General features: G+C 39.8%; 6 protein-coding genes, 1 long non-coding RNA gene and 2 pseudogenes across 9 annotated transcripts; 5 read left to right on the plus strand and 4 right to left on the minus strand.

Moving 5' to 3' along the window:
* Positions 1-18552: 18552 nt before the first annotated feature.
* LOC146394098 (guanylyl cyclase-activating protein 2-like) lies at positions 18553-20988 on the plus strand. The gene is made up of 4 exons (XM_084951612.1): positions 18553-18814; positions 18908-19057; positions 19839-19947; positions 20069-20988. Exons 1-4 carry the CDS (start codon positions 18608-18610, stop codon positions 20194-20196), a joined length of 594 nt encoding a protein of 197 aa, XP_084807738.1. The 5' UTR covers positions 18553-18607; the 3' UTR covers positions 20197-20988.
* A 3011-nt stretch (positions 20989-23999) lies between these two features.
* On the plus strand, positions 24000-35619 carry LOC146394099 (malignant fibrous histiocytoma-amplified sequence 1). Its single transcript, XM_084951710.1, has 9 exons — positions 24000-24302; positions 25645-26518; positions 28359-28656; positions 28765-28951; positions 29043-29236; positions 29571-30070; positions 33699-33856; positions 33949-34123; positions 34689-35619. Exons 1-9 carry the CDS (start codon positions 24296-24298, stop codon positions 34834-34836), a joined length of 2541 nt encoding a protein of 846 aa, XP_084807836.1. The 5' UTR covers positions 24000-24295; the 3' UTR covers positions 34837-35619.
* An 809-nt stretch (positions 35620-36428) lies between these two features.
* mapk8ip1b (mitogen-activated protein kinase 8 interacting protein 1b) lies at positions 36429-83674 on the plus strand. Of its 3 annotated transcripts, none has more exons than XM_084951879.1 (12): positions 36429-36596; positions 52431-52542; positions 62642-62899; positions 67562-67643; positions 69964-71076; positions 73002-73077; positions 75295-75467; positions 75973-76076; positions 76937-77053; positions 77934-78004; positions 78201-78299; positions 79393-83674. In XM_084951879.1, exons 1-12 carry the CDS (start codon positions 36520-36522, stop codon positions 79463-79465), a joined length of 2355 nt encoding a protein of 784 aa, XP_084808005.1. In that variant the 5' UTR covers positions 36429-36519; the 3' UTR covers positions 79466-83674. The 3 variants fall into 3 exon arrangements, with proteins under 3 accessions (XP_084808005.1, XP_084808092.1, XP_084807934.1); XM_084951808.1 differs by lacking the exon at positions 36429-36596 and adding an exon at positions 46085-46362; XM_084951966.1 differs by lacking the exon at positions 52431-52542.
* Positions 83675-90777: 7103 nt separating this feature from the next.
* Positions 90778-93366, minus strand: LOC146394101 (N-acetyllactosaminide alpha-1,3-galactosyltransferase-like). Its single transcript, XM_084952032.1, has 2 exons — positions 93229-93366; positions 90778-92416 (listed from the first exon to the last, which is right to left on the minus strand). The coding sequence occupies exons 1-2, from the start codon at positions 93306-93308 to the stop codon at positions 91732-91734; spliced, it is 765 nt and encodes a 254-aa protein (XP_084808158.1). The 5' UTR covers positions 93309-93366; the 3' UTR covers positions 90778-91731.
* Positions 93367-98448: 5082 nt separating this feature from the next.
* On the minus strand, positions 98449-100608 carry LOC146394102 (uncharacterized). The gene is made up of 2 exons (XM_084924708.1): positions 98850-100608; positions 98449-98610 (listed from the first exon to the last, which is right to left on the minus strand). Exons 1-2 carry the CDS (start codon positions 100334-100336, stop codon positions 98553-98555), a joined length of 1545 nt encoding a protein of 514 aa, XP_084780834.1. The 5' UTR covers positions 100337-100608; the 3' UTR covers positions 98449-98552.
* Positions 100609-103207: 2599 nt separating this feature from the next.
* On the minus strand, positions 103208-107120 carry LOC146394103 (uncharacterized). The gene is made up of 2 exons (XR_014802536.1): positions 106885-107120; positions 103208-106755 (listed from the first exon to the last, which is right to left on the minus strand). It is a non-coding gene; the product is annotated as an uncharacterized LOC146394103 (long non-coding RNA).
* Positions 107121-112315: 5195 nt separating this feature from the next.
* LOC146394104 (N-acetyllactosaminide alpha-1,3-galactosyltransferase-like) lies at positions 112316-114186 on the plus strand. Its single transcript, XM_084924832.1, is given in 3 exon segments — positions 112316-112338; positions 113549-113878; positions 113880-114186. Coding segments are annotated over 3 exon segments (588 nt in total). The 3' UTR covers positions 114115-114186.
* Positions 114187-127128: 12942 nt separating this feature from the next.
* LOC146394105 (uncharacterized) lies at positions 127129-128339 on the minus strand (annotated as a pseudogene).
* A 3689-nt stretch (positions 128340-132028) lies between these two features.
* Positions 132029-134186, plus strand: LOC146394106 (uncharacterized; annotated as a pseudogene).
* The last annotated feature ends 9993 nt before the right edge of the window (positions 134187-144179 follow it).

Consider the following 144179-nt stretch of genomic DNA (forward strand, 5'->3'; position numbering starts at 1 on the left):
CATGATTCTCCTCATGGGGATCTGATATGTTTAATATGCTGCTGAGAATATAGCCCAGAAGAAGCGTATAGTATAGCTTTTATTTTGGAAAGAGCCATTTCTCTGTAATAAACTCTCTTTTCCAAAGATGAGTGATTTCTCGATCAGATAGATTTATTTTTATTACTTTGTTGTTTCAGCAACATTAAATTTAAAAACTGTACTTTTGAGTTAAAATATATATTTATAATTTTAATAAATGACAAATTAAAAAGGCATGAACATTTTTTTGTATCGAAAAAATATCGAACCGTGACACCAAAGTATCGAACCGAACCGAACCGTGAATTTTGTGTATCGTTGCACCCCTAATATATATATATATATATATATATATATATGGAGAGAGAGAGAGAGAGAGAGAGAGAGAGAGGGGGGGGGAGAGAGAAAGGGAGAGAGAGAGAGAGAAGATAGATATAAATATAGATATCGCTATAGATATAGATATTTGCCTTGAGGGCAATGCTGAATGTGTGGACTTAATGTTTGCTGTTGACTCTGTATTCAACCTCAGTTTGTTAGGATTGGAATGTTTTTTTTGTTCTGTGTTTTTTTCATCTGTTGGCTTCTCACACTTTGACAATGATCTTGATTGGCTATGAAAATATGCAGGTATGATTTTGAGATGTTTTCCTCACAGATTGTTTCACGATGTGACAAGTTTGACAATCCATCTCACTCCACTGTCTCTCTGGGGAACTTCCAAATTGCTCGTTATTTTTCATACCTGTGCTGAAGCAACTCAGGGGTTCCTTCAAGGGCAATTACTGATTTTGATGTCAGTGCTATAATTCAGCGAATAATTCTGTGCGAACAGAAACAGTCAAACATTACTGACAGCAGATGGACACTAATTAAGAGGACAAATGGGGTTTTTAACTTAATTGCTCATTAAAGGGCTACTCTGTTGAGTATTAAAATTGCATTGTAGTTGTAAAACCTCATGCTGTCAGAGCACTGATGCACCGTAATACTCAGGGACACACACCAACCAATAGAGGTTTCCACATCCAGACAAAATCAATTCCTCATCTTGAAGTACAAATTGCAGAGTATTTGGCCTTCAACCTTTAAATCTGACATCCTGACACACCCATCTCCTAAACCAGACAGCTTCAATGGCTCAGATCAGCTACAAGCTTAATGCAGCATAAGCATCAGATGTCAGTGACAATCCTGTGTGGCTTTCATTACAATGTCCTCAAGACAGACGTGATTATGCGTGGAAGTAATACGACATCTTCAAAAACAAATGCTGCTTTGAAGAGCAGCATTTGTTTATGCATGAATGGAGCAAATGGACATTATATGCTACAACAATAATCCAAGCTTCTGCTGACAACAAAGCAAGCAGTAAATGGGAGGAGGTACAAAATGTATGTGTGTTTTCACATAATCTGACTTAGCAGCCTGTCCAGGTTTATACAAACAGAATTTTTTCGTTAACCATCACAATACTTCAATATCCTGAAAACTGCAGGAATAGAGATGGGGAGGATTCAATTCCAGGATGTTTACCCAATCTGTGTGTGCACTGCACGAAGTGCGAGGCTGTGAGTGTGCATGTCAATACACCTCCTGCTTAAGCATAGCTGTGTGCATAGGTTGTGTATTTTAATGTGCACAGTGCTAATTCACCAAATGCTCAGAAATCAGGTGATCCTTTGGTTGAATGGCATGTTGGAGAGAAACTCCAACTCCATTATGAAACACTTTTGAAATAATAGAAACATTAGAAAGCTAATGAGTCTGTAGTAAGACATACAGTTAAAGAACAATGTATGAAATAATATTACACAGCCAGTTATTTCATAAAATGTACAAATGAAAACAGAAACATTGCAGTCATGTTGCATAGCTCTGTACACCATGAAGGCGATCCCTGTATGAATATTATTATGACTATGATTACGATCATGATTATTACCAGCAGCGATAGCTGTAAATGTAACAGTAACAGGTGGATAAACATATCTGTTTTATAAATGGCATACTAAGGAGAAGCAATATCATAAAAAATATGCATTAAGCACTTGCTAATACCTTAATAATGCTTTATGGTGTGATATAAATTTAAAGTACTACACCTGTCCAAGTGCTCATTAACACAAATATGTAGTACTTGTGGTAACTATTGCATTGATCTATCCAATCAATCAGGCAGTTCAGTGTATTTTTCAAGACTACCTGCTGAAGTTTAAACCGATAATCGGAATGGGGGTAAAAATGTAAAGATTTAAATGACTTTGGAACTTGATGTGGCATGTTCGTTGGTGCTAGGCAGGATGCTTTTAGTATTTCAGAAACGGTTGATCTGCTGGGATTTTCCCACACAAACAGCTCTAGGGTTTACAGAGGATGGTCTGACAAACAGAAAATATCCAGTGAATAGGTTAGAGCACCACATCACTGCACTCAAATGACCTCCTCATTCACAAGATCTCAATCCAACAGCGCCTCTTCGGATTGGAGTGGAACGGGAGATTCGCATCGTGAATATGCAGCTCACAAATCTCCAGCAACTGCATAACTCTATTCTGTCAATATGGGCTAAATGTCTCCACACCTTGCTGAATCTATGTCATAAGGACAGTCATGAATGCATAAAGGGGACCAACCCCAGTACTAGCAAGGTGTGTCGTACATACTGGAATACTGGTTATATTAAAAATATAATAAAATTCAGTTAAATTTGTCATTTTAACCCACTACAGCAAGGATCTGGGGATGAAACTGCATTTACTCATAATTTCAAAATTTTGAAACCACTTGTAGCTGTCAAGAATTAATGTGAAGAGGACCAGATGACACAGATGACAGAAAAAACAACCACAACAGACTTCAATCCTTTTCCAGAGCTTTGATTATATTTCTCTTCCAGAAACAAGGGTTCAACACTCTCACCAACAGCACATCTCAACATGAACATCCCTGCCCCCCAAAAACCTTCCTTAAATAGGCACTTATCATATCACCAATAAAATTTACAAGATTCCCCCCTACACAGCTACAAAAAAAACATATACAGTGAAATACTGCACTCATTTTAACACACCCCACATACATCTGACTACAAAACAAACCCCAGTTAAATAATATAGAAACTAGCTAAATCAACTCAAACTGAAGATTCAGCTCGCTCCCACCCTCAGCTCTCCTGTAACAGTTTACCCCACTAATCGTTGATAATTAGGAAATTCCTTTCAGGTGCACGTCATTAGCACATAATCATGTGTGCACTCCATGAATCATGCCTTCAGGAAGTTGTCCTCAAAAGGAAGAGTGGTTAGTGGACTTCAAAATAAAAGCATAACAAAATCAAAACTTCCTTTCAGACATTGCAAGTGTGTGCTTTACCTTAGTGAGGGAGCTTCTTCCCCACACCCTCACACCACTGTTGAGGAGATTGTATAACATTTTATGCATTCAATATACAAGGATCTACACAAGTGTTTTGATCAACACTTATTGAATGGAATGAAAACTGATACTGAGCTGGGATACTGTTTTTGAATTCATACTTTTTACCTGTTTTATTTATTTTGTGCAATGCATTTATTATCAAATATCTTGAAGGGACTGACCTTCAGTTGTGCTTGCGATCTAGAGGTTATGAGCTAATGTCTGCATCCTGAACTTAAGCTAAGATACTGTAGAAACATGGTAAACATTACCCCCAGAGAACAAGAACATGTGTTTACTTTGGCAAGCTGATATTAACATTTAGCTGTGCATCCTCTCAGAGCTGCACGCCTGATTACACTAAGCTCACTGCTCTCTCAATATTATGCTGGTAGTAACGATAGGAAAGCGAAGTTGGAAATTATGCAGGCAGACTATAGTGCAGTTGTTCACATCCTTTTCACTCACAGAAGTCGTAGTGTGGTGAGTTATATATACTCACTTTTATAGATCACACAAACAAATTCAATTTGAACTAATCTGAACTCAGTGCATTTATTTCCCCCTTTTTTGTTCACTTTTTTAATCTCCCTCCCACATCTTAAACCTGGTATTGTGTAATATAAAAGTAAGAGCAATGAAGGAGACATTTTTATCTCTTTAGGTAATAACGCTGGCATTCTAACCTTACTGTTGGAGTCCTAGTACTACTGCGTTGTTGCCTTTTTTTTAATCTTACCCTCCTTAGCTCTTTCTAGAACAATTTCACAAGGCAGTAATTACAAATAAGAATGCTTTTGGCGTTACTAAGCTTCTGGACAGTAACAGATAAGAGAAAGGTTCTGGTCTGAATAATAATCAGGATTAAACACACACACACAGCCTTGAGTTTCCTAAAAGCAAGGCAATTGACAGGGCTTGGGGGACTTTTAAATAGAATTTAAATCACAAACATTATCAATATGGATGCTATATGAAATATAACAACATTTTCTCAACAGATACACAATATATGTTTATTTCTTTTTTTTAAAAAGTCAAATATTTTCAACATTTCGGAAAAAACAAGACACCACCACCACAACAATAACAGTTAAATAATACATAAACACACAAATGCTACTGCTACCAATCTAACTACTAATCTATTTTTGAAAATTTCACAGCAGAGTTCCATAGTCAGTATTTCCAGGAAACTCAATTAGGACCGTGTCTGTGACCTCGTTCACTGACCCAGACACTGTTCCTAAACACAAAGGACATGATTTACAGACAGCCACAATGGGTGCACACACACACACACACACACACACACACACATACACACACCGATCCTTCCTGTCTGCTTAGCCATGTGGTCGATACTCACCAGTGCATGTCACTGTGTCTGGGGAAGTGAGACAAAGGTTAATGATGGGGTAAAAAGGGCAAACCTCTCTCTCCTCCACTATGTGCAGTTTGTGCCCATTTTAAGAAGAGAAACAGGCAACACACCACAGAAAGCTAAAAAGGCACTAAAACTGATGTACAGAGGGATTTTGTTCTTTTCTCTAAAAAATCTCAGAGAAACTGCATGTACCACATAATTGCAAACAGGTTCTGGCCCATGTGACTTGATTGTCTTGTCTAAAATGCAAACACATGATGCAAATATTTGTGTGGCCACGGGGATTTTCCTGAATGAAAAGTTTGCATTGTCCTTTGTTATGTGAAGATGTTGTTATTCAGCAAAGGTCAGTCTTTAAAATGGGTTATCCCAGTGGATGAAGATGGGTTTTGCACCCACTGCATCTTAGTGTGATGCTAAGGGATGCTGTCTGAGTTTCTATTGAAAATCAGTTGGAAGTAAGTCCTGTCTGACTTACCATGAGCAGTGTGTGTCACAGCACAGGCAGCAAACAAAACCCCATATGTTGTAGTGTCTGATGAGGACAGGCTGTAAAACCAGGCTTTCTTACAGGTGGCATACAATCATGGAAAACTGACAGAAAATGGTAGCATGGGGTCCCTGGATTGAGCGAGGGTTGTTTTCACAAGTGAGGGAGCTCTGGTATCTTGGGATCTTATTACTGGGTGATGGGAAGGTGGAGTGTGAGGTATACAAGCTGATTGGTGCAAGATGAAGCGATATCTGGGCCAAAAGCCAAAGCTTTCAATTCACTAGTCCATCTACATTACAACCTTCAACTATGGTAATGAGACTTAGTAATGACTGGAAGCATAACTTCATTAATATAAGCACCTGAGCGCACCAGTTTAGCTCACTGGGATGAGTGGGTGACCATATACCATGTGGCAGAGAGTGGATGGCTTGGGTTTGAGTCCAACCCACAGCCGTTTGCTGTGTGTCTTCCCCTGTCAAGGTGGCTTGGGCATCTGGTGTCCCATGATGCCTCCTGCGTGCCTCCTTTAAAGGTTTTCAAGTAATTCCTAGCTGGAAGGAAACTCCAAGATAGATCCAGAACCCAATGAATGAGATATTTAATCTGGTCTGGGATCACCTCTGGCTGCCCCAAAAGGAACTGGAAAGTATTTGTGATGTATATCTAAAATGTATTTGTACCACCTTTACATAAATTAAGTATTTATTCTTCCTGTATCAGTTTTAGGAATATGTTTCTTCCACCTTTAAAATGTAAACTATAAATAAGGCTGGTAATGAAACAATTAAAATAGCTATAGTATGTAATCTTATTATGGCTATACCACAAATAATAATAATAATGATATAACAGAGAATAAATTGTGCAAAAAACATAAATTTTCATGCAGGAATGTCAAGTTTTGTTAAATGACCATTTCCAGAATCTCAGACAGGAAACTAAGGACAGGACCCAAACCAAGAATAGACACTGGTAATAAAGCATTTGGAAGATGGAGGCTTTCTGAATAGAGTAAGGTGGAGATGGGGAGGAGGTAGGTTGCATGAATGAGAATCTGACTTTTAAAGAATTGGGAACAGAGACTGACTGGCTTATCAGGAAAGAAGAATATTTGATCAGAGTGATGAGAGAATTGAGTTTGACAGCGTAGCAAAGCAGAGGTGACAAAAAGAACAGAACAACAGGAAGAACTCAAACACCCAGGAACATTGGCAGACCAGAAAAAATATATACTTTAATAAACTTGTGTAAAAACTTTAAATGGGTAGAAAAAAAACCCTACCTTTGTATAGTTTTCTTTGTTGTGTCAGTTCTACATTAATGAATCCAGGACTACAGTCAAAGCATACTCAAGTTGGAAGTCCCTGTGCCTTTAATCCTCTGTAACTGCACCCTGCTTCCCTCACCAAGAGAAACTGGACACAGAAAATAATTTTTCTACTGCTTAGCTCATCAGCAAAGACTTACATTTGGCTCACAGCTTTTCACAATTTGCTCATGGGGAGTGTGAATTAGCGAAACAGAGAGACAGAAAGAGTAGGAGAGAACATAACACATCAACAGCTGGTCACAAAAACAGGACAGCACGGCAACATTTAATGTCGCCGCCATGTTTTTATTCCAAACAAAGGAAATTTCTGCATTTATGTGAAGGCTTTGCTAACTCTCAGTCAGGCTGTACAGCCCAGCCATTATGAAAACAGTGAATCAGTGCTCTCTTAACTTTCAAGTGACCAACTGTGAAACCGTGTTACACAGGTAATGGTAATTCATATTCTGCTTTGAGACCTTAATTTAACTCGACTTAAAATTATTTTCTTCATGAATGAACTTCTTTGACACATTATATCCTCCTTTGTCAAACACAAGCTTGTTGTTGTGTTGTTGTTTTTTCTTAGGACAATCCCACAATTTTGTATTCACCCTGTCATATGAACACTGTGCCTTCATTGAAACAATGAGCAGGGTACACATTTTAAATGCTGCTAACAGTGGTCTGAATGCAGCCTTATTCAGTTAACTCTGCTGTGGGTTGTGAAACCTATTTAAGTCAAAGAATTTCTCCTGGAATTTAAAAATTACAGGGAAAAATCCAGAGGACATTTTAATACAACAATGCCACAATGGATGCCAGGTAAAAACAGGAAACTAAGGCCAAACTGCACAGGGTCATGAAAATTGGAGAATAAAAGTTTTAAAGAGCATCTGAGGAGTCTAAATTTAATTTTATCAATATCGTTATCAATACTAACATTCAGGCTTATGGCAATGTTGGTGTGTGGGGGGGAAATTATTGGCACAGTGAGGCACATATCTAACTGAGGATCATTTAAATGCTACTGTATATTCGTACCATGGCTGACATCTCCCTTTTTTAATGTTTGCGTTTAGCAGGATAATTCAGCAGCACAATCACAAAGTTCAAATTATGTTATAATTCTTTCTTGAACATGGCGGTATGTTTACAGTGCTAAACACTGCCTCAAAAGTCACCAAATCATAATCCAATAGAGCATCTTTGGGTAAACAGAAGTTTTGTATTATACACTTGTCAGCATGTTGCTGGGAAAGAATTAAGGCAATTAAAGCAACAAGAGATTCAACCTAGTACTAGCAAGATAGAACTCATAAAGTAGCTTTAAAGTATAAATAATACAAAGACACTGAGGGGAGTACCGTCAGGGAATATACAATACAATCCGACCTTGATTAAATCGTTTGTTATTGCATTTTCTTTTGTAAATTATTATGGTGCATAGAAAAGGATGTTTTTTCTTGGATATCTACTGTTTGCAATGTGGAAACGCCCAAGGCCACAAAAGAACAATGTAGATAGTTGAATAAAATTCTTGCAGATATTTAAGCATCAAGGGAAAAATATAAAGAGAGAAAACTCAAGATCCACGTAACAACATGTTGAGACAGTCAGCGCTGACCAATGTTAAAAAAATAGTCTTTGTGTAGTCTTTTTTGTAAGCGTATTAGGGCTTCTCCCTCTTTAGCTCAGCATTACTTCTGGGATGAAATACGGAATTTCCTATAGTGCTCAACCCAAAGCACAACTGCACTATGGGCAAACATATATATATTTTTTTTTTTTTTTTAAACTAAAAAGTGTAGACACCAGATTATTTTTCAGCATTCACACTTTGATCCTGAAGCAGAGATCCATGGTGTACAAGCCTAACTATGTAATGAACTTCAGTAGATCTAGTGGCTAAAAAAAAAATCAGCTCCTTTTTGAAATATAGATTGTAGAAATTAATTATTATTGTGTTGAAACTAATTTTTGCACCACAAAGAAACGCTTCTTTAGCCATTCTGCATATTCAAAAATGTTATAACAGCATTAAACACAGATGTAAATTGATTAAACTGATCCATTACCTCAAGATCTCGACGAAATCTGTAGGCCTTTCGAATACTGTATGTATACAGATGTATACACAATTTGACATTTTCTAATCATTAGTGGTGTAAGGGAGCATAAGTCTTGGGTTTATTAAGTATGTTTCACTGTAACCAATTTTGACTTTACTCTTTAGCACATTAAAAATAGAAATGCAAAACAACTTGCAAAAGAACCAAAGTCCTTTGTTGGTAACCTAGAGAGATATTTCCCTTGTCCTTGAGATATTTTATATGTGTGTGTGTATTTGTGTGAACTAAAAAAGACAAAGGATGGACTAAAACTATATGTTGACAGAGTGTTGTGCAGAGAGAAATTAAAAATCAATGTGTCCTCCTTTCATCTGAGCCATTCTTCTTTTTAATCACAAACAGTGGTGACTGTTGACCTCCACAGATTTTTCATCATGAGATGTCAAGTGAGAAAAAGTCTGGAAAAACACTGGTTTGACCTTGAAGATTTTTTTTTCTCAAGCATAATTGAAAGTAGCCATTAACTGGAAATTCTACATAAATCTCTATTGAAAGCAAACCATAAAAATAATCAAGATTCCTCCTCACAGGTTTTAAGCCAGGAGATTTATACACCTGTTCTTTTTCATTTCAGAATGTCCAGTTCAAGGACAATTATATTAAAATGGATTACAACTTTCTTCTCTGCAGTTTTATAATATGGAAGAGGATTTGGGTTGCTCTTTTACTGAAGTGGAACTTTTCTGGCAATGCTGTATATACCCTATATACTCTGCTTACAACCAAAATTTAGCAAATAAATAAAGAGTTGCATGATAAGCCGAACTTGTTGAAAACCTTCAAATGTTAACAGTTAAATCTATCCCCAAAACTATCTTATGGCTGTACTAAATATAGTATTAGTCACAAACTGCAGTTTATGAGCTTTATATCAGACCTTTGAAAAGGGATTCAAATTTCAATAGTAGGTTTGAAAAAAATAATACAAACAAAAGTATCTTTAAGCAGGATGTAATGCACAAAGGTATGATAAATCGTTTTCTTTTTTTCCACAGCAGGCATTTTTGCAAAGAAAGCACAGCTGTTATTATTCACATTAGTTAAGGCTCTGAGCCTAATTAGAGCAGTACCTTCACCAATGTCATTAGTAACATTTGTGTGTACCTTCTACCTTCATGTCAGAAGGGCTGCTGAGGAAAAAAAAATTCTGTGTAATTAGAAGCTGTGTCATCAAAGTACTGTGTGAACTCTGTTTGGTGAAACAGGTAACATCCACTGTGGGTCTTTCAATCGGCAACTGAAGTCACCTTTTTCACTATCTGAGTTTCTAGTATAATGTAAAGCCTTCTTACATGACACAATTATGCTAAATGTGGACTAGATGCTTTTATGTCAACAATAGCTTTCCATCAGGGCAGACGGGGAAGCTTGATAGATATGCTGAAGCAAGGCTGAATGATTGGTAATGCTGGACAAATAGCACTGGACTTTCCAGTATGTCTTCCCAAAATATGTTAAGCTTCCAGACCAATCATTGATTTGTTTTGCATTGTTGCTTAAGTAGTCCCACAGAAAACATTTACACTTACATTTTATTGCCCTTCGTACACCTCCATGTTTCTTTGCTTGATTTTTCTCTGACTTACTGCTACCTCTCTTTCTGGATTACCTGAGCTTTGGTTTATTAGCCTTAAATAAAGTTTGTTCAAATGGAAGTGTCCTCCAAGTTATTTGGAATTTAAATATTTAGATTTCTTGTTATCACTTCAAAAAACGAATGATCACTTCAATCTTCTTTTCTTGCTCACGTTCTGTGGCTGATCATTCATAAAAGCTCTAAGGCATTCTTGCTGCTTTAATCATTTAGATAAACACTAAACAACCCACAAAGAGAAGGGCTGGAGAGAGCCTATAAGTGCTGTGCTTTAACAATTATTTATAAAAGTGATGATAAAAATGTGTTTTAAATCATTATCGTGGTTATTTTTTGTTCCAGTTAAACACTCACAAACATCCATCTATTCATATTAAAAAATAACTTTTTTATTATCAGTTTTGGGAGAAAAAAGTAAAGACTTTCATCCCATATAGTGACAGATGGTAACAGATGGAGGCAGTAACACTCACAAGTACAGAAAGCTCTTATAAGATATGAGTAATAAATTAAAATGGTGTGATTAATAGAACATTGGTGTCGAACTTGAAGTGATATTTTGTCACCACCCAGTGGACATTTACCTGCAGAGCGCAAAAATATTGATCAACCCTATATACTCTGCGATCCTATTTTGAAATTTATCTAAAGCATTATACAAAAAGCGTTATAAATGAGTTGTAGTGTATCAGTTATCCAAATATATATAATAATATAATACGACATTTTGATGAATTTGAAAACAAAGTTTAAAAGCCTTAGAAGAAAACATAAAATAAAAATAAATAAATACAGTACAATTTGAGATACAATATAAACAATCTTTCATGACATTACTGGCGCCATTAATTTAGAAAAAGATATAAGATCAAATTGAGCTTTAGTATTTCAATCTTTTAGCAGTTTTATAACTTTAAATGCTGTATCATGCAAGACATTGGATTTAATTTGAAACGGTGTATTGTAAAGTAAGTAAGCTTTAGTAGACATGCAGTGTGATGCACAGCTCCCTTGTCGGATCTGCAATATCATAAATGAGTCTTGTTTTGTGCAGATGGAAAGAACAAAAAAATGATGAATGCTTTTCTTGCACTCATTTTTTTGCACCTTCTGTGGTATTAAGCAGTTTTAAGTATATGACAAAACAAAATTCTTCTGATAATGTTATATTATATGTAAATATGACAGGAAAAGAGTAATGATGAATGATTCTATATTTGACAATAAGATAGATTTAATTCATTTTATAAATTCTGCCACAATTCAATTGTGAGCAAAGTTTGATTGTTGGGTTGTGCCTGTGTTGTCAGTTGTGATGTATTGTTTTGTGTTTTGGGACAGCTTCCCACTAGCATTTACTGTATATGCTACTTTCTTTCAGTCCTTTACATTATGAGAAACATTAATAACCAAATCCATTCAACTTTTTTTCTTCAAGGTTTTTCTGAACGTGAAGCATTTGGATTGTCACAAACTGATTAATGGATCAGTAAATGCACAACTCACTCTGTGCTTAGTCTCAGAACCTGTATCGGGGGTACTTAATCCACACTGAAGTGTACGGACAGGTAGTTCAAAAAGTGAACCAATGTCACCATCTGGTGGACACAATCTGACAAAAAAATTTTTTTTTACTTTTTTACTATCTTGCGATTTTTTTGTTGATCATAAACATCAAATTCAAGCACAGTATAGGTGTAACCAATAAAGTGGGGCCTAACTGTTGTACACTAATGCATTACTATCTGAAACCTAATACTTTAACTTTATAATGCTACAGTATATTGTGGTTGAAACATAATCACATAAGTGTTCTGATCTTTCTTTCTTTTTGTTGATATTTTTGCCTTTCTTTAGCATCAGTCAGTACAGAGCATAGAAGCACATTTATATAATACAAATTCAGACCACATGTTTTCTGTTATTGTTAAAAATTATTTTGTTATTTAATAAAACATTATATAACAGTGGTCAAATTGAAGGTTTTTGTAAGAATAATGTTGGAATGCTCATCAGACATCACGATTAGAATCTTTTATTAAAGAGCATAATCTTGTCAAAGGCAGCAAAAACCTTATTATCCATTTTGTTGTAGTTTTGTTGGTTTTTGTTATTGTTGCTTTATTTAAAATAAAGTAGCACAAGCTAATCGATTTTAAATATCCATCAAACTGAATAATTAAAAAGTTGAGTATACTTTGAAGTGCATGGTACAACTGGAATTGGCAGGACCACGTCAAGACATAAATAGAATAGTCCATGATGTCTTTCATTTAATCCTTTCAGACAATCCTTACAGTAAACTTCACTTAACATGAGCACAACTGTGTTTCTAACTTTAGATCTATAATCTTGTGGCTATTTAAGACCGTAGGGTGCTTGTACTTTTTTACGGTGTGTTTCCCGAATATCTAGAGGGCTTCTAAATCATGCTGAATAACTTACCATACATATATTAAAGCACTATTACCATGAAGAAAACCTCAAATAAAAGCCCTGATGAGGATTAAAGTGCAAAGTTCTGCTCATTTAAACAACTTGCCAAGTTTCATTACCAGGTCTTAACTAGGGATGGGTATCGTTTAGGTTTTATCTGATACCAGTACCAAACCGGTACTTTTGAAACAGTGCTGGTGCTTAAACGGTGCTCAAACCGGTGCTTAAAGAATGGAAAACACAAAGTTGGTCCAAAAACTTCTCATGTTCAGCTGTTTTTTTGTAAAAAGATAAAAATGTTAGCCTTTTCTGCAGCTATAGGGCATATATGGCATCACTCTTGGCTGGAAGCAGTGCTTAAACAATGGAAAAAACAAACTTTGTCCAAAAACCTCTCATGTTTAGCTGTTTTCCACTTTTTCTTTGGTCATTTTAGCCTTTTTGGCCAGGGTGAAGGGAGTATCTGTCATCAAACAAGAAGACATGTAACTATGACGGTGTTTGCTAGTTCACCTTACATGCATTAATGTAATAACGTGGTTAGCCTACTCAACGTAAATTACACACGAACAACATTAAGCTACTCACGCAGAGAAGAACGGCTGCTGCTACCATCATCATCCGTCATCATTTCTGCTACACTGGCAGGGCTAGGGGCCAGGACTCTACTCTTCGGGTTTTTGGGGGATGTTGCTAACTCTAGGTCCGATAACAGGCACCACACCCGCAGTAGATGTGCTTGGTGTGAGGTCTCGCAGCAAGCTATCAAATACGGTGCATTTCTCGGCTTTTAAAAAAACGCTATGTGTCACCAGGTGTTTCATCAGATTCGAGCAGTTACCTCCGTTGCACAGTATCACCTTAAAGCACTTGTTGTAGGCTGCTGAGTTTGCATCTTTTGCTGTGAAGTACAGCCAGACTTTGACCGCTTCACTTTGGGCATTTTTAATCTGTAGCTCTGCTCTAAAAGAACGTACGTACCTGGGCCCGCCTACTACACTCGCAAAGGTAAAATGATTGGCTGGAATCCAAAGTGTATGACATCTCAGGGGAAAAAAAGCACCGAAATAAAGCACCGAAATGTGCGCTGCTTTTCGGTCTGGTTACTACTGTTTATGTCAGAACCGGTGCCATAATGGCACCAGATACCGGTACCCATCCCTAGTCTTAACTGACTTGTGACCTTAGAAGCAGAGTCATAGCTTTCAGTTAATAAGTTAAATATCCCTTTGGCTAGTGAAAGTGAGCCAGAGCAGAATACATGGTGGTATTTTCAGTAAGAGACTGGAGATTTGACTCTGTTGTTGGTTGCTTGTTGTGTAATTTTAATTAATTAATTTGATTGACCTGCCTTCTCAATAAACCTAAAATTAAGAAGAAGAAAAAGATGAAGGAAAACAATCAAACAAGACTTAAGTCTTGTTTGAGTTTCTTTATGGAGAGCAAATGCAGCAGCATCCCAGACTGAACCTGGGAAAAAGTGTTGTGCACAAATATGTAATTAGGGGGATGAAAATTCCAATTATAAAAATTGTTCATAGGCACGCTTTTCCATTTACTGACATACTGTGCTTCTACAACAAAGAAAGAAAAAAGAGAGAGGACTCTTTAGGCGCCATTACTCATTCAGTTATAATGACATCATGACGGGAGCGACAGAGGCACTGCGCCCTCTGGTGGTTGGTAGAGAACAACAACAAGAATCATTAAAATGTATTTAGATGAACTGAAAGAGGTGACTGTGGTGAGGGGAGTCTGAGCTTTTCTCCTTAGACTGCATGTCTCTGTGACCTGAACCCAGATAAGCGGTAGAAAATGGAAGGATGGATAAAACAGAGAGTCAGTAAAGTCTTTGACATGATTACATCAGACATAGTGGTGGCATATCAACCTCTGCTGAGAATGTCTAGCAAACCTTGAGCAAGCCAACTGCCAAATTATAATAAGTCATACACAAGAAATGGGGGGAATGTGTGATTAATTCTATAACTAAGATTACATTTACAAATGATTATTTCAACTCCAGTCAAGATGGCAAAGAGTTTGGAGCAAGTTTAGGGATGCATAATTTTAATTAGGATTTTGATTACTTTTATTTCTTAATCTATCTACACAAAAAAATAAAACAATTAAAGAAGAACACAGCCAATGTAATAAATAAATACAATAAATAAATAGAAATTTAAAAATTGCATTCCCCGTGTAACAATAACATGTACTGAAATCCACTTTCAGAGTCACTGCCAGAGTCTGTCCCTGTTGCACGTTGGGGAAGTATGCTAATCTCAGTGCAAAAAGGGATTTGCAGATAAAGTCTAACACAACAACATAATCAGATCAACAAAAGAAGAAGCCACTGACCTCTTAAAGATTCAAGCCAGCGATGAAGCAGTGATGATCTGAATTTAAAACATATTTATGGAAAGGCAGCAGCATGTTAAATATGGAGAAAGTTGTATGGATGGTTGTCTTCCTTCTCCTACAACCTTCCCTTTTGATGCAGTCCAAATGAGCATTAAAACAACTAAAATACAATAACCTTTTGCTGCAACTTTGAGAACTGCTATGGTTAACAGACAGAAATACATAACACAAAAATACATATCATGATTGACGATTGATACATGCAGTTACACATAGCAAGTGAACATAGTTTTCTTTTGGACCTGTGTGATAATCTAGAGTAACCTCTAATCAGATCTCAGGGATTTAAGTGTGGATCACACTGTTAAACTGCCAGCTAACAAGTGAGACATCAGCAAAAAGGGAATTCCAAGTTACATCAGTGATCTTGGGCAGATGATGCATTTAATACCACCTCATTGTGATTGAAAACACGATTAAACACTGCTTATCAATGCCACTTTTCCTGCAATACAAATGAAAAGCAACTGGACTTGTGTCCGCTTGTATATGCTGGAAAGGATTCAAGATACAATACAAAAACATTTTTATTTTTCTGAAAAGCTTTTTAATTAAAATTCACATTTTTATTATTTCAAGAAGAAGAAGAAGAAGAAGAAATGATTCAGGGTACACTGTAAAAAAGAAATCCTAAAAAAAACAGTAGTATTCCGGCAGCTGGGGCGCCAAAATAATACCAGAAAATAACTTTCACATGAAAATACGGTTATTTTCAGTAATGACAATACAGTTTGTTGCCCTAATTTTACATGGGATTTTGCCTTTTTCAAGTGCTTTTAAACATTAAATTAAATTAGGAACATTTTAATGTGATTAAACAATGAAATTACCTGTAAACAAGGTCAATGAATGCGGCAATATGAATAATAATACTTAAATGTTCAGAAATATACAGTTAACAGTTGGTTTAAATAATAATGGATTGCATTCATATAGCGCTTTTTGAGACCCTCAAAGCGCTTTACAATTCCACTTTATAATTCCCCTCTGGCAATCACCAGTAGGTGGTAGGTGAAGTGTCTTGCCCAAGGACACAACGACTGAGAGTCTTCAGCCACGATCGCCCTAAATAGCAATAATAACAATAATTATTTGATGTAAAAAACGTTTACAAGAATCATGTTATATACTTTTCCATAGCATTACATTTGAATTTAACAGTTCAATCTTTCAAATAACGGACAAATATTTGTGAAATTATGATACATTTGTGAATGTATTTTAACAATCTAAATATGCATATGTACAGACAAATACATTTAAAAAACAAGAAAAATATGTTTTATTAGATTTACAGTGATTTTACGTTAATTTACATTTGAAATGTAAAATCACAGTCTATTTATGTAAATTTAATGATATTCTAAAAGAACAGTACAAAACTGTAAAATACACAGTAAACTACTTTTATATTACAAAATTTTTATAGTGTACACTTTAAAAAACTCCAGAAAGTCAATAGTTACTGCTCATGCTTTGCAGTTAAAAACTGACTGACAGTGTGTAATATCATCTAACAGGGCCCTAAAATGACAATTTAAGTGAGAAGTCACTTCACGCTGAGGTTTCAGACATACTTCTCAGTAGCTATAGTCAAAGAAAATATACAAAATGTTTGTGAAAGGATCAGGACCCACACTAGCGTTTGAGTGTCAGTCGTAGCACTTTTAATTTGAAACAGCACTATCCACTGGTTCTGCACCTTATGTTCAACTGGGAAACAGGTTTTCCCACACAACACACTCCTCCTTCCCGAGTCCAAACACTAAAAGGGGGCAGAGTTCATTAGTTGTCTCCATCTCACCTGTCCCCTCCGACCTCTCAGGACCATCCCATGATCTTATCATACCACCCCTCCACTGCAGTAGAGCCAGAGACCACAACCCTGTCACAATATTTTACAATCTTAGAAGTACTAAAAACAGAGAAAGAAAAAACTCAAAATAAAAGGAGAATTACTTAAAAACATATAATAAGACAGAGAATAAGAGATACAGAATATTACAAATAATCCCTAGCAACTATGTAAGTAGTTCTTGCTTTGTATTGCTTATGTTTTAACAGAATTATTAAGCATCAAACAAATAATTGTAAGCTATTCTTAAAATGATGCAACATACTAATGGCAAACTTGGACACATTTAGGGATGTTTTCACTCTATAGGATTTGGCTCTCTAGCCTGTGGTGCTAATGCAATCTATAAGATGACCTAAAGCATCTTAGTTGCTTAGCTTCTTTTTTCTAAATAGAAAAGAAGCACTGGTTAAGGATTGCCACGTGAACATGACCCAGTCAGCAGTTACATGAACACGTAAGTCAGCTTTACAGTCAGCCGAAGCTATATGTCTGTATAGGAGCTTTAGAACAAACCTTTGGTGATTCCTCTCGCATAAAAAGTGCAAGCGTGAACTGCAGCTGAGACTGCTGCTGGAAATGATTTGGCTATTTGGTTAATAATTGAAACAGTAAAAAGGAAAATAATATATCTTGAAGGATCTCCTTTGGGTCGTTGTTTTGCTATTGTCTGCAAATTAATGTGACAAAACCTAAACTGCTCTGCAAATCTGCAAAAGAATTTATGTAACAAAGCAGCACATCTAACTATTTTTTTATAGTTTGAAAAAGACTACAGAGATAAATAAGTGTAAATTTGAAGTTATTTATTTGAAAATCACTCAACAACGACATTTGAAAGGTTGAAAATTGTTTGTTTTCGGAAAACAATTTGAGCCCAGAGTCCAAAAATAAGGGCAGGAGCACCAGCAATGTTGGTCATGATTTTTAACAGCACACTGTGTTTGGGAAGTACAGATGACCAAAGTTCAAGCTGCAAAAAACTTCCCATTGTGGCTAGTATTGCATTTCAGCTTGTATTTCTCTTTGTTGCATTGTTTTTGCCTCATTGAACCAAATTGTGCAAGCTTTTGACTTTCTTTTTTCATTTCTTTATTTATAAATTAATACATTTGAAAAAAAAAACAAGATGTGTCCTTTGTCCCTTGCTATTTAACTCCCATCTATTGCTATTACACTAATATTCGCTGATTTATTTTTGTTCTTTTTACAGACACCAGTGTACTGTATGCCAATCTGAATGCACACACCTTTGATGTTAATGTTGGAATATCACTGGTGTTGCTCTTCTGAGTTTGGCCTAGGCCCACAATTAGCTACAAACCTAATTAACTCAGCAAGAGGAAACCCTAGCAACGTAATACCACAGTAATCCCAAGGCCACTAATCACCTGCCCCATAAAGAAAGTAGAGCTCTGTGATTCTAGCGGGTTATAAAAAAAAACACCTAAGAGTGTCAGACGTCCATTTTAAGTCTGTCCAACTCGTCGTGGAAGCTGTACAGAAAGGTTTCAGGACTATGGACTGAATTACATGACAGACATGGGGCAGACGCAGCAAACAGAGAGCACTGAGCAGATAGACATTAAAATCATTCAGGATATGTACAAAAAGTTTGTTTTGGAATGCCCAAGTGGATTACTTTTTCTGCATGAGTTTAAGCGTTTCTTTGGTGTGGAAGCTACAGGAGAGGCTTCTGATTATGCAGAGAACATGTTTCGAGCGTTTGATAAAAATGGGGTGAGAGAATGAAACCTGCTACAGCCTGGCTTACAGTCATATCATGAAATGTGATACAGTAACCAAAATGTTCTCATCTAACCTCTCTTTTAGGACAATACAATTGATTTCCTTGAGTTTGTGGCGGCACTAAATCTTGTTTTCCGGGGAGACCTGGAGCATAAACTGCGCTGGTCATTCAAGGTGTATGACAAAGATGGAAATGGATACGTGGACAGGAATGAACTACGGTCAATAATCGATGTAAGTCCTAAATGTGAATCAAAGGAAAAATATTTTCTTTTTATAAAATAGAAATTTTATGTTCAGAATGATGCATCTCAGTGTATTTATTTTTTACATTTTGTCTATGATAGCGTTTAGATATACTTAACAAGCTGTGGTCTTTGATATGTACTTCCCTAGCAAAGTTCCTAATATTTGCTTTTACTGTCAAGTGCTTTAGAGAGTATGCAAATGCTTTAAAAGCACTGTATCCTTGGGATTTCACTGTATTTCCTAACAGAGTAAGTGCTGAGAATATAAGTACAAAAAAAGACAACAAACCTTTTTTTAACCAAACGTGACTCCACCAAATATACATTTCAAATTACTTATGGTAGTCTGCAACTCTAAATACGTGATAATTAAACTGTGTTATATGTTTAGCCTGATAAGTCTCATATACTGTATTTTTGTATTTCAGAAGGTAAGGACAATGGAAAGAGAGAAAAAGAAAATTTTTAAGATATTTTTTTTAAGAATGAATTTTAACTATTGGACATTTCTATTTCTGATGAAGAATGTAATGGCTTCTGGTGATGCTGTTATTTATGTGATGCCCATAATATTTCCAGTTAATAAATTAATTTCTTTGTCTCTTATTCTGCTCATTTCCAAATCTTCAGTTCAATATCGTATTGATTTCTGCTATTATTATTATTGCCTTAATTATTGTTTTATTTACATAACGATGTGTACTAAAATTCCTAAGACATAACTTTATATATTTTCTTATTTTATAAAAATCATTGTTTTTATCCAGAGCATCTATCGGGTTAAGAAAATCTCCAAGGACAACACAAGTGATTCCTATCTTACTGTCGATGAGGTTGTTGATCGAATATTAGCAGCTGTTGATACTGATGGGGATGGTGAGCATTTTTTAATCATGATAATTAATTTGCAGTGAATGCAAATGTAGATAGGACAAGAGTGGAAATGGTGAAAATGTGAGAAAATGAGTCGGGTTTTGCTGTTTCTTGTGTTTTACAGGTACTGTGAGCATGGAAGAATTCATTAGAGGTGCACAGCAGGACCCCTGGCTGCTTAATATGTTAAAGCTGGACATGAACCCTGCCAGATGGGTGATGGACCAAAGGAGAAAGAGTGCACATTTCTGAACTGTCCAAGCAGCTTTTCCCAGAAAGAACAATCTTGACTATTATCAAGGGTCCTTGTTTATGAAATGGAATTAGATTCACTTTTGGTCTTACTGTAAGGTAGAAAATATCTTTTCTCTAAGCAATCTCTATACTTGACATATAAGAGCTCTCCTGGATGGTTATGGGATTGCAGAATGGGATCTAGAGTCATAGTTCTGTATTTCTGCCCCACCTACTTTAATGCAGAGGTAACAAACCTCAAAGCCGCATGTTTAGCTCTGTTTGTCCACCTTTTTTCTATACCATGTTGCCTAACTTTAACTCCCTCAGCCATCATCTTCCCTCAACTTCATTGGTGCTGTCATTATAATATGCTCTTTTCTTTCTTCATAAACTGTATACATTATTTGAAATAATTTGAAACAGCTTTAATAACTCATACACACACATACACACACACACACATATATATATATAAAGAGAGATAGAGAGCGAGAGAGACAAGTACAGCCTTCTTTTTATAAAGTTTATGCTGTAAATAATGACGTAATTATTGAATCATTTGAAAAAAAAATTATTTTTATTTTTGATAACTGCATGATTATTGTGCATATCAATTAAAGTGCAGTACAGAAATATTTTATTTTCTTTAAGAAAAACAAAAACATAAGATAAATAAGTCATGCTGCCATGCTGTATATATCCAACATGTATAAACCTGTTCTGTGTGCAGAGATCCACTAGTTTTTGTTGTGAAGATCAATGGTGCCATCTAAAGGTGAACTGCAGTCCTCCTAGAGAGAGAGAGAGAGAGAGTAAAAAATAAAAAAAATACAACCTGTGATTTGTGTGATTTTTTTTTTTTTTTAATCAAGTATCCTAAATACTAAAGTGTTGTCTTTGATTGGCACTCTTTATTGAGACAGAAGAAATTAACAAATTGCAAAGTAGTTGTCATGAACTGGTCAAAATGAGAGCGTTGGACCCAAAAGCAGACTCAATGCACTAGAAGAACTATTTACAGGTTTTATGAACAAAAACGGAAATTCAAGAACATGACCCAACCTATAACATTCACAAAAGGCCGAGAAACGAGGAAGGTAACGAGGCCAAAGAATGCTACACGAGAGGAACACAGTCTGTTGAATCCTGGTCGCGGTGTCCGTGAGAGTATCCTGGGGAATGAACCGGGAGAGGGAGAGTTGTCCAGTTCCAAGAGAGTCACGATGGGCAGAAGGGCAGATGGGAGAATGAGATGAGTATGGAATCCTTGGTGGAGGTCTTAGTGTGTTAGCAGAGGCATTATGACTAGCGCCATGGAGTAACGCAACAGGAGGTGGATCTGCTTGTGGCTTTTTTGGGCTGTTGTCACAAAACATTCTGTTTTAAATTTTACACATGATAATGGAAAAACTAATTTAGTATGTGAATTGACCTGATCTTCCAAAATAGATACCAAATCAATCCATTGCTTCAATCTTTTCTACAAAACTGCAAAACTGAGAAGACACTCATTCTAGAGTCTGCACTCTTACGCATTATTCTCACACAAACTATGAATTTCACGCAATTCTTAACCTTAACTGATTGTCAAAGATATATCAGGCATGTAAGACTTTAACCTTGAACACAATCTTACATCATTGTCTTCTGTCCTCTCTATCTGCTAACTCTTGCTATCTTTGGGAATGAAACAATATTATATTTACATTTCCTAAAAGCAAAATGTATTTTGCTTTTAGCAACTGTATTTACAGGCAGCACAACAGATGGCTACGTTTGGTTGTATTTGCATGGCTCCAGTTAAAACATCCATTATCTTCTGCTCTTTTTCTGCTTCTGTAGTGCTAGTTAAATGCTAAAGATGGTAAAACACAAACTGCATCCAGGACACAAACAAATGTATAACACTGCTAACACAACTTCGACTCTTGACAAGCACCTGCACAGACCGAATGCACAAAGTTACACTAACACAAAGTAAGCCAAGAGCCCAGAAGGATGTTAAAACTGAGTGAATGCCTAAACCAGCTGAGCAGTCAGACCCTGAACTATAGACCAGGTCACAAATGTACATGTTTCTAGAGTGCACTGTGGGAATCACTTTATAGCACTTTAGCCTGGTTTTTATCTTTGCTTTGTGTTGTCATTTTTGTGTTTATACATAAAAATTAAAACAAAGATTGTATATGTGTCCTCATTAGGACAGGCATTTGTATTAATGTGTGGGACTGAAGCATAAGGGTTAGGCTAACAGTTTGTGTATTTGCTGATGTTTGTTGAGCTGACAGAAATGTTGCATTTGAATTTACTTACCACCCTTTATGCTAGCTCCTCTTCAGTAAGGCTAGCTGGATGCTGAAGTGCTGCAACCGCAACTTACTGTTCCCACCTCTGTACAGAACCTAATTTAACCCTTTAAAGCCGGTCAGAGCGGGCATGCTCCGTTTTGCATAACTATTTTTAAATCCCGGTAGAACTGGAACCACGTAAGCTAGCGCAATAATTTTTTTTGCGTATGAAACCTGAGGAGTTGCACTTACATCTTATGCCATCAGCTTGTCCTAAGTCACGGTTTTCTTCCACATATAGCTTTGCAAAAATTGCATAAAAAGCGCTTGCAGCAACAAAAACATAATATTCCAGAAACAGGCTTTGCCGATCCGATCAGCTGTTCGTAACACTTCCTATGTTGGAATAGACGTCAGCGCGAACTATCGCATGTCCGCCAATACCTGCCCGAAACCGGAAGTGACGTCATTTTCACGGAAATGTGGGGTTTTTTTCAACTTCAGGGCCTCATAAGCTTATACTGGTGTTTTTAAAAGTTATCTTGGACTTTATGACTTTCTGTATCATTTCTGGGATGCTTAGAACTCAAAGTACATTTTGATGCATATGCTTTTTTTTTTTGCAAATTTGCATTACAATATTTGTTTTCGTTTTTCCTGCAGTATATAAAAATTGGTGTATTTCAAAAATAAAACTATGAAAACACTCAAAATAAAGATCCTGTGGTGTGAAACTATTTTGTGCAACTTTTTTGTATTTACAGTTTTGAGGGATAAGCCTCTTAAATTTCTCTAACTAGAAATATATGTTAAAAAAAATTTTGTAGTTTATTGCACTTTTTTTTGCAATTTATGTAGTTACTATGCACTTAATGCATACATATTAATACAATTTGGGTTATAATGGTTGTATTGATGTATAGCAACTTGAAATGCTCCCAAAAATGGCACTACAGCATGTAAAAATATAATATAAGGTCTGGTGGACTTGGTTCTATGGTAGGTCTTAAAGGGTGAATCAACTCAGCTAAGGTGATTGCATACTATTATCAGTTCACTTCCCTTTTTTTGCTGTGTGAGATATATGCCTGTATAATGAGCAATAAGCCCTCTCTGTTTAGCAGCCTTCCTGAAACCTCCATATGACCTTAAAACACACAATGTTTCAATGTGCTCTGTATTCAAAAGCTACCTCCTTTACACACTATGAGCTCTGTTACTATAGTTAAGTGTAACAGACCTGTAACTTTCACTGTCTTTGGATTGTGTGTCACAGATGCTGTCAGCTGAAACAAAAATCCTGTTTAAAAATATGTATATGATGCCACTGGTTAGTGTTGTACATATAGGGAAGAAATGTATCTCAAATGTGTTATAAATGCATAAGGTATGATCCACAAGCATAATTGCACACACACTGCACAGTGTGGGGTGCTTGGTGGTTCGATTCCTGGCTCTCCCAATCTGCATGCCAAATATCCTTGGGCAAGATACTTCCATCGGAGAGCAAGAGGGAGTTAGTATGTTGACTGCGTATGTTAGTGTAGAAAGCATAGGGTGCTAGTGTGAAAGGGTGTGTATGGGTGAATGTGGTGTGTTGTATAGAGCGCTTTGAGTACTCTAGGAGAGTAGAAAACGCTATACAAGAAAGAATCAGTCCATTTACAGTAAGGTTTTGTAAGTGAGTGAGAGGGATATTAATCATCAGTGACCTGTTTGCCTCAGAATCAGGAAGTGTGCTGAACAGTCAGAGCTGTTCACTTCCTGATATAAACGCTCAAGAAGTAAACCGTCCTTCAATTGCATGAGAAGAATTCCACAGTCAAATGGCTGGTAGGTAACTTGAATTCTACTTCTAGTGCTAATATTGTTTAGGTCTGTGACAGTTGTTAAATGAGACATTTTTCAAGGTGTTGTCCCATAATGTATTCTAGAGAAAGCTGAGATTGTGTGGCTGTGAAAACAGATGTGAAGACAATTTTAAGGGAACTTCCCTAGCATCAGAGAATTTTCATGTTCCAAAAACACTTTTACTGTTGTCATTGTGTTAGAAAGAAAAAAAGAAGCTGTCTTGTCAAAATACATGTATGGTAGTGCTATACGATACTTTACAATACCCTATAAAGGCAGCTTATGTCTGCGCCCCCTCCCCTTGGGGGCGGGCCCCACACTTTGGGAAGGTCTGCTCTAGTGTATGGCCCAAGTCATATGTTAGTAACAGGTTTGTTACTAACATATATGTATTCTCTGGGTCTTGTGACCCTTTGAATCACAGTAATGAGTTGTAGGTTAAGCTAAGTTCAGTACTGTAGTTACACATGTAGGGGAAAATAAAACTAACGTTCAAAAGACCTAATTTAAGTTTCATCGACCATATGTAACGGTTCTGGGCCCTTTTGGCTCAGCATTTTGTTTTTTCTTGTGGTATTTTTGTATAATGGGTTATGTCCTGGTTCATTAGTAGTCTTTAGTTATCCTATTGTGAGATTCTTATATTCCCTGTGTAGTTCTTTGAATATTCAATATTGTGTCTTTGCCCTCCGCGTTTCTTTCTGTGTGGCTGTGTTTAGATTGGTTATGTGTGTTCTTACCTCCTTGTGTTTTATTCTGTCATGTTTATCTGTGTTCCCCAGCTCGTCATGTCCTTCTCTCCCTCATGCTCCTCCGTGTTCTCTCTCTCCCTCCAGTCTGCGTCTCTGTTTTACTTTGATAGTCTCCCGTCAGTGTGCGTCATGTTCTGTTTTGCGCTTCCCCGTCTTGTCTGTGTAATTTGTGCCAGCCATGTTCCCAGGTATTTCCTCTTGCCCTTTCCCCACTTGTATTTAGTGTCTGCATTTTCCTTTGCTTCTTGTCGTGATCTCCATCATGCCTCACTCTGTGTTCGGTCCGTCAACCTGCCTAGTTAATTTGTATCTTCAGTTTATTTCGTTTTTTCCTTGTTCAGCAATAAAGCTGATTTTGGAGTTTACATTTCATTTCCTGGAGTCTGCATTTTGGGTCCTTTTCCTGCCTGCCTGCCCACAGCCACAACACCATATATGAGATGGAGGAAATGGCTGCAAAGCTTTTAGGTAGATCCAGCCTCTAGTCTCTGGTTTATAGGGTTGTACCACACAAGTCAGTAAAATTGCTTTATGAAACGGTGCCTAGTTGTTAACCTATTTTTGTAACACAGCAACCAGTTGGGAGGTATGGGAGCTATCAGGACAAAAACTGAAGTACCTTCCTCGGGACCTTCTGGCACCAGTTACTTTGTATACAAGTGTGGACTTGCAGAGGAACAAACTAAAACGTGTCACCGGCATCTCCAAAAACACCAACATCACAGAGCTTAATCTGTCCAGGAACAAGATAATCGAGTTTTCTCAAGAAATCTGCAACTTGGAAAATTTACAAACACTCTATATGAATCATAACAATGTCAGATCAATTCCAGAAGGAATCTTCCCACATCTTAGAAATTTAAAGTTCCTAAAACTCAGCACCAATCGCCTGGCAAGGCTTCCTTCAGATATAAACCAGTGTACCAGTCTTACTTACCTGGACCTTTCCAAAAACTGCCTGCAAAACATCGAACCACTAGTTGGGCTACCAAAACTTAGGGAGCTATTGGTTGAGAAGAACCAGCTGACAGAGCTACCATCCCAGCTTTTCCAGAAAGGTAGCTGTGAGCTGACCAAGTTCAAGGCCATGGGTAATCCACTAAGGTGTCCACCAGAGGAAGTCTGTGCTGGAGGGGTCATGGACATTCAGAGCTACTTCCTTCAAATGGAGGAGAACCCCAATGCTCACACTACCTGGACAGTTAAAGCAATGTTTCTGGGCTCTTCCATGGCCGGGAAGTCCACACTCTGCCACAGCCTTAGGGAAGGGAAGCCTGTGGCAGTTGCAATGCAGGATCGGACAGAAGGAATAGATATCACTCGGCTGTACACCCATGAAGTCCGCTTCCTTCTCTGGGACTTTGCAGGGCAGGAGGAGTACTATCTGACACATCATATCTTTATCACACCAAGAGCACTTGTTATCCTTACTGTCAATTTGGCCAGGTGAGACAATTATTGTTTCTTTTTTGATGGTTATTTTGTCAAATTATATGACTAATAGTCAAATAATATGACTAATGCGACTATAGTTCTTTTGTTGCCCTTCCAGCTATCTAAAAGTTATCTTTCTAAAAGAAATTCTTTCACTAGAAAGTCTTTTTAATGCTTTGCAATTGTATATTCAGCCTTTCTTTTAGAAAGCAAGGGAAGCCTGTGGAAGTTGACATTGGGACTGGGACCACCGTCACCTTCACCCTCCACATCTTCTCGAGCTCTTCTCTGAGCCCTTGGTATTTCTCGAGCTTCTCGTGTTCCTTCTTCCTGATGTTGCTGTCATTCGGAACCGCTACATCGATCACTACGGCCGTCTTCTCATGTTTGTCTACCACCACTATGTCCGGTTGGTTAGCCACCACCATTTTGTTCGTCTGTATCTGGAAGTCCCACAGGATCTTAGCTCGGTCATTCTCCATCACCCTTGGGGGCATCTCCCATTTTGACCCCGGGACATCCAGGTTATACTCGGCACAGATGTTCCTGTACACTATGCCGGCCACTTGGTTATGGCGTTCCATGTATGCCTTGCCTGCTAGCATCTTATGTGCTGGATTGTCTCTGGAGCATCTTTACACAGCCTGCACCTGGGGTCTTGCCTGGTGTGATAGATGATGGTTCCTCGCCTTCCTCCACTTTCTTGGGTTTCTGCTGCAGTTGGGGCCATCTTCGTGATGTATTCGTGGATGTTCCTTGTCTCATCCTGGTGTGGTGCTGACACTCACCAGTCCCCGACCCCCTTCCTTCCGCTTAGTGTACAGCCTCAGGGTGCTGGACTTGGGGTGAAACCCTCCATGCATGGTAAGGAGCTTTCTTGTCTTGATGTCAGTGGTTTCTATCTCCTCCTTTGGCCAGCCTATTACCCCAGCAGGGTACCTGATCACGGGCAGGGCGTAGGTGCTGATAGCCCAGATCTTGTTCTTACCGTTCAGCTGACTCCTCAGGACTTGCCTGACCCTCTGGTGGTCTATGTCTGCAATGATCCCCTCTGTTCTGACCACCTTCCCTCTCATTGTTACCATCCGATTACACTTCTCCAGCCTGTACAGATGTCATTGCTGACAATGTGTGAATCAGTGAATCGATGTCTCGTTCACTCTTGGCATACAGGAGGTGGCTGACACCTTGATCTTATATCTTGATCTTATATAGTTCTAGGCATTCCAGGATCCAGGTGTGGGGCATTGAGTCATAGCCCTTCTTGTAATCAATCCGCACAGGTTGGTCAGTCTGACTGCTCGGTCTGCCAGTAGCTGGTGTTTTGCGCCTCTGGTATTCTTGCCCATCCCTTTCTGTGCTCATGTATTGAGCTCATGTGCCTGTTCATCTTAGCTGCTATGATGCCTGACAGGAGCTTCCACGTGGTGCTGAGGCAGTTCGAGGGGACCGGTCCTTGAGGATCAGGACTGTCCGGCCTTCGGTTAGCCATTCTTATTGTTCCCTTGATAACCGGCTACGGGGGGTCCAGGTTTCAAGCTTGACCATGTTGTACTTACAGCTTCAAAAAAAAACCTACTCTTTCAGTCAAGAAACAGTTGTTTGTTTGTTTTTTAATGTGCTTTATGGCCAAACACCTTCCGCCCTACTGATATTTACTTGAACAAAAACTATACATTGAGTTTAGTGCTAGTTAGCCAAGATATGACAAATGTGAAATTAATATTTGTGTATGCCAGTTATTGAGCAGCAGCATTCTGACATTATGTGTAAGTACCAATGACACCCAGCATCTTAGAGACCAATAGCAAAAAAAAAAAAAAAGACAATAATGATTTCGATTTTCTATCAGCTATAGCACTGTAGACCCAGAGTCTTTCAAAGACCAGATTTGGTTCTGGTTAAACAACATACAGTTACGTGTGCCAAATGCAGTGGTCATGCTTGTGGGAACACACTGTGATCAGTGCAGAGACCTGGAAGAGGTAATGGAGAAGAAGAAAGACATTGATGAGAAGGTTAACATAATGCTGGTAAACAGAAAGATGGTTTTAAAGTACCAGAAGAAAAATCTGGAAGAAAATACAGACCCATTTCTCTACATGGATCAAGTGGATGAGATTGATTCCCTTTTAGACTACAATTTGAAGGTAATGATTGGTACGATTAAAATATACCATTTTAAATGCCACACAGGCCCAGTGGGATGTTACTGTGGATGCAGAACCTTTTACAGTTTTCCTTTACCTTCCCTTCAGGTGTTGGATCTTCTAACTCTTGACTGCACAAAGACTGAGGATATTGTAAGATTCAGAAGTCATATTTTGAAATGCATTCAATCAGAAAGCGCTTTCCTGTGTTCTGAGACCATCTTACCACAAAGTTATGAAGAAGTGGAACAAGCCATCCAAAACCTTGTTACACTAGAACAGATTCCTCAACATGGTGAGTCCAGTTAATGACTGTGCACTTTATTTAAGTAACACAGACAAGTTGTTTTTGCTTTGTAATAAAAAGTATCCATTTTCTATGTCAGGTATTATTCTACTTGAAGAACTCTGTGATTTAATAATGAACCATGTAACACAGAGCAGAGAGCACCTCCACTCCATATTGCAATTCCTCTTGCGATATCTGCACAGAATTGGGGTTATTATTTGGTATGAAGATATTGATGTACTAAGTGACCATGTGTTTATCCAGCCTTCCTTCCTCATTTCAATGTTCAAGGTCAGTGGCTGTTTTTCTTTTTTCAGACCTATGTATGCACACACTACTTGAACCCTTTCGAAGTACAAGGGTTTCCTTTACAAGCATTAATGTGAAGATTCCTGGTACTGTCGCTTCCACTTTAATTTTAATTCCAAACAAATTACCAATAAATATAATGTATACATGGATCAGAATGCAGTTAGGTTAAGACCAAAAGATAGCACTGGCCACGGTCAAACAAGCGACTACACTCTTTTGATCCCTTTGCCTGAAGATTTCCACAGAATTTACAAATTACACTAAACTACTGTTACCACAGTTTTACTCTCCTAACTGATTTCTGTGACTGCAGACCATTGTGAGACATGACCTGGTGCAGCAGCTTGAGAGAATCTCAAGAGACCTACTCATGCAAGAAGGAGCTCTGATGAAACAAAGGTTCATCTGGGTGGAGGACTTGCGGTGCAGAGGCACCCTGCACAACGCAGCCCTGCGCATCTTAGTCCGGAGGGAGTTAGAGAAACTGGTCATAGATGATGATGATTTGGTCAGAGAGGTAGTGGGTAACAAAAGGGAGGAAGGCATAATTCTCACCCTGTTGCAGCACTTTGAGGTTTGCCTCCCAACTCTTGTCAGAAGCCCCATGAACCCCCAAGCACCAGACTTCATCCCAGGAGAAAATCACTGGGAGTCAGTCAGGGAGTCGAATAGAGACCCTGATGGAGCTTGCCTCTTCCCCATCTATCTGAAGGATGACCTCATAGTATGTCAGAAATGGGGTGAGAACAAGCAGGATGATCTCAGAGTGCATGTGTACGTCCTTCCTGAGGTTCCACATGGCTTCTTTCACAGGTAGCTTGGAAAACATTTAATTGTTTGTCACCTTTTATAAGAGGGGTATGCAACTCCAGGCCTCAAGTGACAGTGTCCTACAGGTTTTAGATGTGTCCTTGATCCCACACAGCTGCTAAATGACCTCCTCAACATGTCTTAAAGTTCTCCAGAGGCCTGGTAATGAACTTATCATTTGATTCAGGTGTTTTGACCCCGCCTACACCCTTTACAATCACAGGTCAAGGATGACCCTTGGTTTGACCACTCGTCCTGATCTGGTGGTCAGGACAGGGCTAGTGTCCATGGTTGGTGTTGCAGTGTCTCTAGATGGCGACAAGGGCTCTGCTTGTTGTTGAGCTGCACTATCAGGCTGGGTTACCAGATCGGGTGCTGGTGCTGAAGGTGCTGGTGACGCCTTAGCGCCTCTCAGGTGCCGTCGGTTACGCTGTATAGTCTGCCCCTCGCCAGTGCGGATCACGAAAGAGCGGGCAGTCTCTGCAGGTTGGATGATGACAGCCGGTTTCCAACTTCCGGACTCATCCTGAAAGCGGATGTGCTCCCTCTGCGCTGCGATTGTAGTATAGCCTCTGGTGCTCTTCTCTTTCCATCCGTGTTTTTTGCACCACCGTCTGGCTTACGATGCGGGGTACCAACTGGCATACGGTGATGGGAAGCACTGAGCGCAGACGTCGACTCATGAGGAGCTGCGCGGGTGATCTGAAGCTGTCGACTGGTGTGTTCCTTTGCTCCAATAGAGACAGGTAGGGATCTACTCCCTGAGCATGAGCTTTATCCAGAATTGATTTGGCCGTTTTGACTGTTCTTTCGGCAAGGCCATTACTTTGTGGGTACAAAGGGCTTGAGGTTGTGTGGACAAAGTCCCATGTGACTGCAAAGTCCTTGAACTCTCGAGAGCTGTACTGTGGGCCATTATCTGAAATAAGCTTCTCTGGTATACCGTTTCTGGCGAATATGGCCTTGAGCTTTTTGATGATGGACCCTGCTGTGGTGGAGAATAGCCTTTCGACCTCAAAGAAGTTGCTGTAATAGTCCACAACTACTAAGTAGTCTTGTCCACGCCATGTGAAGAGGTCTGAGGCCACAGCCTCCTATGGTCTCTCAGGAATCTGTTGTGTAATGAGAGGTTCTTTAGGGTTCACTGCACACCTCTACTAACATATGGAACAGTTTTCTACCGTGGCAGCGATGTCCTTGCCCATGCCTGGCCAGAAGAGGGTGTCCCTCGCTCTCTGCTTACTCCTCTCAATCCCCATGTGCCCAGTGTGGATTCTCTCCAGCATATTGTTTCTTAGGGCTGTTGGCACTGTGATTTTGTCACCTTTGAAGACGATGCCATGGAAGTGTGAAATTTCATCTCTGAAATTCCAGAAGTCCAAAAGAGTTTGGGGGCATTTTTTCCTGTTCTCAGGCCAGCCATCATGCACGGTTTGCTTCAGAAGGGTGAGCTGCGGGTCGCATGCTGTCGCAGCCTGTATCTCTGAGAGCTTTTGGTCACTTACTGGGAGGCTGTTTATCACTGAGTAGACCTGATCCTCCATGCCTTCGCTCAGCGTACTGTCTTGGTCGAGCAATGGTTTCCTGGACAGTGTGTCGGCCACAGGTATGTCTTTTCCAGGCCGGTGCACAATCTCTATATCGTATCTCTGCTGTAACAGCATGCGCTGCAGACGAGCAGGGGCTACAGAGATTGGCTTCTTCAATATGTGCTCCAACGGCTTGTGGTCTGACTCGACGATAACTCTTCTGCCATACATGTAGGTGTGGAAGCGCTTGCATCCAAACAACACTGCAAAGAGTTCTTTTTCAATCTGTGCATAGTTAACCTCTGTCGGGGTCAGTGTCTTTGAAGCATATGCTATTGGATGTCCGTCCTGCATCAACACAGCTCCCAAGCCATACTTTGATGCATCTACCTGTAGGCATAGCTCCTTGGTCGTGTTGTAGTATGCCAGTATGGGGCCTGGTTCCCTGGTTATGAGATCCTTTATTTGCTGGAAGACTCTGTCATGATTCTGATCCCAGACGAACTCCGAGTCTTGCTTGAGCAGCTGACGCAGCGGTGCGTTCATTTCTGATAGTCGTGGTGCGAATCTGGACAGGTAGTTCGGCATTCCAATAATTGTCTCAAGCTCATTCTTATTCTCAGGAGATGGCATGTCCTTGAATTCCTGTAGTTTCTTTGGGTCTGGCTGGATGCCCTCCCGGGTGAGTTTGTGTCCAAAGTAACTCACTTCTGTGGCGCCTATGACACATTTCTCTGGATTGAGACGCACTCCTCGCTCCCTTGTGCACTCAAGCATGGCACGGAGGTTCTCGTCGTGTTCCTCCTTTGTCTTGCCAAACACAAGGATGTCATCCACGATGGCTGCCACCCCATTGAGCCCATCATATGTCTCATTGATTTTCCTTTGGAAAATGTCCTGTGCTGATATTATCCCAAAGGGAAGGCGCAGAAAGCGGTACCTGTTTTGTGCGATTTCATAGGAACGTGCAATGTCTATGGCTTTTTCTAGAGTCAAATCTGACCCTTGGCTCAGCAGCTTTTCTCTGACTTGTGGGAAACTGGTTGCAAAGACAATCCTGTCTTGGACCATTTCATCACAGTTAACATAGCCACACTGCTTGACGAGTAGCTTTAACTCTGTCACAAAGTGTTCGAATGACTCTCCTTCGCCTTGGAGTCTTTCATTAAATTTGTATCTGGCAAAAATGGTGTTCGTTTTCGGCACGAGGTACTGTTCAAACCTGTCAAGATTGGTGGTCAGTCTTTTAGCTTCTTCATCAGACAGCTGCCATGTGTTATAAATGTCTCTGCCTCTTTCTCCTACCCACAGAAGAATATAGGTGCACTGGGTCTCCTCGGGCTTGCCGCTTAGCGGGCCGCTAAACATTAGCTTCACATGTTGCACAAACCTTTGCCAGGCATCGGGAAGAGTAGCTGAATCCCAGTCCATTCGTGGTGCAGGAAGTCCCGACGAATCCATTTCGCGCTGTCAAAGGGCGTTTGGTTCGAATTACTCTGACACCATGTAATATTCTGTTCTTTGACTTATGAATAATATATTCTTAAACTGCTTCGTGAGTCTCCATCTTCTTTATTTACCACTCGCTCGGTACAACATAACACACCTCCACTTCCGTAATCATACCCGCCCCACTGCCACTACGACAAACCCCAAGGGACAATAAGCACGAAGTGCAAACATTATAAACAATACAACAGTGTTATCTAAAATCTGCAGGACACTTAAAGCCTGGAGTTGCCTACCCCAATCTGTAAGATAAGTATATTTTCAATTGTATGTTGGTTTTCACAATTTTCAAGGCAGAGTCTATATAAAAGACTCAAATATGTACAATGAAATTCACACACACCACTAGCACCACAAAAAGATCATTCAATAAGCTAGAGAGAAGATGTATTGTGTCTTTTATATATATATATATATATATATATAATGGCACACTTTTACATTTACACTTTCTTTGTAAATTTCTTCAGTTTCCAATGTTTTCATTGATTTATAATTCTAAATTATTTATTTTTTCTTATTCTTACTCCACTCAAAAACCTCATGAACCATAAATCTTATGATCTCTCATGGTTGCCACATGTAACCCTTAGACTGATCATTAAGACGTGCTCTCTTTACTCGACTCACTGGGTGGGAAAGGAGCAGTGTCTCCTCTGCTGTGGAAACAGACTTGCTCTGTTTAGACAGGGGGACAACAATGGAGATTCCTTTATAGAGATTCGCTGCCGAAGACCTGAGAAGGATGAAGGTAAAATAAAAATCTGTGGTGTCTTTTGTTTTAGGACCAAAAAGAGCTCGACAGCAACAGTAGAACTACATGTAGCTCATTTCTTGTCTTAGAGTTTCGGCAGATGTGGGATCTGATCTTGGCAGTGATGTCCAAGCTGTTTGTGCTGACAAGGCAGTGGCCAGGACTGACCCAGCAGGTGCACACTCCCTGTCCAGAGAGAGGCTGTCTGCATTATTTTACCTGGAGGGACTGGCAGGAACTGAACAACACCAACCTTTACAGTCTGTAAGTGTTGTATCCCTTAAGACTTCATCCCTGATGGTTTTTCAGAATCTAGACTATGGTTTAATCACATGTATTCAGAGTTGTGGGGATATTTCGGTTACTTGCGGACTGATCAAAACCAACATTTTTAAATGTGTATGAATATACTGTGTAGCTGCTCCAGTATTGATAATTGTGACAAAACCTATTTCTTGTTTACTGAAGTTTTTGTGGTTGTTGTATTTTTCTAGTTAAACTACTAACGAATTACATTTGACTAGGCTTTGCTTCCATGCCTGTAAAGCATCTGCATACATTTTTTAACTGTACAGTACAATGAAAATGCAGCTTGTTTCTGATTTTTATGAGGCGAAAGTGTTGTGTACGTCTTCTGATGTACTAGCAATGATCAGAATTCCAATGTTCCGTGCCCTCAGACTTTTACCATTAGCACCAGTGCTAAAACAAATTACTGTTAGCTTGTAACAGATAGCACACATAACTAGAATTAACTTGTTTTTCTCCTCCCCCTGTTTCATTATGTATTTTCATCTGGTTATTGTTTATATCTCTTTATTTTTTACAGTGTGAAGGAGGAAAAATTAGTTTGCCAGGGAGGCCATACACGACGAACGGAATTCATTTTTCCAAAAGGTAAATTGATGTTTTCTTTATTCTGTAAAATAAAGGGGAAAATACAACAACAACATGTGTATTGTTTATATTGTTATTAATCACCACTGTGTTTTCTCCAAAGCTGCCACTTCGCAGTGATGACTGATGAGAATGACGTCAAAGAAGACAAACACAGCATCACAACCTCTTAAGCAATATGTTTGGTGGCAAAATGTTTTTTGTGCTAGCCAATTTTATCTCCTTTTTTAGGTGACTGATATGAGTATTATTCGGAAAAGTGTCACCAAGTATTAAGTTCAGGGCTGAGGCTGATTTTGTAATAAATGTTTTGTAATAGACGTATTTAAAAAATATTCCAGAAGACTACTTGCATTTCTATTTTTGATATGCAGCGTTTCAGTGTTTATGTGTACAATGACAGCCTCTGCTGGCTCTTGAAGACTGTCAGCTATGTTTTTCTTTGTGAAGACAAGTTGTAGACCTGTTACATGAAAAATTACAACTGCTGCATGTAAAACATTTAAGCTGATCTTTAATAATATGATAGTCCAAATCAATCCGGTCATCTGCAATTTCCTGAAATAGGCTTGCCACCCCTGTATTTCTCTAGTTTTTCATCAGTTCCTCAAAACTCTCTTCTACGTGCTGGCTAATGCTGCCTTCAGGGTCTACTCGTAAATGTCACGAAGAAGGGTTAATTGTTAAACCCTTGTAGTAAAAAGAAATGATGTTATTAATTACATAAACTGTCGCTGTCATATAAAAAAATATGTCAGATTATCATATATTTTTGTAGTCTTTTTTGTAGCCACTTGTGCCTGTATGAAAAAAAAAGTCCTCACAGCAAACTGAACTATGTAGTCTGAGTTAAATCCAGATAGAACAGAACCCAGTGAGTTAATGTCCTATAGCTCATATAGCAGTAATTTTCTTTTCTCTTCTGTCTAAAGACGGAAATCGACTGTCTGAAGTCTATTTTTGTGTCTTCTGTTTTGTAAATAACCTGCTTAAATGTAAATCTGACACTTGTTCAAGTGAAGAATGAGGTAATCGAATTGATCAACTTCTGGACCTACACAACTCACATGTTTTTCAGAAATATTTATGCAAATGCTTGAGACCCTCCTCAAGTTCACATTTTGGGTGATGTTTTAAGGTAACTCTGTCTGTTTAAAAATGAGAGGGACAGAACTATAAGACCATGGCACCTTGGTCAACATTCACTTTAACGTTGTGCTGAGCAGCTATAGAAGTCTACATAAAGTATATATATATATATATATATATATATATATATATATATATATATATATATATATATAATTTAATTTAATGAAGGAAAACACAAATGGCTTATCAGATGTAATGGTTAGTTGGTGATTGTAGGGGGTAAATATATCGTGACTGAGTACTGGAATAATTTCTAAGAGTATATATTTAAACTGTAAATAAAATAAAACAACAACAACAAAAGATGATTTGGCGGTGTTAAAGATCGCAATCATGATAATGAAATCAAAATAACAATAAATAATAAGCCTCCTTAAAAAAGGATTGTTTTTCACATTACGTAACTGGATAATTTTACAGGGCGAATAATTTCCAAATACATCAAAATCTTTGGGCGTTACCAGTTTTGATTATTCTTGCCCCACTTTAGGTAGTTACTATGTTTCCCACAGTCTTCGAAGGCAGCATCCTATCGCGGCATCGCCGGACCTCTCTCAGGTGTCTTTCCCGGGCAGCTGCACAGCGGAACGGAGAAATGAGAAAGGGGCAGCATGGCGGACAGGGAGAAGAGGAAAGCCACCCCGCCGTCTGGCCGCAACATCCAGGTGAAGTCCCCGGCCAGTTTCAGGTAGGTCCCGGCGGACACAGGGTTGGAGGGAGGGAGCGACCGAGCTGCCAGCCTGCCCACCAGGCTGGAGGCTGTGAATGAGGGATGAACCACTGCGGTTCTGCAGATCCGAAGGTGCTGATGCTGGCTGGTTGGAGCCGCTGCAGCAGCAACAGTGTCTGTCTCCGCGGAGCTTTCCAGCGTTCCGACTTGCAGTGTGTTGTTGAGTCGCATGTTTTGTGTTTGGGCGTGTCTGCTCCCGGTGGACAGTCACGAGCGATGAGCTCCCTGCTGCAAACATGGTTTAAATATGCCCTACTTTCTGCTAGTCTGCTTCAAAATCCTCACAGTACAAGGATACTTGGTCGTAGTGCATGTTTAATACATATTTTTTCCTTTGCTTTGGTACTCCTTTACGACGCAGTCCAAGTCTCCATCATACGTTTGCATCATTTTGAGCTTGATTTGCTGCTAAAACTCTTGATTTGACAAACCCGACACTGATTTAGTGTCATATTTTCGGATTTTAACAATACAGACAAGGAGTAAAGCATATGCCTCCAAAAGAATATTTAAGGGACTGATTGTGTTGATGATTTTATGGAAATGTTATCAGAGCCATACGTCATCATAAGCTTACTTTTGTGGTTTAACAGTAAGTAAACTTTGATATTTAGTGGAAACACTTTAAAACATTATTGAATCATTCTTCCTGAATTATTATTCTTATACCAGCTTAAAAAATAAAACACCAAAAAGACAGAACAAAAAAAGAAAACAAGTATACTATTTGTCCCAATAACTCGCTTTTACAATGCATAGGTTTGCCACACAGTCAGACTGATTTTGAATAACCTAATGTACTCAGTAAACAAAATATTCAGTAAAATAATTACATCCTTACAATAATAATTTAGATTTTGGTTTTGCTCCTTGGGTTGATTTTCAGACTGAAAAAAGCAGTCTGGGGAATCTTTGTGCTCTACAACCTGGACATGTGGATATCAGCTGTTTAAAAACGGTAGGTCAGGTGACCAGTCAGAGGGATTCAACCTGTAGAGCTGAGCACTGCAAGAGATTAGCTCCACGCTGATGTCTGCTCTCACATGCTGAGTGTCTCACACTCTCGGAGACCATTGCAGCGCTGCTTCAAGAGAAGCTGTGGCATTACTTCAGGGTGATTATTGTGAGGATGGAGGCCTGTGATCAATATTCTCTAGTGAGACAACAACAGACACACACACACACACACACACACACACACACACACACACACACACACACGCACACACACACATTCCTGCAAACACCCAACCTCTGGCCCAGTCTGTCCTTGTCTCATTAGCTGAGCTGAAAACAACCACCAAACATCTTTGTTCAGGATTTCATGATGATCTGTTATTGGGGATTGAATGCTGCTGATAGGTATTTGGGAAATGTGACTGACTAGAGGAAAGAAGCCAGATAATCCAAAATCTCGGGGGCTGGCCCAGTCCCAGAGCGGCCATATGTTGTCATGTTTTTCTCTCTCACCTCCCTGCCTGTGCACGCTACAGTGAAATCCTATGTCTCAGCCCAAGCCACTGCAGTTAAGAGACCAGCTCTTTGTGTTGGAGATGTTCAGTAAGTGAGACACATAAACGCCTCACCTTTATTTCTGATGTTTTAGTGGCACGTTAGGATTTGTGGCATGAATCTGAGTGCAACTGAATTATGTATTAGTCATAAAGAACTGGGTTATACAGAAAGGATGCAATAAAGACACCCATTCGATTTTTATACAAGTCAGATAAATGGCCTGTATTTGTATAGCGCTTTACTTTGTCCCTATGGACCCCAAAGCCCTTTACACTACATTCAGTCATCCACCCATTCACATACTGGTGATGGCAAGCTATATTGTAGCCACAGCTGCCCCGGGGCGGACTGACAGAGGTGAGGCTACCAGACACTGGTGCCAATGGGCCTCTGACCACCACCATTAGGCAATGGGTGAAGTGTCTTGCCCAAGGACAGACCGACCGAGACTGTCGGAGCCAGGGCTCGAACCGGCAACCTTCCAATTACAAGATGAACTGCCAACTCTTGAGCCACACAAAGTCAGATAGCCGCACAAAGTCAGTCTGTATATCAATAGATTTCTAGTAAAGGTTCTAGGTTTGTAATCCAAAATGTACAGCAGGTAAAATTCTTTTTGCCAAAATCATTTATTTCTATTGGTTTATCAGTATGCAAATTGTGTCTTCTGCTTTACTGAAAAGTTTGTTCTCACTGGGTGTACCCTGGATGACTCATGTTACTGCTGAGGATGGAAACTGAGTTCCCAGTAGTTCAGTTCCTTGGAATTGTTAGTCTGCTTTCCTATCGATTCTGCTTATTGGTTCCACTTCAGTTGGTGTCCTGGAGGAGGAAAGTAGCGGTGCAGTCTACAGCATGAATATGGACATAACTTTATTTTTATTGCACAAAAGGACGAGAGCACAATGGTAAAGTGCAAACTGCATACAGGACAGAAAACTTGCGCTGCTAAAAGAACTTCAGCTCTTTGCAATTATCTGCACAGATAGCATGCTAAGCTAGCCAAGAACCCAGTGTGATGTTAAAGCTGAGTGTAGAGCCCAGCCCAACAGTCAGACCCTGAACTTCAACAGGCAACAAATTGATGAGCAGTCAGGCTCTAGCATTTTTCTCCCTGTTCATGTTTCTAAAGTAGAATCACTGTGGCGATCGCATTAAAGTCTCTCTGTGCTGGTTTTCATCTTTTTGCTTTGTGTTGTCAACTTTGTGTTCATACTTTAATACTGAAAGAAACGTCATGAGTGTGTCCTCATTAGAATAGGGGTTTGTGTTGGTGTGTTGGCCTGTAGCCTATAGGTTTTTATTGTTAACTGGTAAATTATGAGACAATGATTTTCATGTCATTTTACAGAGAAAAGTGAAAGTAACATAATGAGTAGTAATACATCTTTTGACTTTTAAGTAATTACCCCAACACTAATCAGAGCCTCCAGCATGCACAAACATTTGACCGCACAACATACAGTTATTTCCCACAAATGTGATGTGTTGGCTGCTTAGCAATGGTGGTGACTCTCAACCCAATGACAATTGACAGGAGAATCGATAAGGACACTAATCGATAAGTGATGTTGATAATGGAAATCTGAATCTCTAAATTCATATCAGTTCTTATCTAGTAAGAGTTTTACAACTCATGATTTGGTTGTTATAAACACTGTGCACTATAACAACAACGAAACGTTTTCCTGTTAGGCAGCTTTGGTAGAACGTGTGTAAACTGTGGCATGTGGTGTTAATGATATTCAAGCTGACAGTGAGCCGTGACAGCAGAGTTAAAAAAATAGTCTAAAGTGATGTCATATTGTAACTGATATTAAGCAAAGGACAACAAAATGCTGCACAATGTAGTCTACAAAAAAAGGAAAACTGGAAAACTTATAAAGGCTGCATAAAATAATTAGACCTTTCAACTAGTCATCCCCAAACAGAATTTAATCTTCAGCTATCCTGTAATATTTAATGTGAAATTAGGTGTTCAGGAAGTCTCAAACCTGGATTGTATTTTTTCATTTTAGAGGGAGTGGGGTGGTGAGGGGTGGGCTATACATTTATGTGAACTGTTGTTTTAAAATTACCTGCCGTGCATTATTCACATAACTCATTTGTGGCACAAGAGGGCGTAGTGGGAAATCTGTATCTGTGCAAGTGTGCGTAGTTAAGCATAATTAAGAAGATATGAAGCAGAACGACAGTATAGGATTGCAGACTACTCTAGGGTGCTTTAAGGGAAAAACTCATTAGACATCAGACAGCTGAGATCCCTGTTGATGGATCAGGTAATGCCTGTCTTTCTCAACAGGTGCAAGTTAACTGTAATCACTTGTTAGAGTTATAAAATAGCTTTCTGTGAATAGGGTTTGAGAGTTCTAGTAAGTTATTTGATTGGTTTATCATACAGTAGCATTAATTTGATTTGGTTAACTTGTCTAAGCTGGAACTTTCACTCTGTTAGCAACAACTGGAGCTGAAATAAAGGTATTGTCATCACCCCGTTGGATAGGTGGACAAGGCGGGTGGAGTGGACATCTAAGTTTGTGAATGTAATAAGTCAAGAACAAAGATACGTAGGATTTTCAAATTGATACCATAGGTGCATCTACTAAAAACCTTGGATAAGTTTGAATGTCAGTGATCTTGACCTCATGGTCAGAGTATGCTTTCTGAAAATCTTGTGAATGCAAAAACTTGAAAACGGGACTACGTAAGATTTTGAAATTGGCAACTCAGGTGTGCTGCCAGTTGCCAGTAGTTTTTATTATGTATTTCATTGAGCTGACTGTCGTTTCCAATATTGCTCATAAAAGTTTCCACCTGAAGGGCATGGAAAATACCTTTGTAGGTCATCATTCATCTGTTTCGTGTTTAAAGAACATAAGTAGAAGGCAGCTGGACTTTGTTCTAGGGATGTCATGATACCAGAAATTTAGAAGTTGGTACCAGTAGGATTACATGAGTCTCCATGCCCAATTCATTACCAAACCACAATTATTATCCTATGTACTGTACTTAAACAGACTCCTTTATTAAAAGGTATTTTAAAACACTGACATACTGGCATAATTTGAATTTAAAATGTTAACATTAAAATTTGCTCACAAAACACAGATTGAAATGTTAGGGTGGTTGTCGAATAGTCTAGTAACGTTACAGCAAGGATTGTAGCCTGTGGAAGAAAGTTGATTTCACAACAGTATTGCCAGCTATGATAACATATATTTCAGGATAAAGTAAGAAGGATAATACTTTGAATGATGTTAGCATAAAATGAAGGAAAAGTCTTTACACATGATTATATTTAAAATAATTAGGGATGTTTCCCTCAGAATTAGATTGTATTTGTGGCAGCGAAGCAGATCATGTGCGAACATATTTTAAATGTTGTTGAGCACACTCACAAATGTCATGAATTATTAAATAACAGCATATACACTAACCACATTATAGATAATAAAGAAATAATCAACTGCCTCGCTAATAAGTTTCCAATCCGTTGAATGAACTCCACAGGTATTTGCCTGTTCTGCTCTACAGCCGTCGTGAGATAAAGTGGCGAGAGCTTTTCTCGTTCCTCAGGCTCTGGTTAGATATGCCTTTCCAGCTCACTGTAGATCATCAGACAAGAGCCAATACTATTGTTACCAAGTGCTGTTCCAACGTGAAAGTCACCTGACCAACATGCCTGTAGGGAAACATAAGATCTAAAGGACATGAGCTAGCTGGCTAGCAGTTTGTGAAATTTCAAATACAATTACTGATGCTCTTACATGGTGGAAAGGATGCATTGTGCAGTTGGTTAAAAAGGTTGATCCAAATTCAGCATCCATAATAGAAAATATTTTTAATTTTAATATGTGACAATAATGCAAAAGCAGAAGAGTTACATCATTAAGTTACTTTAACTGCAGCGATAAGCAGTCATATTATATTTTTACTTAAAATTAACATTGAAAACAGTACTTTTATGCTTACATTTGACTTATGCTGTGTCACTACTGTTGCTATAATGCAGCTGCTGCCACCTTGTTTCAGTAGATTTACATTTCAAATTAGGTAGTGTGTCATCAGGGACACTAGCTCTCTGGTAAAGAAAGTTGGAAAATGCCCTTCATTTCTCTTGTAAATGTTGCTGCAAACATCAGTTAAATGTTGTTCAGGATTTTTTTCTAGTTTTTTCTTGAATCATTGTGATATAATTTGGAGGCTATATTGCCCACCCATACTCTTGCATTTTGCATGACTTATGTCCTGAGGAATCAGAACTCGTAGGCACATCTTTCCATTTTTTTCCCAAATTACTTAAAAATCAAAAGATTATCAGTAATCTCTTAATTATAAATCCACAAAAGTGTTTGAGTCATTTATCCATTGACCCTCTTTCTTTACTTTCACCTTTTCATTTGCAGCTTTCATGTTGGTTGATTTGAATTTCACCTGTAGTAGGAGCTAGTGGACAGTAATTGCCCCGCTTGCTGTTCCCAGTGGATGATCATTTACTGCTGTGTCTCATTTCTGCTAACAATGCATGTTTGACTTGACAGCACTCCGTTCTGTTTATACAGTACAGGACCCTCTCTCGCTCTTCTTTTTCTGTCACTCTCTCTCTCTTTAAAAGCAAGTACAGCACAAGTAAAACCTAATTTAGGAGTTACAGTTATATTTAGAGAAAGATAAGTTGCTAACGTTCTCTTTGTTTTTTTAAAAGATCCCTGCTTTGCTTGTGACATCTGGTTTCACTAAGATGGTGAAAGAATTATGACAAGGTGTCTGTTTTCACCTATGGTAGGTCTGGATGCATTCTCAATCATCCAGGAAAGAAAAAAGTTGATTCTGTTCATCTGGACGTAGCATTTTGTGGGAGAAACGTTTCAGCACTCATCCAAGTGACTTCTTCAGTCTCAGCTGACTGCAGGTTTCCCCAATCTTATAAACAGTACATTTGCATAATGACTGAAACCAGCCCACTGAGGAACAATGGGCTGGGAGGTCAGTTCCTTAATCTTAATTATGCAAATTCTCATGACCATTGATCAACAACCACTGACCAAAATCCACTGATCAAAGACCACTGATCAATGGCCATGAGTACCATTCACAGAGAGTTGGGGAATGGCTGCAATCACAGCATTGTAAGATGGTGACAGATGTACCCTTAGGCCCCCTCTTCGATTCAGAGATGGTCTTTCCCTTTTCACATAAATGGCCTCCTTGACTCCGCGCTCAAACCAGCGTTCCTCCCTGTCCAGGATGTGTACATCCTCATCATTGAAAGAGTGTCCACTGGCCTGTAGGTGTAAATAGACTGCAGAGTCCTGGCCTGACGAGGTAGCTCTTCTGTGTTGTACCATCCGCTTCACCAGAGGTTGTTTGGTTTCCCCGATGTATAAATCCTGGCAATCCTCCTGGCACTTAACAGCGTACACTATGTTACTCTGTTTGTGTCGGGGGACCCGATCCTTGGGGTGGAGCAATTTTTGGCACAGCGTGTTTTGGGGTTTAAAAGCCACAGAGACCCGGTGTTCAGAAAAAATGCGTCTCAACTGCTCAACTGCTACTCCTGACACATATGGGATCACTACAGGTTTTCGCTTGGGCAGCGGTTGTCCTTCTCTCCTGGATCGGCTGGAGCTTTCTTTAGATGCCTTTCCAGCTTTGACAAAAGTCCAGCTGGGATAACCACATTTACTCAGGGCCTTCTTCATGTGCTGTTCTTCTGCCTCCCTGGCCGGTGTGTCAGTGGGGATGGTGTTCGATCTGTGTTGTAGCGTCCTGATGACACCCAGTTTGTGCTCCAGTGGATGATGAGAGTCAAACCTTAAATACTGATCCGTATGCGTAGGTTTACGGTACACGTCAGCTTTTAGATGTCCCCCATTACTGATGGAAATCTCACAGTCTAAGAAGGCTAACCTGCCACTTTTCATATCCTCCCTGGTGAATTTGATGTGTCGGTCCACTGAGTTAATGTGATCCGTGAATTGTGGTACGTCCTGAGATTTAATTTTCACCCAGATGTCATCCACATATCTGAACCAATGGCTTGGTGGTGTTCCAGGGTAGGATAGCAAAGCCCTCTCTTCAACTTCTTCCATGTACAAATTGGCCACGATGGGTGAAACTGGGGAGCCCATGGCACACCCATGTTTCTGCCTGTAGAACTGACCCTTGTATGTGAAGTAGGTGGAATGAAGACACAGTTCCAAAAGCAAACACACTTGGTCGATGCTGAGAGTGGTCCTGTTGCTGAGGTTGGTGTCATCCTGTAATCTCTTACAGACTACCTCCAACACTTCCGTGACTGGGATGCAAGTGAAGAGAGATGTAACGTCTTGCGAGACCATGGTTTCATCTGCCTCCATAATGACATCTCTCACCTTCTCAACAAAATCCAGGGTGTTCTGGATGTGGTGTTCAGAGCTGCCCACCAGCGGGTCGAGGTTCGAAGCCAGAAACTTGGAGATGTTATAGGTGACCGAGTTGATCATGCAGACAATCAGTCTTAAAGGTGCATTAAGGCATTTATATATACCTGGCAGTTCTTTCATCCATCCAATCATTTCAAATTTAGAGACACCTCTTTGGTTTCAAAAAACCAAAGTGGAAACAACTATATGCATATTTTATCTACAGTCCATGCAAACTGGTATTATGATCTACAGCTGTGTGTTAAAATGAAGTTTTCAGCCACACGGCTAAGGAGAATATGATTGCATATACATTTACTGAGGCTATTGCTTAGCTTCAATTTACAGACATTCTGCTTGTGAAAGAGACAGTGAGGGAGGCAGACAATGGCAAACAATGGGGTTTTCAAGGAAAGAAAAACAATTGTAAAATTGTGAAAGCTTGGCCAGCTTAGTAATGAAGTAATCTTTTAATTTTTGCACAATGAATGTCAGGTAATTCTCACCCTGTGTCCTTTACATTTATGCACTGACCTGCACTTTTTACCATCCTATTATGCTTGCATTAGCAATATCAAAAGGGTTTCACAGCAGTGACAGTGGTGGGATAACATCAAGTGGGAAGCTATAAAAGACTGTGAAAAGCAGACTGTAGATTTATTCTTGACTAGAGAAATGCTACATCCCTAGAACATGAGAGGTAAACGGGCACCCTGGAAAATAAGGGAATGGAACTTTGTAACGTGTCTTTAACATGGTAAAACCATATTTGAACTCATTGTGATTTCCTAATCTAAATGCCCACAACTGAAAATAAAACTCAAACGCTAGTGAGAGCATATTTTAAGAACTTCCCTGTCAAAAGTTGGGATGTCCAAAATGGGAATGCCCCTACATGTTTTCAGAAAAAATGTTCCAGTTGGTGAAAACAAATAAACAGTAGTATTGTTTAGTCAGAGGTTTTGTTGAAGTGAAATTTTTAAATTTTACTAAAAACAGTATTATTATTTATCAGCATTACTTTACGATAAGTGCTGCAGACTATCTGAATATACCGTGTGACTGTTTGGGCACCTGTCTACGTTTGCTTTATGGCCTGTCAGCCTTCTTATTTTGTCACTGTCGCCATGCTGCCAGATCTCAGCACTGAGTGCAGTAGTTTCATGAATGATGATAAGCCAGAATCTTCTTTTAAGAAGATGAAAAGGGAAAAAGAGCGATGGAAAAGGGAAAATTAGAAGTCTTCTGTGATCAATGAGCCCCATGAATAATTGAGGGTGACCGTGTTTTACACAGATAGAAGAGAGAGAGAGAGAGCGAGAGAGGAGTGTCCTCCTGTGCTGATGTTTTTCCTGTTTGGACTTCCCGTGTTGTTAGATGATCTGCTAACACCAGCAGTTTCCAGCATTGGCATAGTAAATCTGAGTAAACATCAGAGAGAGGGAGAGAGAAAGAGGGTTATATAATACTACTGTTCTCTGGTGGCTTCAGCTCCTCTCTTTGGGGGAAAAAAAATTCCCCATCCATCTCGCTTCCCTCCCAATGAGCAGCAGCAGCAGCAGGGCTCTGAATCAGACGCCGCTTCCATCGACCCTGGACGAGCTGCTCCCCTCCTCCCTCTCCCCCAGCTCTCTTCCTACACTCGCTCCTCCCTCTCTGCCTCCCTCACTGCCTCTTTCACTTTCTAACCCTCTTGCTCCTTCTCCTCCTCCTCTCCTCTTGGCTGTGGATGCCCTCCTCACTTACAGTATGGATTCGGGAGGGGAAGGAGGAGAGGGCTGGATGGAGGACCAGTGGGAGAAATGGTAGGACATCTGTCTTATTCTCTCTCTCTCTCTTGTTTTTTCTTTTTTCAGTTTATTGGCATGCAGCAACATGGCTGTGTGTGACCTTGCAAGTGTGTAACTGCTAATGTTTCTTCTTCTTGCTATTTGGCATCTCCTCGGTACAGGCATGCCCTTGAAGGAGATCGCCTTTATATGACTGTGTGTACGTTTGTATCTAAACAAGAGAGGTAGAACGTGCAGCGGAGATTGCTGCCTTATGATGACCAAAAATAGGACCATAGAGGCAATCACATGTTATCCTGCTGCATGTGTATTACAGTGGAACTGCCGGTGTATGAGAAGCACTGTGTGGACGGATCGTTGTCTTCAGAGTTTGTTTTCATGCAGCTGATGATGGAGAAGAGGGTGATTGTACTTGGATCTGTTGAATTGGACGGGACGGTCCTGATTGTGCTCCTGTCCTTGCAGGAGGGCGAAGCTAATGAATGACAGAGAGCATGCAGCCTCATAATTCCTAGTGGTAGTATAAACGTGCGACTTGATGGGGAGTAAGGAAGGGAAAAGAGTATAGTTGGAGCTGCTGTGACGACTAAATACTGGGCTGAAAGGTAGAATAGCACGATCAGAGCAACACAACACAGAAACACATGTGATCGTAGCATTTAAGAGAAGTATTGTGTGGGGAGCATGGCTTTCCTGTTTTCACTGTAATAAAAGATATAGAAGCACTATTTATTTCTCATTGCTCTTTGTCAGGAGATTTAATTCCATTCTGCATATTTTTCTTATCTCTTTCTATTAACAGAAGTCGTCTTCTCACTGCTGTGTGACCTTCCTATATGATAAACTGCAAAATGTCTTTTTCTCACAGAGATTATATCAAATTCAGATCAACATAAAAAAGAGTTAAAAGGAAAATACCCGTATTTGACCTTGTTTGCCATTTGTGAATTTGCAAGCAAGCCTTAGATAAATGTAGTTCTATCAGTGTTATATTGGGTTGATTCTTATATGCATACGTATATAGAGATATTTATATATTACTGAGCTGGCCAAGCACATCATGGCCTGAGCGTGAGGTCATTCTGCCCTTCATTAACACAAGCAGAGAGACAGGCCGAGGAGACACAAACATGGCAGCAGGCTGCCCTGTCACCACCTGCTGTTACAATAATGCTGCAGTTTGTCCCACATCCTTAGCGATATAAAACTGAAACATCCGTCCTGCAGTGTTGTTACAGTCTGAAGTTGTTTTACAACATGAGCTGATGGCACTTGTCTGCAGGGACCGTTCAAAAGCTGAACAGTTTAAAACCCACATCACTTAAAGCGAATAATCAAATTAAATAATCTCAGCAGAAAGATAAAATGTGCCGAGATTGGGATCAAAATCACAGATCTGAGCAGGAAATCCTCAAATCAGCCAAGGAGAGGTGAACTTAAGTTTTTTTTACATGTTGTAGAGAGAAATTTATGTTTTGAGACATATTAGTCAATTTTCAATCCTTGAATGTGTTCCTTTTTATTACAGAACTACTTTTGAATTGTTCTTTCTAAACTTTGCCAAAATTGTTGAAAATTGAAAATATGAAGCCTTTAGTTTCCATGTCAAATCCCGAGTCCCGTCCTGTGTGAGACGTTGCTGATTTTTTTTGGTTTTCTGTGCTGTGTCACGGTGATGATGTTGATGTCGGCCGGTTGTTACTACATCTTGACCCTATTTGCCATGTCTCACTTTCAGTAATGATGACAGAGTAAATGTGTCACAGGAATCTCTGACCTGGACAGCCCAAGCAGTCTGCTGAGTCAGCCTGCATTGATCGCTGGTAGGGTTGTAAGTGTAGTGAGATGATGAGTATACATAGTGCAGGAATATAATCCCAAGGGAATTCCATTTGTTTTCAGTTGTATTTATTCAGTGCCAAATCACAACAACAGTTGCCTCAAGGCAAAGCTAGCAAAGGTGCATCGAGTGTTTGCAGACATATGTGGAAAGGTTGATAGAGCTGGACTGTGTCAGTGGGCTGGGGGTCAAAACCTTACCATTACATACTGATTAAGCTCAATGCAAACACTGTATACTTTTGTGGCACTATGGAACAATGACAGTCTTCTTACCACATCAAGTACTGCCTAGATAATCTGGTCCAGCAAACTTCCTGTTGATCAGTGTACACATTTAAATAGAATTCAATCTATTAATATTACAATTTTCAAAAATACAAATTCAATTTCAGGAAGGTGAATTTTAAATTCAGTTGTTAGTGTTTAAAAAATATTGTATTTCACAGATTTTCACATTTTCAAGAGAGCTTTTTGACATTAAATAATTGATAAGATACAGATGACCTTATTGAACTTTTAATTCTTAATTAAGCTAATCGCTAGCCCTTTCACAGACAGCAGCATGTGCTGCTAATGCTAACTGCTAACTAAAAGCCAAGGATCCAGAATTTGTTGCGCTGGCTGCTGAGCTCTGTGGGTTTTTACAGCACCTCCACATGTACTAGATGCTCCTTGCTCCTTGTCGTTTCTATCTCTGACTTTATGTCCTCTACAAGAGTTTGTGTTGTTTTATCTTCAAATATCCAACAAAGACATGTATTGCTAATTCATAACGAAGAAAGCTTTGTAACTATCCCCACTAGTGAAGACTGTGTCATTTCCACAGCTTTCCCCCCCGAGGTCTGCAGCACTGTTGAAAAGGCTCTGGAGTAGCCCATACTGGAGGTTTCTGCATAAGCGCGTAAACCTGTGACACAAAAAACCTGTGACCGAACTCAGACACACACAGACTGTTTTCCTTCCTGGTGATGAAGGAAAATGGTGGGCTGGCATGTAAAAGGGCATTTATTCTTCCAGGACCTGAAGCTCAGTAAAGCACCACTCCAACAGCCAAACCCATCTGTTGTCTGATTGGATTGTTAAATTTGTGATTGACATGACATTGACCAATCAGCTGAAAGGAAGAAAAATCAGGTCAAAATTTGTACTTCTAAGTTGAAATCCACACGCAGCCAGGAAACCTGAGTGCAGAGGTTTACACATAGTTTTTTGCTTTGTATCTGTAACCAGATCTTAACAAAACATTTTGTAACTCGTGTAAATCTTTTTTACACACACACAAATTCTCATCTGTGGATTGCACAAACACAAAACTTTCAGATATTTTGGTTTACCATGTTACAAAACTCAGTACACAAATATGCATACAAAATATTTATGACCACAATTTGAGCCCATAAATGGACAGCTGCTGATTGGATTGTGTGAAACTGGCAGCTGTTTCTACTGCTTATCCCATTTATAATGCTTAGGCAAAAAATACATGATTCATAATAATTTATTGTACTACCTAATAAAATTCTTTAGCAAAATTTCCACTGAACTGAAAACTTAACATTGATGAAGGGAGGATTTATTGGAGAACTGTTGTATTATCGTCTTAGCTTTAGCTGAGTGTACCTAATCAACTGTTAAATGAGTGCATTTGCAACTCCAATTTTAGAAAAGTTGGGATGCTGTTTTGATCACAAGCACCCAGTACTGATTCTTTGAATCTTTTCATGATGTTACTGTATATACTGTAGATGATGAGATATTCAAAGTTGTGACAATTTTATACTGAGTAACAAATTGTTGCAGAATTTATATCTGCAGTTTTTTTGCAGATTGGGGAACCTGTGTCCTTCTTTACTTGTGAGACTCTACCGCCACAAGATTTATTATTTTTTTATATATACCCAATCATGTTACTCACCTGTTGCCAGATGATTTGTTTTACTACCACATAGTTTTACAGGTTTTTGTTTCCCCTGTCTCAACTTTTGTGATACTTGTTGTTGCCATCAAATTCAAAAAATTATCTGTTTTCTACTTTGAAGAAAATATATGGGATTATAAGATTTGCAAATAATTGCATTCTGTTTTTATTTAACTGCGATGTGACCCGTGCAGCCCATCTTATCTGAGAACTGTTCAACCCTTCACCCTGTGAACCTCGACGTGTGACAATGTAATTTGCTTTGTGCTATACACTCTGTTGGGATTTCTCTTTGGCTGCAGACAAAGAGGTTTATTTTTTAAAGTATTTCTTTTTCCCACCTCCCTCCATGACTCTCTCCATCTTCACACTTTTCTCACTGTTGACTTATTTGTTATGGACTCAGTCCCTCTCACTTATAACTCTGTAGACTCACCATTTCATAATATCCCTTGAAAAGCCCGGATTACTGCTCAAAACTTGCAATTTAAACCAATCAGTTAAAATGTTGTTTTTTGATAGCTTTGGTCAGAGGGTATATTCAGTCTGGTATTTGATAACTTTTCCTCAGTTGTAGTTTAATAATATATGCAAACCTGTGGTGAAATAGCCCAGGGTTACAGGTTGTCTTGGACAGGTTGTCAACCTGTTGCAGGGCTAACATTATTAACATTTTGTATTTGCCCCTGTACACCACCACAGGGTGCTTGAAACCAAACAATTAAGATGTGATTAAAGTTCAGAATTTTGGCTTTAATTGAGTGGGTTTCCAAAAGTACTGCATTAACTGTTGAGGAATTATTGCCAGTTTCGGTTTTAGTGTCAGAAAAAGATTTAAGGATAATGATGATGTAAATCAATATTTCCTCACCACAAATTGCCTAAAAATGAAAATACCAGTACAAGTAGTTTTATTTAAGGTCATCTAAGTTACTCACATACACTGTGTATAGCTGTGTTGTAAAAGTTTTTTATTTTACATGTATTCCTTTTTTTTTTTACTTTCCCATTGTCTTCTTTTCTTTTGTTCACTTTGTTCTGTCCTTCCTTCAGTCTGTATCTCCCACCTCCTTCAGGGCTTCATTATGGAGGTAACAGATGCTTTTTCTCAGGCTATTTAACTTTCTATTCCCATCCTCTGACATGTGATGGCTAAAGACTGTAATAGCTGTATGTACACTCACGCTAGCAGTCAGAAATGACATTACCATGATACATCAGTGGGGGGATGGTAGCTGCACAGGTTTATAAGGTTTATTTGACGGCTTGCTCCCATGCTCTGTCGTCTTTGTCTTGCATCTCAAATAACATTTTGCTCTGACTCAGTCTGTTACGCCCGGAGGCTGCAGGGTAAAGGGACAACATGCAGCCATAATTGCAGATGGGGAAAACTGAACCATTGTTTACTGGATGTTAATTGAATCCTGCCACAGACAGCAGGACTGTACATTTCCCTTTCTGCTGCAGGAGCATTCAAGATGTTTGTACTTCTCTGCAAAACACAAGTTCACTTTTCTTAGTTTCCTATTCTGCAATTTTGCCAGCGGTGGCTTTATGTGACAGTGAATCCAACGAGTAATCCAAAGGTAATGTTACAAGTGGTGTAAGGCATTACCTTCTTTAAATAAGTAGCATGATACATTATAATGAATTATGTGTAATACATCACTTTCCTTGAATAATCACCCTATAGCTCATTGTCACTGACAAAGTATGAGAAGGAGAAGAAAAAGAGTTATGCTGTGTGTATTAATTTTAGTCCCACTTGTGATGAATGAAGTGTAGTGGTGCCAAAAGAAAATCACTTTTACAAACAGCAGATGGAGATATTCACAAAATAAAACAGGCCGATAAAATCCTGGATGCTCATTGTTTTCTGCTCTAAACGAGCAGGTAGTGCTTGATTTATATCTGCCTGAAATCAGTGCTTGAAACATTTAGTAAGTGCTTTAATACTAAATTTAAATCCTTTAGAGGTCTGAGTGAAGTGTATAAAACTATGTGGTATAAGAGTCAAACGCCATGTTTCCATTTGTTAGGAACAGTACTATGACACAAAACAATAGCTTTAGATCTGTTTATCTCTCATAAGTATTAATGTAGATGCCTATGCTTGTTATATTTTGGTCATTTTTAGTGACCTATATTCAAATTGTCATTGGACTGAGCATAGGAGATACAAATAACTGGGTCAACAAGAGATTCTGAGATGTACTATGGCTTGAGGATTATATATATATATATATTTTTTTTAAATATATATCACTCATCTATGCGCTATCCTCTTCTTGTCCCTCTCACCCTAATCTACCCTTTCACTCAGGTTGACCCATGACATCAGCCTTGATGAATTTGAGGATGACGACCTCTCCGAAATCACAGAGATCACAGATGAGTGCGGGATGAGCCTCAATTGCAATGGCCCAGATATAAAGGTAGGATGGCCCCACGAAGAGCCGCTTCTTGGCAGATGTCTTGTCATAGCTGCAGATGTAGTGTTCATCTTCAAGTTATTCTTTATCAGCTGCTGGTGAAAAAAATAATCAGCAGCTCTGAATGAGAGCTGCAGTATACTAGAGGATCCGCTGAGTTATGTAAAGCTGGGTTGGAGGTTCAAATTGTTTGTGTATGCTATTTGTCATTTATAGAAAGCATTCGTGAGTCCTCCTGCAAAGATTATGACATTATTTTTGTGGTGGGACTTTGGGAACTTTCTGAGTGTCTTGGGAAGCTTTTAAGTTACATCAGATGGTCGTCCACTTGAAAAGGCCGCTTACAAACAAGGTCAAAATGATCGTACACCAAAGCCTTTTAACTCTATCTAACAAAGTTTAAAAAAAAAAAAATATCGTATTGTACGTTCCACTCATGCATAACCTCCAGTGTTATTCGTCAATCTCATCATGCGATCCTTCAAAAATTGGGCTTGCCTCCTTTCGGTGACACTCTGTCAAAGTTTGAGTACAGCTAAGGGTCAGTCTCTCCTCTCTGTAGTGTTTTGTAATGAACAGCTGCTGCATTCAGCTTCCTGCCAGCAGAGAACAGGAGCCCGAGGCAGACAGGCCTGACAGACGGTGTCGGAGGCACTCGCTGAAAAAACTTTGAATGTGATCGCATGTGATTGCCCCGATCCATCCTGGGCATCTAAATAATTCACTCTGAGCTTTTTACTGTTTGTTGAAATCCACCAAGAGGTTTTTTTTTGGGAGTTTTTTTTTTTTTTTTTTTAAGAATAGAAATGAGAGGGGGTCACAAACAGAACTGAGTAAGGAATATATACATGGAACTATAAGAGAAATAGTAGTGGAGTGGTGCTGAAGGAGAAAATAAATAGAGTTAAATTTGTTATTCTGTCAGATCATCATCTTCTATTTAACTCTACTGCTGTAACCAAGGCAACTAGAGGGCGAGAGGCTTTTCACAGGGCATTTGTGTGAGTGAATAAGATTCTATCTTTCTTTTCCTTTTTCATTATTTCTGTGAGTTATATTTTATCATTTTAGTGGGGCAGTGACTTGACTGATGGGACAAAAATGACTCTAATAATGCAGAGTGGTGGGAATATTTTGGGGTTTTAAAAGCCAGTACTCTTTCACACAGTACTCTTTTTTTCTTGTCTTGCTATCCTGGGAGCTAATTATAGCTCACATTGCTGAATGTGAGCACTTTTTGCTGGAAGTGTCTATGTGTGTGAAGACAGATGACTCATCTCCTTGAAGAGCCTCGCAGAATCCAAAATGGCCCCATGGATGGCAAAAAAAGACAAATCTCACAGCACAGCCAACAACAAATCTCATGTGTTGTCACTCTCAGGAAGCGCAAACAAACTGTTTTGCTGCTGGAAGCGACAGCTCACTGGTCCTAGTAATGTCACTCCCCTCCATTTGGAAATCTCATGTCCTTTGGTCTACTTTACCATATACCTGCAGTTCATTGCAGTTGGCGGGATTTTGCTGCGCTACAGCAATTCAGTTGGGTTGACGTCTGGACTTGGACTGGGCCATACGTTTTCAGTTTTTCTATTGTAGATTTGCTTCTGTTGTTGTGATCACTGTCCGGTTGCATGTACCAGTGTTGGTCAAGCCTTAGCAAAGTACAGTCATTCATTACCTCTCTGCCATGGTGTTATAATTGATATGGGGTGATTAGGGTTTGTTTATTTTTCTCCAAATGCTATATTGTCCATTATGGCCAAGCATCTTCACTTTTGGACATCTAAGCATGTTTGTTTTAGAGCAAAGCATTCGGCATACATACATCATTTTACATATCTAGTCTAAGGAGATTAACTTTCTTTTGGAGCAAGGAACTGGTCGAAACTTGCAAGTTAAAGTTAAGGCTGTTAAGGTTCTATAAGAATCAGGAGATTGTGATCCGCTCGCACTGCTTCTTGTTTATCTCCTCAGTATGTCAACCAGTGATTAGGGGGCAAAATAATTGCACTGTTGTTTTATTTAAGAAAAAAAGAAAGAAGGACAGAAATGCAATCCCCTTATTGTGCAATTTTCTTCTAATGACAGTACAGATCCTGTAGGAGACCATTTAGGCTAAAAATTTAGATGTTACTCAAAAGTTAAGGTATAGTTAGTGTGTAGATTGCATATAGTATATTGTTCTTGTCCTAAGATCATTTTAGCAGCTATATGTTGAAGGAGAAAAATTGCAAAATGTCCAATTTAACAATTTCTTGGCGATCTTATGGATAGATAACAGCTACAACAGTCACACGCTTGGAATTGAGTCCAGCGCTTAGTGAATTGTGTATTTAACAATGCTGGTTTCCCGAGCTGTACAGTACATAACCGGACAGAGTCGTATAATCTTTTGTGGTAGTCAGTAACAAGATGTGTTGATTTTCTGAGTGTTTTCTATATCTTGCAATGACTCACCAGTGAGGATGCAGTTTGCTTTTTAGATGGTGTTGAACCTTACACTGAAGGCACCTAGCAGAATAAAGGAAATTGTTGTTTTTGTCACCAGCATGAAATCCTGAGAGACACCAGACAAAGGGAGGTTGTAGTAATAAAAAGAAAGATGTCACAGTGTTTATTTTTTTAACCACTGCTATTTTCATTGAGGTTTTTAAACCACTACACCCACCCCACAGTTGTACACAGCTTGATTCTTTCAGTTCATGTTTTTTGCTCTATATTTGTCTTGTGCCCAACTTCAATCCCATCACTTAAGACTAAAGGAAGCTGTTTTTAGGAAACAAGCTCTGATGACAAATAACAAATGTAGCCACTGGCTAACAAACATTTTTCGTTAAGAGTTGGCAGAGAACAAGTTACACATAACAGAAGAGATTTACCAAGTGGCGAAGAAGTCATTTATTGAAGTAGTTGATTGCTTAGTTTTCAACTAATTTTCCCATTTATAAGTTAGATTTAACAAAAAACGTATTTATGATTAAGTTTAGAGGTTTTAATAATTTTATAAATTATTTTGGTAATTGATCATAGAATCTTCTAATAAACAAAAGGTACAACAAATAAAACAATACCCAACAATCTACATAGTTTCATTAATATAGAAGAAGAGCACTTTGGGCGCGGTATTTAGTTGTGCTAAAATGGCTAATGTGGCTATCAGATAATTACTACAAGTTAACATGTGCACCAGCCAGGGTAGCATTTATAATAGCGGTTTAATACTTCAATGTTCTTAAAGTAGATGCTTTCCTCTTTAAATTCCTTTAGCTGTAAGTGATGGGAGTGGCTCTGTGCTTGTTGTGCCAGTTGGAGGAGGTAAAGATGGCAATTTTTAAAAAATCATTTTTGTTGCAAATGATTAATTTAGTATTTAAACATTAGTTTTATTATCAGTTAATATCTGAGGTTTTTTGACAACCATAGTAGACACAAATTCAACAAATGGCATATCATCTTCCTCAGTATGCTGGAAGTGTAAATGTTCAGCTTTTTTTAAATGACATTAACCATAAGAACCTTATTAGCCACTGATTTGGTCTTTGTGTCCTTCTTTTCCACGTCCTTCTAATTTTGTTCAGTTTGTCATGTGAACTATGATGTGCTTGAAAACATTTCTTGCAGAATGTTTAACCATGGAAAACAGAAGCAAGGATCAAAGACTGAATCAGCTTGATGAGACAGACTGACATTCTTTATGTTTCAGCTGTAATCACAGACCTCAGGGGCACTGCCTTGTCTTTGCTTCTCATTTTAAAGTGCACAGAGTTTTAGAGGCCCAGTCTGTTTTAAAAATTTATGAGGAGGCAGGGCAGCTTTAGAATATTTGGTAGGGAGCCCTCACACACACACACACACAGAGCTGAATTCATCAGTGATCTCATCATCCGATGGGAGACTGAAAATGTATCTGGTCTCATCAATAATGAACGGTCACATGGAAGGAACATCACACACACCAGACATGTGTGGTGTCTGCCTGAGTAGGGGGCCACAGAGGTGTGCACTGTGGTATTTGCTCGGTGGGTGGATGGACAGTGGGCTAACAACATTATAAGGACAGAAGTTCTCCACCTGACCTTTTAATCTTTAAGTTCAGGTGTTTTGAGTCCCATTGCCACAGGCGTATACCATCAACCACATAGCCATGTCTCCTCTGGGGCTTGTTCAGTCCTGTAGCTTGGCTGATTAAAAATAGGCCCAAATTGGCCACCAGAGGCAGAAGTAAGCACAGATTGAAAGTAGTGTTAATAGTGGTAGGAACAAGATATTTTGTACAGTACTTCAAATAATTGATGGGACGGGATCCACCCATTCTCATCTGCTTATTCTTATCAGGGTCACGGGGGGGTATCCCTGGTACCACAGGGCAAGATGCAAGGTTCACCCTGGACAGGTCCCCAGTCTGTCACAGGGCTAACACAGGGAGACAGATGGGTGTGTTTTTTTCCCTTCTGTATCAGAATCTCTCTTTGATTTATATCTCTTTTTATTAGACTTGGATAGAAAAGATATATATTTTTCAATAATTTCCTGACATTTTATTGGTGTATACAGTATGTGATAATAAATATAAACTTAATATAAAAGGACATAAAAGCTAACTGATATTAATCATTGTAGCTAAGCACGTGCATTTCACCCATAAAGTCTCTGCCATCTGGAAAACAACACTCCTGCGCCTGAGGATATGTCATGATCAACAAGATTGTAGGTATATTTTTGAAGAAATCCAAATTACCACCAAATAGGCCTGAATTGTTAGACTATTTAGGTGCTTTTATCCCAAAATGTTCTTCTCAAACAAAGCTTCTGCTTCTTTTGCTCTTATGACAATGTAAATAAATAGATTCTTTGATTCATTTTTGTGGTGAACACACAAACATGAAACAAAAGTCACTTGTTATTCCACAGTTAAGAAGCTTCTGTTGAAGAAGACAGAGAAAATGGGCTTTTATCTAAATTAGTGTGCACATGGCTATGGTGAAGGGTTCTTGAAGGGTTAATGGAGAGCAGCTGATGTCCAGAATGAGACTTAAAGATATTTAGTGCTTCTGAGAGACATAAAGTGACAACATGCATTATAAAAATCAGTGAGAGAGAAAGGGAAGTGCTTTCATGCCCAAGTGTAAGGGTGAATGGATTTGATTAGGAGTCATTTGCTGTGTGTGGATGGCTGAAATGTCGTATGTCAGGGTGGAGTCAGATAGGATGGCCAGTTACATTTAAGTGACTGCAAAAACACACAAAAAGCAGCATCTACACACAGATTTACCACACATGGAGAATCAAGGCTTTGTATTATGTCTAGATTCTGCTTTATTTATATTAAATTCACTTGCTTAATGTAAATATTTGAAATGATTTTTTTTTTTTTTACAGAAACAAAAAGAGAAAAACCTTTTAGAGAAAGTTGGAAAAATCTGAGCTATTGAACTTCATAAAAAGGTGTCATGTCCCTTGTGTGTTATTTCAATTACTGATATTTGTAATGCACTGTAATGCACTGCAATGCACTTCAACAGTATTGTCTTAAAATATAAGGTGCCCATAAAAATGTTTTAAAGGTGTACCTGTATAAATAAGTATCAGTGAAACAGATCCCCTTAATCCAGAAGGGTAGAAGGAGAGTGATATACAGAGGGAGAGTGAGGATGGAGAGTGAGGACGGAAGCAATAGAAAATAAATGGAGCAATGAGAGAGAGAGGGAGTGAAAGAGGGTCTAGCAAAACACCAGTGGAGAAGCAGACCCATTTCCATGGCAACAGTGTTTCTCTCACCTACTGCACATGTCAAAGCTGAAAATACATGCAGTGTTGGCACTTATACACACACAAACACACACACGCACACTGCCCCCTTGGATACCGCTCACGTCATCTCATCCACACATGGTAACAGTGGAGAGGAAGCTGCTTCATCAATGCAAACAGAAACAGGAGAAGCCCTGTTTGGCTCTGCTACTGTTAATAAAGAGCAACCGATATGACAGCAGTGTTCTGATATTCAGCCTTGTGCTTACCTTTATGTATTCCCATTGACATGAACAGACACTTACAAGGCCCGACCCTCTCCTGCATGATTCATTTAAGCCAAATTGATATATATATATAGATATCTATATCTATCTATCTGCTCGTTCGTTAATAAAAATGAAATAAAATGCAATACTTTACTGGATTTTATAAGAGCAGAGTGAAGCCAAAACTCTGGATTTGACAAACACATACAGGTCCTTTCAAAGTCGGTGTGGTTCAAATGTTCTTTTTCTATATTTTATTTTTCTGGCATTCGGTTTGCAGCTGAGCAGTACGTTTGGGGTGATTTGACATTTTCAGTCTTTCCTTGTGTTTCCCCTGCTCCGGCTGCTCTGATTGGGAGAAAGAAGAGCATCACGTCTTCAAGGCAGCATCATTTCCTTAGTCACTGATCCCCTTGTCTCCTAGCAACAGGGGGCAGGGCTCTTCAGAGTCCAGTAATAATTTCTCATCATAAACAAGAAGAGGAGAAGAGCATTTGCAGGCTCCATTAGGAGGCATTGATTTTTAGCAGGTGAAAAGGTGAAGTGAAGGAGAGTGGGGGTAGACAAAAGAAAAATATTGGTGGGAGGATCGTTGTTATTACACACAGACAGACACTGACATGACGTTGCTGCCCTATAACACACTCTCACTGCTCATCACATGCCACTTACAGGTATTTGCAGTGTGTGTAAATGGTTGGTTGGATATGGCTGTAGATTAAAGATGACCAATTGATAATTGGATTGTTTAAGGAATAGATAGCTGGATAAATCATGACTGCATATGAACGATGAACAGTAGTGACCATGACAACACTAGCTGGGAAGCAGAGGCAGCGAAGGCTGCAGGCCTCAAACTGTGCCCTGCTTGATCACCGGTATTACTATAAGTCTATCCATAGTTTACAAAATTGACATCAAACTGTATTAAAAAAAAAGCATCATTTTCCCATAATCTCTGCTGTGAAAAAAACACAGGTTTAAGACATCAACAACATCAGTTATTTATAAACAGTATAACTGTTAGACTGAATGATGAAAGGTGGTATATAGATGGGGTGGGATAAATGCCAGCTAGACTGAAATGGATGGATGAATGAACAAGAATCGAATATAGAACATTAGACTGCTGGATGCTTGATAAATGGGTGGATAATAGATTGATGGAAGATTATTAAGTGGATAAGAGGATGGAAAGGTAGATAAGCATACAGATAGCTATGTAGCAGGAGTGGGCAATTAATTAACCAAGGAGGTCACATGAGAAACTGGACCTGTTGTGGAGGTCCACACCAATAAACTGATCTCAGATCTGCTCAGTATTAATATTATCTTGGAGTGACCCTCAACAGCAGTCCCAGTTTCTCACAATCCCCCCCTGTGCCTGATCCCTGCTATACAGGATGATCAAAAAAGGATTAAAGATATAGTCAGGCATTAAAAAAGAATTATACTCATAAATATACATTGAATAAGGTGTGACTGTGTCTTCCAACAAATTGATGCATTCTCACAAATAAAGAATTAATCTAGTAACACTATAAGAGCTGTAAGCCATCATGTTGCCCAGCCACAGTTGTGGAGATGGACATGGATGTTCTGTCTAATCACATTTTATGTATGTGGCTGGAGACATATGTAGCATGCCAAAGATGGAAGGGAAGAAAACTTGTAGGTGTTCAAGTTGCAGGGAGGCACATTTTAATTCATGTCTGCAACTTCAGACATAAGATATGAAGGGTCGTACCTATGTTTTATTGTTTTATTTATGTGTTTTCACTATGTGTGAAAACACATAGGAAAAAGACAATGATATCCTCTTCCTCCTCACTTCAAGCCTCTTCCCATGAACTTAAGTCATGGCTCTGTCACATGTAAATGTATATAAACATGCTTATTCCAAATATTGCTGCAGTTACTTATTGTCAGCATATTAGACATGCAACCATCCCATCTACGACAGCTGGGATCAAGCTGACTAAATAACAAAAACACCTCTAGTAGAGATTACATGTAAACTCACCCTCCAAACATAGAATTCATGATTGTCTGCAATCTAAGATTATGGAAAATATATATATTTTTAATTTTTTACATGTTGGTGTCAGTCCTTTCTTGTATCATCTTTGAAAGTAATCCATGGTCTGATATATACTTGGCAGTAAACAACCGATCTCCATATACAGTTAATATCTGCATCTTGAAAAGAGCTTTTATTCTTGCTTTTGCCCTCGTTTTGATTCAAAACAGTTGTATGGGTAAATGACTAAACCATATAAGTCTAATAAATGTGGACTGAGTATGAATGCAATTAGATGAACATTTTCCACTTTAGCTTTTGGCTGTTTAGCAAACCATTATAGCAGTCCTATTTCAAAGACAGGCAGGCTTCTTTCTTTCTTGGGAGTGAGAGACCTCTGGATATCTGGGATGAGTGTCTCACTGCATACAAATGTGCTTGAAGGCAACACTTAGCCAACAGAAATGAATTAACCTCCATTCCATTCAGCCACTGTTACCTTACAGTCTGCCGCAAGTAAATTCGGTTAATAGGAGTGCTGTCTGTTACAACAAAGATTTAAATGTTTACGATATTGGTTATAATACATTCCTGGTACTTGTGATTTCCCGGTGTATGAAGTATTTACAGAACAGTAGCTTATTAAATTATGGTTTTTTTTTCTCTTCCTCACAGTTTCCTTTGTGAGGTTTGTTTCCTAAAATAGTTTAAGGTGACTGTGACTGTGTTTTGTATGGCAGCTGAGAATTACACCAGTGTTTCTCCTACCATTACCTTGAGGGGGCGATCCAATACTGCAGCCCCACCCCACAGTCAGCTTAGAGAAAACACTGTTAACTTTATTCAGGACTAGCACAGATGTTTAAAAAGAATATGACTTGGATCCAAACTAAATTTTATAGATGTTAAAACTGACAAAACAAATGAACAAACAAAAAATAAATAAATAAATAAATAAAGGTTTGATAATACTATATTACTTAGTATCAAAAATAAATGTTATAGCATTAAGTTTAATTAGGTTTTAGTTCTAGAGCAACTATACTGTTTTTGTTTCGTTTTGTTTTTTTGCTCATGTCTCTCAAATTGTAAAAACGAAATAGATTATTTTAGATTTATAACTTTAAATAACTCTAAATAACTTTTTTTTTCTGATTGTGCTGTAGAACGTGGCAGACCTCCAAAACACTTGTTCAACATTGTTCATGTTCTTGTTTTATTTGCATTTGTTTTTTTACAGGTTTTTCTGTATGTGAGGCAAACAGAGAGCACTAAAGACTATAATAGGCTTAACAATGACTTGCCATGTGCTGTGTGTGTGTCTGTTTTGTATGTGTAGCTGCAGGGATAGTGATGATAAGTGAAGCAGACTGTACTGTCCCAGTGCCCTCTGACTTACTGTCTCTCAAATGCTTTGCTTGTGTGTTGTTTCAGCAGCAGTGAATCTCTTCTTCTTTTTTTGCCAACAAACTCATATCTTGCACACTGTGTATGATTAGCGTTAGAGTAAATAAATGTGCCTAATTTTCCAACTCTTGTTTTATGAATTGATTGTTTAGCCTAACGGAGTCATCGATTTTGAGAGGTTTCATCATCAAAGCAATTAAAAAATTGATTCAATTGCAGTGCTGCACGAAAGGCCAGAGGTATTATATCTGTTTCTTTTGGGGGCGTGAATATTTTTAACAATTTCTTGTTTCTAGGGTCAATATCATGAATTTGTTTTGAAATTTTTGTACTAATTTTCTTACTAGAATAGGTTTCTAAGCTTTAAAAGTAAAAAGATAAAATGAGAAATTGCAGAGCAGAGTGAGTTTTTACTCTAACCTCATTACTGCAGGTAAATTCTGTCAGGTAGAAAAGCTTGATGCTAGAAATAGTCCGTCTCAGCTTTAAACGGCACTGTGTGTTGGCAGTGAGTGTGTTCCTGTTGAAGACAGAGTTGCTTCCAATTGGCCAGCTAAATCTCCTCATCCCATCCACATACACTCTCTCTCACTGTCTTCCTCTCTCTCTCTCTTCCCTGTCTTGACTGATGTCGGGCTTATTCCAATCCCTGCAGAGCCGTGTGAGACGAGGAACCAATAGCATGTCGGGGAAGGCGGAGCTAGGAGCAGTCGGCCAGCTTCAGGCAGAGATGCTGCATTTGGACCTCATCGATGGTGCTGACGGTTACCGCGGTGACAAAGAATCCTCGAAGGCGTCTGCAATTTCAACTCCGCCAGTCACCAAGGACCCTGCAGCACCTGTTACCATGGAGACTTACCGGCCCAAGAGACCCACGACCCTTAACCTCTTCCCAATCGTGCCACGTACACAGGTATAGCCTGAATTAACCTTATCCTCTCGCTCTCTCACACACACACACATTCACTCACACAGTTACACAGTTTGTGGCAGGTGGACAAATATTGATGAGTAATTCTGGAGGACTGTGGGAATGTTTCAGTGTTTTTCTTTCAGTGTTTTTTTCACTCCACCTATATTGGAGCCTCCTCTCACACAAATATTATGTTTGAAATTGGAAATATAACTGGATAACCTACTTGACATCACCACTGGATTCACTACAATTGCTTCTCTGACAGGATGTGTTTTCTCCACTGAACAATAGCCTCAACTGTCATTTCTTTTTTTCTATTGGTGCCCGTCTCTGTTTGCTTCAATGGCGCTTGAGCTCGTGACCATTCATGTCTGTGTGTGTCTGTGTGTGTGTGTCCATGTAAATCAATCTAAGTGAGGACCAGCACTAAGAAGGAAGACATTTTGTTTAGGGTAGTTTTAGGCTTTAGTTTTGGAATGGGAACTAAAAAATGTAAAGTATCGATAAAGAGCAGCGGTGTAGCCATACAAATGTGTGCAACCATGTTCGGGTTTACTGCGACAGTGAAGGTGTGTTTAAAAATTGTATTTGTACTATAGAGCACACATTTAGATTTTTCTTTTTTTGTTCAGTAAAACCTATGAATTAAAAATTGAGCATTACAATCTGCTAATTAAGTTTTGATAATGACAGTGGTATAGTTATGGTTTGAGTAGGTGGTAGACATCAGAGTGAAAGATAGTGATGAGGGTTGAAGTACTTTGTTCAGATAAGGAAAACATTATGACTTGGATCAAAAGGTTATAAAAGCCTTGGTTGTCATGGTTAAAGTATGAACTGATTTGGTTCAGATAGTGTTTGTAGTTTGTTAATAATTACTTATTGAGTTACTTGAAGTTGAGGTCCTCATCTTATTCTTTTCTTGACTCCCTCCTTTATACCCGTAACGATTACTAGACCCGGACATTCATCATTATAGCCTCTTGCTAATATGTTGATCTTCTTGACTTGAGGACAGTGTCCAAGTTCAAATAAAACACATCTAATGTGCACAAAATCAAAACCTTTAGCTAGCTCCAGGAGATGTTTCAACACCTGCACAAGCGTCACTGATGTTTCTTTCAGTTCTGGGAAGGAAAAATAGCATGTAGTGAGTGGATTAGAACTTGTTAGGTGAAAAGAGCTTCAGAGAATGTGGTTGGATGAACAATACAGTTACTTTGCCTTATAACCGAACAAAATACTATAAAATGGGCTAAAAAGTCAGAAATAATGTTACATGATACATTACACTGTTAATTCAGATAATAAAGGATTTGTTGCCATGACTTGTTAATGTGATGGAATTAATTTGAGAGAAAAAAGGCAAAACCATGTCATTCAAGAAAACAAATTAAATCATTTTATTCATGTGTTTACATTTGAATTCTAGAAATATTTCCTTTGATTCACTGAAATGTACAGGGTGGGCAATTTATATGGATACACCGTAATAACATGGGAATGGTTGGTGACATTAAAGTCCTGTTTGTGGCACATTAGTATATGTGCGGGGGCAAACTCCTCAAGATGGGTGGTGACCATGGTGGCCATTTAGAAGTCGGCCATCTTGGATACAACTTTTGTTTTTTCAATAGGAAGAGGGCCATGTGACACATCAAACTTATTGGTAATGTCACAAGAAAAACAATGGTGTGCTTGGTCTCAACGTAACTTTATTATTACATGAGTTATTTACAAGTTTCTGACTGCTTATAAAATGTGTTCAATGTGCTGCCCATTGTGTTGGATTGTCAATGCAACCCTCTTCTCCCACTCTTCACACACTGATAGCAACACCGCAGATGACCCCAAAGATAAAAGTCTAAGGGAGTCAGATCGGGAGACCTTGGGGGCCATTCAATTGGCCCATGACGACCAATCCACTTTCCAGGAAACTGTTCATCTAGGAATGCTCGGACCTGGCACCCATATTGTGGTGGTGCACCATCTTGCTGGAAAAACTCAGGGAACGTGCCAGCTTCAGTGCACAAAGAGGGAAACACATCATCATGTAGCAATTTCAAATATCCAGTGGCCTTGAGGTTTACATTGTTTTGGTTTTACATTGAAACCAAGCATACCATTGATTTTCTTGTGACATTACCAACAAGTTTGATGTGTCACATGGCCCTCTTCCTATTGAAAAAACAAAAGTTGTATCCAAGATGGCCGACTTTAATATCACCAACCATTCCCATTTTATTATGGTGTATCCATATAAATGGCCCACCCTGTAGAACTACCTCTATGTCATATACATAGTAATGTATACAGTGAGTGAGTTTGGCCTCCTTGAGTGCAGGCAGTCAGCATGATCAGCCAAGCGTCTACAGCCTATTTGCCTTTGCTTTGCACTTGATCTGGAAGCAAAGTCTGCTCTGCTCAGTGCTCCGCTTTGTTCCTGTAGGTTGTTTGAGCTGTCAAAACTGAAAAGTATGAAGGAAGTAATTGGTCTCAGTTATGTTTCAACTGGGGAAATCTTCTTGTCTATTCCAGCACTGTTCATTTTTACATTTTATACAGCAACTAGAAAAAAAACATCTAAACCAGTGCTGAAATACTTTACTGTTGAGGTTTCTTTAAAAAGTTTAATACATGCAATGAAAGTGAAGACACAGATCAACAGGCTGCATTTTATACCAGATAAATTCATTAGCAGTTGCGGGTGTCGCGTTTTTACTTAAATACTTATTATTTAAAATGATTTGGTCATAAAAAATATCATCAGGTGTGATCAAGGAAATCGGGGTAATATTATGTTTTAGTAAAACGAAACACAAAACAAAATCTGTGTCTGAAATACCATCAAAATGGATAGATTGAGAAGATCACATGGCATTATAAAAAAATAATAACTGATCTGTCATCGCTGAAGTAGATTTATTAAAGTATTGTTCTGTTATTGAGACAGCATGGCTACATCAGGAGGTGACAGTGAAGACTTTCACAGTGTGCATCCTTACACAGCAGGAATGAGACAGAAGATTTAGGATGATTTCCAGTCATTAATGTTTTTTCTCAGACCTTGAATTGTTAGAAGAGGCGTAGGTTGTGTACACTGGGCGACTGTTTCCAGGTCAATGAGTGTGCAGAAATGCAAAAGTATATGGCATATTTGCTCTGCATCGTTTTGCAGCGAGTCCCATGTCTGAACAAAAGCATCTCTGATCAGTGTTAACACACTGAGGGTTTTTTTCAAAAGCAGTATTTTTTAATCCAGTAATGTCAATAGTGCCACATCGAGTCAGACTGTTAAGAGGTTAGCAGGGTGACACAAGATGCAGCTGTGATAGGCTGAGACAGCTGTCAATTAAGGCGCCCCATCTCATTCATTCAGCTTCCGAGGTCTTCAAACACTTCAAGTTGGCAAGCTTGTGTTCTGTTGTATCAAGTTCACACAGATTTTAGTCATGGATTCACCCATCCGCTGAAGCTGACTCCTCAGATATATGCAGTTGTTTCCTACCTGCTGATTCACTCTTTACCATGGCAACAGCCCTGTCTCCGCCTGGTACACGTAGATGGAAAAGTGAGTCACACGTGGTGGGTGGACGGAGGAGGAAAAGATGTTATTTTGTGCGTGCTGTCGTCACAGGAGTTTCCAGCTCTCCGTCTGTTAAAATCTCTGTTTAACTCTTCTGTTATCTACAACTGAGTGTTAAACCATAGTCTTTCTGAGGAAGCGGTTAAAATAAGCCACTGAGTCGCAAAATATATCAGTCGTGATAATGATTAGATTCATAAGCGTGTTTGGCAGGTTTTGAATAATTCCTTTTAAAACCTATTTGGTGGCTAAATGCCAAATTTTCTGGAAACACTGCTGCCTTCTTCGGCCTAATCTAGATGCCATGATCAATTAGTTTATTGGTTGTTGCATTTTTATACATATATTTTAAAAAGAGATTAAAACATGGCTTAAGAACAACTTTAACACCATGCTGAGAAGTGTTTCAGTCACTGTGTTGTTGTGACTGATTGTGGGTGTGGACTGGATGCACTGAGTTGTATTTAATTGCACTCAGCAGAGATGTCACTGTGAGCAGCCACACCCTTTAGGATCTGTTCACCAATCACTGATAAGCTGCTCTTTAAATGACTCCTTTCATCAGTGACAATGATCAGCAACCTCTCTTTTTCTGTACTTATAAATGAAAGTGTCATATAGATACCACAAAGATGTTCATATAGATTTTTGTAACAAGGTTGATTTTGCTTTTATTCTTTCTTGATTTCCATATTTAGAAATGTATAGAAAGAAAGGAAACCTCACAAGTTTCATGACTTCAATCAGCAATTACCCCCCAGCCTAAACAGGCTGTCTGACTGCATGAGTGTGTTTCCCAGTGGCTTGTGTAAATGTCAGGTCCCTTTAAATGCACACCACGGAGCATGGACAAAAGAGTTCCTGCTCATTCAACAGAATAAAAGGTTTGTGTGTGCATGTGTGTATGTGAAGTGAAAGAGAAGCGAGAGGAAGAGAGACACACACACTCACACACAGAGAAGTTGTATATGTTGTGTCAGGATCCAGAATTCAGTGAGCAAACCCATCTCTGTTCCTCTTTTTTCCATCTGTTGTTCCTTCTCTCCACTTCCTTCCTCTTCTTCCTTTTTCAGGACACGTTAAACAACAACTCCCTTGGTAAGAAGTACAGTTGGCAGGAGAAGGTTTCAGGCTCATCCTCGCCCCTTAAAACAGGTGAGCTTCCCCACATCATGTTTATGAGTCATGTTTTAGTTTAGACACATTTTCTCATTTAGTTGATGATAACTGGGATGTGCTGGCCAGAATCCATTGTTGTGTTAGTAACATTCAGTCAGTGTCGGCGTGTGTGATTTGCATTGAGTCTGACAGCTTGTGTGTCCCTCTGAACCTTGGGGACACTGCTCAGCCTTGGATTAGCTGCTGGGACAAGTTGAGCTAGCTGAGGCTATGCTGTATATTGTGCGTGTTTGGAAGCCAGCTGAGGCTTAAAGCTAGCTAGAGGCTGTCATAGCCCATTGATGCTGTTCTTTGAAGAGCACCATCCAAAGCTAGAGTAACCAGATTCACAGCCAACAGTTAGAGAAACGTAAATATTAGGTGTTAAGTCGACCTTTTAAAGGCAAATCTGGGGAACAAGCTTCCAAATTCAGGCGAAATGAACTTTTATGCTCTATTCAAGCAATAGGGACAAACTTTAGAGCTTTTAGAGCACATTGTTGTGAGATGATGCCCTTGTATTCCATGCCCTATAAATTATATAAATTGAAATAATGGCAAGTGTAACAGTATTGCTGTCTGGGTAGTTTGGTTTTATTTGGATTGGATTGAATTTCATTAGGTGTGGCTGCGAGCACTATAGTCGATTTGTCATTTGATATGTCAGACTCACTGAAAAAAACAAATGTAAATCTGTTTGCCAGATCAGTCTGAATCTACAGAGTAGAAGAAAACTGCAAGGAAAAGTTTAACATGTGGCATTTCAGCGATCGCTTATTTAGAAACAGGCCCAGAGGAGTGCCTCTGGTACACGCTTCCCGCCATTTATTTTTATAGTCGACATAAGACCTTATGTCTTCACAAAGCCCTGCAAGCACCATTTTAAATTGGTTTTATTAGCCATCTGAGACAACTCTGTTCAATCTGAATTGCAAATCAAAGTGATTCTGTGTAGAAGTAAGGAGAGATTTTACTTTTTAAATATAATGAAAACAGTAGCGGTTTTTGATACGGGCGACACGGGCGGTTGCCCGGGGCGGCATCGTGGTAGGGGGCGGCCTCACGGGCATCGGCAAAAAAAATAAATAAATAAAAATTGCTCGTATTCATGCTGCCCCGACGTCATGCCAGCGCATATTGGGAATGGTACAGGCACCGATTGGTTTTCTATCGCCCATTTGCTGGGAGTAAGGGCGCCCTCCGTTTGCGAGGTGCGCCTCCTGCTTGCAGCACAGGGAGGAGAGGGCGGGGCGGCGGGGGATTCTCTGGCTTGCTGGAGCAGCATCTAATAACCAACTCGCAAAATAAACACAAACCAACAAACACGAAAACACCAGACATTATGATACAGACTTATAATTTGCACCAATGTTTTTTCGAAATTCTGTATGGGAAAAGTGAGCGCGAGAGCCCTCGGTGCACCTGCTCGCTGCTGAAGTCAAAGTAAAACTTTATTGTCATCTCCGCTACATACAGTCCAGTATATAGAGACACGAGACGACGAGGCTCCAGTTACAGCAGTGCAATTAAACAAACAATATATATAAGAAGAGTAAGAAAATAAATATGCACTTTAGGACTTGAGGTAAAGGGATCAATAACAATTTAAAATTTATATTTTACAGTTTGATGATTTAAAGTCTCACACACAACCCGTCGAAAGGGGAGGGGCCCTGCTGCTTCCAAGTAGAGCACATTTCATTCATAATGATGTAAATCCAAGCCCATTATGTATTCATGATTTGAATCCTGGGTAGTGTGAAATCCCAGCCAGAGGGTGTGTTCGCCCAGGGCGGCAAACAGGCTAGGACCACCACTGAATGAAAAGATTCTTTCACTTTTGCAGTGCTTCTTGTGTGCACACCTTTAACATTTAAATGAAAATGAAACAGATTTAATTTGAAATCAGTCCTGTCCTGAATTAGCCCCTCTGCTATTTAAATGCCATTTAAAATACTCGGGAATGATGTCTGAATCCCCTGCCAATGGATTATGACATAACACGTCAATCACCTTCTCCTGGCTACACTCTGAATTTGATGAGTAATGGGGATTTGGCTGTGTAATCCTGACATCCGTTACCTAACCATTTCTACTTTTCTCTCTTTCTGTGTGTGCTTTATTTTATCTGCCTGTGCATTCGTTGCCATGTCTGTCTTCGTGCATGTGTGCGCATTTGTTTGTCCATCATGTTTGCGTTTCTGCGTCACGTATGTTTGCTCCGTGTGCGCGTCTGGGCTTTGCTTGTGCATCTGCGTCTGCATGTGTGTTTGCTTGGGTGTCTGCATGTTTCTGCTCACGCCCGCACTCCCTCTAGGTGACCTCACCCCTCCACGTGAGCACAGCTGTCTAAGCGACGAGGACAAGGTGCACGGTGGGGGAGCGCAGACCAAAGACCGCGGGACCTCCACCGACGCCCCCTGCAGACACAGTCACACCTCGGGACACTCGCACAGCTCATCTGCAGGGGCTGGGACACGGTCCAAGATTCAGGAGAAGCCACCGGCACCACCACCACCACAGAACTATACACCAGCTCCTCTATATCCTTCAGGGAAAGCGGATGGCAGTGGGTCCCACAGGGAGAGGATTAGATACCACACAGATGTTCATATAGAGCCAACAGAGGAGATCTATCTGACTCCTGTGCAACGTTCCGCAGATCCCCTGGAACCCCCCACCGTCCAGGACCGGCCTTTCCTCTCACAGCAGACTGAGCAGGGACGCATGTCCATTAGCTCTGACACAGAGGGACCACCTCCTTATCAGCCCCTCCCGGACCGGACCAACCCCTCCATCTATGAGGAAGACGAGATCTATGTCCCCCCACCGTCATACGCTTCCTGTGTAGAGTCCCTCATCACGCCACCTAGCATGGCTGTGTCAGCTCACTCCTCCCATGCACTGGACCTCAGCCTAAAGGGGACAAGTACAGGAGCTGGGGCAATGCTCAGGGCTGGGTCATCAGTTGAGTATGTTGATGCCACAGATGAAAGCTACTGTGGGGACGATGAGGATGTGGACAGGTTAATAATGGACGCAAAGATGAGAAAGGGAGGGGTAAAGGGAGCCGCCCCACCGAGGACTTCCATGAGCTCAGAGGCCAGCGGCCTGACATATGACTCAGTTAAATATACATTGGTGGTGGATGAACATGCTCAGCTGGAGTTAGTCAGTCTCCGGCAGTGTTACCAAGGCTACAGCGATGACAGCGACTCGGCCACCGTCTATGACAACTGTGTCTCGTCTCCATACGAGTCAGCCATCGGAGAGGAGTATGAGGAAGAGGAAGAGGAGCATGACCCTCGTATAGGTGGAGTGCGTCGAGAGGCCACAGCGTGCCTATCTGAGGATTCTACTCCAGAGGCGGACCTCCACTTCTCCAAGAAGTTCCTCAATGTCTTCATGAATGGGCGCTCTCGCTCCTCCAGTAAGTCTGGTAAAAACTCAATTCCAAACATAAATGGTGGCGATGGCTAGCATTTAGCTTTTGGTTTGTTTTTTTGTTGCGTAACTAGTATAAAGACTTCTTGAAGAAACTCACTTTGGTTAGCAAATGTGGTTGTCTGACAGTGCTGATGGCAGTTTGGGGTTTTGTTTTTGTTTTTTGTTTTTTTTTACATTTTTCCCTTTAATCCATTAACTACATTTCTGAGACTTGCTTGTAAATGCCAGGAAGTTTATCAGCACTACTGGCTGGTGCTCTGCCTAATTCCCTTTAAATATACACTGTCAGTGGTGTCTAGCCAAACTGGCAACAATTGCTATTCAAGGCTTAAAGCAGTGCAGCTGATGAAGCAAAGCCACAGGAATGTTCAGGAATCAAAATTTTGTCATACACTAAACACAGTCATCCACATGGCTGTCCTAACTGTGGAGTAATACAATACTAAGCCGTACTGATACACAGTATAACCATTGGCTATTACATTTACTATGTACTGTATTTGCAAAGCAGTAGTATTTTTTTATTTATTTTAAAATTATGTCACTTCTGCTTTTAAGTCTCGAGAATAAAAGCAGTAGACTGGACATTTAAATGACCTGTTTAGTGAAAAGGTGCTCAGCCAGCTTGTTCAGGGGATGTGAGAAAACACACATCTAGAAAGAAGTTAGTGAGGCGTTTGAAGTTCTAGACATAAAACTTCCATAAAACTGTAAAACTTCCCAAACTGACTAAAGGCGCATTGCTTGATGTAATTTTGTGTCACTTCCACTGGAAGATTCATTCATTTTCAGTAGGAAGCAGAACAACGATGCACTGATTGTGAAATTCAGAAAATATCTACTCAGATATTCTACTGAGTAGAATAGCCTAGAAGAGACTTAGAAAGTCTAATTGAACTGTAAGTCTCACCTGTTTAATTAGCTATTAACTACTACTTTTGTAGTAGTATTCCAACAGCACCCTATGCCACTTATGTGGTTGAGTATTTAGTCGGGACAAAATTGATTTCTTGTGTCACCATATTTAGTCAACAAGGTTTATTTTATCAGAGCTATGATATGATTTGTCAGATAAATCAGTGCTTTGCAAATGCTCAACATCTGTAAAACGACTGTAAAGTTTTGTTTTAACACAGTTAACCTTTAGTGAATTCCATTAAAACCTAAAAATCTTATCTAAGTTGTAAGATTTAAGAGTAAATTTGGACTATTTTGATGATAAGGGGTCTAAAGAATTAGAAATCTTGTGGGGACAATGAAGATCCCTATGTCATATCTTATTAAAGCTGCAGGCTCTGTCTAAGAGATGTTGCTTAAACAGACTATCTGTGATCTCTCAATGAGAAAGAGCGCTGCACTGAGAGGGAGATGAGAATCCTCTGTTTGAAGACTGCAGGACTGATTCAATTGCTGTTGCCACCCACATATTGACCCTCATCATAGTGTCTGTTAAAGAGCCAGCATTAATGGGCACAAGAGGCAATTCATGTTATGGAGACAGAGATTAGGAGATATGTGTGTTTACAGTATTTGCTCTAATAGTCCAGGCCGGTCTCTTGGAAGGGATCCATGTATTTTAGTCTCATTAGAAATGCTGCAGCAGTTTTTCTGAGCAGTTCAGGCAGCAGTCACAAAGGTCTCAGGGGAATGTAGGTAGAAATACACAATGCACGTTTGCTTCATGCCTAATTAAAGTGTGATTCATGTCTCAGAGAATGCATACATGTAAATGCTGCATCTCCTAATTATGTTCTCTGTGGTCTTTTTTGGACTTGTGTTACAAATTATAAGCCTGTGTCATTAATCTTTTTGCAAGCCTGACACAAAGGCTGACATTGCATACTATTTACTTCCTATTTTAAAATAAATCTCTCTTGTTTTTTTTTTTTGTTTTTTTTGGTATTCAAGGTGCAGAATCCTTTGGTTTATATTCCTGTATCATAAATGGTGAGGAGAAGGATCAGAGCCACCGAGCAGTCTATAGGTAATGACAGTTACACTACCATCCTTGCTGTAATCCCAACAGACATTGTAAAACCGTGAAAAATGACAGTATGTAGTGTTCTGTTGATTATGATGTTAATGAATTGTGAAAACAATAGTAAAGAAATGGGAAAAAATAAGTCTTAGGGTTTGATATTGTAATAACAGTCATGTTTAAAACTTGTGTGGATTGATGAAATAACACTGCGGTAATATTAAATGACACACTATGCTTATATTATCAATAAAGTTTGGCATTCATCTCCCAGTCAGTTACCGTTATAAACATTTCAGATTCTATGATTCCTATCAAGCCTCTTATGTCTTTGGTCAAACAGACCAGATTGTGTAAGCAAAGAAGTATTAAATGCTTGGTGTTCATCTTTACTAATGAATCTTTCGTAGAAATGAGTAATTCATCCAGCAGCTTTCAGATAACTCAAATAAGTCAAACAGCATTTTTTTTCAGAATGAGCCAATCTACAGGCATTTAACAGAAAGATGTGTTTTTTAAGTGTTTTAATGATAAACCATCAACGCAATTTTTCCATCCTGACCTACTTACTTATTTGTTAAAATAAATAAGTAGATTTTACAGCACATTTAAAACCAAAGTGATTCAATAAAACTAAAAAAGGGTTCTTAAAACTCCCTGTACTCCCTGTTCTTTCAAGAAAAGATTTTAGTCTGCAGATTGTTGACTACAGCATTTATTTGTTTGGTAAATTTCCAATTTGTGTCAAAGATTAGGTTAGTTTAGAATTATATAACTTGTAATTTAATAGTATCAAAGAGCCCGGGTCATCTTTCAAGCGCTCGGTTAAAGTAGAAGGCCAAAGAGTATGACCTCAGTTTTGCATTAATTTAACTGGAAGAAACTGGGAGATCCAATTTTTTATTATCCAAGAATGACATAATTGTAACTGGGAAAAGAAAACTGAGACTTTCCTATAACTGCACCAGTTGCTTTCTGGGGTTTTTTCTGTCATATGGAAGTTTTCACCACTGAAAAAAATGCCATCCATAACTTGAAATTTTGAGTTATTTTATCCAAATTTTTAGTTAATAAGTTGACATTTCTTTGTTACCTGAAAACAGATGGCAGTGACACAGGCACACTCAACATTGGGTAGTGACAGTATCCATGAGCTACCAGTGTAAACATGTACAAACTGCTGCTGTGCTGATAATAACACCATGCCTTTTAGCTAATAACGCAGAGATTTCATCATTTCTGAAACCATGCTGAAAGAACTCAGCAGTTGACTCAATCATGACCTACAGCTTCAGCTTTGGTAGCTAATGCCTTCCACCTTTTGCTTACAGGTAACAAGGAAATGACGTACCTTCACAGAGCTTCCTGATTGACTGAGCTACCTTAAAATTTTGAGTTATTTTCTTGAAATTTTAGCTTATTAACTCAAAATTTTGGACATATAGCTCAAGATGTTGAGTTATGGATGGCAAAGAAAAAATATACAAATAAATTTAGTGGCGGAAATAAGGTATGTCAAACATAAGGCCCAGGGGCCAGATTCAGCCCAGAAAGGACTTCAGTCCAACCCAATGGATGGCTTTAGAAAAAGGGTAAGGAGGGTATAAATTTTGGATTTGTAACTGTATTTGCATAGGTTTTACAGCTTTCCATGGTAATACAGACCTCCCCCATAGCCATTCATACTACATCAAAGTAAACAAGTAACATATAAAACATGAAAATGACAGAAAAAAATCCTTTTTTTTTTTCTTTTTCTGATATTACTGTATTGGAGATTAAATTTGTGGTTAAATGAATTTAGAAAGGGGAGTTTTTAGATCTGTCCCACTCAACATCAAAATGACCTGCATGTGGCCCACAGTGTAAAATGAGTTTGACAGGCCTTCTTTAAAGTGTCCTCACACTGTACATCAAATGGAAAAATACAGTGTTACTAATATATAGCTGTAAGCAAGAACTGATTGTAGTTCATTTTTACCCTGGGTTGTGTGTAATAGTGTGTAGCAACACACCTGACCAGCTAACACACATAAGTTGCATTTAAGTCACTGATTTAATTTTTTTCTTTACACTGTTTAAAAATTTCCTTGTAACGACAAGCAGGTGTAGGAAATCCGTGTTTGACTTTTAAACCTTAAATTTCATTTTAAATTCGGAGCTAGTTTGTGGAGCAGTTACGTGTGCAGCCAGCACATAAAAATCTCACATCTTTCTCGACAGGTTTGTCCCTCGGCACGAAGATGAGTTGGAGCTAGAGGTGGATGACCCGCTGTTGGTGGAGGTCCAGGCAGAGGATTACTGGTATGAGGGCTACAATATGCGAACTGGTGCTCGTGGGGTCTTCCCGGCCTACTATGCTGTAGAGGTGACCAAGGACATGGAGAACTACAAAGGTACCAATAGTGCTGGGATTTGTAGGAGTGGGCCACGAATATGTTAGTAAAGAGAGAGATGGCTGCTTTAGGCTAAAAAAGGGGGGCTGTTTACATGCCATGAACATCAGAAATGTCATCAGTGATCAGATTTTCTAGATTCAGTACCTCTGGCATAGTTGTGTTTGTGGATGGGAAGCCTTTCAGGGTTCTTGCATGGAGTGTGCTCTGATATGTGGGGTTAATGTGCACTCCAGGGAGTGCTTTACTCTACTTTTGAAACCCCAAGGAGGTGTATGCAGCAAGCAACAGGGGATAAAGTATGAAATGATGTGAAGTGCAATGCTATAACAGATTATTAGTCAGTGGTACTGATCGACAGCTCAAAAATGTATTCTGTTCCCTTAAAGGAGCTAGTGACTGAATTGTAGCTGGAATATAGTGCCGTATGTAGTATTACATTTTACACATCTTGCTTCTTGTGTTTATTGTCATTGTTGTTTCTTTTCTGCTATACTCTGTGCAGTAAAGAGCAATGAATGGATTGACAGATACCGCCTAAAGTTTCTGGGGTCAGTTCAAGTGCCCTACCACAAAGGAAACGATGTTTTGTGTGCAGCTATGCAGAAGGTAAGCTCATGTTTTACACGCATGTGTAAGTTACAGGAGACGAGACATGTAGGGGGAAAGAGGAGCAAGAGACACGGAAGGGAAAGAGAGAGAGGGACAGAGACCAAATACAGACATGACTGGGAGACATACACAGAGAACATGTCTCTGTCATAGGAGACACAGGGATGAGACAGAGACAAGAAAACAAGAGATTAGAGATACAAATAAACTCAGAGGCATAAAAGAACTAAACTCAACACCATAGGGGTTTAAGTTGCATTTGTGTGCCTTTGTGTTGTTTTGCTTTGATAGCTCGAAAAGTTATTGTGATGTTAACAATCCATTATAGCCTTTATAACTTAGTAACTATTATTCTTGGAGTTGTTTGTACCTTGTCACATTTGACCTCTGACCTCTCCTTTAAGTTCAATAGAAGACTATGTCTCTTACTTATTGACGACATATACGCATATAGGGAATGATATATAGGGATCATAAGTTTTGCATAACGTTACTCTGACCTCTTTTTTTAAGGTCAAATAAGGTCAAACCTTTGAAAAATGTCTTTTACCTTTGTTTTAAATTCTAGTGCCTTTTGTTTCAGTTGACCTCACTGCCTATATTTTACTTTCAAATTAACCCCAAATTGAATTTTTTTATTGCACTTTAAACTTCTTAAAGTGTTTTTTAAAAAAGAAAACAAAGTTAATATATACAAAATACAATATTATCCCCTTAAAAGTAAATACTGCCCAGTGCTAGAGCTGCCTTTGCAGAGGTTTGCAATTTGTTTGTTTGCATATTCACAGGTAAAGGAAACTTTTGAAGAACTTTATTCTAGTAACGTTTTCAAAAACCATCTAACACGTGTCTTACAGATTGCTACTAACCGAAGGATGACAGTCAAGTATAACCCACCTTCCTCATGCATCCTGGAGATCAGTGTGAAGGGCATCAAGCTTTCAGTTCAAGAGGATTATTATGCTTGTGACAGAGTAAGACATTTACTGATCCTGTGTATGTCTGCTGTGAAATAATTATATGCAACTTCACAGACTAATCAAATAAAAGCTCATCAGCAATCTTTTGGAACGGTGAAAAGGTTAAGGATCTCACTTTTTCAGTGATGCATGGTTTGGTTCATGTGTTTTTAACTGATAAAGATTTTCTTTCAAATTAAAATATTTTGTTTCTGAAGAAGAAAAGGCTCCTAGTTGTTAGAAGTACTCAAACCAGCCTTCGTGGCAGAAATAACTGGGATGCTCAGTTTTACCTCAGCATGTTGTCTAAACCATGTCTACATCTAAATGCATTGGGTTACTACCCTGCGATTTGCTATTTCGATTTTTGCATTATTTTGTAGTTGAACAGGTTTACCTAATAAAGAGGTTGGCGAGTGTATATTTGAAGAGTAAGGCAGAGAAAGAGAGCGAGAAGCTATAATCTATCAGCACAGTGTTGAAGGAACACATGAGACACATCGCCACCATGTGGCTGCCGACTGATACTGCAGACAAACGTGTTAGTGTCAGGCCACAGTAATTACTTCAACGAAAAGAAACTAAGAATTCTGTGGGAATTCTATGTATGTATATGGGATCATTATCAATTTAAAGTTCATCTGTTTAAACAATTGAGAAATTAATGTTTTACTTTTATCAAGATCTGATGTTCAGATAATACAATGTGATGCACTATCAATCTCGATATATTTTAATATTGCAGTCGCCAACTAGTCTAAATTAAAAGCTTTAATTATTTTATCAGCAAGCCAAAAAAAGAAAGAAATCAATAAAAGTAAAATATATGAAACAGGGTTTGAAATGTTTGCTTCTTGGTGTTAATCTTAGACGTTTATGCATCCTCTGTTGACAGAGTAACGAGTGCAGTCACTTCTTCCAGTTAAAGAACGTCTCCTTTTGTGGCTATCACCCAAAAAACAGCAAGTAAGTAAAAACTGAAGGTATTAAGCAGTTATGCTGCTCTCTCTATCGAGACTAAAGTTGCCACAAGGTCTCACTATTAGATAAATATTCAAGAATATTGGACCTCTTCCTGCTCACTGATAAAATAAAGCAGGAGTTCATCATTATTAGGTGTCAAAGTAATATACTGAATGTCTTTTTTAAAACTTCTCTGCAGGTATTTTGGTTTCATTACGAAGCACCCAGCAGACCAGAGATTTGCCTGCCACGTATTTGTGTCTGAAAATTCTACCAAACCTCTTGCAGAGTCAGTAGGGTGAGTTGTGTTTTTTTAAGGTTTCCTTTGGGCATCAGTCGGGGGTTTTAGTGAGATACGGTTTAACAAGTTGCATATATAAATACATCCCGCCAGCAGAGAATCTTTACAGCACTGAAACTTGCTGTAAATAATACTTGTATAAGTTACTATGGTGTTTAAGTTACTTTGCAAATTTCAGTTTTCACACAGTTTTACCTTCTAAGAAATTTGACCTGACAAGATCAGCCAGTTTTTCTCTTCTCAGCAATTCTCAGTAAATCTTCCCTGTTATTCTGAAAGTGATCTGAACAAAATGGAACCAAATAAATACACTGCAGAAATTAACTTAAACTTAATTGAGCTCATTCAAATGAATAAAAAACAGAAAAGTGTCACGGGTTGCCGGGGCAAGCCGTGTATGAATTATTTAGGACCCAAGATGCGGCAGCTCTGGTGCAAGTGAGTTTATTTAGCCAATGTAGATACAAACAGAGATGGCGAGGGTGAGCTTAAAACTAAAAAAACCTAAACTGGGAAAAACAAACCTGAAATTTTGAGACATGAAACCAAGATGCAGGGAGACGTAGAGAACATAGGGAAAACCACACAGAATGACGGAGGGAGAAACGCAGACGAACCAGCAACTACTATGACAGAAGACACGACTTAAATACACTCAGAGAAACACAGGGAGATTACTCACAGGTGGGGGACACAGCTTGGAGTGATTAACGTGACGAGACAAGGGAGTCAAACTGAAAGCACTCACATAAGACACAGACCTTCACTATAAAACAGGAACTTACACATGCAAGGACACAGACTAAGAAACGCGGACTTGACACAGGAATACACGGGCAGAAAAGAATAAACACTAAACTGAGGAAGAACAGCACCAAAATCACAATAATAGACAACACAAAACGCTGGGTCAAAAGACCCAGGATCATGACAAAAACAAAACCTTAATAAGGCTTTTCTCAGGCATGTCTGGCACTTTGTAATGTTCTGCACCTGTTGGCTCTCGTTTAGAAATGTTTATGTTGTGATTAAGTTTATGTGACGTTCAAGAAATTACTGCCACGATGACGTGATGTGTTTTTCATTTCAGGAAAGCCTTCCAGCTGTACTATAAAGAGTTTGTGGAGTTCTCATGCCCTACAGAGGACATCTACCTGGAATAGCCTTGCCTTTAACCACAACCCTGTAAAGTACGCTGTATCATAACATAATGTTGCATGAAGGACAGATATACATTAATTGGTAAAACAAAAACAAAAAAAGAGAAAAATTAAACATTAACACATCTGACAAACGAACAGGTATAGAAGGCCCAAGTTTCAGACCTGTGGTGAAAACCTTGTGCAGCAACCAGAGATGAAAATGAGCCAAAGGAGGGGTTTCCTGGCAAATGAAAATATGCAAAATGGCATCAGTGATGAGGCAAAAATGGAAAGCACAAATATTTTAACTCATCAGTTTCTGCAACGCTTGTTAGCCTGTAGCATCATGTCAGCAGGGGCAAAGCTGAAAGCCCAGGATACAGTCTGGACGGCACCACTTTGTACGCTGGAAAAAAGAAAGAAAAAGCAGAATATATGACTTGGAAGTGAACAAGCAAGTGATGTTGGTTCATTTTGTCTTGAAATACTGTAACCAGGGTGTGAGCACGAGAGAGGTGTTTATTTACTAAAGACGTAACAACCTCACAATGAAAAAGGAGGACTAAACTAAATAAAACCCATGTAGGAACAGTTAATTTTATCCTTTTATCACACCTAATATGAAGGCGTATCCACATTTATTAAAAAAAAAACAAAGAGAGAGAAATCGCAATAAAAATCAGATGCAGTGATGTGCTCTGCATTTTGGGGGTTCTTGCCACATTTTTACTGCTTTTTGTTAAACCCAGACACAGCAGCTTGATCTGTACTGCATATTCAAGGTACAGTAAGCACAGTGTGAATACACAAGAGTAGAATAGGTTTGCTTTTCCATTTAGCAGTTGGAGCTAACTAGTAAAGGAACAGCTGAGTATCTAAAGTTAATTTCAAATAGTTTTAGTTGAATAAAATTAAAAGATGGTTTCAGCTTCTCACTTTTCAGTCAGACAGGCAGAAGGTAAACTTTGCAGATTGATTTATATACTTTACATGCTAATGCTCAATTAAAGTAGACTTTAAACTACTTTTCTCTTGCATCTGTGTGGCTCAGTATTTGGAGATTCACACTGGTGGAGTTTTACTGGTGGAATTTTTCACTCTCGTCACTTGTGTAAGTTTGCTCCTGGTGGAAAACTACCAAAACAAAAGATTGATGGACAAACCATGGATTGATGATTTCACTTCCTGATGGAGGCTAGTGTGACCAAATGCACTGGAGTTTTAGGTTAAAGCCTAAAATGAGGGTACAAACATGTAATGTAACCAAAGTGTTTTGAGCTGAGGAGGTGCTCCTTTTAAAACAAGTTAAATACTAAAATCTCATATTCCCCCTTTCCACCAAGGTGAGCCAGGTGCTGGTTCAAGTCTTTTGTGCTAGTGGTAGTGTGCAATTGGGCTTTCCAAATGTTGGTCGGCTTTTTCACGAGCCTTTGTAGTTTTAACTTTACAACACATGTATAAGACTATGAACACATCAAATGATTAACACTTTACCCTTTGAAATGTTACTTTGGAGTAAACATTGAAGTTCTTTTCATGACTTTTCAGGCCTTAACCTATAGAACAAAATGGCTGAGGTGGCATTAGAAGTTAATGAGAAATAACCTCTCTCTCTCTCTCTCTCTCTCTCTCCCTCTCGCTCATATATGTATGTATATATATATATATATATATGTATATATACATATATATATATATGTGTGTGTGTGTGTGTGTGTGTGTATATATATATATATATATATATATATATATATATATATATATATATATATATATATATATATATATATGAGCGAGAGAGAGAGAGAGAGAGAGAAAGAGACTTAGGTGTCAAAAACCATCGTTAAGTTTACAGGGGACATTGACAAATGTCATCTCTAGGGGAGAAAGCATTACAGGTCTCAGCTTTTTGCTGAAGTTCTGTTGAGAAATGAAGTGAAAAGAGACAATTTGTCTCTCTCACTAACTACTGCTGGAAAACTACAGAGGTGTATTTGTATAACTGCTGCTGCTTGATTTTCTAATTTAATATTGCCAGTCTGCTTAAATTATCATCCATACTCACACTTGGGTTTTTCTTCTAGATGATGTGCTAGTTGTATTTTTTTACTAATGGCCCCAGCCCCTTTTGTACTTTTTTTCATAGTTGAAAAACAGAAAAGTGTTGATGCTACATTGAATAGTTCTTTGTGACAAAGGCAGAATAAAGAACTCCTTAAATGTACTGAGCATTGTCCATGCAGAGAATGTTTAGAGGTACACAAGTGTCTACTTTAAGCAAACATCTATTGGTGCTATCGTGCACAGCTCTGTCCATATGTTCAGTAAAGCCTTAGTAATTCCTTGTCTACTGTCAGACATGCAATGCTTCTTTACTGTGTGTTCTAATTAGGTGTGAAATTAGTGATAAAGATGTTTAACAGAGAAAAAACCCCATCTGAGTTCGGCTGTTTACTCCTTCATACGACATTTTTCTGCAACTAGAATATGACACATTCTCAGACTTGTAGAGACAAGAAAATGATGCTTGGTGCAGTAGGTACAGGTGCTAACGAGGGAGCAAAAACAAAACTGGTGTCTTCAGATCTTCACTAGTAGTGCCTCTTTTTCATGAAATCATTGTTACTTTTTTGAGTCAACATTATTAAAATCTTTTAAGGGTTTTCCATTGAGTGTGTGTTGACTTTAAGGTAATGAATGCAAATTGAGTTGTTTTGCTGTGATTTGCTCTTCATTCCACTGCACTACATATTATTTGCTGTACATGTGCTGGTAATATTCAGTTTTTCCTCTATTCATCCTCGTTCTACCATTTGTTGCCATCAGAGAGACCAGTAGAGAAGCTCCTCCAGCTCCTCTAGGGTTACACTTTCTTCAAACCTTCATTTCTGCAGGCCATCCTCAAACAGCAAACTCAAAACAGCTCCTTTCAGTGCAAAGTTGCAGCTCTATCCTTTGCACCACTGTCCCGGTGAAGATTGAGGTGTGAGACAAATAACTGGGCTCCTAACTCTGTGCCTGGCAGAGCCAGGATGGCCTTTAGTGTAAACACACTGCTAACACCCATATCAGTGATCATCTTCTTTCTGCTCATTGCCATAGATGATTGTAGAAACATGGATTGAACTGTAAGTTAACAATTTTGTGACACTCAGCTCACTGTTCACAGCAACAGTGTTTGTAGTTTCTGTTTCAAAATTCCTTTCAGATCATACAGAGTGAATATTTTACCCAAAAGATTTCAAATACACCTTCTCATTATGTCTCTGGTATCCCCAGGAGTGTACATAATACTTGGGAAATTATGAATTTTATTATTAGAGAAGGAGCTGTGTTTAATTAGCTCATGCCTGAGATTTCACAAGTTGGGCTTGATTGAGAACTTAGTCACAATGAAAAGAAACAAAAACCTGACCCAAGTGTTATGGAAGTCTATTAATGTCCTGTTTATGAACATGTGAAACCAGTGAAAACGCATACAGTGGATAATTACTGAGACTTGATGTTGTAAAATGTGCCATAATGGTTAATAAGCAATAATGATTTTTGAGCTGTTACACCAATTATTCAGAGGAAGTGCTTGTTGCAGAGCTTTATAGACGTTTTAGTAACCCAGATTGTTCATGGTAATCTGAATTATTGAAATGAACATTAAGTTACACCATTTTTTGTGATAATGAGCTTTTTTTTATTTATCAGCACACGTACAGCACAGTTGTTTTGCAGTTAAAAACAAAGTATTCTTTCTACATCAATTGTCACTAACACCGGTTTGTAACTAAATATTTTATGTGGTCAATATTTATCAGACAATTAAATAAATGTAAAAGCAAGATTCACTAATGAAGGATATTGAAAATGTTCTATTCAGCAGTTGTCTCACCAGTTGTCAGTTTTTCATTGTCAAAAACAGAAAAAAAAAAATCATTTTGAAGAAAACAAGTTGTCTGCTGTTGTTGAAAGCCATTGTGTTTGTATCAGGAGAGATCAACACTCGCTTTTCTATGAATTCCCCTCTTAAGAGCCGATCAGACTGACAGGAGAACGTGGACTGCAGCGGGGGCTATACAAAGAGTGTACAGACATGGGTGTATAAATAAAGAATTTAATTTCTGTAATTATAAATATGACATTGTATTGATTCAACATGTAGTTTGTGAAATTTCTCTTTATTTTGGACTTTTCTCTTTCAGCTGTGAATTATTCTGGATTTAAAAATTTTACTGCAGATCTCATGGTGTGCTGTCATTAATGTGCTGGGATCAGTTATACAAACATATATTGCTGCCATGCTCCTGCTGCCTGATTCAAACTCCAGTGACAGTGCTGCATCTCTACATAAAAGAAAGTTATGTAGATAAGAAAGGTTAATGAAACTTGCAAGAGAATTTGTGCTTTTATACTGCTTTTTTATTACATTTTAATGGGTATTTATGTATAAATTAACAGTAGGCCTACTGTAATGTACTGCTATGCACCTACATACCAGTGATGCCTGCACAGCACAGGTTGAAACTTGGATACAACTTTGTGCTCAGTGATGCCCTGGCCTCACTGGGAGTAGAGGCCCCATGACACCATCTGTCATCGGAGTAGGAGCATGCCCCAACGTAGTAAGGCATGCTCCTACAAGAATGTAGGGGCCATACAAACTACTGAGTGAAATTTTGAATTATTGCAATGAAATTTGCAGTTGCTGTACTTTAGCATTTAGTACTTACCATGTTTTACTTCACAGTAGAGGAGAAGTCCAGTGATATCTGATCAGGTCACAGTCTAGATGAAAATGGTGGTTTGTAAGGAATGATTTGGCTCTCTCTGAGGTTTGTCTTCAATCCAAACAATTAGGTAAAATTTTGACCCAATATTTGATCAAAGTCACCCAACCTATAAACAGACAAAATTATTCAAGCCTGGGAGTTAATTAAAGAACCCAGCACATCGCCAACCCAACTCCTGAGTCACAACTTTTGAACCAATTTTTGGTCAAACTAACCCAACTTCTGAACCTATAAGTGTTAGAGTGAATTATTAAATGTTGTCATTTTTATGCTTACCATCTCTACATTGTTTTAACTCTGTGATGAAAGGAATTCTTTTGTCCCCCTCCCCAGATTCTTGAGGTTCTGGGTGGGGGCTGTAGTGTTATCACAAGCACATCCTTGTGACTGTTTGTTTGATGTTTGGTAAGCTTCCTGCTCTTTTTGTGGCTTCACTGTGTTATCTAGGGTGAACCATAAATTGGGTGTGGGGGAGACTACCCTCTTTATGACCTAGGATGTTGCTTCCTGCTTTTATGACCCTTTTGGTCAGCAGGAGAACACACATACATTCTCACATAACACACACATCCTTACCTACACACACACACACACACACACATATACATACAGTGCCTTTTCTTTGTAACCAAGGGGGGTTACGAGGGGAGGTGCATGTAAACTATTGTTTATTGTGTGAACGTTTTCAATAAAAGGCAGCGAGAGGAGGCCATCGTCGGGGTCAATCGTAATGAGATTCGAAGTGCTTTTCTGAGTGTCAAGAGATGTATTCTAAGACACTTCTTCAGCTGAGAATCAGAGAGGAGAAACACACAGTTTTTACTTGCAGCAAGGGCAGCCACAGAGCGCTCGCACGGGAGTGAGAGCTCAGGGACTCGCGCTCTGCCACTGCCCTGGTCTTTATTTATACATCAGTAGGTGCGTTTGTTCCTTACATTGGAATGTGGATGTGTATACGTTGGAATGTGGATGTTTTTACGCGTGTGTGTGTGTGTGTGGGGGGTCAGAGTGTGACCCCATAAAGACTTCCCTAAACCTGCTGGTCTGGAAGTCCAGAAGTTCATCTAAACAAAAGGCACTTAGACTAAAACTGACATAGTTACATTTATCCTACCATAAAACAAAGAGAAGGTATGACCTCTCCCATGCTCCCAGGATGTGGGTGTGAATGCCAGAGCACTCTGGAATGCACACAAAGTCTTGTAGTAAACAACAGCCTAAGTCATCAAAAGGTCAACATGCAGTATTCTACCATATGCAAACTTATATCATTAAAAGATTATACTTTAATACTATTATTAATTTTCTATTGACATTCCCTCCTGTTTGTCACGTAATAACTTTTAAGTGAGAGATCAGTATCTAACATCTTGTTGTACATTTTCTGTCACATCGTCATTAATCACACAAAGTCTTCATGTTCCAACAGGTTGGAGTCTTCATCATCATTTGTCACGGCTATGTATGCAGCAACAGTGGAAAATATTATGCGGTTAATCATGAGTTTTAGACATGGCAGGATACATGTTACAAAGACACAAAATAAAAGTAAAAATATTCCAACTCCGATGAGTAGTCTTTTTAGCACCTGTAGCCAGGAGCCAGTGTAAAGCCAAGAAAACCAGTCACTTGTATCACTTACATAGTCCTGATTTTGGGCCTGTTGGATGTGTCTCAAGGCATTCAGGGCGTCAGTCACGTTTGATGAGTGTACATCGTCTGGTATGTAAGTGCAGCAGGTGTTGTTGAAGACGACACAAAGTCCCCCTTTCTCTGCTAGTATCATGTCCAGAGCTACTCGATGTTGCATCACTGCAATCCGTAATGCATCAATTTCCTGATTCTGCTGTTTGTTGATCTTGCACGAAGCCTTCAAGAAGAGTCCAAAACAATAGTCCAGAGTTTCAATCCTCAGCATGTTTTTTCCAGTTCCCACCCAGGGGAACAATGAATGGAGTACTTTCTGTCCGGTAGTCCATAATTTGAATTCCTTGGGTACGTCGCTTCCCCATATCGGGTCATGTGGTTGGAGTTTAGGGAACGTTGATCTTCTTTTCCGGAGTGCTGTAGAAGTGGTGTTTACTGCGGTCATCCTGAAAGTGTGGTCTGACAGGAATATAGGAGCACATGTTCCTGTCCAGCCTGGGGGCAGTATGAAATATGCCCGTTGTCCACATAGCCAGGCCATTCCTTGCACCCAGTACGTGCCGTTAGAAGGTCCACTCATATTCACAGGGGCGCCCTCTCCGTGGCCTGCAGTTTGGACACAGTTTGTGGTGTTTCCAAGGGGTCTGTTACCTTTCTCTTGTTGATAACACATGGAGTGGTTCTTCCCTGGGAGTTGGTCCAGGAACACTGGGAAGTGGATGGATGTATAATGTGTTTGTCACATTGAAATCGATCCAGAAGAGTTGATCACATGTTCCATTACTAAGTCCAACAGCATGTGAGATTGTATTGTTGGTGGTGATTTGGCTGTGTTGGAATCCAATGCCAGCAAAGCTAGCTGCACACTTTGCTTGAGTGTTGTTCATATATTCACCATATAGTGTGGGGTGTGTCGACGTGCTGGGCATATGAGAACAGACATAACAGTATTTGCAGATTCTGCCTTTGTCCTGTCGTGGATATAACGGTACCAGGCATTGTTCATCCACGGGTGGATGTGGTCTTGTGTCATGTCTCTTAGATGAGAGTTGTCGTGTGTCCATCTTTTCTGTCTGCCTCATGGTTCAACGGTTTCCGGCATCAGCTGGGGTCCTGTAAGGGTGAGCGTCGTAGTCAAGGTAACCAGGAGGGTCCACCTTCCCATGGCTGCGTACAGGTCCGTCACACCCTCAGAGTTGGCCAATGGCTGGAGGTTGAAGTGCAAGCAATGCTCAATCAGCACTTCCTCCTCACCACTGAAGCAACCAAGTGAGGGTGAAACTTTCCCTTACTGGTTGACTTCTGTGGAGGAAGTGGAATCCTCTGGGACCTCGACCTTTTTGCAGTGGCTCTGATGTATCCAGGAGGGTCTCTCCGCTATTTTGCAGGCAGTTGGAGTGGTCAGAAGCATTTGGTATGGACCCTCCTACCGCGGCGAGCTCCAATTTTTCCTTTTGGGGACCTCGGACAAGGATCCAATCACCTGGCTTCAACCTGCAAGAAATAGGTGAAAAAGAGTCTTGCGGCAGTTTATTGTTCAGAACAACTTCTCTGTTTATCAACAATCAAGTCATCCATCCGCCAGAGTGGTTTCACAGATTGATTTATCTAGTGGCTCGCTAGTAACTGGTAGTGGAAAAGGTCGCCCATGTATAATTTCAAATGGGGACAGTTTGTTACTTCCTTGTGCTATTCTCATCCACATTTTGACTAGGCCTACACATTCTGGCCATGGTCTGCCAGTTTCTTCCATCGTTTTCCTGAGCCTTTGCTTTATAGTGCCATTTGTTCTCTCTACTAATCCTGCACTCTGTGGATGGTAGGCACAATGGTGTTTCAAACTGAAACCTAGTGCTTCAGATGCTGATCACGTCATTTACAAAATGGGTTCCATTATCTGATCTTATCAGAGTAGGAATTCCATATGTTGGAATGAAATGGTTGCATAGACACTTTGCAACTGAGATTGTGTCTGCTTTTTTCACTGGGTAGATTTCTGGCCATTTTGAGAAAACATCTATAATTACTAGAGCGTATTTTGAGCCCTGACACTCATTCAATTCAATGAAGTCAATGTGAATTGTATGAAATGGGTGAGGTGGTGTAGGAAAATGTCCTCTTTTTGGTCTTAAGTTACCTTGGGTATTGTGTTTTTGGCAGGTCATACATGTTCTCACATATTCTTTTGCTGAAGTTTCAAAATTTATAGTGTAGAATTGTTGGTTTATTATAAAGATCATCCCTCCTAATAAGACATGGCTTAAACCATGGCTCACTAGAGCGGCTGTTTTGTGTAATGATTTGGGAAGAATGGGTTTTCCTGCTATTTTCATTATGTCATCAGTTTCTAGTACTGCTCCGTGTTTTAGCCCTTGCTTTTGTTCTTTTGATGGTGCTGCTTTTTGTTCGTCCTGCAGTACAGACAGTGGAATGGTGTGATTTTCATGAGTTGTTAATAAGACTGTGGTTGTTATGGCTGCTGTCATCCTTCTGATGTGCTGCACATTTGCAAATTGCTAAATGTCGCGGCAGTTGTACTGTTTGTAACAGTTGCTTCAGCAAATCTGCATGCTGAACTGGGTTTCCAGAGGAGGTAACCATTCCTCTGTTATCCCATATTTTTGCAAAGTGGTGAACTGCCGCAAATACATACTGGCTGTCTGTGTGGATGTTAATGTCCTGTCCTTCATGTATTTCACATGCTCTGATTACTGCAGTCAGTTCTGCACTCTGAGCTGAATGTGTGGCAAGGCTCTTGCTTCCACTATAGTGTCTGTTGTGGTTACTGCATATCCTACACAGTTACGCCCTAGTGCATTTTTTGATGCTGAACCGTCAACAAAGATGTCAGTGAAACCTTCTTGTGGTGTACTGTAAATGTCAGCACGTGGCTTAGTTTCCCTTTTCTAATTTTTCCACGCAGCAATGTGCTTTTCGCTCTGTGGGCGTTGGCAACAATGTGCTAGGATTTAAAGGTCCACATCTCACTATGTTGATGTGGGATTGCGAAATCAGTGTGCCAGCATAGGAGAGTTGTCTAGCATGTGTTAAGAAAGGCAAATGTGCTTGGAGCAGTATAAAAGTTACTGCTTGAGGTACTCTAACAGTCAGAGTGTGTCCTAAAACTATGTCAGCAGATTTTTGCACTGCCTCTGCAGCTGCTGCACATGCTTGTACACAGGTGGGTAGGGATGGGTATTGTTTAGGTTTTATCCGATACCGGTGCCAAACCGGTACTTTTGAAACGGTGCCGGTGCTTAAATGGTGCTGGAGAACACAAAATTGGTCCAAAAACCTCTCATGTTCAGCTGTTTTTTTTGTAAAAAGATAACAATGTTAGCCTTTTCTGCAACTATGGGGCATATATGGCATCACTCTTGGCTGGAAGCAGTGCTTAAACAATGGAAAAAACACAAACTTTGTCCAAAAACCTCTCATGTTTAGCTGTTTTCCACTTTTTCTTTGGTCATTTTAGCCTTTTTGGCAAGGGTGAAGGGAGTACCTGCCATCAAACAAGAAGACAGCCGCATGTAACTACAATGGTGTTTGCTAGTTCACCTTACATGCATTAATTTAATAACGTGGTTAGCCTACTTAACGTAAATTACACACGAACAACATTAAGCTACTCACGCAGAGAAGAACGGCTGCTGCTGCCATCATCATCCGTCATCATTTCTGCTACACTGGCAGGGCTACGGGCCAGGACTCTCCTCTTCGGGTTTTTGGGGGATGTTGCTAACTCTGGGTCCGATAACAGGCAACCCACCCGCAGTAGATGTGCTTGGTGTGAGGTCTCGCAGCAAGCTATCAAATACGGCGCATTTCTCGGCTTTTAAAAAAACGCTATGCGTCACCAGGTGTTTCATCAGATTCAAGGAGTTACCTCCTTTGCACAGTATCACCTTAAAGCACTTGTTGCAGGCTGCTGAGTTTGCATCTTTTGCTGTGAAGTACAGCCAGACTTTGACCGCTTCACTTTGGGCATTTTTAATCTGTAGCTCTGCTCTAAAAGAACGTACGTACCTGGGCCCGCCTACTACGCTCGCAAAGGTAAAATGATTGGCTGGAATCCAAAGTGTATGACATCTCAGGAAAAAAAAAAGCACAGAAATAAAGCACCGAAGTGTGCGCTGCTTTTCGGTCTGGTTACTACCGTTTATGTCAGAACCGATACCGGTACCCATCCCTACCCTTGACTAGTTGTAGAGTCGATAAAGAAATGTAGAGGGACTTTGATGTCATTATTCTTATATTTGACATACCGTAGCTTCACTCCTCTTTGCTTTAGAATTATAGTAGTGCCTATATGGTCAAACTACATATGGATACATATGGAGTACTATATCACTGCATAATTCAACTTGCTGTTGTATTCTTGTTTGACTCTGATTCAAACAAAACATCAGTCCTCCTTTTTGTACAACTTTCCTTGGTGTACACACGAGGAGAATGGTACAAAAAGATTTCCATACTATTTATCTCTGGCTGAAGAAAATACAAGAAAACTCATCAGCTTCTCTTCGCTATCTATTGCTAAGCTCAGTGAGTCACAGCTCTGTTAAGCAAATCATTCTTTTAACCTTAACTAGAAATGACTTACTGAATGTCTTCACAAATAAAATTTTAGCCACTAGAAAAGCAAATATTTCTAACCATCTCACAGACACATCATTACATACAGTTATGGATTTTTATCGAGACTCTTTCTCTCCAATTGATCTTCAATAGTCACCTTCTCCAAAACACCAGTATGCTTATTATACCCCATTCTTTCATGACTGCTGCAAAATTACTTAAAAAGTAGTTTTTAAAAAAGAATTTAAAAACAATCCAAAAAAGGGAATATCCACAAAATTACCTTTAATTGCAGATAGAATGTCTTATTTAAGTAATTTACTGTTATCTGCAAAGGGTCTTATAGTCCTCTTCTTCTCTTCACCTTTCCTTCATGTCATGGTCATCATCCAGTCCAACCATTTGATGTTGAGCACATCTCAGTGTTCTTTCTCTGCCTCACTTTATCTCTGTAGTAAAAGTTACTTTATTACAATTGTCACATTTATTCAACATAATTTCACTTCAGTTTGCATAATTTTAGCCTGATTTCTTATCATCTTCTTATCATCTTGATTACAAATACATTGCTCTTTGTACTTCACATACAGTTTTCAATTCTGATTACTTCATTGTAACTTAGAATTTGCTTTCTCTCCTTATATCAGTAAATATGTGAACTTCAGTATTTATCAATCACAATACACCCAAAAATTACTTCTTCTGATTGCTCATGCATAATAAAATCACTTCGTTTTTAAATTGTTACCTCTTGATCATATTTTGATTAGATTCATGATTTGATTAAAGCAAAAATAACTATCAGCAAAAGCACATGCATAAATCTCTGTCACTGCACTCTTTGTTACATTACACCCACGAAAGCTGGATTTTAGGCCTTTTAATTCACTTCTGTCTGTCTTCTTGACACCATAAATATTCCACAAAAACCTACTGGTCAGAGGATATGCTTCTCTTTATGGTATTTTAAGATTTTAGTACATAAGCAGAATTTTCACCTTTGTTAGCCACCTAGCTATAATTAAAGTCTCCAGATTTAGTCACAACCTAAAATATTTACAAAATAATATATAATATTGCAACATAATTACAAAAAGGAACAGCAGTCCTCCAAGCCTAAGCATTTAGATTTACCTAGCTGGATTAGATGAGTTTTCAGAAAAGGAAGACGAGCTATTCTACTAGCTCACTTGTCAAATAATCCAACATAAAATAAGCCCATATATACGTTTAACAAGCTAGCCCCTTGCTTATAAAATAATTCCAACTTTGATTTTCGATCTAGCCAGTGCGAAGTGTGTCATAATGTTTTGGTGCCCACAGTAGACGGGTGACAAGTATATCCTGCTTGTCCCAAATGCTCTGGTCCCAGCAGTACTCTGGAGACAGCAGCCTGCTTGGTTTATGAATCCAAAAGTACTTGTTTAGATGGCTCTCATCGTGCCACAGAGCTTCCACATCATTTATTTTATCCTCCATGATAGCCAGATAACAGGCATCTACCAAATGCTTTACATTTTGCCACGTTCCTCCAAAGATAGCAGCATGGTAGTAGAAATCGCCAGTTTCCATGAAGGCTTTAGATTTGGGGTTTCTGTTGTAGGTAAACTGGGCTTTTGGTAATTTATAATAGTGGGCATGGAGCAAAGCCACAGAATCACCCAGTGCCTCAGACCCAAATCTCCCCTTAAACTCCTGCTCCACATCAAAACAGAAGACATAATGAAATCTGTGACGGATCTCTGACTCTATAGCTTCTGATATTGTCCTTAATCGCATCATAGAAATGTCTTGCCACCTGGTGTGCTTTCCCACCTGGATAACCTTTATGTTTCTGTGAGAAGCAAGTGTGATGTTTGGTACTTTGTCTGGTAAGTCTGTAAACACATAATACGTCACTGGTAATCCCAACATAAAATGTTGTTCTGCTGAGATGAGGAAAGTCTTGAGGTAGGCATCCAGGTACCTTAATGAGAGACAGAGAAAAACAAATGACTTTTTTATTTGTAAATTATTGCAAAACAATACAAAACCCATCCTGTTTGTATATTTCTTCACTATCTTTGATGCACCAAAAGTAATTATTTCAATCTGAGCCAAGGTTCAATCGTCCACACCCAACAAACAGCAAGGCAAGCTGGTGTTTATTGGTTATGGGTCATAAAGGCCAACTACTCCAGATACTAATTACCAATTACATTTTTAAAAGCAAAAAAAAAATAAAATAAAAAATAGCAACAAAGAAGGCAACATGCAAGAAAGCAAGAAAAGACCTAGACATGACTATAATGCTAATAATAATAATAATAATAATAATAATAATAATAATAACAATAATAATAATAATGATAACCGTAGATGTATGTGCACAAATTTATTCAGGTTTAGATGTCTGGATTTCAAAACAGTTTGGTCAAATTTGGACAAATACAAAGATATTTGTGCATGAATTGGAGCACATATTTGTGACTCCTCAAAAGTTACACAGAAATCCATGTACACATTTGTAAACATTTGTTTGTGCTTGTGGATCTTATCGTATGCATTTGCAACCCTTTTGCAGGGGTATAAGGCATATTTCCCCCCCATAAACTAAAACTAGAGTTACCACCTCATGATTACTTATGTGGGCTAGTGAATTTACAGTTTAAATTCGCCATGTTGAACTGATTCAGGCATAGGTATGCCTACATTTCTTAATCATTCTATTAAATTCTATTAACTAGAAGGCACCACTGTATAATAGCCAAGGAATACAGTTTTTATGGAGGAACCAACCGTCCCACAGCAAACACAGTAAGGGCCACTGATGACTTTTCTCCTATGTGCTTTTGAATTAAAAGATTTGGTTCAAACATTCCCTCCCAGATGATAGGAGCATTCCAAGATGTTGATGTCTGAACTGCTGGTCTGGCCCTGGATTAAAATAACAAAACAAATTAAAACACAATCTATATATTCTGGTTTAAATTAATTCAGGAACATGTCCCTTGTGCTAATGAATATGAGGAACTAATAACAACTTTAATTTACAGTTCACCAGAGATGTTAATTCATTTGTAACAGTATTGTACAGCTGTTATCAGTGTTTTGACTGTTTTTAATCATGAAACTCTCAAAAGACTGTTCTTCCAGTGTTTCTTTTTGCTTTTTTTCCTTTATTGAGAGTGAAAAATTTTTACTTATGAATTAGGGCTGCCACAAACGATTATTTTGATAGTCGACTAGTCACCAATTATTTTTGCGATTAGTCGACTAATCAAATCCATTGGACGTAAAACGTACAGCTTTTTGCACCAGTAGCATCTGCTCTTATATAACTATCATTAGCTTACAGCTTTAAGTGTTTAAGGTATGTGCTAACTAAAAAATTTTAATGAAATTTGCAGCCTCTCCGTGAATCGCTACCTTATCGTGGTGGAGGGGTTTGTGTGTCCCAGGGATCCCAGGGGCTATGTTGTCTGGGGGCTTTTGCCGCCTGGTAGGGTCTCCCATGGCAAATTGGTCCTGGGTGAGGGACCAGACAAAGAGCGATTCAGAAGACCCTTATGAAGAGAACATCGAGGGAACAGTTTACCCTGCCCGGGATAGGGTTACCGGGGCCCCGCCCTGGAGCCAGGCCAGGGGAGGGTGCCCGAGGGCGAGCGTCTGGTGGCCGGGCCTTAGTCCATGGGGCCCGGCCGGGCACAGCCCGAAGAGGAGACATGGGCCCATCCTCCCGCAGGCCCACCACCCGCAGGAGGCGCCATAGGGGTCGGGTGCATTGTGTGCCGGGTGGCGGCCAGGAGCGGAGGCCCTGGCGGACTGATCCCCGGCTGCCAAGACTGGCAATAGGGATATGGAATGTCACCTCTCTGGTGGGGAAGGAGCCTGAGTTAGTGCGTGAGGTTGAGAGGTACCGGCTATATATAGTCGGGCTCACCTCTACGCATGGCTTGGGCTCTGGAACCAGTCTCCTGGAGAGGGGCTGGACTCTGTCTCAGCCTGGAGTTGCCCCTGGTGAGAGGCAGCGGGCTATTCTAATATCCCCTCGGCTTGCTGCCGGTACGTGGGGTTTTTCCCAGTGGATGAGAGGGTTTGTTCCCTGCGCCTTAGGGTCGGGGAACAGGCCCTGACTGTCATCTGCGCTTATGCGCCGAGTGGCAGTTCAGAGTACCCAGCCTTCTTAGAGTCCTTGGGGGGGGTGCTGGAAGGTGCTCCACCTGGAGACTCTGTTGTCCTCCTGGGAGACTTCAATGCTCACGTGGGTAACGACAGCGAGACCTGGAGGGGCGTGATTGGGAGGAACGGCCTCCCTGATCTGAACCCGAGTGGTGTTTTGTTATTGGACTTCTGTGCAAATCACAGTTTGGCCATAACAAACACCTTGTTCGAACATAAGAGTGTCCATAAGTGCACGTGGCACCAGGACGCTCTAGGCCGTAGGTCGATGATCGATTTTGTAATCGTATCACCAGACCTGCGACCATATGTTCTGGACACTCGGGTAAAGAGAGGGGCTGAGCTGTCAACTGATCACCACCTGGTGGTGAGTTGGATCAGGTGGCGGGGGAGGATGCTGGACAGACCCGGTGCACCTAAACGCGTAGTGAGGGTGTGCTGGGAACGTCTAGCAGAGGCCCCAGTCCGCGAGATCTTCAACGCACACCTCCGGCAGAGCTTCAACAGCATTCCAAGGGAGACTGGGTACACTGAGTCCGAATGGACCATGTTCAGCGTCTCCATTGCCGAAGCTGCTGCATTGAGCTGCGGCCGCAAGGTGGTTGGTGCCTGCCGTGGTGGTAATCCCTGAACCAAATGGTGGACACCAGAGGTGAAGGGAGCCACCAGGCTGAAGGAGGAGTCCTGTCGGGCTTGGTTAGCCTGTGGGACTCTGGAGGCAGCCGACAGGTATCGACAGGCCAAGCGGAATGCGGCTCGGGAAGTGGCTGAAGCAAAAACTCGGGTGTGGGAGGAGTTCGGAGAGGCCATGGAAAAAGACTTTCGGACTGCCTCGAAGAGATTCTGGCAAACCGTCAGGCGTCTCAGGAGGGGAAAGCGGTGCTCTACCTGCACTGTGTATAGTGCTGGCGGAGCACTGCTGACGTCGACTGAGAAAATTGTCAGGCGGTGGAAGGAATACTTCGAGGACCTCCTTAATCCCACTGACACGTCTTCCGAGGAGGAAGCAGAGTCGGGGGATGAGGGGAATGACCCACCAATTTCTGGGGGCGAGGTCACTGAGGCAGTTAAACAACTCCTTGGTGGCAGAGCCCCTGGTGTTGATGAGGTCCGCCCCGAGTTCCTGAAGGCTCTGGACGTTGTAGGGCTGTCCTGGTTGACACGCCTCTACAATGTTGCGTGGAGATCAGGGGCAGTACCCCTGGACTGGCAGACCGGGGTGGTGGTCCCCATCTTTAAGAGGGGAGACCGGAGGGTGTGTTCCAACTACAGGGGGATCACACTCCTCAGCCTCCCTGGGAAAGTCTATGCCAGGGTGCTGGAAAGGAGAGTTCGTCCGCTAGTCGAACCTCGGATACAGGAGGAACAATGCAGTTTTCGTCCTGGTCGCGGAACACTGGACCAGCTCTTTATCCTCTCAAGGATACTTGAGGGTGCATGGGAGTTTGCCCAACCAGTCTACATGTGTTTTGTGGACTTGGAGAAGGCATTCGACCGTGTCCCTCGGGGTGTCCTGTGGGAGGTGTTGCGGGAGTATGGGGTGTCTGGCCCATTGCTACGGGCCATTCGATCGAAGTTATCTAAGTGACTTATATATCATGTTTAACCTGAGTAGCGAAAGACGGCATTGGGTTTGAAAACGATTAGCCGGGTGTCCGGTGTTCTCACGGGCTCTAGTGAGCCTTGCCCCCGGCTAGCTATCGAGCTAGTGGGTAACAGACGTCTCCGAAAACGTCGGAGCGCTTTTGAAAGTATGTGGCGTCTTGATAAACTGAGCAGATATTTGAAGTTTACACAGCTACATTCTCGCCTGAAAATACGTTAAACTTTATTTTGTGACCCAGAAAGAATAATAAGAGTAATATTGACTATGTGCACGAGACAATGCTAACTTCCTGGTTTGAGACCGGATGTGGGGTTGTGCATTTCCGGTAGCTTTACTTTGCGGTCAATCGCTACTGCGAAGATATACTCCAAAATCATGTCCAAAACTCGAAAACGGGAAGATTGCGTTAAGTTACAAAGAGCAGAAGGTGGGAACACTCACCGCTGTTGTGTCATAAAAAATCTAATGATCAATTTTGACGTTTAAAGCGTTTAGATCGATCAGTTGTTTACATCACTCAACACAAGCAGAACTGCATTACTGCATGCAGAAGACACATCGTCCACATTCAGAAGCACATCTCTGTATAATGACTGGTCTTATGATTGAAACAGGCAAATGTTCAGCATTCAAACTACAGGTGAAGAATAGTCAAACCAGATGTTTCCTCGTTATGTCGATATCAGCTAGTCAAGTACACACCTACACAGCATGTTAACAAACTGTGAAAAAAGCCACACAAAAAATGAATGATTGCTGGTAACGGTTTCTATACATTAGTATTTACGAAGGGTATGTTGTGGCTTACCTTCAAAATTACAGCGGTCCCTCGCTATAACGCGGTTCACCTTTCACCTCGCTGTTTCGCGGATTTTTTAGTGCAAGTTTGCATGCTTTTTTTTACATCACATTGTGTCCTGCGTCCTGATCGCTGCAGACGATCTCCTCCGTGACGTCTCTCCTGTACAGTACAGAATCGCTGCATCGATCGCTAGCAGTGTGACTGCAGTACTGTATGTCCACGAAACGTTTTGCACCGTCAAAAAATAAAATTGCCTACTTGATTTCACCTATCGCTGGTTATTTTTAGAACATAACACCCGCCATAAACGAGGGACAGCTGAGAAATATAACATTTGAATCCCTTTTCTCTTTTGCTCTGAGGCGCGGGGGAAAAATATCGACAAGTCGATGAACATCATTTACAGATATATTGGGTAAATGCCCAAGACATCTATAGAAATGTAAATCGCCGCTTGATTCATTCATTTGCTTAACTTGTTTTGGACCGTAAACCAGGCGCGAATAGGACACCGGAAACAAAGCTCCCCACAGGAGTTTCCGCACCGGAAGTAGCATATGCTAACGTGCACATAGTCAATTAAAACTAACTAGCTGCCGCCATTGTTGGAAACTAGGCTGGGCTGCGCTATGAATTCTGGGACACAGCTTCTTCTTCTTCTGGGTTTAACGGCAGTGTCACGGTTTGGCATGGCAGACCGTGGGGGGTGTAGGGAAGGAGGACCCAGGCGCGGTGCTCTGTGTGCGAACAGTGCGTTTATTTACAGTGTGGTACAAAACAACAATAAATCCCCGTGTTCTCCCCAGACTCCCGTGTCGTGTCCTCCTGGTGCTCTCTGCTCTCGTGTCTGCACTCCTGGTGCTCGCTGCTCTTCAGGCCTTCCACGCTCCTCCTGCAGGAAACAATAGCGGCAGCTGTCAGGACACTAAACAATGGCAGGCATGCACTAACTCAGTTCAACTGGATGACTAACGTGGAGACTCATGCAATGATCCCGCGTCGGTGGGAGCTCCAAGACTCTCTTAAGTAGCTCCCCCGACGAGGCCTGATCAGCAGCAGGTGTGTGGCTCCAGGTGTGGCCAGTCCCCTAGCAGGGCCACACCCACCAGGCCTGACGGCACCTATAAACGAGTGCTCAGACACACAGCCACCCACACACACACACATATGTACAAGCATAGAGAAGAAGGGGAAGCAACACCAAAAATACATAATAATATAACAGGTCCATGACTGCCCAGGGGTCCTGGGTCGCCCAGTCCCAGGACCCTGACAGTACCCCCCCTCTAAGGGTCGGCTCCCGACGACCCCAAAACAAAAACACAAACCAAAAATTACAGTACAACCAACCCAGGGCGGGCGGCAGGGGTCCAGGACGGAGGGCCAGAACCGAAACAAGCAAAAACCACAAAAGAACAACCCCCCCAAGGTCACAGTCCCAAGTCCGACCGCGCATCCCGCAGCGGAGCAAAAAAGAAAAACGCCACAAAACAGTCCCAGGCGGCCCATCATTACAACACCAGTTCAGGAGGCCTACCTCGAGTCCAATGGCGGCAACGTTGCAGCTCCGGCGGATGGCCATGGGTCCGGCAGCAACAGCAAAACGGTTCTGGGGGCCTGCCACTGATCCAGTGGCGGCGGAGCTGCAGCTCCGGAGGCCTGCCACAGGTCCGGTAGCAGCGGCGAAACGGTTCCGGTGGCCTGCCCCGGGTCCAGTGGCGGCGGCGCTGCACCTCCGGCGGCTTGCCCCGGGTCCGACGGCAACGCCGCTGTTCCGGTGAGCAACAGCGAGGAGTGGCACGTGGCCTATGAAGCGCTGGTCGCTGACGTGGACGCGCTAGACGTGGGCGGCGTGGAGGGCGCGCTAGACGCGGAGGTCCCCCTGACTCACTGACCTCCAGTTCTGGCTGAGCGAGTCCCTCCAGACCTCCGAGCTCCTCCGGTGTCAGCGCGGGCTCCACAGGCTCGCTGAGCTCCTCCCGCTCGCCGATCTCCGGCTCGCCGAGCTCCCCCGGCTGCGGCGCAGGCTCCTCCCGCTCGCCGAGCTCCTCTGCTGGCAACGCCGTTCGCTCCGGCTCGTTGAGGTCCTCCAGCAGCGGCGCTGGCTCCTCAGCTGGTGGCTTGCTGAGCTGCTCCTGCTCCGGCTCACTGAGCTCCTCCGGCAGCGGCGCTGGCTCCACCTGCTCCGGCTCGCTGAGCTCCTCCGGCAGCGGCGCTGGCTCCACCGGCTCGCTGAGCTCCTCCGGCAGCGGCGCTGGCTCCACCGGCTCGCTGAGCTCCTCCGGCAGCGGCGCTGGCTCCTCCGGCTTGCTGAGCTCCTCCGGCAGCGGCGCTGGCTCCACTGGCTCGCTGAGCTCCTCCGGCTCCTGCTCGCTGAGCTGCTCCTCGGCAGGCAGCGCGAGCTCCTCCGGCTCGCTGAGCTGCTCCGGCTCGCTGAGCTGCTCCTGCTCCAGCCCCGGCTCGCTGAGCTGCTCCTCGGCCGGCGGCGCGAGCTCCTCCGGCTCCCGCTCGCTGAGCTGCTCCGGCTCGCTGAGCTGCTCCGGCTCGCTGGGCTCCTGCTCCTCGGCTGGCGCGAGCTCCTCCGGCTCGCCGGGCTCCTGCTCGGGCAGCGCGAGCTCCTCTGGCTTGCTGGGCTCCTGCTCGGGCAGCGCGAGCTCCTCTGGCTTGCTGGGCTCCTGCTCGGGCAGCGCGAGCTCCTCCGGCTCGGGCTGGGCAGGTCCGGGTGGCGACATAGCAGCCGGTGAAAAAGATGGCAGAATGGCGGCTGCAGGCAGATGAGACGACGGCGGTGCTACAGCTGCAGATGGTGAAGCAGCGAGTGGTGTGGAGACCTCTGACCGAGGTGATGTTACCTGCGCTGTCGGCTTGTCCACTGCAGACACAAACACAGATGGTGAGGGAAATGGAAAATTGTCCGTACTACTCACCACAGCCGGCTCTTGAGATGTCCGTGGATCAGGCTGCGGTGAGGAACGCCGGCGGCGCGAACGTCGTTTCCGTGTAGACGTCGGGGCCGGCGTCTCAGGCTGTGAAACCACCAGCTGTCCGGGCCGGTGAGCAGCCTGAGGAGGAGAGTGGAGGTGGAGGGTGGAAAGCAGGAAGTCCAGGACAACTGGATTAAGGGAGTCCATCAGCCAGGGGAATTTAACAAGCGTCTCCTGCAGCCGCCTCTCCACGGCGTGACGCAAACCTTCCGCGGGCTTCTCCCACCACAACTCGCATAGGCGGTAAACCTTGTCCATCACCTCCCTCCTGAGCCTCTCCTCAGAGACCGCTGGGTCCATGCTTGGCGGGATCATTCTGTCACGGTTTGCCATGGCAGACCGTGGGGGGTGTAGGGAAGGAGGACCCAGGCGCGGTGCTCTGTGTGCGAACAGTGCGTTTATTTACAGTGTGGTACAAAACAACAATAAATCCCCGTGTTCTCCCCAGACTCCCGTGTCGTGTCCTCCTGGTGCTCTCTGCTCTCGTGTCTGCACTCCCGGTGCTCGCTGCTCTTCAGGCCTTCCACGCTCCTCCTGCGGGAAACAATAGCGGCAGCTGTCAGGACACTAAACAATGGCAGGCATGCACTAACTCAGTTCAACTGGATGACTAACGTGGAGACTCATGCAATGATCCCGCGTCGGTGGGAGCTCCAAGACTCTCTTAAGTAGCTCCCCCGACGAGGCCTGATCAGCAGCAGGTGTATGGCTCCGGGTGTGGTCAGTCCCCTAGCAGGGCCACACCCACCAGGCCTGACGGCACCTATAAACGAGTGCTCAGACACACAGCCACACACACATATGTACAAGCATAGAGAAGAAGGGGAAGCAACACCAAAAATACATAATAATATAACAGGTCCATGACTGCCCAGGGGTCCTGGGTCGCCCAGTCCCAGGACCCTGACAGGCAGCTGGCATCCTTGTGCATGCAGTGCTGCCATCTTCTGTTTCAGTCCGTTATTGCACTCTTAAATCCTACTACTTATTCCTGCGTCTTTTGGGATCTTACAAAGCTTCAAACGAAGCGTCGACTATTAAATTACTCGTCGACGATTTTAATAGTCGACGTAATCGTGACTAGTCGACTAATCGTGGCAGCCCTATTATGAATACTCCCAAGCAGGTTATTTTATTCTATAGTTAGTTTGTGTTTTATTGTGTGAATGCTTCTTTAATCATGTCGCTCTGGTTTTTCTTTCTTCTTTTTTTAAACACACTTTCAAATTTGGTTACTGTCTGCTTGTCACAAGTGCTATTGTAACATTAACCTCCAAAAATATTTTATTTTAACTGTACTTTGATGCAGAAGTTTCCTAAATTGTGTGCACAAGCTGCATGTGTTTATTCTACTAAAAACAACATCTTAAAAATCAAATACAAGTATGGGACATTATAATTACCAGACAATGGTGTCCAAATTTTGAATATCTCTTACCCAAAGTTAAGTGTGTCATTCAAATTAATGCGGTGGCTTGGTTCTCGTTCAGGATGCAATTTTATCATTAAGATAGTGTTCCTTAAATATCTGATACCGGAAAAATAAGCACCACAAGACATAACAACAAAATAAATTGTTTGAAAAGGTTGCTACATCATATAGATATTACGTATCAATATGCTTTTGAAAATAGTGCCTTAATACATACCTTGTATATAAGGAAGTAGAACCGAGGATGACCAACAGCAGACAGTAGAGGATTCCATCATTTTTACTTAGAGAAATTAATAAAAAATAATAATATTAAAAATAATACTAAATAAATCAAATAAAGTTTGGGCCTCACTTCATTGTTTTTCCTTTGACAGGTATACCAATATTTAGCATCAATTAGCAGATAAATGTCTTTACATAGGTAATTCATGAAGATTGCTAAAGCCTGAGTCATGCAGGCTTACAATGCTGTTGGTGAACATTTTTGGAACCATCAATCAATGGGGAAAAATGTGTATTCCCCTATTGCTTGCAATGCTAAAAGCCACTATAGTGAAACTAGTCACAAAGCTGTATATGGTACTGCACTGAAAACCTCCTTGCAATTGGTTAGGTCACTAGTGGGCTAGTAGGTAGTATTAACGTCTGGCTCCAAAACACTGACATGGTGGCAGCCAAAATGTTTTCCAGAAAGTCTAAAATCAATTGGGGACATTATGGTTATTTTTATGTTTTTTATACCTACAGATAAAACAACAAGGTAAGGAAAACAATAAGTTAGAAAGATTTCTAGAAATGCTCTCTCCTTCACTTGATACAAGTTTGTATAAAATAGAATCAGGCAAAGTGAAATCAATCCTCTTCTGATTACAATGGAAGAGTCTCGTTTGTTGTCAACTCACAATTCAAAATCCAGTTTCTGTAATAATAATGCCCCCCCCCCCCCCCCCCCACACACACACACACACATACAGACACACACACACACATTCCTACCAACAGCACCACCATCTTGGCCCACGCTCCTACCTCATTGTTAGGGAAAACAGCCCTGTCATTTTCTTCTTAAGCAGCGTTCTGATGGAGGAGAAAGGGATGGCTGGTTGACAGAATAAGACCTTATTGAAAAGAAAAAAAATAGTGAGCCCAACCTTGGGATAAATAAAGTAAAGTAAAGCAATAAAGTATCTTATTTCATGTAAGATATTTTCATTATCTTACATTCATTTCCTGGATAACCTGCCATATCCATAAATTATAAACTGCTCAAAACTGTTTTAGACCAACAAAGTCTATTGCTCATTTTTACAATTAAGATCAATTGATGTAAATCCGTGAATGTGAAAGCTTGATTCATTTTATCCAAAGTCTAAGCTACATCTGCAACTCCTCCTATACTCTCCTATACTTTGACCCAAACATCAAAATGATCTAGTGGCATCTAGGATTAATTTCTCCAATCTATAGCTTAAAGAATGTTTTTACCATTGAAACTTAAACCAGTATGTCATAAAATTGTGCCTATCTTAATTAAGGCAGATGGACATTGGTGGGAAGTAGCTTTAGAACTGAGTGACAGTATAGTGTAGCATACAGAAGGTGAAATGAGAGTTGAACACATCACCAATTTTCTAAGTAAAAGTATTTCTAAAGGTGATACTGGCATGTTGGTAGCAACCCATCGAATCAACACATTCAAATAAATCAACCCATAGCTGTCCATAAAAATTGCGTAATAATGAGAACTGAAAGACCAGTCAAGTATCGAATATGTTTACAGAAATGTATTTAATATTTCATACAAAATCCTTTGCTGGTGATGACAGCTTCAACACACCTCCTGTATGGAGAAACTAGTCGCATGCATCAAGTGTGATTTTAGCTGATTCTTCTACACAAACAGTTTTCAAATCCTGAAGGTTCAGTTGGCCCCTTCTATGAACTTTCCATAGATTTGATAATGTCTGTGGGTTCTCAAGAAATTTCATCGACATGTTCAAAAAAAATGTTTTTCCAAAAGACAGGGAGCACAAAATGGAGTGTCTTAAACTGGTACAACCTGTATGGGGAACATACATATGTATATTTTTTTTTACATTATCTCCGGTGCCATTGTGTAACTCAGTTGAATGCACAAGTCCAGTAAAACCAGTTTTATTTGTACCTCTTGAGAGACAGCAACCATTTACCATTAGATTCCTGGCCACAAACCTGTGTTAGTGTTAATGATGAGAATAACAAGAAATTTGTTAAAAATGAAATGAAAAAAAAGTTCTGTAGTCTAAGTCTTCCATGCTTAAAATTTAAACAAAATTCATACATGGTTGCCAGTTGAACCACACTCAGTATTTATAGTGCATAAAATGTGAAAATTCACCGAAGGATTGTGAAGGGTCATTATTTAAATTGGACTTATCTCCAGAGGGCCCCAAACTACAAAAACTACAGTATCACAAGTGTTGTTTCCACTACATGAAGAACAGGATGAAATACCTACTAAGTGCTGTGAACTAAATAATAATACATCCTATTAATTCATTTTACATTTTTTACATTTTTTCCACAGATAAAATTTGTTACTATATAAGTCACAGAGTAGGTGAGTGACAACTCTTTTATGTAGAAATTTAATGAGGAGTCAGGAGTACATTTTAGTTTTTCATTTTATTTACATTATTATTATTATTATTATTGGCAGAGTAACTTTGTACGTGTTCACTTGTAGGAAAGTAAAGTAAAAAAGTAAACTTACCTGGATTCACAGATATATCCAACACCTCGATTTAACTGTATAAAAACTCTTTGCAGCTCACAGCCCGACACACACCAACACAACAGCATAGATAGCACAGACGTAAAGACGGCGAGGCGTGATTGCAGGTGCCGCTCAGGTGCGTCCGCCTCCCCTGCAGCGGCGCTGCAGACCACGCCCCGCCACACACATTAACCAGGTAAAATACATATTTAGGCAGAATTTTGCAAATATATATTTTTCATCTTTTAGCAGCATAGTGCTTTTTTTCCAATTATTTTTTAAAAGTCAGGTCAAGGCTCCAAAATCCCAAAGGCAATATAAGGGTGGCGGCTCACAGCAGTTTTTGTTTGCTGGATCATTTTAGTTCAGCAGTACAGCTGGATGAAGTAATGTGAGATCACTGGGTGGCTTAAAAGGGGCTACGCATCGATAGTAGAAACATTGGTCGGCAACCCTTTGATTGGTCGGCGAAAATGTCGAAGGAGCGCGCTCAGTATTTTTCGGCAGCAGAGCAAGAACTCTTGATTTCAGGAGTTTCAGAGTTTAATTAAAACGCAAGGGAACACTGCAAAGGCTGCAAAAGCAAGGAGAGAGGGCTGGCAGAAAGTTGCTGACAAATTAAACTCGTAAGTAATTTATTATATTATATTACATTACATTATATCATATTATATTATATTATATCATATTATATTATATTACATTATATCATATTATATTATATTATATTATATTACATTATATCCTCTTTCACATTAGAGCCACAACAGGACCCACTAGAACATGGGAACAAGTAAAAGTGAAATATAAGAATATTCTACAGAATGGTAATATTTATCACTTATATTGCTTTTAGTCTCTTGAAAAGAGACCCTGAAATAATGTGTTTGTTTGTTTATAACAGCAACCAAGAAAAGGGCAGAGCAAAAAAAGACAGGTGGTGGTCCTGCACCCCCTCGTCAACAAGTTGGTTAAGTAAATAATACCCTCACGGGAAAATCGATATCTCTCTATGAGCACACTGTCGCGCTGAGCTAAAGGATCCTGTCTATCCCGCAATATACGCTGAATTCTGAAAACTCTCCTTATCAATCTTGCATCTTCCGCAATGGGTTGCTCGCGTACAAACGGACAGGACATGGCTGCAACAGACTTCCCAAATCCACCTTCGCTTTTATAGCCGTGGTCTCTCATCTTGATTACACGAAGTAATTTACTATTACTACTCTAAAATATGAATTACATCTGAAATAATCAAATACATGAAATAGAATGATTAATAGTACATTTCCCTTTTTTTAGGAAATGACCTGTATGTATCTGTATGAAATCAATAAAAGAATCAAATACTGCATTATCTTTAGTTACATTGATAATATTTATTTATGGAAATTATTAATTAATTAGCGAGGTACGAAGAACGGACCCCAGGTCTCTGGAGAACTTCAGGGCATGTTGAGGTGGCAATTTAGCCATTTAAATCAGCTGTGTTGGATCAAGAACATACATTTATAAAAGTGCTTTAAATCAAGATTAGACGTTGTATGAATTAATTAAAGTGAAAACCCGCAGACCTGAAGATGGAGTGTCAGGGAGTAATGTAAGCCCACTAGCAAAATAATACAGTGTAAGCTCTGTATTCAGACAAGAGGCGGAAGCCAAAGGAGAATCAATCAGGAGGAGGGCAGCATTTATCCAGACTACAACAGCATGATCACAAACTATACCATCATATAAACCTGAACGTAACATGACCTGAGTGTGACAGCTGTTTGTAAATGTGTCATTGGAAAGAATTTGCTAGTTTGATTAGTTCAGTTTATTTATGCAGTTTCATAAGAATGGTAGGATAATTAAGAGCCTCCTCGCTCTCCTCCGACCATCTCTGTACTGTGCGGGTGGCTGGTGGCTCCCTGCACACTAAGGGCTCATACACAGGGACAAGGTGCACCAGGTTGTGGTCAGATCTGCCCAGGGGAGGGAGAGGTGATGAACTGTATGCCTCTTCTGCATTGGCATAGGTAAGTCCAGTGTTTTATTGTCTCTGGTTGGGCAGGTCACATACTGGGTGAAGGTGGGCAGTGTGGAGTCCAATGAGGCATGATTGAAGTCCCCTGATATTATAATAAGGGCTCTCGGAGATTGTGTTTGCAGTCTGCTGACCACTGAATGGAGAGTGTCACTGGCTGCATCCGCGTTGGCCGGGGGGGAACATACGCTGTTATCGCGATAACATGCGAGAATTCCCGGGGCAGGTGGTACGGACGCATGCTCAATGTCTCTGCTGCAGAGTTGTTCTTTCACAGTGATGTGCCCAGGGTTACACCATCTGTCGTTAACAAACAGTGTCAGTCCCCCTCCTTTCCTCTTACCGCTCTCTCTCGTCCTGTCTGCTTGCAGCATCTGAAATCCCGGTAGTGTCACGCTCGTGTCCGGAGTTAGCGGTGTTAGCCACGACTCCGTTAGCATCATGATGCTACATTGCCGGTGTTCCAGATCTACTGGCGTTTAGATCAACTGGCGTTGGTCGAACAGATGTGTGGCAGTCTTGCGTTTCAGGAGCTGCTACCGACAAACCAGCAAAAAAACGCCAAATGTGTCATCTGTGACACTTGTGAGGTTATCTCAAACACACTCCGTCAGTCTTGATGCTGTTGAACAACAAAATGTTTAAAAATGTGGCGAGTTTACCTGGTGATATCCTCATGCGCGACGCGATCGCGAAAACAGCAAACAATTAACACCACGCTGATGTTGTTCACAGGACAGCAAGAGTAAACGATCGGGAGACTCTTGTCGTCGTTATCGTTCCCCTCGCACGTTTTATTTCTCCGGTTTCAGCGTTTTTGCTTCACAACTAAAGCGAGCAGTTTACTTTGTGCACTAACATGGACTTGAGTCAACCAGCGCCACCTCTGGCCAAGTGCCACAGCCTACAGCCAGATCAACTTTTGACACACATCTGCAGCACGTTTGAATTCGTTTCATGCACAACACATTTGTACCTTTCAATTGTGTCTGTCTGTGCGTCATGCAAATAAACCTTTGAAAATAATGAAATGATATCATATATTTCTTATTGGCCTACATTTGTACAACATTCCAAATTATATATACAAAGTCATAGAAATCACCACTCCAATTGGTCATCATGATTTTAATATTCTCTTTTCCCATAACAATGAAATACGCCTTGGACAAATATGACACATCAATATTTCATTAGTGTTGTCACATCACATCCTGTAAGCAGAGTCTGTGTCTTTTCTCTGGAAATGAATATTTCCAGCCAATATAGGCAATCCATCAACATGGCTGGAGAGTTGGTAGTTATATACAAGTCTGTATAAGTGTGGTTAATCTAATGAACATTTGTAAGGAGATGGCAGTTACTGTGAATTCACAGCAGTTACACAGTGATTAGTAATGAACAGAGCCAGTGACAGTGAGTGGATTTAAGAAAGTCAGTGACTCAGGTGTGTCGATTGGTTTGTCATCTGTTTTTGAGACTGGAGGGGACGTAGAAATCTTTTGTTTTAAATCTTAGTTAGGAAGATTCCTGTTTTAAAACAAGCATTTTGTGTGAGAAATGCAAGAAGTACATCTGCAGAAAGCACACAGTTACATTCTGTCCATCACGTGGACAAAATCGAAAATGTTGAGCATTGAAAAACTGAGAACGTTGGGCAAGTTCAAAAGAAGTGTGTGTGTGTGTGTGTGTGTGTGTGTGTGTGTGTGTGTGTGTGTGTGTGTGTGTGTGTGTGTGTGTGTGTGTGTGTGTAAGAACGAAAAACCTTTACCAAATGTGCGTGTTGCTGGGTCTGAAATGCACCGGGATGTCATGCTTGGAGAATTTAGGAGAGTTTTCTCCAAGCATGACATCCCGGTGCATTTCAGACCCAGCAACACGCTCAGACAAAAACTGGTTCACCCGAAAGACAAAACGCCAAAACACAGACTTAACAATGTGGTGTATGCTGTACAGTGCAGCGAGGAATGCCCAGACCTCTACATTGGAGAGACCAAACAGCCACTTCACAAGCGCATGGCACAACACAGAAGAGCCACCTCCACAGGACAAGACTCAGCAGTTCATCTGCATCTTAAGGATAAAGGACACTCTTTCGAGGATGCCAATGTTCACATTTTGGACAGAGAGGACAGATGGTTTGAAAGAGGAGTGAAAGAAGCCATCTATGTCCACTGTGAGCGACCATCTTTGAACAGAGGCGGGGGTTTACGACACCAACTCTCTGCCATCTATAATCCAGTTTTGAGATCCCTTCCCAGACGCCTTAACGCCCATTCACATCCTGGGCCATCTGACCTCAGGAATTCGCATGATAAGGTGGGGCCAGGTTTCACAATGAACACACCCGAAACTCTGGCTGATTGGGACCCACACCCAGTTTCACACCTTGGCTCAGGCGATTAGAGGATCATCAGGGGGTCCTTTTGTCCCTCTGTGGGGGGATACTCCCACTAGGTTTATATCTGGGACTCTCCACCATTTGACCTTAGAACTGAAGAAGCTTCTCGGATGAGAGGTGAAACGTCTTCAAGTAACTTAAAGAAGTCCAGACCCTTTTCTTTGCAAGCTCCTTTGACTGAATGGTAGATACTTAGCACTTAATGCTCAGAAAAAAAAGTGCGTGGGTGAATGAATTAGTTGTATAAAGCGTTTTGAGTGCTCAGAAAGAGTAGAAAAGCGCTATATAAGAACCAGTCCATTTACCATTACTTAAGATGGGTTCCTTTTGTTTGTTGTTTTTGCATTGTGTCCAACCTGAAGCTATAACCAGTTCTTCTTTTGTGTCAAATCACCTAATGAATCAACATATTGTAAATAAATTATTATCAAACTTAAGCGCCTTGAGGCGACTGCTGTTGTGATTTGGCGCTATATAAATAAAATTGAATTGAATTGAATGGAATTGAAACTTTACCAATTGTGTGATGTGGCTGCTTGGGGTCTGACGAGGATGGATCACTCTTATGTTGTGGTCTGGCCACCTCTAGATGGGCCATAACATGTATAACAACCTTGAGTAATACTGTGAAGCTATCTGCTCTAAATTGAAGAGTTAATTTATTTTGTTTATTTGGTTTCTGAATGTTTTGATGGTAGATTCTCTTTTGCATTACACCACTGGGAGGTAGCCCTTTTTCTAGCTGCAGATCACTAGTGTGTTTTTGCAGTAGGGCTAACCACAGAGGGTATATATAGGGTTTTGTTTGTTTGTTTGCTTGAACACAATAATAACTCTTTTTTTTTATTTTTTATTTTTTTAATTCAGAAACCAAAGGCCCAAAGTTGAGGTGACTGTGTGCTTCGGTGGTGGGGGCTTCCGTGTGCTCTGGCACCCTATTAAGTCACTGGTAAGCCATATCTCTGAATTTTACAGTGCATGTATAACCAATTCATTCGCTTTTCTATGTGGTATTTTAAATAGTTGTCAATAAATTGTTGATTTTACATTGAACCATGTCTTTGTCCTAAATATAAATGACCTAAGTGCCTTCTTAGTAATTGACATAGTCTTAACTCTGTATTCTCTGGGTGAAATTCCCAGGGTGGTGTTGTCAGCTTTTCATTAAATTGTAAAAGCTTTAAGCTTCCAAAAGCTGTGCCACCATTTTAGTGCGTGAATGTGATATCATTGGTTCTTTGCTCTTTTCTGTATTCACTCTCCACCACCTCATGCTGCCACACATATTACCGGATTTTTCTATATATTGATAATCTAAAGTTTTGTTTCTCATCTAGTTCTGCTTTGGTAGGATTTTAATTAGATCCCCAATGCACAAGGTACAATGATTGAACTGAAAAGAAATGAAAAAGTAGCCGATGTCCAAAAAAACCCAAAACAAAACCTCCTGAAAGCCAGAAGAACTATTGCTAGAAAGACCTTTAAAAACAAAATTACAAGTAGATCTGGTTCCTTGGCAGCAAACTCTAAAGAAATGAGAGCTGGGCCAAGGCTTTTACAGTGCTGTATGACTATGTGGTTGTATTTTGGTAATTACTTACTATACCCAAACAACCCCTATTTTGACCAAAGGGAGGCTTTCTGGTTCATTAAGACATCTTTCTGTTCTTTAAGGTTTGAGTCTCAAGGTATTCTGAAATCTTCTGCTACCTGCTGCTGGTTATTGTTGGTTTTACTTCCTTATATTCAAGGTGTGCAACAAAGGCTATATTAGTGTAAGTGTATCTAATGAAGTTGCTCGTGATTGTACATAACAATCTTCCAAACAACTTATTTTTGCAGCATCAGATGTTTAAGGAGCACTACCGTAATGCCAAAACTGCCAATGACTAGTAAACTGGAAGAAAGACATAATATAAATTTGGATGACACACTTAATTTTGGGTAAGAAAATTGACTCACCATTTGTTAATTATAAAATTATTTTCCTTTATATCTATTTAATAACATATTAATATAATAATAATAATATTGTTATTATTATTATTATTATTATTAACAACTTAAAAAAAAAAACCTTAAAGAACAGTGATGACTACCAGTAAACACCCCTGGCAGTTCCTGTGTAACAAACAGGAATTTGATACCGTGGTCATATTAACTGATTGTGCAAGATGCTAAACCACCTGTTACAAAAACATTAATCTCTTAATATTTACAATTAAATGCTACAAATTTAATACACATGCATGAATTTTAATCAAAAGCTAGCTGGAAAATAACAATGGTCAGCTTATTTCAAGATATCCTTACTTTTATCTAACTTTAGTTATTATTAATACTTTAATAATATTGTTGTTATTGTTGTTGTCTTAGTTAAGAACAAAAATTGTTGTTATCAACCAATTTACTCCAACATTAAAATCCAGCATTTTGTAATATACTTGAACCGTGGTGGCCACGGTAATTAGGAGAAAAAAGGTCAAAGACAAAAGGCAAAGGTCAGATTAGACCTCATCAATGAAAAGCTCTTGAAAAGCATTCAAACAGATGAAGCTAAAGATTCGGCCAAATGCACTAAAGCTGACTGGAAGGCATACCACAGCACCGTAAATACTGACCTAACGATTTTGGAAAATCAGGAAGGTGAATATTCTGCAATTATCCAAAAACTCAACTATAGGAAGTATACTACAAAAAGAAGTTCAAAACAGCCAGGCTTTCTTCGTGTTGGTTGGCATGAAAATAAAAGCCAGTCAAAGATAATTCTCATTCACAGGTATCACTATGATGGTTATTAACTTTCTACATTAAGTCAGGCTTTCTCTTTCAGGCTCTGTGAAAGCTCAATTAAAAAGGTCGTCTGACGCTTTTTCCAGACAAAAAGAACCCTATGAGATGAGGATGATAAAACATTCATGAAAACCTATAGCTATATAGGTATAACCTATAAAGGTATGCTTGGTGGTTAATTGTCTGATCAATGTTCTGATCTGTTCTAGTAGTTATAATTCTGCAAGCATAAAATAAACCGTGAAACAGATCAAACCAAATATAAAAACAATTATAAAGAACTTAATGTACCTAATGTTTTTACATTACATATATTCTTTGGTTTTGTTAAGGTACGACTTAACAAGCTACAAATTTATAATATATAAAGAAAATGAACCATAAAATGTGTATATGTTTTTAGTCTGAAAACAAATGCTAACCAAGAGAAGACAACCTCAAAATCTAATTTTCAACTGACATTTGGGAACTGTTTTAACATTTCTCTATGGCAGGGGTCCCCAATCCCAGTCCACGAGGGCCAGTGTCCCTGCAGATTTTAGATGTGTCCTTGATCCATCACAGCTGATGGATAAATTACCTTCTCAACATGTCTTGAAGTTCTCCAGAGGCCTGGTAATGAACTAATCATGTGATTCAGGTGTGTTGACCCAGGGTGAGTTCTAAAACCTGCAGGGACACCGGCCCTTGTTGACTGGGATTGGGGACCCCTGCTCTATGGGGAGGGAGATGGCGAAAGCTGTGCTTTAGAGAGAGAACCATAAATTCTCTCATGACTCAATCCTGGGTTTTGGTACCGCTGTAAACGATGCACGACAGAGCCGACCACATGTTCGCACTTTTTGTTATTTGCTAATGCCTTTAGAGTGTGAGTATTTGAGTTGATTTTAGCAAATAGCATGAGCCTGGCTGTTTCCCCGGGGTCAGTATCCCCGCCGTTACTGACAGGTGCAACCTTTTTGGTTGCGAGTGACAGGTGTTAATAAAGCGTTTCCTCTGACCACAATAACGGCACTCATGTATGGAGAATCTTCTTCTCCAAGTAACGATGGTAGATCTTTTGAGGCAACCTCACCTTTCAATCCGTCGCTAAGGGTATGTAAAAATGCTTCGCAGAGTGCCTTTTCCTCCCATCCAAGCTCCTCAGCCAGAGTCCAGAAATCCTCAGAGAAGTCTGCAACACTTTGTCTCCCCTGCTTCAAAGACATCAAACAGTGGGCACTGGGATTTGAACCCTTATCGAAAACAGCCCAAAACTTGGTTTGGAAATTAAAAAAGGTAATTTCAGAATTTTCTTTCAACACAGCCTGGGCCTGCTTCAGAGCCTGACCGCAGAGTAGCTGGACAAAATAAGCTGTTTTTGATTTGTATGTTCTGGGTTGTTGCCAAAACACGAGTGAACACTGGGTGAGAGAGCTGGTGGTCTTTTCTAACTTACCCAAAAACAGTTCAGGCGTTGGCAGGAATCTCTCTGGTGTCTCCTGGAAGTGAAATGGCTAGCGCTTCTGGGGCATCTGTCCATTTACTTTTGAACCCCTGAAATGAGGGGATTGTGTTAAAAAAATGCTTCAGTTCATCACATTGTTATGCATCTTTTTGTTCAAACCACTGAATAAACACTGAAAGTCTCCACTTCAACAGCATCGGAGTTGTTTCATTTAAAATTTAGTGTGCTAATGTACAGAACCAAAATAAGAAAAAAAAAGTTGTCTTTGTCCAAATATTTGTGGGCCTAACTGTATTTTTTTCTATGAATTATGATATAGTTAAAATAATGTATTTGTTGTTCCTTTTCCACCACAGAACATTTCCTTTTGTTGTCCGGTTTGGAAGTTTTCACCTCCCTTTGCACCAGAGTACAAGAATCTACTTGTGGGACATTAACCCTCTCAAGGCAGACGTTGCTGATTTGCAACAGTTAAAAACTAAAAACCTGATTACCCCACATACATATTTTATGAATTTTTTTACTCAGAAGTACCACTGCAGGACTTGGTTGTACATTAGCAACAAAAAGCTTAATTTGAGCCTGAGAGGGTTAAAGCTTGTGCAAGAAAAAAAATATAATAGCACAATTGTTTTATGTATTCTTGTTAAAAACACCTCCATCTTTTTCTCTGTCTCTAATTAAGGTACCTGGATGCCTACCTCAAGACTTTCCTCACCTCAGCAGAACAACATTTTATGTTGGGATTACCACTGACGTATTATGTGTTCACAGATTCACCAGAAAAAGTACCAAACATCACACTTGCTTCTGAGCGAAACATAAAGGTTATTCAAGTGGAAAAGCATGCCAGGTGGCAAGACATCTCTATGATGCGAATGAGAACAATATCAGAAACAATAGAATCAGAGATTCGTCACAAATTTCGTTATGTCTTCTGTTTTGATGTGGATCAGGAGTTTAAGGGCAGATTTGGGTCTGAGGCACTGGGTGATTCTGTGGCATTGCTCCACGCCCAAATCTAAAGCCTTCATGGAAACTGGAGATTTCTACTACCATGCTGCTATCTTTGGAGGACTGTGGCAAAATGTAAAGCATTTGGTAGATGCCTGTTATCTGGGTATTATGGAGGATAAAATAAATAATGTGGAAGCTCTGTGGCATGATGAGAGCCATCTAAACAAGTACTTTTGGATTCATAAACCAAGCAGGCTGCTGTCTCCAGAGTACTGCTGGGACCAGAGCATTTAGGACAAGCAGGATATACTTGTCACCTGTCTAGTGTGGGCACCAAAACATTATGACACACTTCGTAGTGGGTAGACTGGACAGGAAATTAAAATTAGAATCCTTTTGTGAGAGAAGTGCAAGCTTGTTGTTGATTTTATATTGGTTTATTTTTATGTTTATTGGTTTACACATTCACCAAGCAGTGCACCAAAGGACAGCCACCTCGTCCCCCTCTCCTGCACAGGAAAACGGAGAGAGTAATTTTTCCAGAGTTAACATCATTTTCCTCTAAAAGAGTCATTTTTACTCATTTTGGATTGTAATCATTTCGATTGGCCGCCAGAGTTGGAGAAAAAAAACAGAGGAAATTCCATTGGAGTAATATGGCATGACCACGCCCACTACAATTTCCTAAGTTTCTGCTACTATCCCGCAGTGGAACAGAGACAACTGTCAGCGGTGAGCCAGGTAAGTGAGCAAAGTGCTCAATAATGATTTAATTTAGGATAAAATGGGGAATTTCTGTTTATTTGAAAGCAGGCCCGGCCCTAACCAATCTGGCGCCCTAGGCAAGATTTTAGGTGGCGCCCCCCTACATCGGCAGTGTAGTGTATGTACTCACAAGAAACCGAATAGCTTTGTCTTTGACCTTTTTTTTTTACTTAAAGAAAGCAAATTCACAATCAGAATAATTAACAAGATAAAAAAATATATGAATAAATAAATGAATACAAAAAATAAAAAATGAATATATGAAATACAATAAATTTTACATACATAAACACAATAAAACGTGTCAACAAGTTGGATAAAATAAATTAAAAATACAATATAAATAAGGTACTGCACAAAACAAGATATTAAATAAACCAGTATGACTTTAACAACTATATTACAAAAAAGGGGATCCTACAGAGTTCTCTAGTTGTGCTTTTTAATACTGCATTAACTAGAATGACTTACAAATTACTGTACACCACCCCCTCATCAACCTCACATCACCTGCTACAGCCTTACTCTCCTAGTCTTTCTTGCAGCAAAGTCATCTACAACATCATCATATGACAACTGATTTGAGACCACATGATTTATGCTTATGATCACTGCTGGGTTGTGCTGCTGAGGTGGAGGCAACAGGAACACCGCTTGATGCTGCTGCAAAACTGGTGGGTTGTGCTGCTGAGGTGGAGGCAACAGGAAGACCGCTTGATGCTGCTGCATCATGGCTGGGTTGTGCTGCTGATGCTGCATCACTGGTGGGTTGTGCTGCTGAAGTGGAGGCAGCAGCGGTAGATGTGATAGATGGCCCAGGGGTGGGATTTAGAAACTTCAACAGTGCATCTGAAGAGAGGAGTATGTGACACCACTGAGTATTAAAGTCTAATAATAAAAACATATGATTCCAGGAATAAAATGAAATGATATAATATAAATGAAAAACCAAAGAGATATATGTATGATGTTAACTGATAACTGATATGCAAATTAGATTAGATTCAATTTATTGTCATCATTACAGTGAAATGCTGAATAGCAGAATGCAAAGTAACAGTATAATATCATATGAGAATGTTATGTTATGATTATCTTTGACCGAATCACAGCAGTGCTCATATTAAAAAACAGCATTCCCTCTCATGTGATATTGCTTAATTAACATTAATGATGTGCACTTTAACAACTAGGCTTACAACTATAATATATACAGGGGTGGAAAAGTGACTATTACCTGCAGGGTAAACGTTAGCTAACCAGAAGGCAATAACAATGTAAACAAAAAACACCTGCTTAAAAGATGAATACAAATGAGGAATGGTGGGAAAGGTGGGAGTACTGTAATTACCTAACGTTACATTATTATTTTCCATAACAATTTAGCCCCCTCCACAATATTAACTGACGTTAAAACACTTAACTAGCTATTTATTGATTAGCAATTAGCGAATCATGTAACATTAGCTTAATGCTAAAAATTTAGGTTACTATCACATTCAGACAAATAATTTCATGTAGGCTAACGTTACCTACCTCTGTCTTTTTCTCGTTTCTCCTCCTCTTCTTTTCTCTTTTTTCTTCCCTGGGCACCTGACAGTTTTGGCCGTTTTGACATCTTGTGTTGATTTTTTGATGTGGTGACGTCCAAAAGGAACCATGATACGGGAAGGGAGGGGGCGCACCGTGCGGGGAGGGGGGTCATAATGTTGTAACAAATAATATTTCTATTAAATAAGCTTTACTTTGCATTTTAATTAACGTGGGATTATTTTTTGTATTTAGAAATAATAGTACCAACTTTTTTTTTTTTTTTTTTTTTTTCAACATTTGTGGCACTGGCGTGGCGCCCCCTGATGGACGGCGCCCTTAGCATTTGCCTATACGGCCTATGCCACGGGCCGGCCCTGTTTGAAAGGTCTGTAAGTAACATTACAGCTTGAGAGTTCGTGGGTCTTACATGCTGCATAATTGGCAAGGTTGATGTTTACGTTAGCTTCTGCTAAATTAATGTCGTTAGACTACTCACAGACAGCATTAAGGTATATATCACTAAACTAAGTTTAGCATTGCTCAATAGCTGCTTTAGGTAGTATAATTAACCAGGGTAGTGTGTTTTTAGCAAATCCGATGCACCAATGTTTTATCCAAAAAAGGTCGGTGGTCACATGTGTTTTACTCCAAATTGAGTCATGAAAATTGACTTTTTTTACTTGATGTTCTGTTAGTAATATGTGTGTTTTATCGTGGATTGACGTTTGTGGATGTTTCACCTGTTCAGTTAGAAAGCACGTGTGGTTTACTCTGAATTGAGTCACATACACGATTGTTTTCGTCTGATCTTTGGTTAGGATCATGTGTGTTTAATGGAGTGAATCTTGTATGTGTACTGCTGTTAGTTTAGCAAGCACGTGTGTTTTACTCGAATTGAAAAGTATACATGGTTGCAGTCTGCACAAGTGTGCAGTTTTAGATGTTTCTGTGTTTTGTGTGTGCCTGTGTTTTGTTCAATTTTTATTTGTAGTAAATCTAATTATTTAAAAATATCCTTTTCATATCATGAAGGATGCAAGCTGTGCGTGTGAAGTGCAGAGAACAACAGAAGTACATCTGTATGGGCTGAAAATGTGGTCATAAATATTTTGTACTTGTAAAAAAGATTTGTATGTGTAAAAAAGATTTGTGTGTGCGTAAAAAAGATTTGTATGTGTAAAAAGAATTTGTGTGTGCGTAAAAAAAGATTTGTGTGTGCGTAAAAAAGATTTGTATGTGTAAAAAGAATTTGTGTGTGCGTAAAAAAAGATTTGTGTGTGTGTAAAAAAGATTTGTGTGTGTGTAAAAAAGATTTGTGTGTGCGTAAAAAAGATTTGTGTGTGGACTTAGCCCAAAAACACCCCTGCAAGTTACAAGTACGAATTTTGACCCTATTTTTCTTCCTTTCATCTGATTGGTCAATGTCATGTCAATCACAAATGTAACAATCCAATCAGAGAACAGATGGGTTTGGCTGTTGGAGGGGCGCTTTTTTTGAACTGCAGGTCTTTGAAGGGAATAAATGCCCTTTTACATGCCAACCCAGCGTTTTCCTTCATCACCACGAAGGAAAACAGTCTGTGGTCGTCCGAGTTTGGTGATTTTTGTGTCACAGGTCTACGTGTTTAATATAGGGACTTCCACAGCCTTTTCAACAGCGCTGCGGACCGCGGGGTGGGGGCGGGCAGTGTTTTGGAAATGACAGTCTTCATTACAAAGCTTTCTTCGTTATGAATTAGCATACATGTTTTTATTGAACATTTGAAGAACCAGCAAAAAAAACAGAAACTCTTGTAGAGGACATAAAGTCAGAGATAGAAAAGACAAGGAGCAGGTGCATCTAGTACAGGTAGAGCTGCTGCAAAAACCCACAGAGCCCAGCAGCCAGCGCAACAAATTCTGGATCCTTTGCTTTTAGTTAGCATTAGCAGCACATCCTGCGTCCGATGTGAAAGGACTTTTATGCTGCGCACTGTGACTCACAGCAATGGTCCTGGGTCAGCCCTGACTTTGTGTTAAACTAATCCTAAAGTAATAATGGTATTTCTAACCACTGATATAGCACAACTTTATCCTTTCAACAGCTGCTGAAAGTTAGGGGACCTAGCTGCTATCGGATATTTATATAGAGATCCTCCAGCTTCAAACTGTATTACCCTTCAAGGACCTGCAGTTCAAAAAAGCGCCCCTCCGACAGCCAAACCCATCTGTTCTCTGATTGGATTGTTACATTTGTGATTGACATGACATTGACCAATCAGATGAAAGGAAGAAAAATAGGGTCAAAATTCGTACTTGTAACTTGCAGGGGTTTTTTTGGGCTAAGTCCACACACAAATCTTTTTTACGCACACACAAATCTTTTTTACGCACACACAAATCTTTTTTACACATACAAATCTTTTTTACACACACACAAATTCTTTTTACACATACAAATCTTTTTTACAAGTACAAAATATTTATGACCACATTTTGAGCCCATACATCTGTTTTGAGGGCCAACTGACCTACAGATCATTTTTGGAATGCGGTGAGTAAAAAATGTCAACATTTCCTGTGTGTTTCATGGTGTGAATCAGTCAAGCTTTGGGGATGATGTTATAATAGCTGCTATACCAACTGTTTAGGTTTATTTTGTTCAATTTATTTAATTTCACTTTCTTTGCCTTGTTCTGGTGTTTATTTCAAATGTATAATGCAATTTTATTATGTTCACAGTTGCCAAGAAGTTCAACATCCCAAACATATGGCTTCTCTAAGATACTTGATCCAATTGTGAAGGATATGAAAATCCTGGAGAGGGATGGAATTACGATTGCCCTGTATGATGACCCAGTACATGGAACTATTGTCCAAGTTACTACTGACAACCTTGGTCTTCACTGTCTGTTTGGTTCTCTAGAGTCATTTAGTGCCAGATATTGTTGCCACTTTTGTCTTGCTGAGAAAGAGGACTTTCAGAAAGAGTTTACAGAGGATTCACCCAAAATAATTATGCGAACTCAAGCACTTCATACTGACAATATGAAATGAAACTGATTATGTTACATGCAATAGATCAGTATACAACATCAAAGGATGTGGACATGAGAATTAAGAGCTTTAACTATGGCTAAATGGAACAAAACAACAAACCACCTACAGTGAAGTTGGGAGAAGACTCAAATGACTTGGGGTTAAATACCATCCAGTCCAGGTGTTTACATCGGCATCTACCACTCATCTTTGGAGACTTAGTTTGTCCAAACGATCAGCACTGGTATTTGCTACTGCTGTTGTTTCAAATAGTGAATATTGTATTCTCAGCAGTGTTATCAAAAGGTATCACTATTTTCTTGAAACACCTGATCGCCAAACACCACAGGCTATCCAAAAGTTTGTTTCCACACAAGAAGCTGCTACCAAAGCATCATTTCATGATGCATTATCCTACATGTATACTCAAAACAGGACCACTTTTGCATAGCTGGTGCATATGCAATGAAGCAAAACACAGCTTCTTTAAAAAAAACAATTGAAAAGTTTCACAAATGTAATTAAAACATTGGCAACAAAACATCAAAGTCCTATTGCTTTCAGTTGGCAGACATTTAACCCCAAGAGACTGACCACTGGATCAGGTAACATGCTTTCTTGCAATGCATTGGACTGGGGCTGTGAGATGGCAGAGACTCTTCAGCTACCAATCAACACCAAGGTTGTTGATTGGTAGATGGGCAAAACACCATGGAAATATTTATCGTGCAGATTTAGTTGTTTGTATAAAAGTCCATTGTGAAATGCCAGTTTTTCACAAGTTCTACCATGTTGTTGTTGACCTCATGTAATTTATGTCAAAGAGCTTTTCTGTTGTAAAGCATTTGATTTACAGGTGTCATACAGGCATGGTGATTCCAGTTTTTATATTGTACCATACTGTTTCCTTTGAACAATAAAGGTGGCTGTTAAAACAAAAATATATTTTTCTGATTTATTTATTGTACCTTTAAAACCTTGCAGTGAATGATTGTAGTACAGTTACATAGTGAATGAAATAAAGTTCATTTTTCTTCTATTTATACTTTTATTCAGAGTAAAATTCTGTTCTATTTAGAATGAAATTAGGGTGTTGTTTTTATTTTATTTTATATTTATATAGTAAATTATCATCATGTAGAGTAAAATATTTGCACTAAATAGAGTATATTTAACTCTGAAAGTATAACTCTGCCATAGGAGTAAATTTTACTCCATTTAGACTGGGACCAAATACTGTCTTTCTCAGAGTAAAATTTTATTCAATTTGAGTAAAATTTACTCAGTGAATTTTACTGTGTGGCCTTCACCACCAAACAAACTGCCTGTGTTTCTGATGGTAGCTTTGAGTGTTTCTATGTGAAAACCTTAGACAAACTTTTCTTAATGAGCATAAATCAATGTGTGTGCTTTTGTTTTTTTTTAATGGTATATGAGCCCTTTGGAGTGAGAAGCCATTTTCTGTTGAAACCTGTTGGAATTGGTATTTTTTATATTATCATTTGTGCTAAGATATATAGCTATATAATCGTTGCCTTTATGTGTCCTAATATGGCTATCATTATGAAGCAAGAGCCAGACAGTCAGAGGATTTATTTTCAACCTTCTAACATTTCCAGTATCTGTGTCTGTGCTGACAAAATGTGCTTTCTTTATCTAGAATGCAGCTTAGTGCAGAGATTAGCTATGTTACACATTTGGAAAGCACCATGTTCTGTTCTTTTAAGGTGCAAGACTTCACACCTTTAAATGTTCATTTGAGATATGACCTATTGCAAGTTCCTGTTTTTATAGGTTAGCAAGACGCTTACTTCTGCTTTTGAGCATACCTCATACACACAAGTTAAGTTCATTGAAAGGCCGTATGTCTATGTATGGTATGGCTGAAAACACACAGACACACATGCACACCCACTCACAGAGAATACAGACACTGATGTTGCTCAGATATGCCTGCTTAAGACTGTCACGTGTATTTGTAATTACATATTCATGTATGTGACAATAAAAATGGCAGTGACAAGGGAGTCAGTCAAAGTTGGCCGAGTTCAGGTGAAGGAATCTTTTCCTCAACTTTGGCTAGACTGGCACCACAAAACACTGTGCAGGTGATGGTCTTGTGTTCCAGCGGGGTTTGTGCCTAGATAAACCCAACAAAACCCATTTTATCTTATTTTCCACAGTAGGAATTTAGGCAAGCAAATTTTCTTTTGTTTGACTTTCATTTTGAGTAGGCAACATTAGGGACCTTTAGAGATCTTTTGTTCGTTATTTTGGCATAGCTCAGTGCTGAAGTCAATAAACAGCTGCATAGCAGTTGCTCAGAATTTTGTCTCTTTTATTGGATGGAGTTGGAGTGGAGGGTCATATTTCTCATTAAGACCAGATTAATCCTTCCCCAGGGATATAACAATCAAAGTTTCCATTTTTCCACTACCTACTATAGAAATATTTATTCAAACATTTGTCTAGTCAATGAACTACCAGAACCTTTTTTTTCTTTTTTACACATTTATTATGTAGGAAAAACTGAGACTTGCAGTTAAAATTGTGCATCTTTTCCGCATATTAGACCTTCTCAGGGAACTGTAGTTAAATGTCTGTGTAGTGATGGAAACAGGAGTTTCCCTGGTCTGGCCCTCAAGATAAGTGTGTGCTGTATTTGGGGGATGATGTAAAAAAGTTTTCCCATATCAACTTAGTAAACACAGAGAGAACGCTGGATTCAGTAATATGAGACATTACTAATAAATATGATCTTCTAATCTAGCCAACAGGATTTGTGGTCCCTCTAAAATCTGTAGAGGAAGTCTGTTTAACTCTTGCGTACGTGTCAAATGACTAAACATGTTAAGACTTACAAGTTATTGTGGAACCTACATGAAAATGAAATAGTGTATTTCAGCATATTCACAATCACACCCCTGAACCACACACCCCAATACTTATCTTGGACCAAACCTGTGTCATTCTGCTGACCTCAGATCACCTTAGACCTGTCCTGCTGTGGATAATGATGTATTATTCATAGGCTGCCACCATCTGGCACATCAGTTTACCCAGCCACCTAGGCAGTAATCCTATCAAATACAAACAAGCAAGGAAGGGGCAGTAATCAGAACAGTCCTTACTCTACCCTCTGTAGTGTTCGTGCCAAATGAAGATGAATTCAAGTTAAAAGATTTCAGACACTGACTTATACATATTTATCAGTGAAAGGATAAAATTTACTATTTGGACTAATGGACCAATTGAGAGGGGCTAGATCTTTTAGAAATCCCTTTTAAATAAAACCTGTCACCACAAGGTGGAGCTCAAAGCACAACAATAAAAGGGAGAAGAAGCACAAACTATTTCCCACACAAAGGGAAATGCAAGATAACTGCTGTCATACCAATACCAACAGAGACTTGTATAGAAGTATATAAGAAACAAAGAAAGAATATAAGAAAATGGCGAGATTATACTGCTCTTAGCTATATAATTCATTTAAAAAGTTTGAGCTCATTCTTTTATCCTTAGAAAGAAAAAAAAAACCCATCATGTTCAATTTACAGCAGAGTTATTAAGCCACCTAAACTGACAGAAAAGCTTTTTAAAAATATAAAATGTGCTTTATTTTTTGAGGTTTGACAGAATTCTTTAAATATAGAAGTTTTACTGGATCTGACTAATAACCAAACTTACAATAATTATGCTGAAGCAGCACCAAGCTGGACAATAGGTCATGTAATCAAATAAATAATAAATAATTCATGTAATGATCACTACATGATGATATCTGTTTGATTTAGATGTTTACTGGATGATTACTGTTTACTGGACAAGTTCCTCAAATTCCTCTTCATCAAGCTTTACCTGAACATTGTGTGTGTGTGTGTGTGTGTGTGTGTGTGTGTGTGTGTGTGTGTGTGTGTGTGTGTGTGTGTGTGTGTGTGTGTGTGTGTGTGTGTGTGTTTGCAGAGCGCATCAGTGCATACTGAGCATTTTTAATAAAGCCCACAAAGTTCTCTGTTGTGGCGCTCATAATCTGCAGAAATAAACATGAAACACGACCTTGTTTCAAATGGTTGCGCTCAAACAAGAAACACAACTCACAGCACAAATTGTTTGTGTCTTCATTTGTGCTACAAATAGAAACAGTTGAGCCTCAGGTTGGGGGGCCACATAACACTCCATGTGTTGTCTGCTTTTCAAGAATTAAAAATCAGAGTCAAAAGAAGAGGTCAGGTTAAACAAACAAACTATGATTGTAGACTTCTGATGTTTGACTTATATGTGAAGATTATATATGAAAATATTAACTTTTGCCCCAAAAATTTATATACCTGAAAATGATTGAATTAACATACTAACAAATATACTTACAGATATACTAACAAATTACATGTGTGTGCGTGTGCATGTGTGTGTTTGTGTGCAAACAGACATATTAAGACATCAGACTGGATTGTACCAAACATGCATTTTTTTTGTAGACTCAAATTTTACCACTAGACAATTTATGGTCTAATCATGAAAATATTTTGCAGATTCATGGTATATAATTCAGATATTCACTTACAGAAGTGTATGCTTGCATCAGAAAAAAAATGGCTTTATCAAATACACAACTACAGTCTACTAAAAGTACACAGAATAAAAATGGTTTCAAATGTATGCAATTCTAGCAGACCTTCTGTATAAATAAAAAATCACAAAGTAGAAACATCTACAATCAAATGCTATTTTGTAAAGGTTTTAAAAGCAAAAGTTTAAGGTCTAATGTGCTTCCTGACACGGCGAGGGGAGTGAGCCGTGTGGAAATGATAAAGGAGGATCCAATCGCAGGCACTTGTAAAGGTGTGAAGGTGGTTTATTGAACACAAAACACAAATAGAAAAACGGCAAACGGGACTGCAGACTATCTAAACTGAGAACAACTAAACTACTAAACACGAATCAGAACACGAACATGAAGGAAGATGGGCAGAGGTAAATGACGACGGACAGCAGGGAGAACACACGAATGGAACATGGTAGATACACAGACAGACCAGCGACTACTACGACAGAAGACACGACTTAAATACACTCAGAGAAACACAGGGAGATTACACACAGGCGGGGGACACAGCTGGAGTAATTAACGAGAAGAGACAAGGGAGGTAAAACTGAATACACTCACCTTGTAGTACCATATCACCCTATTAGAGCACTTTGCTCTCGCTCTGCAGTCCTACTTGTTGTTCCTAGAGTATTTAAAAGTAGAATGGGAGGCAGAGCCTTCAGTTTTCAGGCCCCTCTTCTGTGGAACCAGCTTCCAGTTTGGATTCGGGAGACAGAAACTATCTCTACTTTTAAGATTAGGCTTAAAACTTTCCTTTTTGCTAAAGCATATAGTTAGGGCTGGACCAGGTGACCCTGAATCCTCCCTTAGTTATGCTGCAATAGACGTAGGCTGCCGGGGGATTCCCATGATGCATTGAGTTTTTCCTTTCCAGTCACCTTTCTCACTCACTATGTATTAATAGACCTCTCTGCATTGAATCATATCTGTTATTAACCTCTGTCTCTCTTCCACAGCATGTCTTTTATCCTGTCTTCCTTCTCTCACCCCAACCGGTCGCAGCAGATGGCCGCCCCTCCCTGAGCCTGGTTCTGCCGGAGGTTTCTTCCTGTTAAAAGGGAGTTTTTCCTTCCCACTGTCGCCAAAGTGCTTGCTCATAGGGGGTCATATGATTGTTGGGTTTTTCTCTGTATCTATGAAGCGCCTTGAGGCGACTTTTGTTGTGATTTGGCGCTATATAAATAAAATTGAATTGAATTGAATTGAATGAGACGCAGACCTTCACAATAAAACAGGAAACAAGAAATCACTACACAAAGACGCAGACTGGACACAGATCAAAACCCACACCAAACATGAGAACACAAAACCTGAGAGCAAAAACCAAAACCAGAATCACAGAAACAATCGATAAATAATAATAATAATAATCAACAAAGCACCAGAGAACAAAAAAGCGATCATTCAAAAATAAACCAAAACAAGAGAACTCAAAATGCTGGGTCGAACCGACCCAGAACCGTGACACTTCCTGTCTTACTATGAAATGTAGTTTTCCATTGGGTTTTTTCTAACTTCCTGTTTTGCCTCTTTTCATCAAACAGTACACTTGGTGACCATGTTAGTTGATTGTTAGTTCAAACCTATGAAAGGTGACTAAAATATTGTAATTTTATTTTATTTTAAACTATAGATGAAGAAAGAGCATTTTGTCATTAAAAAACTCGCACACAGACACAATTAGGTTTAACATACTGTGCGAAGCAATCTTCATCAAAGTGTGCACTGCTTTACACTAATGCCACACTGAGCTAAGTACGGTGTATGACTTCAGATGCTGGAATGAGAATTATAGCAGGAGGTGAAGGGTGTGTCCAAAGATTCCATGGATTACAGAGCAGAAAGCATTTTCTTGTAAATTCTTCTAGCAACATCATCACAATAAATCCTCAGCTTAATGCCTGTGTGAAGTGTGTGTCTCTGGGAATGACACAGTACAAATAGGGAAATAAAGAACTTTTCCATATGTGGTTTTAAAGATAAGTTCTTGTGTTAAGAAAAAGTTAAATACAGGCTTTTGCCACATAATTAGCCCTTGAAGTTTGGTTCTCTTTTCCTTTCTTGTTTTGTGCGACCTCAGTGCTCTAAGTATAAAGAATCAACAACTGGACTACTTTGGATTTCTGACCAAGCCAGAAAGTCAAAATTAAGTAGTAAACTAATTTATCTTCAACAAAAACAGGCACTATACCAAGAACAAGATGAACTTTTGAAATGATCATAATATGTGTTCTATACCAAACACACACACACACACACACACACTTATATATATTATTAATTACAGATCCTGCTTAGGTGTGAATTTTTTGTTTCCTCAAGTTAATTATAAGGAAAACTCTTTTGTGCCCCAGACACATTTATGACTAAGGTAATGGAAACTTGAGGTTCCCTTGCAGGTGTTGCTAAATCTTCTATCAGGAACCTTGGGATAAATTGGTAACACTTTATAATAAGTGCACACTATTAAGCATTAGTTAATCATCTGTTAAGCATTAGTTAATGGTTACTTAATTCTTTCTACAGCATCTACAAAGTATTTCTCATAATCAGTTAATAGTTTTCAAGCACTGCTTTAAACACTTTATGATGAATAAGCTATGTGCAACACTTTTTATTAATTATGTTTTCATGTTCTAAAACTCATTGATTAATCATTTATAAACACTACTCTGCATCAGTTACAAACCAGTCATTTCAGGATGTTCAATGGTATACCAAAATCATTGGTAAAAGGTAAATAGATGGTTAACATATCCTATATAATACTATAAACTCTACATGTACTACACATAGTAGTTTCATATTAGATGTTTTATAAACACTGAATATCAGGGTTACATCAGTCAGCTGCTATATCTTAACAGACTTCTTACAATACATTTATAACTGTCACTTAAAGGTTGCCAGTGCTGTAACTCTATGCTGTAACTCACTATCGACCAACTTCTTTTTCGATAGATTATCTATAAATACTCATAAATACCTTAATAAACTTATTTAGGAAGTTACAAACCATTTGCTACTTGTTAGTAAAGTATCTTGAGTGAGCCCATCTAAAGTATATACCTTACAACCTATTTATAGATGTGGAAGTTTTTAAAATACATTGTAACAAAAAATAAATCACAACACACAGGGTAGATCCAGAACGCACTGTATTTTTAAGATGCCAATCACAGAAATATCAGAACAATGCTTACAGATTGGACACACAAATGTTGATACAAAAATAAAAAGTGTCATAAACTATCAGCCAATATTTGAGGTAATACAGAATACGGCTGGATGCAAACTATATGACCTGTAGGTCTTTACATAAACTTTTCAAATAACATTTTCGAAAAGAAAAAAAATAGCAGTAGCAACATTAACTTTTAGAATTATCTGTATTTTTTGGAAATGTCATATATCAGTCTCCCCAATGTACCATTTTTGTGCTTTTTTTGCGAGCCACTCGTTCCACTCAATAACTGTAAGGTGTTCTGACAGTAGTCTATCATTTCTGTTACCCCTGAGTCTCCAGATTTGCTCCTTGTAAGACCTCCAGGCTCTCTCCAGATGTTGGGTATGGGCACCTGTAGGAGGGTCAACAAACCACCTGCTGTGGTTAACAGTATAGTGTTCATACCCTAAATTTGGGAGTACACGATAGGCCCGCCATTCATCACTTATCACTGAGGAACCAATCCGGACATGAAGGATAATCACAGGAAAAGTGACGAAAGTGACTCTCATCAATCACAACAAACTCCCTTCGGCCACCAATCTGCTGACCTGTACGACGTCTCAATCTTTGAACTGCAGCCACACATACCCTCCTTATTTTTTTGGACATTTTACTAAGTGTTGTTGTACTCCCTGCAATGGTGTCATCTATCATGTCAATTTGACGTAATCGCAGACCCTGAGAAAATCTTGAGAGAAAAAAAAACATCCTTACAAAGAGTAATTTAAATCTATTTCATTATTTTTTTCTGTAGTGTTTAAGCTCACCTGTAGATAAATTGCATCCAGCATTGAAGTGAGACTTTAGAACGGCTGAAAAGTGATTTGTGTCTGACAGAGGTTTGTTTGACGTGTTCACCATGTGCTGCTCCACGACAGATCCTATTTTAAAAATAGTAACATGAAATATGTATGTTTAATTATATGCAAAAAGTATTTGTTTAAACTAAACTTAATGTGCACTTGCAGACAAATTTTGTCATTCCTTGTTTTGTTTAATTGTAGCCTTCAATTTACCATTGTGTCTTTTTATCAAATAAGAAAAATGCGATAAAAGGGACTCTGTGTAGTTGTAATGTTAATGACAAGTCTTTAAGGTGATAATCTAACTGACTTCACTTGCTTTAATTTGCCAGACCACACGCTTTAAATGAGACCTCTGTTAGCTCCGTTTTAAGGAGAATTTTGGTGTGAAAACAAATAATACTAATGAATTTTACAGTAACTGTGTCACTTCGTATGAGGTTGAGTCTAAAAACATAATATGAAAATTGATATAGATATCTTACCAAGCATATTGGTCTCCGTTGTTCACCCTTTTCTTCAGTTCCATTTTCTGCTGGCAGACTTTGCATTTTATTTTTCTTTTTAGCCAGTTTGTCTTTAAGCCAACAGAGGAAGCCACGCTTTTGCTGCTTCCTGCTTCCTACATGACCAATAGGAGACCGCGATGCTGTGACCTCTGACCTGTAGGCAGTGTTGCCAACTTAGCGACTTTGTCGCTATATTTAGCGAGTTTTCAGACCCCTTAGCGACATTTTTTTCTAAAAAGCGACTAGCGACAAATATGGCGACTTATTTATGACGTGAAAGGGCGTGTTGCTCTTACTCTGAACAAGCAGCGGGTGCTGCCGTGGGCACCTCACCCGTGCTAAAGTGCTCAGGGGTGGAGGATAGTCCTCCCCAGCTGCAGGAGATGTTCACACCTATGCGTCCAAACTGCAAATGAACCGTGCATGAGCGAAGCCACTGCTCCCGCACTGACTGTAACACAGTCAGTTCTTCTTTTACTGTTATGCTGTTTTTGTCAGGGCTCTGTGTGCGGGCAGGTGGAGATGTGGATCCAAGTGCAGGACTCAGGGACGGAAATGTAACTGAAAACCTCAGCTTTATTGCTGGCACCAAACAAAACAGAACAGAAACCAAACATGAAAACACTAACTGGAACACACAGGCAGGATCTGAGGGTACGACATGACACTGAGCACGGGAAAACACAGGGCTTATATACACAGGGTGGTAATCAGGGAATGGGCAACAGGAGGGAGACACAGCTGGGAGAGATCAGGGCTAACGAGACAAGGGGAGCAAAGCTGCACACACTAACATAAGACATAGACTTTCACAATAAAACAGGAAACAAGAACCACTAAACAAAGACGCAGACACGACACAGAGAAAGACTGGACACTGAACTGAACCGGCAATAAACATGGGAACACAAAACCTAAGAACTACTCCCTAAACCAGAATAAGTGAAAACATAGATTCATCATCATCATCGTCATCGTCATCATAAGCACTACAAGAGAATAAGAAAACAATCAAACACACCAAAATAACTGAAACACAGATTCATCATAAAACCCAACAAAGCACCAGAGAAATTTAAAGAACAAACTATCATTCAAAAATAACCCAAAACATAACAACTCAAAATACTGGGTCGAACCGACCCAGAACCGTGACAGTTTTGTGGATCACAAGGTTTAAAAATACTTACACACACACACACACACACACACAAAGTAACTCCACCAGAGTGCCAATTTTGGGTCACTTTTGCCGGTCCAAACCCGGATAGAGGATCAGGGTTGGAATTGTGACATTAAAAAACAATAATTGCTAAAAGAAATTTAATTTGTAGTTCTAAATAAATTCTAAATGCATTTAGGACGTTTTTTACTCAGTTTATGTCACTTCCACAATGTTATTTCTCTCTCCAACAGCGTAGGTTACAATTACATTAGCATGACCAATTATACAAATTAGGTGATGACGTCATTTAGCGACTTGTAGCGACTTTTTGGACAGCCAATAGCGATTTTCCTTACTGAGGAGTTGGCAACACTGCCTGTAGGTCATAATCAAGCTGGAGTCATGCTTTCTCTGTTAACACGACAAGCCCAGACCGATCAACAGGTGTTCTGGGAATCCATCCTACCTGACAAACCACCCTACCCGTTGTTTCTACGCATGCGCACAACACGAAATTCAGTGGCGAACCGTCCTACCTTTGTGAATATAAGCTACAAACATACTCTGACTGTCAGGGTCCTGGGTCTGGGCGGCCCAGGATCCCTGGGCAGTCATGGACTGGTGACATTATATGTATTTTTGGTGTTGCTGCTGCTCTTTCTCCGTGCTTGTGTGTGTGTGTGTGTGTGTGTGTGTATGAACACTGGTTTGCAGGCGCCTTCGGGCCTGGTGGGTGTGGCCCTGCTGGGGGACTGGCCACACCCGAAGCCACGCACCTGCTGCTGATCAGGCCTTGTCGGGGTTGCTACTTAAGAGAGTCTTGGAGCTCCCACCGACGCGGGATCATTCCATGAGACTCCACGTTAGTCATCCAGTTGAACTGAGTTAGTGTGTGTATGCCCGCGGTTATGTGTCCTGACGGCTGCGTCTATTGTGTCCCCAGGAGAAGTGTGGAGCGCCAGACAGCAGCCAGCCCGAGGAGTGCTGAGACACGGGAGCGGAGAGCACTGAGACACGGACTATTCACGGAGAGACACGACACGGGAGTCAGGGAAAGCACAGGGATTTATTGTTGTTTTGTACCATACACTGTAAATAAACGCACTGTTTGTACATAGAGCACCGCGCCTGGGTCCTCCTTCCCCACACCTCCCACGGTTTGCCATGCCAAACCGTGACACTGACGGGTAAAATTATGTGCCAAACCGTCCTACATTTGTAAATGTGATGTACAAGCATACTTTAACAGCTATAATTAAGTGGCAAATCGTCCTACCTTTGTTAATATGGGCTAGAAGCATACTTTATCTCTGCTACATACAGTCCAGTATATAGAGAGACAAGACGACGAGGCTCCAGTTACATCAGTGCAAGTAAACAAACAATATATATATATAAGAAGAGTGAGAATATAAATATACACTTTAGGACTAGGGGTAAAGGGATCAATAACAATTGAAAATTTACAGTTTGATGATTTAAAGTCTCACACACAACCTGTCGAAAGGGGAGGGGGGCCAGCTGCTTCCAAATAGAGCACATTTCATTTATAATGTTGTAAATCCAAGCCCATTATGTATTCATGATTTGAATCCTGGGTTGTGTGAAATATCAGAAATGCACCCTAGACAAAGTGAATCTGTGAACTAAGGTGTAGGTGTGTTAGGTTATGTTGTGGTGATCCTTGGGTTGGGGGATGGGTGTTCATACTGGAGTGCAAAATTAAAACCAATGGAAGATGGACAAGAAAAGTTCAAAGCCATCAGGTGCTCAGTTTAGAAAAACTAGAAAAGAAGAGGAAGAGAAATGAGCAAAAGATACAGGTAAGCAGATGTGTCATTGGATAACAGCAGGTCATCCTGAAACAATCAGAATCAGAATACTTTATTAATCCCTAAGGAAATTATGTGTGTTACAGTTGCTCCAAGAAGAAATGGTAAAAATAGCAACAGTAACAGACTAAACTCAAAACAATACATTATGTTACAGGTTTTAATATTAATTAGTCATTGTCAGTTGTTGATTTGTCCTGTTCTCATTGTATGACGAATTATGATGGCTGTTTGGTAGCCGTTTGCATACTATGCATACTCTCTCTCTCTTCATATGTGTGTGTGTGTGTGTGTACAACAGCTTTATGTTAATTTACAGTCCTTAATATGTTTTGTCTGTGTGTGTGTGTGTGTGTGGGGGGGTGCCAGAGGGAGTGTTCGCCCAGGGCGCCAAACAGGCTAGGACCGCCACTGTTAACAGCTAAAATTAAGTGGCGAACCATCCTACCTTTGTGAATATGAGCTAGAAGCTAGTGATGGGATTTATACAAATTAGGTGATGACGTCATTTAGCGACTTCTAGCGACTTTTAGGACAGCCAATAGTGATTTTCCTTACTGAGGAGTTGGCAACACTGCTAGAAACATACTCTGACGGGTATAAATACATGCCAAACCATGCTACCTTTCTGAATGTCACCTACAAGCATACTTTAACGGGTAAAATGAAGTGGCAAACCATCCTGGCTTCATGAATGTGAGCTATAAGCATACTCTGATGGGCAAAGTTAAGTGGCAAACCGTCATACCTACTTACATTTGTGCTGGAATTATTCTGTGACAGCAGAAACGTTTTGCCAAAGTAGGACGTTTTGTCAGAACACCGGCATGCGAACCCAGGGGAAAAGGGGGAATAATAACGTGGACAATATGGATGTTCGTGTTACCAGTGGTGAGTATATTTTTTACCTCATTGTATTACCATATTTCATTGTAAACACCCACCGCCTATTAGCAGGTAGCTTTTCGCTAGCTGCTATTAGGCGCTTAGCTTAGCTTTTAGCTACATTTCAGATTTAGATATCGGCAAAAACACAGTTCAGTTTATTTTAATAGTTGTTTCTTGTGGCTCAAGAATTAAATGAGGATTATCGCCTTTGGTGTTACTCTGGGCCAGGGGTCCCCAATCCCAGTCCATGAGGGCCGGTGTCCCTGCAGGTTTTAGATGTGTCCTTGATTCATCACAGCTGATTTAAATGGATAAATTACCTTCTCAACATGTCTTGAAGTTCTCCAGAGGCTTGGTAATGAACTAATCATGTGATTCAGGTGTGTTGACCCAGGGTGAGATCTAAAACCTGCACGGACACCGGCACTCGTGGACTGGGATTGGGGACCCCTGCTCTGGGCTGTAACTTAAAATTGTGCTTTCTGTAATTTAGTTTGTCAGGCCTTCTCCAGCTATTTTGCTGCATGTCTATGCAATATAAATTCACAATAAATGCTCTATATTGTACAATCTAATGCACTATGTTTGAAATACGTTAATATATAATTATAGTCAAATTGGCCAGTTTCTAAATACATAACTAAATATAGTTTGTAATGTTACCATTGTAGGCTATTTATCAATCACTGTAATGCTTTTACTGTTATTTAAATTCTACAAAGTGTACATTATTATTATTATTATTATTGTATTTGTTTTATTAATTTTATTTATAGCCAAGTCTCACTTTGTTTTTAATTTTCTCTAATTCAATTCAATTCAATTTTATTTATATAGCGCCAAATCACAACAAAAGTCGCCTCAAGGCGCTTCATAGATACAGAGAAAAACCCAACAATCATATGACCCCCTATGAGCAAGCACTTTGGCGACAGTGGGAAGGAAAAACTCCCTTTTAACAGGAAGAAACCTCCGGCAGAACCAGGCTCAGGTGTGACTGTTGCCCCAACTGCACAGCTGGCAGAGAGAAGAGTTGGAGATCTGTAAGATGAGGCTAGAGTGGCAAAAGGATAAGATTGATGAGCTCACCAAAGAAAGAGACTATCTAAAGGAGCAATTAGCAGCATGTAAGTCCACTCTTAAAAACATTACATAGCTTGTCACATACTTCCTCTGCTTGAGCACTTACATAAGCATTCTGTTAAGTAATTTTGTGTTGTCTTTTTAACTGTTTTACTACCTCTCTCAAAGGAACCCACAAGTTCTGTCCAGGATTCCAGTGAGGTATTGAGCATATCTTCACTGTCCTCTGATGGGTCTTTTGATGAGAGTTCTGACTCCTCCATGAGCACAACTTCATCAGATGAAGACAGGAAGAAGAGGAAGAAGGGCAAAGCAAAAAAGCACAAGAAGTCAAAGAAACGTGACCAAAAACAAAGAAAAAGAGGTAAAGTGATTAACTTAACAGTTTGATTTTGCATGCGGTGTGTTACATTACTACACTATTACATTACATTAATGATTATGTTCTCTCAATTGCAGTCCAGAATCCTAAGCAAGTGGTCACCCAGTATAACAAGATTTTGAGGCTGTTCAAAAGAGGAGGCACCATGTCTGCTGCCTTTAAACGTCTGGGAGTGGACCGGAACACGATTGTGGCAACTGCTCCAATTGCTGAGCTATTCATTGTTGCACCTGAGAGGTATAAAGAATTAGAAAAAAACAAGCAGGGGCAGAAACTTTCATTGTTTGCTACACAGTGTGCTGCAGCAATCAGTGCAGATCCAGAAACAGAGGAAAAATTCAAAGCGTATAAGTCTTCAGGGAAGTTGCTTCCTCTTAAAACAAAGAAAGATCAGATTTTTGTTCTTTTTTTTACATGGTGAAATGTGGTGAGAGTCCACCATTGTTAACAGCTTGTTCAAGGTTCAAGGTTCTTTATTTGTCACATGCATAGTTATACAAGTATAACACACAGTGAAATGTAGCCTGACACGCTCCTCGACATGTGCAAAAATGGGGGGGGGTAGAGGAAGAACATTATATATATATATATATATATATATATATATATATATATATATATATATATATATATATATATATATATAAATAGTATATACATTGGGTGAATGTGCAGTAGTAGCAGCAAGCAGGTGAATTCTGTACATTAATAAGAATAGACATCTGACTATTTTACAGAATAGACAATATAAACATATTTAAAATTAAAGGAATTTGGAATGTACATTGTGCCTTGGTTTAAGTGTCTGGAAGAGAGTCCTGTCTCAGTCAATTATAGATGATGTGAGAGGGCGGGTGTGTGTGTGTTTAGGGCCCGGATGGCTTGGGGATAGAAGCTCCTCTTGAGTCTCTCTGTCCTTGCCCGGATGATGCGGAACCTTCTACCAGATTGCAGAAGTTGGAACAGTTTGTTGCCAGGATGGGACGGGTCCTTCAGTATCTGCGCTTAAAAGTGATTTGGAAATTGTTATTCATACATTTATTTCATCACAATCTTGAGTGTTGTAATTCATTATTTGCTTGTTCTTTGGAACATCAGCAGTGTTCAGAACTGCTGCTGTAAGGTTTCTGACAAGATCTTCTAAGTATTCAGATGACACAAGACAGCTTCCACAAGTCCAAATCAAGATTCTGGTTTTGACTTTGGGAGCACCAGCATGCATCAGTGAACTTTTACATCCATACATCCCTAGCAGATCTCATCAGGGATCAGGGCCTACTGCCTGTGGGTTGACAGGTTGACAACTACGGGACAGAGCTTTTGCAAGAGTGGCCCCTGGAATCTGGACTTCTCCACCTCTGATCTTAAGATCTGTGGACTCAATGATTTTTTTTAAAGCAGCTAAAAATGAATCATTTAAAACTTGCTTACTTTTGGTCTTTATGCTTTTAGTATTTCTGTTGTGAAGCGCTTTGCAATTTTTATCTTAAAAGGTGCTATTTTAATAAAACTTTACTTACTTGTTTACTTTTCTTTTATATGGCATGTGTAACCCTAGAGAGTTACTAAGGGTTCCAGTGTATTATGAGTGAAGTTGAAATGTTGTGTTCATTATCAAGTTTTATTAAGTAAAATTATTGTGATGAGAAATAATTAAAAAGCAAGTGTCTATGATGTTCAGATTGTCTGTGAAGTATACAGGGTGGGATCAGAGTCTCCTCCCATTCACTGCAAAGTAACTACGTAGATCAGGAAGAAGGGAATTGAAAAAAGTCATTCTTCCAAGTCAGAAATGTGGTTGCCTTCTTTAGTCAGATTTTGCTGAAGAAACAAATCAGGCAACTGTTGGATGAGAGTTTTGTTATTGGTGTCATTCTTTTGGTTGTGCTACAATGACACACTGGCTTCAGAAGTGCCTGTTTTGTTGTTTACTTTGGTCAGGTTTTTGAATGTATGATTCATTGATGACCCAGGCCAAAAATGGCAAGCCACCCCTCCAGGATTAGTTGAGATGATTGGTCTGAGAAGGAAATTAAATTCTTTAGACGAGCCTTGAACTTCCAATTCTACTTAAGTGGTAGGACAGAATTGCACTTCATTGTGCCTTTGCACATTCCACAAAGAGAGACTTTATTTATGACTCTCACTTAAAGGTGTGGGCTGACACTAGAGAGGTTAAGTCAATTTCCCCAGGTGTGTTTTGTTTATTGTTTTCCATAATTTGGGCCCATTTTTCCTTTCATGTACTGCTATTGTTTTTTATTGTATATGTAACTGATTTTTCATGTTGAGACTGATAGGTTGTGTTGGAAAAAATACAAATGAATTCAAGTTCATCAAACCAAGTTCTCTGAGCGTTTTTAATAGTCATCCACTTTTGTCTAGCAGTCGAACCTAACAGTATCCATTTAAACATTAAAATCTGTATCCCAACTATTGAAAGGGGTGTTACACATTCCTCTGTTTACATATGTAAACACATTTTGTACCCCAAATGCAGTCATCCAGGACTTAAGCCCTTTTTCCATAAGCACCTATTCGGATTGACTCAGGATGGTTCGCCAGGATTTTCCATTAGGTCATAGTACCTGGTACCAGGTACTTTTTTAGTACCTGCTCGCCTGGGGTTCCAAACAATCCAAGCAGGTCCTAAAATGTGCCATCATCAGACTGCATGCCACCGATTGGCTGGTCAGTAGTGTCACTCAATGATTCATGAGAGTGTCTTGTTCACAAAAATTACAGCTTCAATTTCTTTAACCCGGCAACAAGGAAAATGGCTAGAAAAAACACAGTTGGGATCCCAACTGGGAGTCCAACGAAAAGCACAGACTGAACAGCAGGTATATTCTTGCTTCAATGTCCACCTTTTTTGTAGTTTTTGTGTCGCATATTAATTACGTAACAGGATACTCTGACGCGCTTCTATGACGACAACCACACAGTTAGGTACTACTGGATTGTAGTGGAAAACCAGTCGATCCGAGTCAAGTTGTGGAGATCCGTGGAGAGTCGATTCGAGTAGTTACTGATACAATGGGGGCTTTGAGTGACAATGCCTTTCAAAGTCCTAACATAAAGTGTTCGTTTAGTAGGACAAAAACAGCCACCTGAGCGAAGGTCACTGAAAGGTGGAAAACCTGTCGCTTGTTTGTTTAAGCTGCACAGTAATCAAACACTCCCACTGAATCAATGGTGTGAATTGTTTTTTCACCAGAAAGCCTGTTAATGTCTTTCACAGTCTGGGTTTTTCAAAGCACCAGTTTCAAGTTGGTACACGCTGACATCATTTTTGCTCTCATGTTTTACAAGAGGTGACATCTATGTTGAGACCCACCTATGAAAATATGGAGGTGAACTGGAATTATACAACCCACTGGCACATAAACATCATGGTAAATATAATAACAGAAGTGTATGCACACCTGCGTCAGTCTCTGGTATAGTTTGGCTTGCAGGTGTTGAGCCTGAAGATCTGGCTGCCTACAAAAATATTAACAAAACTAAAACATGTATGGCAATATGCATGAATGAAGGTCTGGACCAAATCCCATTTTAAAAGTTTTTAATAAAACTGCATGGTGCTGCAAGCTGCCCCATGCTTATTTTCTTTCCTGGATAACTGATAAATAAATAGTCAGTGCATAATTTGAAAAAGAAGAAAAAAAATCCATCCATCCATCTTCTTCCACTCATTCGGGAGAAAAAATCACTACATTAACATGGTGGAGGGTTTGTGTGTCCTAGGGATCCTAGGGGCTATGTCGGTAGGGTCAGCCATGGCTAACTGGTTCTGGGTGCGGGACCAGACAAAGAGCAATTTGAAAGACCCCCTATGAGTATACGATGAAGGGAACGGTTCACCCTGCCTGAGAAAGGGTTACCAGGACCACACCCTGGAGCCAGGCCCAGGGATGGTGCCCGAGGGCAAGTGTCTGGTGGCCAGACCTTAGTCCATGGAGCCCGGCCAGGCACAGCCTGAAAAAGGGACATCAGTCCATCCTCCTGTGGGCCCAACACCCGCAGAAGCCGCCGTAGGGGTCGGGTGCAATGTTTATTGGGAGGCAGCCAGAAGCAAGGCCCTGGTGGATCGGTCCATAAAAGAACCATATCATATTTGTACTCTTACTACCAAACCTTTTTGCACAGTACTGCAATTATAAAGTGTTTATATGTTAAGTGAAATTTAGCAAAGATAACCTAAGAATTTAACTGAAAGTAGAGCCAATACAACTGAATGCCCTTTACATGATTTAGGAAAGGTGCCCTTTTTTTTAACCCTTTCTTACTACGTCATATTAGCATATCCCTGGATGCCATGTATCTGCAGCCTTTCTTATCTTCTTAAGGTGTCTCCTAGTCAGAGCAGACAACAACAGGAAAAAAATCCAGCTCACTGCTTCGAAGCCATGGCATAAAAACTGACACTCTGCTTCAGTGGATATCAGATATCACACTGATTCAATCAGAATACAGTGTACTAATTGCACAGCTTACAGGATTGCCAATCAAGTACATCCCAGTGAGTTCTAACAAACCAGTTACAAATCTACCCCTGCTGACTCAGCAGGTAATTGAGCACTCAAGCAAGGATCAAGTCAGACGAGTAGGCATTCACAAATGCTGCTAGTTTGGATTTTAAGAGTCATTATTGTAAGGAGGTTTCAGGCAACATTATCTGGTAGACAAGTATTCGTGGAATAGTTATTATTCAAGTGCTTTTGTATTTATTTGTTCAGACATACAAGCATTGATATCTTAAGATTCTATGGAGTATACAGACAAATAACTCACAGAACTGCTAAAAACTAAACTTGTGGCTTACTGTCGTTATTTGTTTCCTTTTTTAACATCAGTAGGAGCTTTGTTTGCTGGAAGAAAGGGCAGATTTGGGTTTTGAGGGATTTTTTATACTTTGATGAAACATGCTCTCATGTTGTCTTAAACACAGCAGGTCCCTGCACCCTTCCATGCCCTTGTGAGGGTATGCCAAAGCTGTAATATCATACTGCAACGTATCGCTTCAGTTCTCCACAGGTCACATTCCTTCTTGCTGGTGGAAGACATGAATCGAAGTGAAGGGAGAAACAGGAAAATGAGAAGTGTTAATGCAAAAGTAACAAGGAAAGTTCAAGAAGAAAAGCGGAGAAAATTGGATGAAGGCACACACAAAACAACAAAGAAGAAAAAACAGAGTTATGCGATCGAAGTTCACCAACACTGAACAGCTTCTGGCATGGCTCATCCTTTCTCATCATACACATTCCTGTCTGACATGCTCACAAAGCACCATTGTACTGAACTGGGTCTGACTCATATCCTTACTGCTACCTACCTTATAAGCTATAACCACATATTGTTCACACCAAGACACACGGTTGGCCTTGAGCCACCTCCATTGTGTAGAGTTATGGGCTGACAGTTTTAATACTGCCTGTAAATGATTCTCCGCTGTAGAGAGAGAAGGTGTGAACTTCAAACGATAAGGGGAGAAGAGAGGAGGAGGATGAAGGGGATGTGATATGGTGCTGCTCCAATGTTATGTGACCTAAGGTTGAAGGGGAGTCAGTGTTTACCAAGGTCAGTGTGTGCAGTGTGTGTGGCATGCTGTTTTTTCTCCCCTCCTGGTGTCTTCATTCCTGTCAGCTCATACTGTTCAGGAAAGTCCAAAACATCAAATTTTTACCTGCTTGAGTGCTTTTGTTTAACCAAACAGAAGAGGAAAGCTAGAAGAAGGATATGAACACAGAGGAGAAAATAAAAGAGGATTTGAAAGAGAGCCTTAATTTCTGTATAATAGTTCTATCATCACCATAAAGAGGATACAGCTCATTTCCACTGTAATTATTAGACAAAAGCAAAACAAAAATCTCATAAAACAACGCTCCGAAAGCCTTTGGAGGCTATTAGATAACAATGTTACAGCTCAAACTGCCAATACAAGTCATCCCACAAATATGAACTTTCATCCTCAGTGTAATTCAGCAGGGAAAGCTCAATGAAGAAATGAAAAAGAAAGAATTAAAAAATGTTTATTTGATGCTTTATTTGAATGTTGAATCCCTGTAGACTGAGAAACATAACGGGGCCTTGGAGAATTTGTAATATGACAAATACAAGAAGTTTCAAGAGCCCAAACTTCCAGCAAAGCAGCTCACTCTCTGGCCAGTATAGTCATAGTCATAGCATTTTGTATATATTCATTTAGTTTTCTTTGTCCTTTTTAAACATGGTTCAGGAAGTTTGTAGTCAGATCATTTTTAAACCTGTTTGGGAAGCATATCTAAAATTAAGGTCAAAGGTCAAATGTGACATGATATTTGTAGGTAAACTATAATGTGATATTTTGTACCTCCTTATGCCAGTGTCATTCCTAAATGCTGCCAATACAAACAAAAGTAGCAGAAATGTAATGATGGTTTTTAAGATAAGAAATATTTTATGAAAGTTGGATCTTATTTGGCCTGAAGTTCAAGGGTAGCGTGATATTTAGAATGCCCATTTTTTTCTTTCCCTATATGCCTTTGTATTGTCAGAACAGACAGTGGCAGTAGGAATCAGCGTCTGAACTAGCTCTATACAGCATTATTATGGCTTGCTGTATGGCAGATCCTGGCCAAGAAGAACTTTGAAAGCACTGTGATCTCCAAAACAACTGAAATCCCCGTTTGAAAACTTCTTATCATGCTGGATGAAAAAAATCAAACAAAAAAAAGAACTAAATAATTCTGGCATAACTGCAAAGTATTAAAAAACGTCTATTGTTTGACCTGATTCTCTCATCACTGAGTAAAAAACAAGTTTTATTCATGGCCCTCACATTAGCTGAAGTTCAAAGAAAACAAGAGAAAAGCAGCAGGGTTGAGCCTGTTGTTTTCACCCCTTCACATTGACACTTAAAAAGACATGGTGAGCGTTTGCCCACAGCCATCGTGAAAAGTATAGGCAGGGTTGTAGGTAGTGCTGCACCTACCAAGTCGAGCATCCCTGAGGCAGAGGTGTGTGTCTGTTAAATGGGACAAGAGGGGAAAAAAATCCCCAAATTCCCTCTGTGAATGGCACTGGGTAATTAATCTCCAGCAGGGGTTTGCCCTCCTCTCTGACATATGAGTGACACACAGGCTTTGTGTGTATGCATGAGTGTGTATCTGTGTGTGAGAGAGTTGTTTGACTGGCTCTCCCCCTGGCCAGCTCCATCATGTCTGCTTCTTCTTTTGATGTTCCTCGCTTCTTTTTCCCTTTGCCTTTCCTCTCTTCTTCCTATTTTCACTTCCCTGCCTGCTGTGCTCCACGCTGTCCCTTTTCTCTTTTATTTTTGGTCTTTTCCAAAGTAAAATGAATCATATCGAGAATGTGTGCATGACAGCCCGTAGCCAATGGTAAGATGATATGTATAAATGATGTGTATACAACATATATTGCTCTGGGGCCTGCATGATCTTTCTTCTTCTTCTTCTTTCTTTCTGTCTTTTAAGGTGAACTGTGAACTGAGCAGGGATTAAGTATTTGGACCTAAAGCTGTGTTTGACCAAGCCTATTTTTTTTATTAACAATAAATCTAATGCTAATGCATATAAAATTACTCCAATACTCCATGCTTAATGAAAAAAGGAAAATTGTAAAAGTAGATGAGCGTTACTGGCAGGACATAGTCAGTAAAAGTGCTGGTTTGCTCCCACTGCTAGAAGTGGAAGTACTTGGAATTACTTTATACACATCTCTGCAAGCAAGGACAGCTGATGCATCTGAAATAAAATGAAAGAAGAGAAAGTTTTCTGTTTTTAGTTTCTGGACTTTTTCTCTTAACTTGGATTTATTTTTTATAATAATAGCAGATGTTGTATCCTTTGAAGAGTGGGAAACATAAAATCACGTGAGATGTTTAGAAGCACAATCACAAGATGAAATGATTAATTGATTATTGGCAACTTTCAATTCAAAGGATGCTGTTTGCAGAAATAACATGAATGTGTTCACACTTACAACACTAGCACCTCTTCTGAGGCAGTACAATGGCCTGTTGAGTCTACATTTGGGTGGAAACACTTTTGAGTAAGAGACTGGAGTCCCATTTTTTATGTTAAATATACCTATTTATTTAACCTCCTGAGACCCAGGAAAAAAAGTTTGATTTTGATTTTTTTCATATAAGTATGTATTTCAAGTATCGGGTTGGTAAAAAAAAAAAAAAAAAAAAAAAACACATTGCAAAAACAATTAAAAATTTTAATTTAAAATTTAAATTTTACAACATGTCCACTTCAATGCACAAGGGGAGTTCATTGATCACGAATGTGAAACTAACAAAATTCAAGCACTATTTAAGAATATTAAATGATCCACTGAACTCTGTGTAAGCAGGATATTAAAACATGTTTACATAACAATATCATGAAAAAGTAGATTAATGGTCAAGTCATTGACATTTCACTAGCTGTAAGCCATTGGTTTAGGAACAAGTGATTGCACTGGGCTTTCTATTGCACAATAGTCCATTCATTTATGATATCTGAGAAAGCACTGTGATTTTTCTGGAGACACAGACTAGCATTTGGCAATTCACATATCTCACATATGTTTTACTGTTGCACCCAAGCATTCTGCAACTGAAAGGCTTTGGACTATTAATCATTTCAGGCAAGTAGAGTGCACCATATTTTCTTACACTCTCATCCGGTTGGGGCATCCGTTTCTTGACTTCTGGAGAGAATTCTTCATCACTGGTATTATTCAGGTCTTGTTCACATGTTTGTCCCTTGTTTATCAGTTACTCGGCCAAGAGGAGCTTGAACTCCAGATACTGGGAGTTCTTTTCAGCTTGTTTTATGACCTCGCTATACGCCATACGCTGGTTGGTAAAGAAGGACAAGTCCTGAATTAGATTTTAGTCAATGTACTGCTGGAAATACTGCTGTGGGCTCCAATCATTAAGTGTCATTAGGGTACCTTCATCTCCAATTCTGCATTCTTCCAACAAAGGCATGAACCTAAGATAATGGAAAATTATTTAGCAAATCAAAATTCAGAAAAATGATCTATACTCAAATATCTAATATAGTTCATGTTGAACACTTTTACACCATCTTTATAAGTCAAATCAATTTACTGGAAATTTACTGGAAAACATTTACCCATACTTTTTTTTACTCAAAATCAAAATTTCCAGATTCTCCTACATGTTGGTTTTGGACCAGATAGGACGACGGCAGATTTCAGCTGACCCTGTGTCTTTCTCCATTACATCTGCCCCTGCATCTTGATAATCTTCGTCTGACTCCTTGATTCTCACCCTCTCCTATCTGGCTCACATGACTCTCATCTTCTGAAAGATCTATGTCTGAATCTCCCTCAGTGATTCTGTTAAGAATTCTCTCTGCCTCTGTCAAAGAGTTGTCTACTAGGAAAACGTTAAATACATTTAAGTTCAAAGTCCTGACGTCCACTAGAGTACACATTAAAAAAATTAGTCATTTCCTCTGTGAAACTAAATAAGCTTCGTTCTGAAAACCCCTTCAAATTACTTACTACATGTTGATTTTTGAAAATTCATCAAAATCTGATTTTAAAAAACATTTTAAATGTAAATATCATGCTTACCTTTCTTTCCTCCATAAAATGTGCTTGTGGGCGTGCCAGCCATTTTGAAAAGGTGGAAAAAAGACTGTTGGCAAGGCCACACCCCCACACATGTGACATCATTTTAAAGGTACTGTTGTCCTCTCAAAGGCTACGTTCACACTGCAGGTCTTAATGCTCAATTCCGATTTTTTGATCAAATCCGATTTTTTTTTTGTCTGGTTGTTCATACTACAAATAAAATGTGACAGCAAATGCGCTCTAGTGTGAACGGTTCATGGCCCTCAAAGCGGCCCGCATGCGCAAAAGAAGACGTCACAAACAACGTGCTCTGTTTACTGAAGTAAAAATGGCAGCTACAGAACTAGTAGGTGTTGTTGCAGCAGTCTATCAATTTCTGCACAGTCATAACCGACATAATTTTGACAAATTAATTAGAGAAAGAAGGACACTGAGAAAACAGAGAGCCCGTGCTTTAACAATGGCCTTGTTTGGAGCAGTGGCTGCTACCTCCGTGCAGAGGTATATATGGACACTGAGTCGTCAGGACTCAGCACAGTGGCATGTAGCGTACGAGAGATACAAGCAAAAACTAAATGTGTACTACAGTGCACAAAAATGAATTTACGGGTCTGAATTACTGGTGGCAAATGTTCTAGCCTCTCAAACACAGCCATGTGTGTCTGCATATATTATCTGCATTTTATTTTATGTAAGTGAGCTTCTTTAACTAAAAAATCTTGCTGATTAGTAACAGTGATGGGCTGGGTCTATGGGCCCTAACCTGAGAAGCAGCTATTTGTAAGTAATGTCGAGTGTGTGTTGGTGCTGCAAAGAAGGAAAGCCTGCCACATTAATGACAGCCACACTTATGTAAAGCTCCACGCAGTATTTATAGAGTCAGCTGGGCTTTAGAAAGGGCGCAGTCAGAAAGTCCACAAACCACAAGTCATGGCATGCTGTACTC

The sequence above is a fragment of the Perissodus microlepis genome, chromosome 1, assembly GCF_051167445.1.
Source record: "Perissodus microlepis isolate ML-2025 ecotype Zambia chromosome 1, ASM5116744v1, whole genome shotgun sequence".
NCBI lineage: Eukaryota > Metazoa > Chordata > Actinopteri > Cichliformes > Cichlidae > Perissodus > Perissodus microlepis.

What these genes read in the sequence shown, in the direction of transcription:
- LOC146394098 (XM_084951612.1), top strand. Translation starts at nt 18,608, where the DNA reads ATGACAGACATGGGGCAGACGCAGCAAACAGAGAGCACTGAGCAGATA. An exon ending in GAGCGTTTGATAAAAATGGG is followed by an intron (nt 18,815 to 18,907) that starts GTGAGAGAATGA and finishes CCTCTCTTTTAG; the next exon opens with GACAATACAATTGATTTCCT. An exon ending in TGTTGATACTGATGGGGATG is followed by an intron (nt 19,948 to 20,068) that starts GTGAGCATTTTT and finishes TGTGTTTTACAG; the next exon opens with GTACTGTGAGCATGGAAGAA.
- mapk8ip1b (XM_084951808.1), top strand. Translation starts at nt 46,100, where the DNA reads ATGAGCAGCAGCAGCAGCAGGGCTCTGAATCAGACGCCGCTTCCATCG. An exon ending in TGGGCGCTCTCGCTCCTCCA is followed by an intron (nt 71,077 to 73,001) that starts GTAAGTCTGGTA and finishes TTGGTATTCAAG; the next exon opens with GTGCAGAATCCTTTGGTTTA. An exon ending in ATTATTATGCTTGTGACAGA is followed by an intron (nt 77,054 to 77,933) that starts GTAAGACATTTA and finishes CTCTGTTGACAG; the next exon opens with AGTAACGAGTGCAGTCACTT.
- LOC146394101 (XM_084952032.1), bottom strand. Translation starts at nt 93,308, where the DNA reads ATGTTTGAACCAAATCTTTTAATTCAAAAGCACATAGGAGAAAAGTCA. An exon ending in ACTGTGTTTGCTGTGGGACG is followed by an intron (nt 92,417 to 93,228) that starts GTTGGTTCCTCC and finishes TCTCTCATTAAG; the next exon opens with GTACCTGGATGCCTACCTCA.
- LOC146394099 (XM_084951710.1), top strand. An exon ending in CTTACTGTCAATTTGGCCAG is followed by an intron (nt 26,519 to 28,358) that starts GTGAGACAATTA and finishes ATTTTCTATCAG; the next exon opens with CTATAGCACTGTAGACCCAG. An exon ending in TTTTAGACTACAATTTGAAG is followed by an intron (nt 28,657 to 28,764) that starts GTAATGATTGGT and finishes CCTTCCCTTCAG; the next exon opens with GTGTTGGATCTTCTAACTCT.
- LOC146394102 (XM_084924708.1), bottom strand. Translation starts at nt 100,336, where the DNA reads ATGGCAAACCGTGACAGAATGATCCCGCCAAGCATGGACCCAGCGGTC. An exon ending in CGCCCACGTCTAGCGCGTCC is followed by an intron (nt 98,611 to 98,849) that starts ACGTCAGCGACC and finishes TTTGCTGTTGCT; the next exon opens with GCCGGACCCATGGCCATCCG.